Genomic DNA, 121,896 nt, shown 5'->3' on the forward strand with positions numbered 1-121,896 from the left:
TAGGAGATGAAAGTTTATGGAGGCAGATGAGTGTCAAGGGGACTGAATCCAAGCGCAGAGCCAAAGAGCCTGTTGCCAGATTTTATCTACCCTCACTGAAAATACAGTATCCAGAAAAAGAAAAGTGATTATAAAGTAGAGTGACTTAGCCTCTAACTTACACAGAAATTCTTGGATGAGTTTCTGGTTTTCTTTTTTAAACAAACAAAACAATGTTTCCTGGTTGGCAGTTCCCAAAGTCTTTCCTTTTTTTTCCCCACTTTTTGGCACATAGCTGAAAGGTCATGCTCATGTATTTCCAAAACATGCTCATTGAGTACAGCTTTTCAAAAAATAAGAGCCCTTTTCTTTAAGGCCCGGTCCTGCTCTCATTTAAGGCAGATAAAAAGACTGTTTGCAGGAACATGGGAGTAGAGCCTAATCACACAGTCAGGATTGCTGTACGATGAAATACAGGCTGAGGAGCACCAGCTATTCCTAAAGCTGCTGACACCATTATACAAGCCTGTTTACCACTGCTTGTGTCTGCCAGACTTTAATGGTTCAGCTGACAGTGTTCATGCTACTTCTCAGACTCAAGTGAAGATTTCTGATGATGAGGCAAAGGGTGAATCAGTTGTTTCCCTTGTTAAAACAATCCAGTGATGATTCCATTGAAAGCCTTCATGCCCATGCACTTGGGGGAAGGAACTTCAAATATGGTATGCTTTACTTCTGGACTAAAACTACATCTCAGCAAAATATTGCCAGATGGAAATATTTTCCGATAGCTCTTTGCATGCTCTCAGTAGGCTGTGGTTTTAAAACTTGTTAAACTTTGATTATGCACACAGACACCACAACTCAAGTAAAGTAAGGTGTGCATATGCATGTGTGTGTGTGTGTGTGTGACTGCAGTTGTTTATTTGACTTAGGCATGCAAGTGGGAGAATGGGTAAATGGGCAAAGCACTTGACTGGAACTCAAGAAACTTACGTTCTGTTCTTGGCTCAGATTTCCTGCATGACCTTGTATAAGTCACTTATTCTGTCGTGTGCCTCAGTCATTTGCCCCGTAAGAACTTTCCTTCCTTCCAGTAGTGCTATCCAGATAAATGCATTAAGGAAAATTTGGCTGGGGGGAGAAGGGAAGGAGGGGAACGCCAGGTGTTATGTTTAGGGCTTTCTTTATTCCATGACGTCTTGTTTCCTTCCAGGTAACTTTAACTGAGGAACAAATATATAACCACATTTCCAAATTGTATTATAGTAGTGCTCAGGTATGCTAGTCATAAATCAGGAGCCTGTTGTGCTAGGTGCTGCATAAGCAAAGGACAAAAAACTAATATATTTGGCCTCACAACTATTAGTGGCAAGATTTCATCATTGCGTAGTTTTGTGCCCAGCACTTGTTTTTCTAGGGTATTATATTCAAGGGAACACAGTGTGAACTACAGCACAAGCACAGCAAGTTTTAAGTACTCTTGCGTTACAAAGCCTACAGCTCTCTCTTTCAGTCACTTTCAGCAAGAGGTAAAATCGTGCTGGCTTCTGGACCAGGCTTTTTATCTGAGAGTTAAAACAAACACCAGCCTGCTGCCTTTAAACTCCGGTAATGATCCCAGTAGTTTGCACAGGGCTGAGAGGCTTTGAAAAGAAAGGCAGATTTTTAGTTCCCTTTGACACACAAACATCCCAGCAAGTTACCTTCTTGTTTACTCCACTGTAAACCTCCCAGACAGGCTGCATTCAGGGCACTCACCTTCCATAGCATGACCTTTCAAGCAAATATATCCCTCCAAACTTTGGAATTCAGCAAGGTAGAATTAAAATCATTGACCTTTCATTCTCCTTTCCTGCTAACCCACCTCCTTCTCATATGCTTTCTTTTTAATAACCAAGAAGAATATCTGCACTTTTTCTTTTTTTTTTTCTGTAAACACTGCAAAAAGCATTAAGGCTTTTAAGGTAACCTTGGCAAAATCCAAATGAGAAAACATACTGCAGTGATTCACTTTTAACCTCCAAATTATTTCATAGCATAGCTGACAGCTTGCATTCTTCAGAATTTTGTGTTGTTTGCTTTTTTCAAAGTCCCCCTTCCTCCCACCCCCCCACTTCATAAGCAGCAGGACAAGGGAAAACAAACTCAAAAAAGCATAGGAATTTTTTTCTCCATTGGGGGCCTAATATGTGAAACACACACGAAGAACTTGTTCCTTTTCTGGTCACTGAACTAAAAAAGGCCACATTTCTTACAAGTTTAGAATAACTCCATCAAATCAACTACATCGCAGCCTCTTATTTTCAGAAATCATTGTGTAGCTTTGTTGCTCGATGATTTAGAAGATCTTCAGCTCCCTTCCCTCTCACTCAGCCAAGAAAGAGACTTTTTTCTGTTTAAGTCATCATTGTTTCCTAGGCCTGCCAGTGCCATTGCCTTGGCTAATCATACAGATCTAGGCAAAGCTATCTGGGGCAGACAGCGTGTCCTGATTGTGGCAGGGGATAGGAAAGAGGGGCAAAGCCTCACAGAGAAAGCAAAAGCAAGAAAAAGAGATGCTACAAAGGGAAGGGGTGGGGTTCTGTTTTTCTCAGAAACGTGCTGCGCTGTAGGACTGTGAATTTTATTTTTGGCTCAAATTGCTGTAGCAAATTATATAGCTTATCAGATGTGGTTTGTTAGACTCAGTAAAGAAACCACTGCAAGGACTTGTTTTCCTTGTTGTCTGCACCCGATTATGAGATTGGCACAAATCAGATTCCTGATGCTGCACAGGAACAGAGTTGAAACTTCACTGGCCTTATTTTGCCCATAACTGAATTAAACATGATTGGGTTACAAGCCATTTCAACTCAATTGGGTTGATTCTCCATCTGACTTCACGCAAAAGCATTCACCTTGACACACGGTAGTTCATTGGTGAGAGGCAAGGCAAGCACTGATTTCCAACATGGCATAAGCACATGCAGCTCTTCTTCCAGTTACTGGGAGCACTGTGTTCCTTCTCCAGAGCTGAATTTGGACCCTTCACCAAGCATGCTTTATGGAAGCCACAGATCACACAGGCATTCTTCTCAACAGTGCAGCCCAACCTATAATGATGCATACATAGAGGAGTAGAGGAGATGCAGAAGGAATTCTAGAGTACATTGATAAACAGGGCTTAACTACAGCACTTAGGGAGCAGATACACATTCTGTTCAGTTATCCCTGTGGCTAGAAAAATGACAGGTGTGGGCAGCAAGGAGACTAACACCACCAGCTAAACTGACTTGCATCCAGAGCTACCTGTGGTGCCTCTCCCACACCAGTAAGGGTACTGACACCACCAGGACAGAGTAACCCAGCCAGTCAGTTCTGCTCCAGCCTGGTGAGCAGATCCACTCTGCAGAGATAAAAAAGAACAAGGGGGAGAAGACAGGCCACAGCAGAAGTCCTCAGCCAGCTTTCTCTTTTCAGTGAAGGAGAGTAAATATTTCATTTTCTACCTGTAAAGAAAAATGGATTCATGTCACATCCTTCCTTGATTATCCCTGGCATTATGCAATTCAATAGATTTGCTGTCTTGATTAGACAGCCAGAATAGAATTTTAATTGTGAGCCTCTGGAAGACAAAATGGAGAGATTTGTCTGAAAAATTTGGGAGGGTGCAGCACTATTGGAAGGCTGAGCTTTTTATAGCCAGTTTTCATGCTTTGTTGGACCATTTGCCTTTACTTGTGCTCTGCTGCTTAAGGTTGAATGTTGCTGGCTTTTAAGGCGAGCTGGAAAGCTTATCCAGAAAAATATATGTATGCAAGATCCCTCAACACCAGTGGAACAGCCTTCAGCATTCCAGATACGTATGTTGACAAAAAGAATGTTTTATTTTTAGCTTTATTTTTACTGTTTATCAAACAGAAATGATGCATGTAGTTGCTTGCACAAGTCACAGTTAAAGGAAAGTCCCCTTCAAAAAGACATGAGAAATGCAGTTAGACAAAACTATTTTACTGGGGGGCAAACAGAGAATTTCTTTTTTTTTTTCAGATGTGTGCTTATAGATATATTGGTAGGAAGGAATGTTAGCTAGCTTAGGCCAGCGTTTGCAAGTGAGAAGGAAGAAGACACCAGTGTTTGAGTCAGCAGCCAGTGCTAATGTAAGAAATTTAGGGCTCTGTTCATGTGAGAAATCAGAAAATAACTCAGCCCAGGATAAGGTAAAAACAAATGTGGCTTTTCTGATACATTTATTCTAGGTCAGCAATGAAATGTGACATTTCTGTTTACTGGCTAGAGAGGTGGCCAGTAAAGCCAGAGGTCTGGTCATGCACAGGGGAATCAGTTTGAGCAATAGGCAGTAGTCTCCACTACAGTCATCCAACGTGTTTGGGGACATTATTTACAAACAGTGACTTTCACAGGAGTACACTTGTCTTCTTAGCTTTTTAATCATAAAATCTCTGGAAACAGAAAACATCAGTTCCATAGGAGCACATATAGATTGCCCAGTATTTGAATACACAAATTCCAGCCCAAATAAGCAATACTGTAGGATGTGAAAGGTCCCTAGTTTAATGCACTATAAGCATAGTTCTGCTCATTAAGCAATGTGCTTTCTATGTGTGAAAAGCTTTAAAAGGATGTTAGGTTTGTTCCAATGGGAAAAACACTTGCTACCATAAACAGTTTCATAAGAACGGGAAGATATTTCCTGCCCAGATCTATCTTTTCTGGAAGTGAAAAACATATGAAAAATTCTTGAAATACATTACTGCTGGAATAAATATGGAAACTTCTTGAAATACACTACTGCTACTAGTTAAGCAATTTATATCACTGGGTTGGAGATTTCAGTATTTTGTTGTTGCATATAACGTGGGCCTAAAGATTCTAGCATCCATCCAGTTGGTCTAAACATATAAGATACAGGAGGTTTAAACATTTTGATCTGAAAAATTATGCTGGAAATCTCACAAGACTGTTCAATCCAAGATTTCAAGAATTTTCAATTTATTGTAGGATATACAAACAGAGAAAAAGCAGCCAGCATGCTGATAGTATGGAGTAATTAATTACCTGAACTGAATCAACAAATGAGAACAGAAAAAATTTGCAAAACTAAGCATTTTCAAAAGAAGAAAAATAAATAAATAAATACATAGATAAAAGGTAGTGTTAGAAGTTATGGTTATGGTTAGAAATCAATCCAATCCCCAACATCCTTCCCATTGCCAATGTCCTTCCCATAGCTGCACTGAAAATAATACTGGAACATAGTGATGCTTCATGTAAAAAATATAAAAAGGAGAAATGAGAAATAGAAATGCCAGCCACCATCAAAGCAGCCAGGGACAGCTTGTATAAGACTGATCACTTGAAATCAGAAGAAATAACAGACTGGAATCATAGGGCATGTGTTTGGAAAATGTAAAAAGCTGTGGGTGGATCTTCTCTTCCCAACTCTGTGGCTGTGTTGGAGGTAAGCACTGTCCAGAAGAATTCATTTACATACCACATCTTGTTATCCACTTTTGCTATGGCCCTGGAAGCACAGGTAAGGGTCCAGCTGCCACTCCAGCACAGTCCAGTAGCATGGACACCATTGTTTCATCTATCCATCCCTTCCTTTGCAATGTCCTCTAACAGCAATTCCAGCAACACTGCCATGTCTGCAGTGGAGCAAGGGGTGCCCAGCTTTTGTGCTAGCACTTGGTATTGTCTTTGCTTCTGCTTAGGATGTGTGGCCATAGATGATAATGTTGCTACTTCTCCACCATTTTTCACTTTGCAATTATACTAACTCTTGTGCGAACTGAAATACCAACTCCATCACCTACTGAATGGCATTTTACACAGAAACAGGAATGGGTTTTTTGGTTTTTTTGTTTGTTTGTTTGTTTGATTGTTTGTTTTGGTTTTTTTTGAAGAGGTCAGCTTATCCATAGCATTTTAATGTTATTTCTTTTTTCTTTTCATCTCGAAAACTGTTTCTCCAGGGGTGGTGTTCATACTTCACATGGTATTTTCTTTCCTTCTTGTAGCAAGATAGAAAGCAAACTTACAGAAAACGTACAGGTGGCTATAGAAATATTTATGAAACTGTATAGCATGTCAGCATTACCAAAAGATCTGTAAACCTCATTTCAAGTCAAGCATAGCAGGCAATTAGGGACTGACCAAGGAAATATTTAAGATATGCCCTTACACAGCAAAGCACTTAAGAATCTGATTATCTGCAGTCTTGTCTTTTACCTAAGCATTTATTTATAAACTATGCTAAGCCTGGTACTGAACAGAAAAGCTCATCTGAATTTAAGGCACTTTAGTGAGATCAAGATAATATTTCAACTGATTAACCAGAGTTAAGAGCTTCTCCTTCTCAGCAGTACTAAGGACATGCTGCTAAACCTGAATTCAGCAAGAACAATGCTTGCTGCCTCTGGAAAATGATGCCTTTTTCCTTGGGATCTCAATTGGGGTTTCTGTGCCTGATATGAAGTACCTGCATATGGAAATGTTGCTATTTGCTTTGTTAAACCCTAATCAGTTAGTTACTGTTATTACAGGGGTTAAGCAAGCAAGTTTGGAATTTGAACTTGCACAAACTCCTGAGCACACAGCAATGTGCTGCAATTGGTCTACAGTACCAAAGAAGACAAACAGTCCGTCTGTTCCGTGGCATCTCCTTTCTCCTTCTGGAATCAGTACTGCTGTGCTTAATGATAACACCTTTATATGACTGAGCAGAAATAGATGTTAATTTTAAAATGTATTGAGTGTAAAATGGAAAGAAAAGGAGAAAAGCACAGCTGCAACCTTCTGTTTGTGGAATTTCCAAATTTTTATTCTGAACACACGTCTAACATCATTCATGGAAATACCAGCTCAGCACTGTTGAACAGCAGTGTGTTTCTTTATATTTATTTTGCCCCCTCATATTTTCTTCCATTAAAGTTTAGCAATGTACACAAACAAACTGCAGTGAGAAAAAAAAGACAAAAATGAAACTCATAAAAAGGCAGGCAATAGAAGTGACCTTTGCCACTCCTTTGATAGTATTTTGAACAATTCTCTGCTAGTAGCTAAGATTTTCTTTTACACTTTCAGGCAACCGTAGATGATAACATGAATAAAATTGTATGGTGTCTCAGGAATTTAACAGAAACATTTCAGGGACCGTAATTACTCTTTCTGGAGTATAGCTTAATTTAGAGTTGGAATTCTTTCTGTGATTTATGTGGCAGTGTATTTTATACCATATAAGGTATACCTTTAAATCTCCCTCGTCACATACACACATATTCAAAATGTTCTCTTTTGTGCACATACTCACACAAACGTAAATACAAATGTGTTGATATATGTAGAAATCTAAGAACATGCAATAGGATGCATGTTAAATATGTAAATAACTGCATGTGTGAAGGCAGATATTTGTGTTTGTAAGTATACAACATTTTTAAATGATTATATCTTCAATTAAATCTTATTTTGGAATTGTACACAGACAAAGAATTGTAAGTAAAAGATGGCAGTCTAAGAGGAAACAAAGGAAATGCACGTGACTAACTGTCAGTGCTTTTCATGAGTAAAGGTTATGAATATTAGAGTCTTTTTGGGGTCACCACAAAACTCTGATTAGAAGAAATAAGCAGATGCTGATTGCTTTGTTTTGTTCTTTTTCTGCCTTCTAAATATATTCCCAAACAGAAGACACTTGTTGTTTTATGATATATTAAGGAATCAGAAACCTAGCATCTACTTGAACAGTCTCCAGCTGCTACAAGGGAGCAGCCCTTTGTATTAGTTACAGTAGGGGCTTGCTGCAACAAATAGATTTATACAGCTAATGGGCCCAGTCCTTCTATCTACTGAAGCATTTTCTCCACACTAAGTGTGGTGCTGACAGCACTGTATGTTCAGTGGTATTCTTCACTAATGTAACCTTATGAACATGCTAATGCCAGTGACATAGTCACACTCTGCTACGGTTTGCTTCATAACCTGGAAACTAGACGCCAGGAATCTTGTTCCTTTTTCTTCCACTTGCTGTCTTTTCCTTTTTCCTATCCCACAAGTTCAACTGAGATTTCACAATTTTTCCCACTCTGAAGCAGAAGGAAACCAGCCCTGTTAAATTTTTCCACAAGTAAATGGAGAGTGGTCCATTGAATACTAGCATTCAGATCGGGGCAACCAGCCAGGACAGAATACTTTAAACATCCAAGTCCCTGGATGGCCATTGTCCCACTGCTTAAATTTGAGCCAGAAGAATCAAGCCTAGGTAAGGCTAATTGTAGTCTCCCATGGTGTAGGACAGCAACAACAGGCTGTCACTAGACAATCCTTGGGACCCCAGCCTCTCCTATCCCACCTGAGAAGCTTTACCATTGGATAATGTTCTACCTGAGATTCCTCCACTCTACAAATATTTAATTAGTAACAACCCGAGTAGCTTCAGTGAAGGAACCCCAAAAAAACAGCTGCCAAGTTGTTCAGTACTTACCACATTCAGACACATTTCTTGCTTCATTTGCAGCAAGCCAGAAAATAAATCTGTCTCTGCTGTATCTTGGTGAGCAATGGAGACATTTCCTTTAACCAAAGAACCAGTTCTGTTAGCCTTTTTTCGCTTTCACTATTCCTCCAAATATATATACATATATATATTCCCATTTCAGTTGGGTACCTGTAGAAAAAGTAACTGTTTAGCATGAGAATGATGGGCCAAGGCCCCCTACAACCTAGGCATAAAGGACTGGGGCTTTTTCATTTCTTTTTTCTCCTCCATGTGTCCTTCTGTGAGTCCCTCCCTGGAAATGGAAATGGTGTATTGTAATGCAGATTTCCTGCAGAATCTCACAGATCACTCTCTGCAGGGATTTCACTCTTCAGCTGAAATACTTTTCAGCCAAGGTATTGTTCATTTATTCAACAGCTTTATTTTTAAACATGGAATAATATAGCTGTGCATTACTAATTCCTTTTAGAAGCATTACACTGTTTATTTTTCGATTGAGGCTTGAGGGCTCAAGATCACTCAGCTGAGTTTTGCTGGGTTTTTTTATTATTTCACTATTTATGAACTTAAAGTACACTATGAAAGGATCAAAATAAAGTAAAAGACCTCAAAACCCCACTAGTCATAAACTAAAAGACCTCAAAACCCCACTAGTCTTCTTTTTCTCCTTCAGGCCCAGCACCCAGTCTGGTTTTTATTTCTAGCTTGCTTTCTGCAGAGAACTCTTCTATTTAATGTAATCACTGGTTGATTGACTCTTGATGCTGTTTTCACTTTCCTCCTCTTTGTGGCAGGTCAGAGAAGACGGCAAAGATTTCATTTAACTTCTCATTAGAGACCACTCTTTAGCCCTAAAGTCCTCAAGAGCCCCTAACAAGCTGGAGAAAAGCTGTCCATCCCAAATCAGATCCAAGGTGTAAATCCAGAATCACAAAACAAGGAAAACCTCCATCCCACCCTGAATGCAGCCCCAGTATCCTTCATGGTGTTTGCCATGGGTCCCCTTGCAGTGTGGATGATCATCTTCAGTAGCACATACCTTCATTCCCCTAACAGCTTGAAAAAAGAGAGTCAGATGAGTAAAAAGTAGTGACAGGACACTGAAGAACTTCTCTCCCTCCTGCAGATAAAGGGAAAACCTGAATTCCAGTGCTACTGGTACAGCTAGAAGAATTTGTGGACATCAGCGCTTTTGTTTTGCAGCTGATTCACAGGGATTAACTCAGTTTTTGCATATTAAGGGAAAGACTGTCACCCACAGAAAAAAGGATCACTATGGAAGAGGCAGGAGGAAAGGGCAGTATGCAGTAGCTTCCCCCACTGCTGACAAAACAACTTTTGTCCTGAACCTGCTCTCATCATCTCCCATATATACTGCATGCACTACCCATGGTAACGTTCAAACAGTGGAGGAATACCTTGGTCCTGTGCCTGTTCTTACTACATTATCTTGCACAAGATCTGGGAGATAACAGTGCTGATCTTGTAGTTCAAGCTAGCTATTAATTGGCAGTGCTAGGCAGGATGGTTCAGGCAGCCTAAAGAAAATGAGCACTGAATTACAATGTTTAGAGATCAGATATTAATTATTTAAATGCTTTAGTGCCATTTAGCATATTTCAAAAAGAGTCAGGAAGGTTTGTCCTTGCAATGGAAACTGCAGAACACAAAATTCCCATTCTAGCTCATACAAAGACCTTGAGGCAATGCACTAATATTTGGGAAGACATTTGCAGCTTACTGTAACAAAGCAAAGTTTAAGTTCTGTACATGTTAATAGGTCTCAAGCATTTCCCAAACTAGGGAAGGCTTCATCCCACTGAAATAAAAGCATGGGATTGGAAATTTGGTTGAATTTGGGCCTCCAAAAAGACCAAGTTGCATTGTTACTGTAGAGTTAATGGGTACAGGTATTTTTATTATTATTATTTCTAAAGTAAAAAATATCAGAAAATGCAAGGGAATATATAGACTTCTGTTAAGAAACCCGTAACAGAATAACTACTGGCTATGGGCTAATGAGGGTTTTAACTCCTTACATTACCTTTACAGGTTAATCTCTGCCTGGATAGGTGTGTGGTCAGTTTCCATTGATGTACATAAACAATAAACTATTGGATAAAAAATAATTGATGTAGAATTGTAAAAAATGATCAGCCTACAGAGAAAAGGGACAGCAGTGGACAGATACATTTTAAGTACTAATGACTGCCTTACGAGAGTTGCTTTATCCAGTGTATAATGCATGAGTGGTAAAATAGGTCAAGCCCTGGAAGCATACACATCTTTGAAATCGTTATGAATACAATGGTTTCACTGCATCACCAATTGCATAAGAGCTCCAAAGCAAAGCCGTATGTGGAATGCAAAGCATAATTAAAATCCTTGCTCTTGTGTTGCAGATTACAGAGCTACTGCAGATTTTGGATTCTTTCCCAATTTTAATAAAGCTATGTTCTTGTGGCCAGAACTTCTACATTTTTGTTTCTGTGTGAGGTATGAGTTTGCTCACTGTTGTTTTTGTACTGTTCATCAGATTTCAGCTATTTGTGGTACAGACTTTATTCAAAGTGTAGTCATCCCATTTGTACTCTGCTGTTGTTTTTTTATGTTTGTTTGTTTTTTGGTTGTTTGGGTTTTTTTTGTTTTTGGGGGGTTTTTAAATGTTGGTATTTTTGTTTGTTTGTTTTTGTTTTTTTGATAGGGATTGTTTTGGTTTGGGTTTTTTTGGTGGGGTTTCATCCCATAATATACTAAGCCTCACAAAAAAATAAAAATTAAAAATTAAAAAATAAAATAAAATAAAAAGGAAGCTTGTTCACTGCCTACCTACCACTAAAGCTAAAGTTATGTCAATGCCAGATAATGAAAAGGCTTTGTTATTTAACAGGCAAATAATAGAAAGTCTTTGTGCAAGGATAATTACAGTGGTTTGGATATTGCTGGATTAACTCTTGGGATGAAGATTCATCTCAGTAAATCACTAATAAATACAATTGCATTGTGTCTCTTTCTATTTTCTCCTCCAGTTGTCTCAATCATAGCACTCACAAGCTTATCTTGGGCAGTTCTTGTATCAATGTACTCAATATAACTAGCCTGTCCCTGCTGTATAACTTCAATAAAACAGCTTCAGCATCCTGCATTTTACCTCAATCAGTCTGGCTTTCGGTAAGCAGCAACAGTGTTACACAGCTGGCAGTGTACTGGGAAGAGTAACTGGCAAATATTTGCACAGCACTTCGAAGGAGTGGAACCTGAGTCTTCTTGGAGCTACTGCAATTTTACATCAGTAATAACCATTTTAAAACCCAAATGACACTACTACATGGTTTGGGGCTTTTTTTTTTTTTTTCTTTCTTTTTTTTTTCTGAGTTACAGACTGCCTGAGCTATCTCACAATCCACAGAAGTATGCAAAGGGTGGAAGATGCAGGTGCTGGTTGTACAGGGCTGGGCAGCAGGGGTAGTAGCAGCATTTCCCCAGGCCAATTATTAGTGACAAAGCTCTCACAGACAACTTTTCATGGGAAGAAGAAATGCTGAAATTGTATTAGGAGCCTTGAATACTAACCACGTAATTGTGTCACATCTCATGTTTCCATGCTTCATGTTTGAGGAAGTCAACACGAGCCCAAATTGTCTCCATATACTATGTGTCATGGCTCCTTATTTCACAGGATGAAAAATAAGCATGGTACAGGAAATAACATTACATCCAATACTGCTGCTTTGGCCCTTAGATGTGAATGAAGAGTTTTGGATGAAAATCAGGAGGCACAAGGTCCAAATATTTATCTTATACCTGCAAGTAATTTTATTTAAAGTAAATTATGCTACCTGACATCTCTTCTTAATCAGAAGGTTACAAAAGAACACTCTTTGGAGGAAAAATAAAACATAAAAGTTTAAAGAGGGAAATGCAGAATGGGAAAGTACTGCTATTATTAAGGAATAAAAGTACTGTGAAATTGCTGTGAAAATTGGAAATCCATAATTTTATTACCAAACCTGTTTTTGCCTTACAATAAATCATGAACATTGGAAAAGGAAAAAAAAAAGAAGACCCATTAGGTCATTTTTTCTTTTTTCTTGTTAATTAAGAATGTCTTCCTACAAGGATCCTGACTGTTTTGTTCAGTTTAAAAATAACTATAGCACCAAGGGTTTGACTCATTCCTTTGGGAGACTGTTCAGCAGACGAACAGATATCACTGCTAGGAAATTTTTCCTCATTATCAGTATGGAGTTTGCCTTGTTCTGTTTCCTCCTGTTACTTCTAGTTATACTTTGTTGGACCATCTTGCATATTCTGTATTACACAAAATTCCATCATTTAATCTCATACAAGTATTTCTTTCCCAGGGCAGACAGTCTGATAATCTTCTTCACAGAAGAAAGTGGATGTAAACTCAGAGTAGTGATTAGATGTAATAGGTCCTATGTACTGAGAACACAAACAAAGAGAATTTCTATTTAAATTCCAAATGTGAAATCTGAAAATCTTTTTTTCCTTCCAGCACTATTTATTTTCTGCAAGTATATGGCTGCTCACTTCTCAAATCCACTTAAGCACTTAGAAAACAACTTGCAGATACCAGATTCTTCTCCTCCAAGAAAGCTAACTTGACAGGCCAGTGCTGCAGGTCACATGTAGTACTTCACATTTAAAGGGAAGGAATGTCTTTTATTTGTTCCTGGACCAATACCAGATGCATATTTTCTCAAGTAGTTAGGTAAGGGCAAATGTGTCCTCTGTACAGTTGGTCACAACATAATATATACCTTCTAAGTCTCAATTATGTTCTATTTGTACCTCCATTTGAAACTTTCTCTAACTGGGAGATTCTGGGATATTTTTTTTCTCCATTTAGCCATATTTTGTGTGTTTCATTGCCTCTTCAAGAAATTATTTGTTAGAGGAGTCAATTAAACATTATAATAATATAACATGATAATGCTGTGAGGTGAACCGACTGTGTCACAGGAGAAAGCAATGAACAGCATTTATGTAATACTGTTAAATACTATCAAGGATATTGCTCTTCTTTCTTATCACCCATTCTCAGGAGTCTAACAACTTCAAAGTTCAAGCCTCTGTAGGGAAGGGAAGGGAAGGGAAGGGAAGGGAAGGGAAGGGAAGGGAAGGGAAGGGAAGGGAAGGGAAGGGAAGGGAAGGGAAGGGAAGGGAAGGGAAGGGAAGGGAAGGGAAGGGAAGGGAAGGGAAGGGAAGGGAAGGGAAGGGAAGGGAAGGGAAGGGAAGGGAAGGGAAGGGAAGGGAAGGGAAGGGAAGGGAAGGGAAGGGAAGGGAAGGGAAGGGAAGGGAAGGGAAGGGAAGGGAAGGGAAGGGAAGGGAAGGGAAGGGAAGGGAAGGGAAGGGAAGGGAAGGGAAGGGAAGGGAAGGGAAGGGAAGGGAAGGGAAGGGAAGGGAAGGGAAGGGAAGGGAAGGGACCTTGTTGAAAATCCCTCCTTTTGCTCAGAAAACAGAGAAAATGGGGGTTGGGAGTGGGAACCCATGAAGTAAAATACAACAGTCTTCCAGACAGTGTTAAACAGAGAGAAAGTGAAATCAAACTGCCAGCAAATAAATGAACAAATGCTTTTGAGAAGCTTTATTAAAAATATAATAAGATATTAACTTTAAATTGAGCTAATGAAATTATAAAGATGATTCCTGCTGTATGTCTGAGGTATTTGTCCCTTTATTTGAAACATACACTCCATAAAAGGGTGCTGGTCTCAACATACCTCCTTTTGAGCTGACAACTTTTCTCAGAAGAGAAAAAAAGAAAAAGAAAAGAAGAACAAAGCTGGTACACTAGAGAAAATCCAGAAGTTATGCAAAAATCCATTGCATCTGGTTACTATACCATTGGGGTTTTTCTGTTTGTTTGCTTGCTTTTTTTCTATGTTGTTAATTTTCAGGGGGGAATAACTATGTCGAAAACATTTCTAGATCCTTGCTTCCTGTTTCTGGCCAATCCCTCCCTTCTTTTATGTTTTGCACTTCAGATAAGAGAAGTACTCTCTGATTTGCAAACTACAAGCTTGTTCCCTCCTAATATCCCTTGCTCTTGTGAAAATAAATTCAATATGCTTGACTTTATATGTCATGTATATTCTGGGATGAGAGATTATTCTAATGTGAAGACTCTGGATCTGGTTGGCTGCACAGCAGTGAAAAGAATAAGTGGATTACAAGTGGTTAAAAATCAAACAAACATTTAAAACTACATTGATGCATATATGCAGTGCACTACACAGGAAAGTCCAATGTATATGCAATCTGTAGATTGGTATATTCCACCTACAAACTTCCTAGGCTTGCTATGGGTATGCCAGACACTTGAAATCAGCTAGTGTGAAAAATGCTCTTGTGGTTTCATTTCCTCTGCAGGGTTTTGGGCTAGGGTTTTGGGTTTTTGTTGTGTTGTTTGCCTTTTTGAGGTGTTGGTTGGTTGGTTTGTTCTTTTTTTCCCCTCCTTGAAGTTATTAATATGCAAAAGAAAGAAACTCACCAGTTCTAGTCCCACAATAGACAGCGTTACTGTGTTCCATACACATCTTTTTTTTGTGTTTGTCACCATTCGCGAGCTCTGTCCATTAGAGCATGAATCAATCTGTTTTATCATCAACTACTGAAAGCAGTGTGAAAAGCCTGGAATCTATTTTAAAATACATTTTAGTATTACATACACACACATGTTGTATAAGCCTATATGTAAAAAGGGAAAGTTCAAAGAACTTGTAGCAGTAAAATTTATAGTTAGTTCTTAGTTCCTCTTGATGTGCCCTTTACAGTTTTAGGCTACCAAGCAGGAAAGCTCTGTCACTCATTAACTTATTGCTGAATGTCCTGAACGACTCTGTGAGCCAGAAGCACCTGGAAGGGGTGTTATGGAAGGTTGTTTTGTTAAGGACTAGGAAGTCCCTGCCAGCACAAGGGACTTCATTCCTCTGAATGTTTTGCAGCCTTTTTTCCAGGCAAAGAATCTAGGAAATAAAAGCCCAGATGCCACAGCCCTGACCAAGATGAACCTTTACCCTTCTCTTGTTATTTTGTGTATGAGAACTGGGAGCTTTAGAACATGCGTTTGGAGGAATGTTTCCTCTGCTACTTGCATGTCCTCAAGAGCTGTTAGGAATCCTCACACTGGAAGATGTATGGTCACTGTGACTGCTGGCACACTGGAAGGTTGATCAGGGCTCGCTGGGACCATGATTCTCTTCAGCCTGGAGCACTTAAGTTAGGTGAATTTGTAGCTCTCAGTGAGACTATTTTGAAACTGCATGAAACAATTCTGCAAAATAATTTCCACAGTCAAAAGTTGGAGATATTAGTCCATAAATCATGTCTGTATTGCATTCATTCCCCTATTGTATTTGTCTCCTTGAAGACATTCAAGCAAACCCAGACTTCCTTAATCCAAACAGTAAAGCTAATGCCAGCTATTGCCGTATAAATTAATTTGAGAGGCCTGTTTTGTTGCAATGGTACTAGGGCAGAAATAAAGCTGTTGTGATAATCAGATTCTTCAGTTCTGAAGGTAACAGAAACAAGAATAGTCATCTGGGTTCCTGATGTTTACTGTTCCTGGTAAGCACTAATATTCTTTTGAGAAGTCCTAAAGACTTGGCAATCTTCATGTTACTCCAGAAAGAACTTTGTGTTCTCAGTTACACCCTAAAACACAGGGCTTTGCAGGAGCAATGGAAACTGATCTTTGCAGTGAAATTGCTGATGTAAGGCAGGGGTATATATAAAAATATATAATGTGTTGACCAAAGCTAAGCTAGCACTAATACAGTTCCATATCTTCAACAGTAGATTAATTTTAATGAGTAATAACAGAAAATTAAGTTCATAACTTACCGAGACCGTAACAGAATCTTGTGAAATGACAAAGTGATCGGTCTTGTTTCATTTTTGGATAAAGTAGTAGGTCAGGTGACCTGCATTTGCTGTGAGAAAACATTGTCTTATTAAATACATCTGAACAGCCCTTTCTCCAAGCACTGCTAGCAGTACGTGGCTCCAAAAAAAGTACCTGTCGTTCCCAGTGTAAACTGGTAGAGGCAAGTTCGCAGCAGGTTCCCAGACACTGTTTTGTCTAAAGTTATTCAGCCATTCCATGGAGTAAACCAGTTACATTAGACCTATTTTTGCTGTCACCAGAGTTGCTGCATTACTAGTAGAAATTGAGAGAGATGGGGAAATTTGTCAAATAATAATAATTATAATAAAAAGGAACGGAAAAAAAACAAAAGAAAACCCTAACAAAACCAAGGGCATGAAAGTAATGGTTCAAACTAAACAGCTCCAAAGAAGTATTACTACTCTTGGAATCCTTTAAATATGAAAAAAAAAGCATGAATTCAAATTAATCTATTGTCTTTTAAAGGAGCTAAGGCGGCATTCTGCCTATTACCTGTTAGAGTGTATCTTGAATGTGTCATTCAGGCTTCTGAAGGCAGGAAAGATACAAATGAATCACCTTGTTACAAACTAATCACCCTGGGATTAAGGGTAAAAAATTTCAAAAGCACCTTAAAATGACATCAAAATCTAATTCCCATTTTCTGAATTGACTTAGACAGTTACATCCTGATTCTAGTCAAAAGTCAATGGGATGATAGCTCCTAAATCACTTTAATGCCTCCAAAAATGTAACACAACACTGAGCCCCTCTGTAGCCCTATTTGCCCTTCAGTAGAGCATCTCAGGCTTCTGCTTTTTCATCACTGATTTCAGTCCACATTTACCATATGTTATGCTTTAATTTTTGTTAAATATTTTGAAAGATGGAGGTTTCAAGCAGTGAGCTACTCATTTATTCATCTTTCCACAGAAACCTAGCATCACTAAAACAGCAATTTCAGACAATTATTTTTAACTAATGAGAAAGGAAATGTTTTTCTAATACTGACAGCAAAATCTGCCCATCCATTTTTTATGTTTTATACAATGATATAACAAGTCCCACTGGCACACCTCAAATTAAGTACATGTTTTGGTCTTCTTCCATTTATACACCCTTCTCATAAGTTATTGAGCAATCAAAGGACAGCCAAGTATCCTCCAAGTCCTAAGGAGATAGAGCAATAGTTGAGCTGTCTGGATGCTACTACTCTTCCACCAGCCAGATCATGGTAATGTCACCTTTCCATGTCAGGGAAATCTTTACACTTCCCAGTGTCCGTTGCATACCACCCTGCATCTGTCTCATCTGTTGTTGTCTTGACCAACATGAAACACCATGCTGGTAGAGGTTCTATCATGTCAGATGCCACTGTGATACAAACTATAAGAAATAAACTAAGCAATATGTATGGTTAGATTGTACCTATTCACAAGAGCACATGAATAAAAGATCTGGCTCTCTGATACCAAAAAGATTAACTTTCTAGTGCTAGTAAATGACCAGTTAGATAAAGATGTTAAGATGGGGCAGGGAAGCAGTGAACAAAAGCAAAAATCATATTCAGATCTGAAGGAAAATGATATTCACAGTAAGTGAGCAGTCACCCTGGCTTTCAGTTCTTTTTATGATTTTTTTTTTCCTTTATACTGCTTACTTTTTAGTTCTTTTACCCAAGACTGGATATTTTTTACCCTTTTGTCATCTTACTCAGGCGAACACAGAGGACTTTGGGAAAAGGATCAGGGAAGGGGAAATTCCTATCCTGACATTTATTTCTTCAGTGACCTTGTCAAAAGTCACAATTTATTGTTTCCCTGGCTGTAGCAACTCAAATGCTGATGAAAATTAAGTCTTTTTCTAACATTCACGGCTCCTCCGTGATTCAGCCCTATCTAGTGAGCCAGCTTGGAAACCCTAGACAAACTCAGCACAGATGTGAGCCATAATTGTTATCAGTAATGCTTGCCCCTTTTCTGGACACACTTTCTGCAGTTGTCAATACCTGTTCAGCAGCAGCCATGGTGGGTGAATAGCAATTGCCAGAATAAATGCTGTGCCCTTTTTCCAGAGCCTGTTGCGTCTCAATAAACTGCAGCATCTCTGATAAATGGAGAATTAGAAGGGTGGTCCCAAAACAAGGCTCTGAAGGGCTTTGCATTCAGAATAAGACACTATGGGAGTATCATGACGACAGCTGCACTTACATCACTGAAAATAATTATTCTGATCCGTGAACACAAGCTAAGCCGTAAGAATGGTCTTGTAAGCAAGGTCTGTTTTAATAGAAACATAAGTATTATGCATTACAGTCTATTATAAATTGGTTGTAATTTTCTCCTGACACTCTGTGAATTAAACTAGTTAGGATACCAAAAAAAATAACAAATGCCACAAAGCAGAAAGCAAGCTCAGTGTCTGAAGGTTAATGATTGCTCATGAAAGCTACAGAAATAAATTATCTGCCTAGGGACACTGTCACATGATCGGCACAAAAGCTGCAACAGCCGAAAATGTTTATGTAGAGAGAAAAAACACTGTCAGCATCACAGGGCCCTTCCCCCACTGCTGAAGCAGAGTCCCGAGCCAAACAGCTGCTCCTGACTGCTTACATTAAACTAATTTGTGCTGCAACATTGCAGCTGCTTAATTTTTAGACTGAACTTTATCACCAATAAGTGTTACAATAACAAGTGATGCAGCCCTATCTCTGAAGAAATATTGAGTTCCTCAACAACAAAGGCAGTTCAACATCCTGAAATTTGAGAAATAAGTGAAAAAAAGACAATGGCCAAAATAATATTTTAAATCATGATGACCTACTCTTGCTTTTACTGGGAAAGGCTAAAAATGCTGCCTTGCTCCTAAATCAATCCAAGGTCATACTGTGCTCCCGGATGCCCAAGCCTCATCCCAAGCCACCAGTGGTGGAGAGCCACATCCAAGACTGGTGGTAGCAAAGTAGAGGCCAGGTGAGGAGCTAGGGCTCCAGGAGTCATCCACCCTCCCAGTCAGCTCCCCCCAGGATTTTGGGATGGTGCTGCAGGTCTGGGTCACTCACAGATGCACTTCAGCCCACTCTCTTCCTTCTCTAGGGGCCTACTGGTCTGCCCACCCTGGGGTTGGTGCTTCAGCGCCTGCACATCGCTCCCACCACAGATTCACCAGTGTCTCCTTAAAACATTTATTACACTCAACATTTAAAAAGAAGTTTAAAAAAAAAAAAAAAGCCTCTCATTCATATCCTAACAGCTTGAAAGCCCTGACCTCCTCTTCACCCCTTCTTCTGCCTCCCCCCATGAAAAAATTTGTTCAACAGTCACAGAGGAGGAAGTGTTTACAAAGAGGCAGCAGAGTGGTGTTCCTTGGGTAACAGAAGTGCTTCAATTACAGAATGTCACATGTTGTTCCTCCCATTTTCCTCCAAATTATTTTTCTTCTGTTACATGCAGGGTTTCATCTTTTGCAGAAGCAGACACTGACCTGAACTGGTTGTAATTTCTGCCAAATATGCAGGCACTGTTTTGCTACATTTTGGAGTTCAGCAAAGTCCATGTGTCAGGCATTTGCTTGCACTCAGGAAACGCCAGTGCTCAGCCCAAGACTCCCCACCCCCCTCCCACCCCCAATGTTTGGAATGCACAGAAACTTTGCAGTTTTTAATTAGTTTTAATATGATTAATGTTTTGAACCTCGTATCTTGTTACATCCAGTATACTTGTTAGATTAAAAAAAAAAAAAAAAAGGACAATTTAAATGCACTGGTCTTACTTATTAAGGAAACAAATTGAGACCAGAAGGAAAAAAAAAAAAAACCACAACCAAAACACAACACCCAGAGAGCAGTTATTCACTTAAGGAAAAAAATGTAGTTGCTTGCAGTGCTAATGGGGGTCACAGATAGACTATTTGCCTGTATCCATGCATGAGCCTGGGGAAAATGAGCAGCAAAGGAATTTGGTAGAGCAAAGCAAGGGGTGTTCCAGCAGCACACCCTATTTCCAGTCTTTCAAACACCAGCTAGAGGAAGGAGATACTCAATGAAATGATGGCTTCTTTCTTTTAAAAGTAAAAGCATATAATAAATCCAAAATTCCTGGGAGAAGGGGTCTGGGGGGAGGGTGTAGCTTTTTAGTTTTTATCAAATGTCAGTCAGACTTCTGACCACCAGCAGGAGTTCATTGTATCTGGATTGTGGTATCTGGTATTTTTCATTCCACCCAAAATGTTTGAGAATAAGGGTGATCAGATAAACAGGTCCCAGGAGACTCTCACTGCTATTAATGGAACAATGTTGCAAATGGAAAAATATTTTAAGAAGAAAGTAGAGTAAAGGAAAGAATAGAAAAGCTCTTTTGCCCTTACCAGATATTCCTCTCAAGTTTGGCCTTTAGACCTTTAAAACTTCATGGATTTCTTAAAAGAAATCCTCTGAAAAAGTAATGTAGGTGATAAGACTCTACTACAAAACTGGAACTCTCATTCGTAGAACACTGTGAGGCCGCATGAAGGGACAATTGCAAGTAATATGAAAGAAAAAGAAGGAAAAACTACAGAAAGGAGTTGCTTGGACCAGGAGTTGTAGGACTACTAAGGTAATTAGAAAAGGAGAGTACCTTGTGTTTAGAGTCTTTGTGGCTGAAGCTAGAAATTAAGAGGAAAACAAAGGAGGAATCAAGGGGAAAAAACAACAAAACAAAACACCTAGAAGAATATAGAGAGACTTATCAAATTGGATTCTTCAGTGGGAAGGATTTTAAATATTCAGTGGGACCAAATGAAAATATGGGAATGCAAAGATAACCTGCAGAAAAATTGTATTTTATCATTCTGAAGTATCAGAATTTCAGAATTTATTTTTACATTAGGAAAAAAAGAAAACAACAAAACCACATTTACCTGCTGAGAGTGGTCTGTTTTATAAAACTCAATCTCCCTTCTTCTGCAGTGGCTGCAGCAGGAGAACAGGAACTTACTACCCCAGACACAGGAGCTAGGTTCACCTCCAGTAGTGCAGGTGGGCACTCACATCCATGCTGGGGCCTCAGTGAATTACTGCAAGGAAAAGCCGGTGTTCTCCTGTCCTCCACATTCTCTCCTACAACCTGAAAAGGTTCCCAAACCAAACGCATTTGTGTCTATAATCTGTGTCTATAAAAAATCTGGTTTCACTGAATCAACATTTTCCAAAACTGTTTAAAAAAAAAATAAAATTCCAGACTAGTATAATATTCATGAGAACAATGAATACTCAGTCAAATCTGAGCACACATACACATTTATACAAATCACTTATGATTATACAGAGTGACCTTTAACTCATTTCTTTACCTTTCTTCATCCAGATGCATTCACACACTGACAAACTATTTTCTTTGTAAGCCAATCAGGCAGGAAAACTGTTTCCTCTATTTGCAGAAATTCCTGTGCTCACCATCCAATAAACTTGTCATTGTGGAGTGACAGGGCAAAATGGCACATTCAGTAAAAGTCGTGTGAGAAATTAACTGTGTAAAAACTAACTTTATCATGCATCTTTGACCTCTGCATATTAGTCCTGCTCCCTGGGACTTAGTTTAATATTTCAGGGTCATAAGAAGTTCCAGAAATCTTTGTTTTTCTTCCTTCCCAAATTGCTTCTAAGGACCAAGACAGACAAAATCTATCCCAGAGAGAATTCACATTAATAAAATTCATAACTTGAAGCAGAAATTTTCCAGCCTTGTAAAGTAGAAAAGGTAATTGAAAGGAGAAACCCCTACATTCTCAACAGGTCCTTGTGCTTGCATCTAGCTCTTAAAACTTCTTAAAATATCAAATTTCAAATTCCCAATATTTAGAAATGATTTTCAAGGACATTTACGGCTCCCTCAGAGGCCTTGGGTAGATATACAGGTGGAAACTAACACAGCATTTACAAGCAGAAATAAGTACTTCTATTTTTTTTTAAGCTCACTACTTTGACATTATTTTTTCTGTTGGCACAGTATATACACCACAACCAGTATATAAAGTGCTGTTATATAATGGTACTATTGATGTAAGCATGAGATGACCTGCTGGATTTAAATCATTACTTATGTCCCTGTACAAAATTCACACTGAATATAGACCATATCATGATATAATTTATCCTCTCTTTATGTATATGATAAACATACAGCTCCACTGTTTGCCACCTGACACCAAGAAATTACTCTTTCCATTTGAATCCTACATAGAATTTACCAGATTTATTTTCCCGTTTAGCAAGAAAACATGCCATTTTATTTCTAATCATCACAGAAGTTGAAGCAATTAATAAGGTATGCAGTGATTTTAATTCAGAGTATTAATGGTCATAGTTAAATCACTTAAATGCATTATATTTTAGAAAGACAAGACAAAAAACACTGTATGTGAAGAATTAATGCTGTAAAGTTCTTGTTTTGTACAAAGCTGAATGACTTTCAACCATTAATTTTGTGCTCAAGCTACTTTAAAATGTTTAGCAATAAGGAAGCAGTAAGGTTTAGGGATAAAGAAGTAGGAGGCCATAACTTTTCTTCTTTGTCTCCTGAAAGAAAATAGTATTAAGAAACAAAATTATCCACATATCTGTTTCAACCCTTTGGATAATGGTGGAGCATTTCAGCTGTAGCTAAGCCATGCTAACATATGTAGTTTTCCTTAACAGTCATAGATATTTTCTGGGTCCTTTATTCAACCTCTGGGGAAGGTATGGCTCACTTTGTCCTTCCATCTCATCTCTGTCTACGTAGCCTAAGACAGGTCTATTTCCTAAGGTGGACCTCAAGGAACAAACATTTCATTCAAATCACAGTGAAGATACTTAGGTTCACTTTGTCACCTCTGCAATTCTGCACTTCATCTAAGATTATTTTTAAAAGCTTCAAAGTTATGTGGCCATTGTATCTTCCTTCTATTGTCAACAGAGAAAATGCTCCAGTGTGCAATTCAGCCCACACAAAGCTGTGTCAGTCCTCCTAGATTTGCCTATCTCACCTCCTTTACTGAGGAGGAAATAGAGAAAAATTAAACTCTGATTTTTGACAGTCTTAGTTAAGAGATGGATCTAGACTACCTCTAAGAAAACTTATTTTGAAAGAGAGCATTCATGGAAAATGGAAATTAACTTCTGTAAGATTGTTTTTGAGATTTTGTTCCTTTCATTCAGAACACGTCTAACTAAAACCAGTAATGCCACCCTTAATCAGAAGTTCTGAGCTGTCAGCAACAGGATGTCACAGGACCTCTTGAATAAATTTCCTTCAATAATCCAAGAAACATTCCTAGGCTCCATTTCGAGATCTCAAGGTGCTGCTTCATGGATGTTCATTTTGATCGGCCATTTAGAAGGTAATAATGATGTACAGCACTTTGAGGCAGGGATATGAAATACATACATGTATTTGTCATAACAGGGAAATCACAAATGAGTGAATATGTGCTACAGCAGCTTCCTGAGTAGACAGAGCAAGACAAGGTCAGGCAAGCATACTCCACTGAGGAATGCAACCTCTCCTTAGACATAGCACCTTATTCTGTTTGTAAGTTGTAACTGAGAAATTTCTCAACAGGTCACTTTTTTACCCCTGTAACAAAAGTACTGGATGTATAACAACCAACAGTGCCTTTCAGGATCTCCCAAAAAAGCACCCTGAGGCAATCATTTTCACATCTGCTATGCACCAGGGTGATTCAGCTGAGCGATCTAAGTAAAGCTATGCCTAAAAGTTGAACAGACCATTTACCTGTACTTTATCAATAGCCTCCAACTCCAAAACTAATAACGAGTTATGTTTGGACAGCTGGCAAGATTATTGGAGTTATGCCATTGATTCTGGAGAAACATTAGACCCACATCATAGTGGGGTAAGAAAATACTTCTTCCTAGCAGTTCTTCAGAATGTTAACCACAGAAGTACTGCAGACAACCAGCCATAGCATTCACTAGTCAGAAAATACGGAAGTTCAAATATACAGCTTCCCTAGAATGGACTCAACAAGCTCAGAACCTCACTGACTGTTAATGATCAAAACCAAAGGAGTGAAGGCACTGACTTCAGAGATAGTTACATGTTAATGCTCCTTGTCATTTTGAATGCAGTGAATGAAAATTACTAACCACAAAGATGAGCTGACGAATATTTTAATCACTGAAAGTGTATTTTCATCACTGAAGACCATCATTTCTAAAGAAAGATGCTTTCAGACACTTGAATGTCTTTGCTGAAGGACCCCTTCCTTCAAAAGGAAGAGTCAAAACAGAGATGGGGGTGTTTTAAAGAAGTCAAATCACATATATGTGCACAAACCCTGAAAAATCATTTCAAAAGAATTTCAGGACAGAAAGCCATTACATTTTTTTTACGTTTTACTTCTTATTGTATTTCTCACATGAGTGGCTATAATTTTGGGTGCTATAATAATGTCATGAAGAGAGGCCTATGAAGTGAATGAGAAAAGCAAAAGATCTTTTCTCTGTTTAGAAAATCCAGCAAATCACAGTTAGTCATTAAAACAAAGAATGCAAAAAGAGGAAATGAACACCAGAATAGTCTCAGAGTGAATATTATCACTGCTACACTTAGGTATTTAAAAGAAAGAGGTTATGAAAAGTGTTTTTTAATTATTTTTTGCGCTAGCATTTCTAACAAAATCTGGACTTGATACTCAAAATATTTTTGAGGACAATTTAAAAATTAAATAAAACTTCAGAGGATTATTTTTTATCTTTTATCATTTAAAATAGATGGCATGTGTATGTCTGCATCTGGGAGAGGACTAAGTATCATGTAACAAATTATGTACATGTGAGAAAATTGTTTTGCCGTGATGTTCATAATGGAATCTAATTTTTTGGAAATTCTGACTCATCAAAACTGAAGTATTGTTTGGTTACAACAAAGGCAAATGTTGGCACCCTCCCAAATCAAAAAGTTGAAGAAAGAAAAAAAATGCTTGAACATCTAAATCATGGGTTTTTTTAACTGTAAACTCTATCTTATAAAATAACTTTTTATTAAAAGTTATCTCATTTTAAAAGAAAAAATAAAAACAAACCCTTATTAAAATCAAAATTCTCTTCTGTCTCAATTTCCCTGCTATCCGCCTTGCAGTGCAGGTCTGTCTAGCCCAACACAGCGTGTTCACATGAATTAAAATGATAATTTCTAAATGAGGCTTGTGCCTTGGAGAGATGGTATTTGCCAAAATAAGGCATAACAAATACATATGACCACAGTACTTAAAGACTCAGGCCCTGCTCTTTAATTCAGAAAAAAATCTACCGAATTTGAAGTCTCATTTTCTGGCTGTGTACAATCTCTCACGTATAGACTCACCCTTAACTTGTCTTACGGCACACTCTCATCTAAACAAAACATGCACTGTGAGGAAGAAGTGTATACATTATACATATCCAAGCAACTAATATCTAGGAACAGATTATGAGTCTATGGCACCTGGAGTCTATGGGAATACTGAGTCTACAAGTGCTTTATGCCATCCTTACAACTATTCTTGACATTCTCTCAGAAAATGATGAGTATTGGCTATGAAAATGCATTTTAATACACTAGTCTATGCACTGAGAAAAGTGAAAAGCAGAAGAGGAAATATAACCTTGCATATAGTACATTTTTGGGGAAAAATTAAAAAAAAGAGTGGTTTGCTTCATTTTCTGCAATCTCATAAGCTTTGTAAGTATAAAGCATATTCCAAGTAATATGTTTTCTCTTTGGGTCAGAATTGTTTATAAGGAGCACCTTTGTCTAAGAGTGGATTGCTGATTCAATAACACTGCTCAGAAGGAAATTCATTCCTTTGCAAGTTCACTAGAAAACTGGCCTTCACCACAAACTGACACAATCCCTAGTGAAAGTGGGTAGCTGAATGGCTGACAAGACCTCTCATCAGGGAATGTTAACGGAGAGGAATCAACCTTATATGCAATAAGTGAACAATCAGGTAATGGAGTCAAGGAACCTTATAGGCAAGGTGGAAAATAAATGCCAGGGACTTGAGAAATCTAATCAATGCCTGATTAAGCTAATTGAAGCCTGGCCACTGAAAATTAATGATTCAGAAAATTGCTCCCAGAACAGAAAAAAAGCAAAGATTGCTGGATCTCACATAAGAAACAGAAGGTTCAAATGTGAAAGCAGTTATCAAGAGATTAATACCTGATACCCAGGGTACATAAAGTTTGCTATCTCACCTTTCACCACATTAAGTATATTGCTTCCCTGCTGCTTCTTCAAGCCGGTGCACCCACCAAGTCTTTGAAGTCCATTAGTTTGATTTTTTTTTTTAACTGTAAGAATAAAGGGAGCACTAAAACAAAATGAAGAGGGCAGTAATGTTCTAATTACTCCAAAGTGTCTTCCTTTTCAACTTTCATTGCAAACAAAGGGCCTGTGTTCAAATTGCAAAACATAAAGTAGGGATGCTAAAAATAGCTATGGCATGAAAAGCAAAATACACTCTAGAATGTCCTTAGATGCAACTGTCCCAATCCTGACCACCAGAGTTTTCCTAAGTAAAACTAAATGTCCTTTTACACACCCTTATTGAATTGAAGGGCTTTTTTGTCTGTTTGTTTTTTAATTCTATAGCTGTAGCTATTGATAGATCTATGGATTCCTGAATCTCACAACTTCTAAGGAATCTGAGAGGGGTAATTTTTAAAGAGAAAGCCTAACATCAGAAAATTTGTGTTTATTACACTACCAGGAAATTTTTCATGGCAGTACAAATCAAAAAGAGGTTGAAAACTGTTAGGCAGATCTTTGGCACAGAGAATTGCATGAGCTAGGGGGTAGGAAGGCAGGCAGCTCTAGTTTTGTTCCAGGAACTAGTAACCCAGGCACTTTGCTGATCAATGAGCAGCGATACTCCAGTTTTTTAAACTGTAAAAATAGTTAGAAGTGTATTTTTCAGTAAGTTATGCTTTTCTTAGGCCCTGAGATCCCAAACCAAATTCTTGCAGTTTCTATGGAGTTCTGCTAAGCCATGAAGAGTAGATTGTGGATTGTCTGCAGGAGCTTATCAAACAGTACTACAACTCATCTATTAGAAGTCTGATGAGAAGAAAATGCATGCTTTTAATAGTAGCCGTTGCATTCTTAAATGTATTCTGAACTCTTCAGATGATTTGATCTGCACTGCAGCTCATTACTCATTAGAGATTTTCACTTCTATGCACTTACCTTTTTAAAAGCCACCCATGACAGAACTGAAAGTGTGACAGTATCAATTGGAGGAGAAAGATTTAAGGATCACAACTTTAAGGCAATGCTGATTTTAGTCTGCCTTTATGGCAACATTACTGCCAGCTTTGTTAGTTCCTGCTGAAGTGCATCCCCATTTCTTTGACCTTGATTAAATGACTTTGGAGTATGATTTTATACCTCACTGGTCTTCCATTAATAGACATACTAACTTTCTCCCACATATGTGATCCTGAGATATTCCAAATGTTATTTTTCCCCCTGAGAAGAAATGAAGTATCTTTTTCTATTTTGTACTCCTTGATCAATACATGGTGCTATTTTCTCATAATATGACTTTGTGAACAACATCAAAGATCCAAATGTGTTACTATGCCTAACTCAGGCATGCCCTGGTGACTAATGGCATACTTGCATACAATTAATATGCAGCTAAAGAGATTCCCAAAGCTAGCTGAAAGTGACACTGCTAAGCAAGTCAGCAGTGAAACAGAGGAAATGGGTGGGGTTTAGGCATCAATGCTGCTGAGAGAGGCATTTTGCCAGGGACTGTAAATCCTATCAGAACAAAGGGAATGAAAAATTCACTCCTCAGAATCTTGGAAATGTACCTATTTGAACACATATTTTGAATATAGAGAATATAAAATCTGATCTGTCTTCTGTGCTGATTCAGAAGGAAGACCTGAATCTCAGACTTCTACCTCCTCTAGGCATCTTTTGCAGGAAATTTCTATGCTTTTGTTTTTCTAGCTCATGCTTTAAAAATGTATCTGTTATGTATTCAAATATATACACTTGTTTAAGATGATCTCATATTTCATTTACAAATTAAAGGAATTAGTAAGGTGCAATATTCCTTTAAAAAAAAATTGTGCTGAGTTTTGCCTGCTATATCACCAAGTGCTGTTTTTTCTGGTTGTTTTTTGTTTGTTTTCATAACTGTATTTTTAATTATCCTATCAGTTAAGTTGCCAAGAGCTGAAGTGAGCCTTACTGGTCTGTAATTCTTCAGGATGTTATTGGGATTTTTTATAAAGATTTTCTGTCCTCTAACTTCTGACTTAAATAAGAGAATGCATACTTTAATTAGCAGCCATTTTACCCTCAAGTTCATTAACATGTACACTTATGTTTTGTACAGCTGGAGCTTTGTCCAGCTTACTACTTTGCTCCCTTTGGACTCTTCAGCAATTCAGACTGTCCCCTTCCTGTCTGGGTGGAAATAAATATTATTATTTTCCTATATTTTCCTCAGGATCTTCCTTGTCTTAATCTGTCAGCTATCACTGCTCTCTCATTTGAGACAATCGTAGAATCATAGAAATAGAAACCATACATAAAAATCAAACATAAAAATCCTTCTAATTTGCAATAACTTCTGTTATGTCTCTAACATTTTATTTCATTATTTAAACACTATTGAAGTGAGTCAGCAGGGAAAACAAGGCAGAACTAAGGACTACATCAGCCTTCCCTCCTCAGTGGGTATAGTACTGTAATTTAGAGAAGCGGAGCTCAAAGGTTATTGGAGTAGCCTAGGAAAAGCTTTTCCATCTATTTGCATCTGCACATTTGCATTCTTCATTTCCCCTAAGTTACTGCCCTGAATCAGGATATCTTCTTAATTATCAGTGCATCAGGTTTCTCTTACATAGCTGTCCAGCCTTTGCTGTTGATTTAGGAGGACATCAGGTCAAAAGCCAACTAAACATCCTGTTCCAAAGTAACTAAGAAAAGCATTGGCTGCTGAGCTGCTATCAACTGCTCCTTTCAGACTGCACAGTCCTCCTTTCCAATCTGTCAAGAGCTATTGCACAATAAACTGTTTCCTGAAAATATTGGTAATTTCAAATGCAGCACTATGTCACTTTATAACAGTCCTATGGAAAACCATCAGTTTCAATTACCAGATATGGTTGCTTTCCCCAGCTGGTGTTAAGTCTGCCAAAGTTAATCAAGAAAGACCCTTTTCCAAATCAAGTTTGACATCAACAAGCTCTCAAAAAGAACCAAAGGATTCTCACCCTAATAGTGTGTTGATGATTTATTCTCATGAAATCTTCAGTCTTAAATATCCCTGGAATAGTCTCAGCAGAAAAATTAGACTACTCAAAGAAGGCAAGTATAAAATGACAGTAGATATGATCAAATTAAAATTTGCACTTGAATTCATTTTTTTTCAATATTTAGCCAAGTAGTCAGATTTAACATTGATGTTAAAAGCTACAGAAATGTTTATATTGTGCATGTACTGAACGAGTGTAGCACAGTAAGACATTTACATGGAGATTTAAGAAAAAAACTTTAAAAACTGTGAAAACACCATATAAATACAGCTGAGCTTAATGTTTTTGCTCACTACAGAAAAGTCAAACACTGTATCAGACCTATACCATGAATACACACGTCAGTAGTATGATGTATAACAAAAGGAAGCTTTTGTTGGTTTGCAATGAATTTCTCATAGTCTTTACCCACAGGTACATTGAGGGAAGTGGACAAAAGTAAATTCCAGATCGAGTGTTTAAAAAAAAAATACCCTTCCAGATTTATTATATATCTGCACATTTATTCCATGCGACAATTACAAAATGCTATTCGTGCATGAAATGCCATCTTAGAGCTGACTGATAAGATCACTTCCTTATCTCATTTTAGCTCTTTCCGCTTTGCCATACTCATAATAAAAAAAATAAATAAATAAAAACAAATAAATAAATAAATAGAGAGACCAAGGAGTGGTGGGACTAAGGAGTATTTAATAAATCTTTTTTTTAAAAAGGCATGTATTTATATGTTAAATATATATATATCCAGTGTTTTTTTTTTGCCTACCTTTGCCAGACTAGTCAAAGAACTTCTTCATTTTTACGTGTACACATCTGAATAGTTAAAATGAGCCAGCTCTGCATATACAAGCAGCCTCTTCAGGGTCCAATGAGATAAGTTCTGGGAGTGGATCATATTTTCATGCGCTGGTACACACTGGGGGCAGTCTTTCTGATAAGAATTTCAGAGATCTTCTAGAATATGCATGGAAACTGAAATATAAATATATAATAATTACTAAGTATACGTTCCACCTGAATCAGTAAAAGATAAGTCTCCCGTCTGAATTCATCCATTCCCAACAAAGAAGAACAGACTTTTGATTATCTTAACAATTTCTTGGTGTATCCCAGTGTTACCGCAAGTCTTGAGAGATAAAGGTTTTCCTCTGTTAAGGAAATCAAGTTATTAAATTGGTCAAAGATGACTCTACCAGAAATGTATTCAAGTCTCCTTTAGTAATTACCTTAGGAATTTGTTTGAGAATCGCATACAGAATTTTACTCAGTTTTCATAGATAAAATATACCATGTACTGAAATTCCTAGGATTCTAATTTAATAAAACCCCAATAGTACTTAATTTAACAAGTTATTCTCTCTGCAGAGAAGAGCTCTGCATTACCGACTCATTCTTTTACAGTGCATTAGTTAAATCACCTAGGAGATTTCTAACAGATGATGAAATCTAAACAGGAGCAGGAACTACAGTTATCTTTGGATGAACATATTTAGTTTCACATTCTATCCTAGCACCAAGGAAAATAAAACAGTCTAAACACACTTTAGTTTCATCTGTACAATTCATTTGATATTTTTTGGATTTAAAGAAGCAGTACCAAATATTTTTTATTAAAGCTGCAGTTATTTTCATGTTTCCCTGCTTATAATCTCCTTGAAATACAAGTCTGTATAATTTCTTCTTTTGCTATTTTCTGACATAAACTAACAGCAGTTAGAATTTGCTTAGAATAGACAACTGAGTCAAAGTTATAATTACAACAAATTACGAAGCAATCTTCTGTTATACCCAATATCTTTTTTTTTTTTTTATCATTTCTTGTGTTATACAGTCTTTCAGTTATCAAGAGACTCCAGAAAGACTCTCTGATAGATTTTTGTTTGAGCTGTTAACACTAAACTCAAATGAGCCAACAAAAATCGGCAAAAAATAAGGACAAAATCATATTTTTTTCCTTTTCAAAGAATATTCTTTCCTTGGAAGAAAAAACAACAACAACAAAAAACAATAGATCATACCCAAATCTTATAAAAATAAAAAAGAAAAAGCGAGCTGATAATAAAACACACATGGTGACAGGTTGATAGAGAAAACATGCATAAAAAGGGAGTGAATGTTCAGTGTAACCTTGTCTATGCACAATTTTTCAATGCCTTTAGCAGTTACAAACATATTTTGTTCTGTAAAATTCCATATTATTTCAAATCTTTTCCAGATTTACATTTAAAAAATGACAAGATTTAAAAACATATGGAATTTTAAAGAATAAATCTCCTCAAGTTTTTTTATTTTAAAAATGACCTTTTTTAATTTTCTTCTTTTTTTCTGATTTGTAATTGCAGACTTTTTCATAATCTATAAGATCAGTGGTTAAAATTGTTTTCTGTGGACTACCTAGTTTTAAGATCTGAATACATAACAAGAAACTAACGTTCAGAAATAAACCATGTGTAGCTAGCATGCAAACAAACTCAGCTCACAAAAATAAAAGTTTTGGTGTAAAGCAGAAAGTTCTTGATACCTATTGGAACTTTGAAGTAGTAAATGAATATCTATCATCTACATCTTCCTTCCCATTCCACGTGATGTTAATGGCGTCAAAAGAGTCACCACATTGTCTTCCCATTCTGCCTGCCTACATATCAGATGGCTTGTTGGTTTTCAACTATGTGAGGATCTTCCCCACACACAAGCAGATAGGAAAATGCTTTTCCTATCTTGGATGCATAAAGTGACTTGCAAAGGACATCAGAATCCAGAGGTAGTGGAAGTAAGACTAACATGTGGAAAATATTTGGATGTCTTCATTCCCAGGAATGGTATGTTGATTTATTGTTCTATACGACTTTGTTAATTTGAATCCAGTATTGCTTTTCTTTACTGGCAAGGAAAGCTTTGCCATCAACTCCTAATGGAAGTCAACCTGCAACTGCCAGATATAAGGGCAGATCTGTTCCTCTCCATGGTAATATCAGAAGATCTATGCATGCAGAATACAAGCAGGTCTGACCTGCTCTATCTTGTCAATGCCTGCATAGTAAAGTCTGAATTAAGGTTGTGATGGTAACAATAATAAGGAACCAGTGCAATATTTACCAAGGTGAACTGTGAGGACAGTGGGAAAGGCATGATTGTGTTTCAACACATTTAGTTCTTAGAAGTGCCTTCCAAAACAACTGAAAAATAAATTGCTTAGTAGTCAGTATGTTCATAATGCAACCCTCATGTGCGAATATGAACACATTGTAAAAAGGAAGGAAGACTATATACCAGCACAAATAAAATCACAGACACACAGTAAATAAATCTCCATCTGGAGCTCTAGTTTTAGGAAGTTGATTCTGAACTGTGGAAGAACAAATTATACTTACTTTCAAATATTTTCATAGACAATTTTCACACTGATATAAGAACAATGTAAACAGTTGCTAAAATAAATCACTGTAACTTAGATTGAAGGCTCTCTGACATAGATGGTTACTTTAATTTTCTGTCATGTGCCTTGTTCACATGGTCCATCTTATTCTGTCTCACTGTAACATTCAGTGGAAATGGGGATACTAGTACATAGGTCTCTAAAATGCATACAAATCTTTTAAGAAATTAGACCCACCAGAACACCTTGCACAATAATTAGGCATATATGAGTACAAGAGAAGTTAAGATTTCCATTGCATGGTCAGAGAACAAATACCAAGATGCTAGCTAGTAAAGTAATCAAGTCAAGGATTCCTTGACATCTGTCACAAAACATTTATCCAACAAGCAAGATAGATAAGCTCTTGTATTGTGATTCTCAGTACAAATTGTGTTGGGGAACAAAAAGATACATACTCTAGAACACCTGTTTGATTGAAAATAAGTCATATTCAAAGATTAGTATCAAGAAGAGAGTGCTGGGGCTTCCCAGTCTACCTACATACACTGTTAGGTTTCTGATCTCAACACTGAAGGCACCATTTGAACATTCAATACTTCCACTGATAAAGTCATGTGGATGCGGACACAACCAACTAAATTATGATCAAGCATAACTTAGTAAATAAATAAATAAATAAATACAAAAAAAAGTAAAATTTGTCTGAGTAGAAACTAGAATTCCACACCCCAACTCTCCAAGTAAAAAAAATATATATATATCAGTTATCAGGTTCCTATGTAGTGTTTAGGCTCTCACTTCAAGCTTGCTTCTGAGAATGAATGAAAGAGGACCGGTTGCAGAGAGATGAATCTGAAAAGCCTCATTTACACCTAAGTTCCATGTATAGAGAACTGGGCAACTGACATGGTATCAGGGCTGACTTAAAGGACTTAAATGAGGCACAAAACAGAGAGCTGACTAGAGACAGCCGATAGAGAATATCAAGCTTGGGAGCTTCAGTGGAATTCACACTATCTAAATATAACTCACAGTCTTCCTATACCCTCCAGTGTCTTACAAGAATGTCTCTATCAAGTAATGAATCCAAACTACTAGTACATCTGTGGCAAGCTGGACTGCACTACAAACAGATGCCTTCTCAGGTCCAAGGATCATGTAATCAAGTTAGTATAGAATGTGATTCTTGTTAATAATTCTTGTTGTTCAGCAGAATGAGTGTCATATATGGAATCATGTTACGACTGTTGCAAAAATATAGCTATAAGATGTTAAAAGGGTTATATTATTTGGGTACCTCCACATTGCATTCCATTCTGAAATGTAGATAGGCTAATACTTATCTTTTTTTTCTTCTTTGTTTATTTTAATACTTTTTGGTACTCTAGCAAGAACTCACACTCTAGTGCCCACAAAATGCTTCAAGAGTGAATACGCTTTATTTTAAAATACTGGGGTCTGCCTCTAGGAAATATTCTCAGTCCAAATACACTTTGCTGAGTGCAAATTCAAAGCTTGGAGCAAGGCCCATAGGGTAGTGAACTCAGGGTCTATTAATCCACAGCCTACAATTTGTAAATGTGCAGGATACTGAGTCAGTAGAAAAAATAATTTTAAACATCTGTGGTATTCTTTCAATCCCAGATTAATTACACTGCTCAGATTGTAATGTTAGACAGAAATTTCAAGTCTCTACACTGCTATGCTGAGAATGCTGTATTTCCTTTTGTGTTTATTACTGCTCTGCTACAGTAGCTTTCCTGCACAACACAAGTTTGCATTCAGTTCTGTCCTACATTTATTCTACTGCTCACCTTGCCTGCCTTTTCTTTCTCTCTTTGTCTGAAGTCCTTCTGAAACTCTTTGTTCCATGGCATTAATGATTATTATTGCTCTTAAGACAAAGGCTGTGTACATATCCCCACATCACTCCATCAAAATGGTGATATAAATGAAAATCTAAACAGGCTGTTTAATCCTTTTGAGAAGCTAATAATTATTTTCAATCAGCAAAGACTATTCTGCCATTTCAAAGAATGATTAATGAGAGCAAATGCGTTTGTAATTTATTAGCAGCAGCTTCAGGGGGTTGGGGGGGAGGGAACAACTTAGAAATGGCAGCCATAGCATCAACATCTGATGATGTGAAGGCACTTCTGCTCCATATTATAAAGTCAAACATTAGACTGACTCTTTTTTGATTTATGCTCTGTACAGTGATCTCAAGTGCCTGGGTTTTATTCATGAATGGCTTTGTAGTTATTTTTTGTGGAAGTGTCATGGAAAAAAGAATTCTTCTAGTATGTACCTCTTCCACAACACTCGTTCAGCCTTCAGTATTCATCAGAGTGTGTTTCTCTAAGAACAGAATTATATCTATCACAATAAAACTGGAGAGAAAATGCAAACAAGGAAAAGGAAAACACAAGATTGACCAGGCTGAGATACAAGCAGCATGGAATCCCTATATCGTAACATCTGGTGAAATAACTTAATGGCCTGCATACAACACAATGTCTGAGTACCATGGAGATTTGAATTTATCTCAACACCTGTGCAAGAAGAGAATGTACCTGTGCCATGAACAGGAAACAGAGGTACAGCAAGGCTAAAAATTCCTTAAATCCCACAAAATTAAATTCCAAATTCCTTAAATTCCTACATCAGGATCAGCCAAGAACTGAATTTCCCTAATTAAAACATCCAGCATTTCTAAGAGTACAAAAATTCACCCTACTATTGCTGAATTGCAGTATATTCTACTTAGATTTTACTTATAATTGCATATATTCTACTTAGAATATATAGGCAATGAATTGTCTGCAATATAGGCAGATATTGAAAAGCCTCAAGATCCAAAACAATAACATTTTTTCATGCAAAGAATGCATACTGGGATCATCGACCAGATGATCTCCAAAGTTCACCTTTAAGGTGGCCCATTCTTTCCTTCTACTCAGACCTTCTTGTAGCCTGAATATTATGAAGGTGCAAGTTTGAGCTGATATAAGAAGGGTATGAGAGTTACAACACACAGGTTGACCTTCAGTGTTCAACACAACATCCTCATTTTGGGGAAGTAATGTCCTAGTTGGTGAACTGTGTTTTTCAACTTAAGCAATATTTACTGCACAAGGGAGAAATGAATTAAATATCATGATCACTTTCTGAGAAATCAGAAAAAAAAAAATTCATTCCAAATAAATTCACCTTGCAAACCTAGTAGTCTCTGTTCAAGTCAGCTATAGCCCATATAGGCACTGAATTTAGCTGCGCTGTACGGGTTATATTTTCCTGAGGATTAACTGGGAGCATTTTGCCTGTATGTTAGACATAGATACACTTTCTTCTCCGACTATCAGTGTTATTGCATAGTTTTTTGTTCCACTCAGTCTTGTTTAGCCAGTTTATTTACAGTAAACAATATAAGAAACTTTTTAGAAATGTTTTTATGATTGACTATGAATCACAGATTTTGGGTCCTTCTTTTTTACGACAAGGTAATGTCCACAGCTGGAAGCAGAACACAGTCCGCTTCAGATCAATGGTCTGCTCTGATATGACAAATTCTGTTTTCATTCTGTTCCCTTTGATGCTCTCTCTTTCTCAAGCTTCATCTTGTTTTTATTCTATACATTGTATTTGGTTGAATTAGACTACAAAGTCTTGCAGAAGACATTGGTTTGAACAAGACTTCAAAAAATGGCTTAGTACATCTGGATAGCTCAGGGTTTGAGTGACACTTTAATATAACTGGATTTTTACAAAATGATGGACACCTGCTCTTTGAAAATCAGGCTTCTCTTAAGTTGTATGAAGATAAGCACCACAGAAGCGATGCACCTGAAACTAATAGACACTTCTGAAAAATCCTGTGCCTTTACCATGACTGATAGAGAACTGCATGCAGCATTCTTTTAAGAAAGACCCACATTTCTGATTGAAGGGTAACAGCATCCCTGGTTTCATGTGCAAGTACCTCTCATAGTGCACAGCTGTATTAATCTATTCTGAATAAATGAGAAGAGTGCTAAATTTTTAATGAACAGTGTTTCCACCTGTGTCAAGATAATGAAAGAATATAAAGCTGTTCTTAGAACTTTACAGAAAGCAAGAGTAATTAGGTGCTAGCAGCACCTATAACCTTGGGCTGATTGCACATTCTGAGCAGAGAGAGGATTTTTTTTTTTTTTGTATGAATCTATTCTTCTGTAAAGAAAATGATTCGTCATTCATTGTTACATTGCTCAGGGGAATGGTGTCAGGAAAAATGAAGCTCTATTCCACAGATCACTCTGTACTCCTGCTGTTCCAAAGGAACACTGAGGTTTACAGAGCAAGGGGATAACACGTTTACCTGGGCTTACATTCATCTCCCACCTAAAATAATCCCTCTGTTGCAAAAGAAAGTGATCAGTTTCTGAATGTTCATGTATTTAACTCTTGAAATTTTGCATCTTATAATATGAAAATCTGAAGTGTTTTCCTCACCTCACTGCTAATATGTTGTTAGGAGAATGACAATATTGAGATAGGATTCTCATGTCCACCTTGGCAAAAGCAGACTATCCTTCAGTGAGTCTCTTGCTCTGCCTTATCATTCCAAACAGCTTGTGTGCAGCGTGGGTGACATGATAACTCTTTGCTAATAAACAAAGGATGGCGTCCTGTCTGTGACAGGACACTTATGTGCTTCTCTCAAGTCAACATGGTGTCATATTTCTTTTGTCCGACTGAAATGCAACATTCTCCCCAAGAAAGTACATGAGAGCAATGATCGTGTAACTCACACCAGACTATGACACTAGGCTGGGACAAGTCACATTTACGAGGCAGAATGAATATTCACCATTCTGCTGCCTAATGAAATGAAAGACATGAGTAAATCCAACGCTAATGAAAAATGCCACTTATCAGAGCATTATTAAAAGACAGTGCTTCCATTTCTCTGAGTTGTGAGAGAAGACATCTCTCAGATGTATCCAGGTCTGCAGATGTCCTGGGACTGCTTAATTGATCCTTAAAAGCTGTGAATACTGAATTTGGAGGACCTGCTGGCAGCATCAGCACTGGCCATGATGATGTGCCTCTCTGACAGCTGGACAGGCTGGATGAAACTCTTCAAATGTGAAATAAAGTAATGATCTTTCTTTGCACGCTCAAAATGCTTAACTGGACTACAGTGCAGTATTTTAATGGTGAGGGAATAAAGATATGTGGGGACATTGAAATAGGTTCTACTTATCACTCAGAGCAGGTTTATCCTGGTTTTCAAGAATGCAAGAAGGAACACAAACCAGCTATCTCAGCTTACCACAGAGATGAAAATAATGTTATCAAAAAGAAAAATTCTCTCTAAAAAGTGGAAGGGTAGTGATAGAGAGGTGAAAGGATGAAACAGAAACTGATCTCAATTAGTTATGTAGGGCATGTATAAGGAGAATCACTGAGACAAAAATGGGTAAAGGGCACAGCAGTGCAAAATACTGTGGTGTAGGAATACTTAAAACCAAACTAGTAAAGACCTTGACAGAGGACATAATGTCTGAAGGTCTGAATTAGGTTTAACACAGTCCAGCATTAAAATAAGTAGATAATGAATATATCATAAAATATGGTTTAAGCATATCAGGGAATAAGAAATAAGGATGCTAATATAGCAACAGCCGTCATCAGGCTCAAACAATAAAGAAGTATGTAAATTTAAATGGATAAGAGCCTGGAATACTGTTGATTCTAAATGGCTGATACCTGAAAAGATTAGGTGATTATGAAAAACAAATTGTTGAAAAAAAGGACAAAAATGCATACTATCATAAGGTGTGTATCACAGTTACAGAAAGATCCCTGCTTTAGACTTACCAATTAAAGAAATATATGAAACTGTGAAAATATGGAGCATCATGGCAACACAGAGGAGATAACAATGTATCGGTGACAATAGACAATAAAGGTTTTTGGAAGGGTGGGGGCATCGTTATTGTAGTTGCATGATGATTTCACACTGATAAAATCACTTATTTTATCTGACAGATTTTAATCTAGAATCACAAAACAGTTCTAGAAAGAAAAGCTATGTACATGTTTTACATGATTCAGAGGGAAGGTCCCCTGCACATCAATCAACTGTTCTAATGAATGAGGAAACTATACACAAGTAATCTTCTATATTCAGAAAATCTGTTTTTATGGGCGGCTACTGTGGCAGCTGCTCTGGGGAAAGTTTAATTCAACATATATTTCATAAGAGATTTTAGTTTGACCATATAATTCGGCACAATTTGTATTATAAAGGACAACTGTGCCAACACTACCCAATGCAGACAAACTACCTTAGTGGAAAAAAAAAAAAAAGAAGAAGAAGAAAGAAAAAAAAAAAGTAATATGACTGTAGTTTACTCTGAGAGTTAACTGCCAACCTTGATGCAGTTAGAAGTCCTTATTACAGTTTAAACATGACTGCAAATACATCAGTTCATAACTCACTGCAAAAAGAGCCTGAGTCAGTCCTAGATAAAACCGTGGAGTCTTCCATAAAGACAGAAGTGATAAGCAGGTTTATAAATAAAACAAAGACACGTTTTACAAAAGCAATACAATGCCAGCTTAAAGAGGGAGATTGAATTAAACTGCAACAGAAGGTGACTAGCAATATTCAATGCTGTCTTCTTAAAAATTTTGTCAAAATATATTTTTCTTAAACCTTAGACGAAGTACATTACCTTCAATACACTCAAAACTGTTTTAAAGCCTCTCAGGGAACCTAGACTATACCAGGTTAGCAGGGGTTAAAGTTGATTTTACATGTTAACATCACACCTTTAAGTCTTTGTCTAGACAGAGCGTTAGAATAGATAACTTGTTTGTGGGATGCAAATACACAGAATTAGATAACAAACTGTTCCAGGAGACATAAAGAAAAAGTCAATGTTCTGACAATGGATTGTAGAAGACAGAACTAAGAAGTAGGACTCCTTGGGGATGCCTGTCTAGCTCTCTGTTCTTTATTAATGACCTTGAACAGTGTTGTCTGAATGTGGCCAAAAATACGTGATAACTGGAAACATCATGAATGTCTGGTATACTTAGAGAATGTTTCAGTTATTTGCATTTAAGTTAGAGGAGACATACTACAAAACAGCATTCAAGCACCTGCACTGACAAATATAATGCCATCATGCAATGCATTTGAAAAGACTTTGGGGAGCACATCCCCTGCACCATTAGCTTGTATTAATCTGAGCTTCTCTGCACATTCTTCTCCTGTGCTCAGTGGGAATGCACAGACAATTTGTCTAAGCATCTGTAGGAGCCAATTTACCTAAACATCATGGGAAAAGAGAGGGAATAAAAGACTCTGGAAGAACAGAAGCACTTGAGTGTAGCTGGATTGCTAAGAAGTTGCATTTATAAATCTGATCTTCAGCCTTTCTCACCAGAGATAGATCAGTCTAGTAAAGGGGGTATTAATAAATTCCAGAATCACAGAATGGCTTTGGATTGGGAGGGATTTTTAAAGATCATATCATACCAAGCTTTCAGTCTAGAAAGACAGTATTCTCTTTCCTGGTAATATTAATGGGCAGATAGACTCAGTGAAATGTTGCATGGCAATAACTATATCCTGGCTAAACCAAATAAACCAAAGTCTGATTTGCATGGCCAAGGTAGTTTAACCATACAAAAATACATGCATGTTTTCTACGGTGGACTTTATCCTCTTCTGAGTCCTTTTTTTTTTTTTTTAACCTGCATAACAATTCATATAAAGTGACATCTAAACTTTGCCAATTGTGTCTCAGGCATAAAATTAAACTAATCAGCAAGTCCAGATTTAGGAAGATATTTGCAGTACAGCAAAAGCTAATTTTCTCTTATTCTAAACTTGCAATTTTCCTTTTGCTAAAACTATCAAGGCTTAATGTTGGATCTGCTGGATTTTATTTTCTTTCTATATAAGCGACCATTTGGGCCCTAAGTAATTTAACCACTGCAAAGTATATCACAATAATATATTCCCCAGACTTTCAAATCATGGTCTATCTCACCACGGTGCCAGAACAGTATTGCTGGAGATGTGGCAGATAATTGGGTGTTTACCTGTTAGTTCAGTACCCTTATGTCCAGCTGAAACAACACATGAGAGGTGAGATAAATGAATAGCAAAAGCTGAGTGTCAGGTTCACATCTTTCGTCCTGGAAAAAAAAAAATCTTATATACATAAAACAGTCAGGAGTGAAAAAATGCACATATAATTTCTCACAACTTAAAAATCACCTGTAGGATTCTCTTTGGTTATAAGATGGTCAGGAAACCCCAGAAAACTGTTCAAACACAAAGGGAGTTTCCCCATAATGATCTGTGTTTGAGATCCAGCTTATTAATTGCAGCACGGTTTATGTGACTGTACCTCCCTCTGATTCTAAAAATAGGACTGTCAAAAGGCATTGCTATATCAGCTGGTACCTCTCTGCAAGTTAATCTATTATACAAGAAAAGGACTTTACAAATTAGTACATTAAAGACATCTAATGGAGTCAAAGCAGCTGTTTTAAAACATATTCAAACAAAATCTAGTCAATGAGATCTGGCCTCTGAATTTCATGTTGTACTATTAGGTATGTAAAAATAGAGCTTTTCAGGGAAATGAATTCTTCAATTTAAGTGAAAAGTCAGGCTATTTGAGCACCTCATTATACTCTGTATTGAAGATCTTTCTTATCCATATTATCCTATTAAGGATTGCAGTGATACCCGCAACTGCATTCACTAGTGTAACAAAGGACATAAGCAGCACTCAAACCAGTGCTTTTGATGCTTCTGTCTTTATTCAAGCTTAGATTCTATTTATCTCAACAGAAATTTTGTTACAGGACACAGAATTAAGCCATGTGATTTTAACCCAACAATATATTGCATTCTGTAAAAATGTAATTTTCTGGGCCTTACAAAATATCAAAGCTTCAGATTGTTATTAATTACTGATGCATGCATATTATTTCTCCTACCTACTAACAGATCTTCTTTGAAGCAGAATGGGTGCGCTTCCTTCAGGCTATTCTGCCTTAAAAGGGTCAGCTTGAAAACTGCATCTTTGTTACGCCTATCAAATGTGGTAACAACAACGGTAAAAATAACACTTAAGGCTACACTGTCTGAAAGAAGCAACAAAGAAATATATACCCTCTCTTTTGACATTCGATTATGTGCCTATCCTAAACAAACTGGTATGGGCATGTTTTGTGTGCTCAAGCCCGCATTTCTCCTTCATTCAACACTCTTCTGCATTTCATCAGGGAATTAAAAACTTCCTTTTTTTATTATTTTTTTTAATTACTGCCAGTATATTACTTAAGTGCACTTCACCAGAAAGTGCATATATCTAACCAGAAAGTTTAGTATTGCAGGAGGGTCTTTTTAATTGTCCAGAATAAAAAGAATATATACACATTTATCAGTCTGGTGGTTCTAGGCAGGTTTTACTCCAGAGTAATAAAATGGGGGCATATACATTCCATTCCCAGTTATGAAAGAAATATCCATTGCACTGAATAGACATGATACTTAGGAAATCACTTCTGTAAGGGTATGAGCCTGCTTTAAATGCAGACAATTTGAAATCTGATATTAAGATCAGTGGGAGTAAGTGCAAATACTTTTTTTTCCTCCAGAAATCGTTGTAAGACATTGTACTTCAGTTAGCAATTCTAACACCTATATTGCTAATGAAAGGCCTGGGAGATTATTACCAGTTACAAATACTTACATACCAGAAAAAAACAGGAGGTCCCAATGATTTGCCTTAGTTTATCCCTTCCAATGATTGCTACTGCCTTTCACAAAAGTTACAGTACTGTATCTGGCAAGCCCTGTTAACTGAGGCATGACTCACCTAGAGTAACAGTAGTTACAATATGTAAGAATGTCAGAGATGATCACTAGTAAGTATAAACAGGAGGAAAAAGCCTGCCATAAAGTAGTTAGTTACAATCTATCACAAACAGCAACACTAACCTTGTTAAATCCAAAACTTCAAATTTACAGTGGCTAAAAAGCTCCTTTCCATGTATTGTAGAATACCTGTTGAAAAGAGGCACTGTCATGATGCATAAAAAACAAGTAGATGGATACATATAATAGCTTTTTCAAACCATAAGATGTGACATAAATTAGTACACTTTGTTTAATTTAGCTCCATTCTTTCTTTCCATCAGTTTCTGTATTTTGTCTCATACTCCTCCCATTTCCTTTTCCTCCCACTCCCATCTTATCCTACCCTACTCTTTCTCTTCTTGATGTTCCCTCCATACATCCACTCTGTTCACCTTGTTCCAACTCATGTTCACTGAACAAAAATAGTGCCACAGAAGTATACCAAACAGTACATCTAAAACTCTAGCCGTGGCCTTCAGAGCCTTTTATTCACTACTCCTTTTCTTCCATACACTGCAAAGAAGCACATAAGTCAAAACATCAATTTGTTTGCATAACAAGTTGGAGAATGTAAACAACCTTCCAGGTAATCTCTTGGTGGAATGAGTTACTCACCCAACAGATACCTTAATTTCAGCAGTGTGACCAAGAGGGCTGCACACAGGACTAGAAACAGAAACTTCTAAGTACAAAAAATAATGAATTATTCTCTCAATAGATTCATAGATACATTAGGTTGGAAAGGACCTACAAGATCTAGTCCAACCATCCTCCTATCACCATCCCTACCCACTGAACTACTAAATCAAATCCCTTAGCACCTCATCTAAACGCTTCTTGAACAGCGCTAGGGATGGTGCCTCAACCACCTCCCTAGGCAGGCCATTCCAGTGCCTGACCACTCTTTCAGAGAAAAAATTTTCCTCAAATCCAATCTAAATCTTCCTCGGCACAACTTGTGGCCATTCACTCTTGGATCCTGACAGTCCTCTTTGCCTCAGATAATCTGCAAAGAGTGATGTAATAATGTTTTGCTTGCCTTCCTCACAGAATCTTGTGAAAGAAAGACAGTCGGACCTCCATATTCTTTTCTTAGATATATACACACTTGAATTTCATTTATTTCAATGGGAATTACACTGCTCTCATCCAAACACAGAACTCAGCCTTTCTCATTCAAGATCATGCTGTTCTCTGAAGATGAATAATTCAAGTCTTATTACTCTTTTATTAAGAGACATAAGCAAAATCAAAAGTATGAACAGAAGGTAGTTACTCCCATTAAGTAGAGATGTGAGAGGAAAAAGCAAATAAGCAAAATGAAAAGCAGTGTTTTCCCCTTAAATAAGAATAAGTCTGTGTCCTGGAATAGAATACGGAACCAGAAGATGCGTGCTTTCAAGGGAAAGTATGTTAAGTGCTGAAGACATTGACTAAATTGTTCAAGAACACTTCATGCTTACTTAATGACTGATTACTCAGTAATGTTCCCAAGGTCAGCAAAACCTTGAGTATCTGTCATCTGAATGCCAGTTCCATGAGTTAAAGTGACCAAAATTACTGTAAATTTGGACAGCTGACATTTTTAAAGGTTGTGTCCCTTTCACATATTGTTTATTTAAGCATAGTGAAAAATAATAATAATAATAATAATAAATCAGTACTCCACACATTCCAAGCTAAGTTCTAATAAGTAGAACTCATCTCCACTTAGACCTACTTTAACTCCCGAAAATTAAAAAAAAAAAAAAGAGTCTTCAAGAAGCCTGTCTTTATTTCCCTTTTCTTCTCCCAGAGAATATGTACTAGAAGAGGCTGCATGACCCGAAGGTCAACAGATTCATGCTCAGGCAACAAATGGAGGAAGCAAATTCCATGGTAATAGATTCCTGACTTAGATGTGCCCTGCATCCAGCCCTTCATCTGACCATTAGCTCAAGCTTCTCAGATATCTCCAGTTCGCTATTATCACAGATGGAAAGGAGACGTTCTTTTTGCTAACTAGGGAAAACATATTTATGGCTTCACAATATAAATCTAATTCTTTATCTCGTAACCCTAAACATATCAAAAGGCAGCACAGATCACAGAACAAGAGCTGTTCACTGTTTGGCATAGGAAACAGAAGAGCAAGCACATTTTGTTCCAGTGGGAGCTCTACACAGCCTGTAAGGTATGGCACCACGAAGATCATTTTGCCATGAGCTAATTATGAGGTTTTAATGTATAAATCCACTGAAAGGAAATGTTACAAATGCCAAGTAGCTATTTTTCAGCCTTTTGGACATCTAGAACCAGCTAAAGTAAGGATCTGTAATAAAATCTGCACACTCCCTCAATTGACTATAATTTTAAATGGATCAGTAAAATGTAACATGAAAAAAAAAAAAAAAAACTCTTCATATCAAAAATGCTATTCCTAGAATTGCATTGGAGTGTCATGACATTACAATATAAATTATATCCTCACGGGAGTATTAGAAAAAATGGGTGATTAAAAATGCCAATTTATATATACATGAAATATTTTTATTGCTAAAATGAAGTGCTTATCGTAGAAACCAATTATTTAGCCATATCACAGTTTAGATTTTATGAACTAGATCTACAAGTGATTTGGGTGCCTAACTCCACCTTTAGGTACCCCAGGTTAATATTTCAGCATTATTTCAACCCATGAATCCCTTTCAATTGTTGCTGATATTTGAGGGGAGAGTAGGAGATAAACAGCTATCCACGAGCCAGAATATGAAGCTGTTCACAGCCCTGCCCTCATGCACAATCTGTACTGGAAATCTCACTTCTGAAATTTTTGGAAAAGATAAGAGGGAGCATCAAGGTCAGGGCATGTGGGAAATACATTCTGAAGTCTCTCTGCCCAGTTCATTGAATGAACTTGAACCCGTTCTCCTGCTTTTCTGGGAAGTGGCCAAATGTCAGAGCTATTCAGTATTTAAAATATATATATATATATATATCTCATGATGTTCTGCTATAGCTGCTCCACTTTGTATAAATATTTGTACAGTTATTGGAACATGTGTGAAACACTGTCTCCCAAATGACCACTTTAAGCAGTAGGTTACTCTAACTGGTCTCTTTCCCAATGGAATGGAACAGTCTTCAGCAGGAGATGATTGCCCAAACATATTGGAAACATGTATTCATATGTTCATCCAAATCAAACCAAATACAAATCTGAATATTGGCCTACTATTTTGTATCCTTCTCCACAATACAATAAAAAAACCCTGTGATACACTACCCATCAAGAGACTTCATGCTGCTTCGTAAGAAATTATATACTGGAATGAGATCTACTCAAAATTCTGAGTAGAAAAAGCAAATCATTCCAGCAGAGTGCACCCAATGCTCTATGATCCCAAACAGGTGCAGAGCCAAAGCAGTGGTTTCTTGGTCTAAGCAGCAAAAGGCAGGGAAAAGAAATGGACAAATATATTGGTCACAGCCACAGTGAGCTAAGTATGGGTTATCAGCTTCTTACAAAATGGTACAGAGAAGACCTTGCATAAAAACAGTGTGACAGATAATTTGGAAGCCAGATCTATTACTGGAAAATTCCCTGAGCACATCAAACAATCTCCAGAATATTCTTGTTTCCTGTCAGCCCCAACTCAAGAGGCTCTCACAATTGTAACAGGAAGAGGTTATTCTGTGGTGCATTGAACCATTCCAGACTTTAAAAGCTGCCCAGATAAGCATTCGTCAACAGCCTTAAACTAACAGTATTTTGCTTTTAATGAAGAAAATGTAACTCAAATTTATCCTAAACAAATAAAACCATTTAGTGACAAGTTGTTAGTTTCTGTGAGATTACTCTTTCGTAGGATGGAGTAAATGTACTTCCTTACACCTTTGGCCAATAAAACCATTATCCAGAAACATATACAAAGCCTAATGTCAAACATTCCAGTCAGCAAGAGATGCCCATTTTAGTGATCCACTCTTATGTTCACGGGACTGCATATTGTTGATGATGGAAGATAGGAGGGGGTGTTATACGTAGCAATGAAAAATTAATTCTCAAACATCTATTTGTTCCCTGCTATGAGGGTATTATTATCCACATGGAAATGGCAAAGCAATTACTCATCTGCTCTGAGATCTCTCTTCTATAGAGCACCATCCTGTGACCACCCTCACATTAAATTTGGGCTTGTCTACACATGGAGTTGTTCCTGATTAATTGTTCTTGATTAATGTCATGTGTGGCCAGAACATTCACATGTGGCATTAATCAGAAATAGCTTTATGTGTAGACAAGCCCTTATACACACAAGTAGCCCTAACAAGATCAGGAGGGTTGGCTCATGCTCAGCACCTCTTGGGGCCAATAGTTCTTATGTAACACAACATAACAACATGTAACATGCTTCCCTCACTCAGTCTGTGGCTCCAGCTATAAAAGACATCCTCAGACTACCCACCTAATGCCTTGTGAAGAGCAATCCCAGCTGCTTTTCTTTGAAGACAATAGTACTTGCCTTTAACGTAGTACTGTGTGCAGCTGTTCCCAATTTGGAGACAAATGTGCAGAAGTTCTTTAATTGCTCTCTCTTCTGATGTACATCCTTGCCCTCATGAAATTAGAGGACTGAATCAGTCCTAAACCTGTTTAAGCTTGGATGATTTTTACTTAGACAGCAAAGAAAGGGGAATTGAGTTTGCTTAGCTGACTCCACATAAAGTAGACTAAGGAAGCACTTTTCCCACCATCAACCTATAAACTCTTTTCTTCCGAGGTAACCACTGAATCTTGCATACTCTTTCCTTCTTTGCTCTGGTGTTAAGTTCTCACTCTCTTGAGTTCTTTTTACCTGCGTATTTCTGATGTATGGAGACGTCCTTTTTCAGCAGGAATTTTTTCTTTCCTTTTTTTTTCCTCCAAGCTGGTTCAATTCTGTATTGTATTATAGTGAGCCAAGCTGTTATTACTCCAAGTGCCACAATTCAAAACTACTTTCTTGGACAATTATTTACTGTTTTGTTTTTGGTTTTGGTCTGCTGAGCACCTACACTCCGTTCTGGCAGCAAACAGAATTTAAAGAATAATTCTTAGCAGAAGTTATTAAACCAATGTCACCTGAGTATTCCAGTTTTCTTATTTATATACACAAAACTAAAGCAGTACTTAAATTTACTGGCCACGATAAAACACACTCATTTTGATGGAGACTATCTCGTTAATGTTTATTTTTCTGGTTTCATGCTAAGATGTTTCCAGTTTTATGATGATTCAGAAACTGAAAATTGATTTATACAAACATTAATTTAAAAAAAGAACAGTTCCGTAAACATATACTGTTCTGCTCTTACCTCCATTTTCTTTGTTTTTTTTTTTTTTAATCTTATTTGTAAAGTTTTGAGGACTGAGGAGGGTTCTGGAGGGTTGGGGGGCAGATGGCTATTTAACTGCCTGTTTATTTCATACTGTAAATGATATGTCTGTGTGTTAGATGTGGTTTTGGAATTCTTTTTTAACAGTATATCACTTGTTTTAGACCAGGTGTCGACTGGTCAAATTACAGGAACATGAAGTATAATTTGTACTTGTCAGGCAGGCAGCTGTTTCTTAAAGGTATTAAGTACTATCTTTTTCACCTGATTCTGTGAAAAGAGATCTAAACGTGTGGTGGGCAGTTACATCCTCCCAATGTGTCTCCACCTGCATTGCCCTGTGGATGGTGCTTTGTTATCTGAGCACTGGAATCGTGATGGAAAAGAAGAAAGCAGTGTGGGAGGAGCAGAGCCCCTAGAAACTGTTTCTAGTTTTGTAAATAGGAAAAAACAATTTTAATTTGAGGTGATGTAGTTTCCAAGTGATTAAGCCAGAGAGAAATATTGACTTATTCTTCCACTGAATTGGAAGAGGCATGCAGAAAGTCCCTAATGCACGCAAGAGGCCAAACTGCCAGTTAGGGGAGCCAGAATTATATTTCAAAAATCTCTTGCTATGTTTATAATTAGCTAGTAAGTTGGTAATTTGGTAGATGTGGGTAAATCAGTCAAAGTTGTTGGTACTTTTGTCCCCTATATCTGTAATTCAAGCAGCCAGGGAGATTTCTGATTAGGTTTAGTCCCATCCCCTGAGCTGAGTCACACAAAGGACCACTTACAAACTTGGGCTGTCACTGGCAGTCAAAGTGTTGTTAATGTACAAGCAGAGTGAAGCTTCTGGTTTAGTTTCTCTGAAAGGAAAAAATTTAGTTAACGCATATCAAAACCACTTTGCTAACTAAAACAGAGCATGGTGAACAGAGGCAACAAGGGAATTAACTTCAAAACTGCATTGCTTCTCCAGTCTGGAACACTACACACAGCTTCAGGCACCTAAAAAAAACCCCTCTTGATTTCCAAAGCAGACAAGTACCGAAAGTACCGATAGGCCATTTATTTTCAGAAACAAAGCTATGTTAAAATGACTGATTAATTAAAGAAAAAGAGAAAAAAAGCAGCAGCTTCATCCATTCTTTCTATGACTCATATGATAAATCACTGAATTTGAAAGTTCCTAAGCAGTTTTTAGAGCAGATGACAGGAGGCCAAATATTCAGACCAAAAGCTAAAGATGTAAAGGTGTAAAGACGTAAGGATCCCAGCATCTGTGTAGATGGTCAGTGCACAGTGAAATTACTTGATCTCAATGAGGTGCCCAAGTAACTTTGTGCATCCTGTTTTCTTTTCCACCAAACTAGGACAAATAATTTTATAATCTCTGGGGTTAGATTAATAGGTCTCTACTTACATTGCCGTATAATAATTTTGTACTTCATTTCAAATGCTAAAACAACTGAGAGACATTGAGAATGTAGATAAACCAGTACTACACACACTTTTTTTTTTATTCAATGGGTGCTGCGTAAACTGGGATTGATTTTGCAGATATTGCATTTGTACAGCCCTTAACTGGGGCAATGAGTGCTTGTATGGGAAGAACTACTGTACAAGTAGTCCTTATAAAGTGCTTATTGACAAGATTAAGCCTCAGTTTTCCTTCAAAGCTCTTACAAGCTGCATCACGATTTCATTGTTCTTGAAAGGCTTCTGTACATTTCCCAACATGGTGCTAACAAGAAGTTTTAGAAACATATATAACAAAAGTTTAATTTTAATAAAAATAAATAATTAAATCCCATCAACTGTTCCATATGTAGGATGTTTCTCTTGGTGATTTCTCCTGCATTATACAACAGCCTCCAAATTTATATCAAAGTTAACACAATTTTAAAAATTGTTTTGGTCAAAACACTTAAGAATTCATTACAATGAAGGGAATCATCAGTCATAAGCAGTGCAGATGCCTCTTCTGAATGACATAACTTGTTTGCATTTTGAATCTCTTTGATATAAACTCCACTTTGCAATTATTAGAGAAATAAACCAATTTCTTGGTTTTCAGGAAGTTGTGAGAGGAATAGAGGAGTGAAAAGAGTGAAACAAATTTTGTAAAACCACAGTCCCAAAAATAATTAAAAAACGTATGTGGAAGAAAGGGGTAAAGAGCTATGGAAAACAAATTAAGTACAGCATTCAGTTAAAGAAAAAAGATTGCACTGCTAGAAACATGGCAACAAATTCCATTCTAACTTGCTTGTTCTGTTTCACTATTTTTTGCCTTTAAAACAATGTATATTTACTGTTCCATGAACCAATTATGAATTCTTAGCAGGCCTTCCAAGGAGTAGAAATTTAAATTAGATTACAAAAATAACCTCAAAAGCAGAGAAAGATTCTAAATAGATCATCAAAACTAACTGCAAAATTCTTTTATAGAAAGGGGGGAAGGGTAATGCTTTTTAAGAGTGCCTTAAAATTAACCTGAGAACCATTTACTTTTAGCATGTCGGATTTGGCAGCTCTAGGATGAGGTTAATGTGGAAGTGAATGTAAAAAGTTTTAAGGCTTTTTATTTGCCAAACTGGAATCCCATGAACTAAATGTTTTTGGAAACAGTCATGATATCAAGTACCAGCAACAGATTATGATTAATGCTCCAAGATACATGCTATTGAGGGAATAGAATTAGGACAGGATTTACTGCATCTCTTCTTTCTGCAACCTGTAATAATGAAGAAGTTATCAGAATATGTGTTACTTGGGAGGATCAGCAATTCTACCATACAGCTGCTCCATTTGGTTTGAGTCAGCAAAATAAGTGATCCAACCTTGCCCCAAACAAGACTTCCATCTCCCTCCTGCCTTTTCTGGCACATCTTGACCAGATTCACAGCTGGTCTTGTTCATTTAAACCCCTTATCTTTTGCTAGCAAAAGCCAACAAGTAGTAAACAAAACAACCTTCAAAACTGCAACATCTGCCAGTTGAGGCAGAGTGGCCTTGTCTATATAAGTGTATATTCTGGCATCTCACAGGACTGACAAGGACAGTCTAACTCCATCTGAATCAACAGCGAGTGGACTACAGCGTTGGATGAAGCTCTCTGGCTGCACATATTTTAAACCTTGCCACTGAGTCTTTGCAGCCTGACACTGCGGTGCTAAATTTTCTAGCGACTGCTTTATCTCCGCTAGCACTCTCAAAGCTTCTGCTGTGAGCTGAGCCCCCACCCATTTCCAGCACTTAAAAACAGAAGAAAAAAAACAAAACACCACCACTCGAAACAAAACAAAACAAAACAAAACAAAAAAACCCTCTAAATCTCATTAGGGAAGGAAGATGCAAATAAAATAATCATACAATCATAGAATGGTTTGGGTTGGACAGGACATTTAAGATTGCCTTGTTCCAACCCTCCTGCTATAGGCAGAGACACGTCTACCTACACCAGGTTGCTCAAAGCCCCATCCAGCCTGGCCTTGAATGTCTACAGGGAGGGTGCATTCACAGTCTCTCTGGGCAACCTGTTTCAGTGTCTCCCTGCCCTCACAGTAAATGTTAAATAATACTGACTAGTACTGACAAGCACCTAGCATGAAGAGGGAGTTCAAAAATCCATGGGCTGCCAGTCCAGCCTGGCCAGGCCTGGGGTCAGCCCAGCCTTTCTTCTGCTTCCCACAGGATATCTGCTGGCCCCAGATGTACCCCCTCTGCTCTCTGGGCCACAGCAATCCAGCGAGGGGAGAAGGAGGCTGCAAGTGGCCAGTCTGCTGCTGAGAAGCATGGGGTCAGGAAGCAGCACACCTCACCTGCCCACACAGAGCAGCAGCTGCTAGTGATAGATGCTGAGAGGCCTGTGTCAAAATTAGTCATACAAGCGTGGGATCCTTGAGTTAAAAGTGAGCCCTCAGCCAGCCCTGGGATGTGAGTACTTGGATGCACCCTAGTTTGTGTGGTTTCCCCATTTTATTTCTGATGCTCTCAAGTGAATGAGAGAATTGCTTCTGAAGAGAGTGCTGTTTGCACAGAAACTATCAGCCTTTTGGGTGAATTTGGTTTATAAAGTAGGTCCCCTTCATCGCTGCAGTAAAATGTGCCTGGAGCTCACTTGCCTTGGTGGGACATAGAAATAAAAGCATCCTTTAGCAGTGAGAACCTCTGAGTCAACAAATGCTTTGTAAAAACAAAGAAGGTTTAGAGTCTGAGCAATTTTGTGAAGTGATAGCAAAATGCAAGATAATGGGTAACCAAAGGAACCTACTTAAGCAGTTGAAAAGGCTTTGAATAAGACCTTTCACGGAGGGCTAACAAGCAAAGCCATTTCCCAGGAGTAGAGGCAACATCTTGCCCGTGGTGGATGAAAATCTAGCACGAAAGGCTGGAATAGGAATAATACTCAGTTCTCCTCGATAACTTCAGTCTCCTGGATCAATACATACAGCAATGTTTTTCAGTAAACTTCCTGAGGACATACCATAAAGGATGGCTACGCAGGAGTAGCAGTCGAGACGAGGCTGGTGGGTGAGGGGACACCTAAGCCTTGACAAAAACAAGTAATTGAGGAATGCCGTGGCAGATGGGATGCAGAGCACGTAAGTACAGAATTGTGTGTCTTGGAAGACATGATTTAACTACTTGTATACAAAGATGGGTCCTGAATTAATTGTAACCCTTCAATAAAAAGATCGAGGCATCAGTGTGGACAGCTTAATGAAGACATCTGCTCAGTGTGCTTCAGTGGTCAAACCCAGAAAATAAGCTGAAATAAAAAAAAAAATGGAAGACAGAAAATACTGCGATGGGATTATGTGAAGTATTGATAAAAAGTTTATTTTAAGCACCCTTAATGGGGTGTGGAAGAGAAATATGCCTACATAGTAAATCACATGACCTTGTAGAGGGCAGCCCTGCCACATCCTGCGCTATTTCCCTTGTCTGACTTCAGGGCATCTTAGGCTCTCAGCATCTTTACACAGCAAAATGAACATTTTTGAAGAAAGAATACAAGCATATACGTTGAGATGAAACAGATAGCATGCTTGTGTATGTTGTTAAATTAAAAAAAAAATACCCGCAAATGGACATAGCTTATCAATCTGTGGAAAACTAGTCATAAACTTGTAACATAGCGAAGAGCTTAGTTTACCACCAGAACAGAGTAGACAGACATACAGAAAATAAATGCAGGAAACAGTCTTCTAGCTGATGTAAATTGAGTTAGCCTATTAACTGCTGTAATCAGCAAAAATGATGATATGAGCCAGGGAGGTACCACATTGTCTGTTTTACAGAAAATAACAAGTCTTCAGCTTACAATATTCAAGACTCAGCTGTGTTAAAACAGAAATCCTTCAGTTTTACATCTCCATCAGTGATTATATGACTGCCTAGGTACACTGCGTTAAAGTCTCCTCAGTTGTATGACCGCAAGGGAATCCTTCTCAAAGTATGGTATTGTTCAGTGCCAGATGCATTATGAGTTCTCTAGAAGATATTATTGTTGGCATCGCTAGTAGGCAAATACTGAACGTACTGTACCAGCAGCTTTTTTCTGTGCTCTAAGTACCTATATTCAAGCATAATATGTGTGACTGAATTTCAGATATCCTTTCAGCTATTTGTTCTCTCTCAAATCAAGTTCCCTTGTGCTGTGCTAACAAAAATTGAGCCAGGGATAGCTAGCCATAGTACATGAGCAGCAATGAACCAAACATTATAGTTAAAAATAGCATTAATCAGAGCTATACAATCAATATAAGCCAGTATTAGTCACTGAGCTGTTTGTTTTATTCTGCAAGCTACATAAATATTCCCAAGCAATCAACTAGCCTTGAGAATTTATACACTGAAGACAATGAATGAAATGTTCATAAAACATTGTAAACAGGCAGGAGTTTTATCCTCAAATATGATGACTTTTAGAAAATCTCTGAATTAAAATGCAGAGTAGGAAATATTTCTCATACTCCTAGAGGAATGTAAGCTACATGTATATGGTTAGTAGTCTTCCTGACGTGACACTGGAATGGCAAGGAGAAATATGAAGAGCAGGCAATTGCAAGAGGTAGAAGAATAGGCCAACTACTTTGAGGAAATATTTCACAAAAGATGTTGAAGACAATTTCAGACAAATGTAACAGCCTTAATAAATACTCATTTTACTACTACACAGCTTCCATACCAGAGAAGACTGTAGGATATTTGTTTTATTGTATGTGGATTTATAACCAGGGAAATTGTTGGATTTAACACTTTCTGTATGAATGGAAATTGGTTATTGGGATGTCAGCATCTGGAGGAAAGAATGAGGTTATGCAAAGAAGTTATCAAAGGATATAACTTCCCTACAATGGGTCATCTGCTGTTAGACTGCTGCAACTTTTTTTTTTCTTTTTTTTTTTTTCAAGTGAGGGATGTTGCACATAGCTTTAGGAAATGGGCTATTTGGAAGGAAAATTGCAGTGATCTTCATGGGCAGGAGCTATGAGGATTGAAAGTTCAATTCATCACGAATAATTCATCCTGGAGCAGAAAGGAAGCAAGTGCCTTGTGGGGTAATTGGTAAGAGGCACTGGGAGAGGAGTATTTAGGACACAGAGAAGGCATAGAAGAGCGAGGAGAGTTTTGCTTGGGCAGGAATGAGGGCTTAAGGAACTGTTGATGGGAGGTTGTTGGAAAGGAACTTTATTTACTGTGACACTGAACGTTCCTGGAACTTGCCTCTGTTGAAGCTGATGGTGATAACGATTTTCTAAGAGAAATCAAGATAGTCAGGAACTCACAAACTGAAAATAAAGCAGAAACCTAGAATAGTTTTAAAATATTTTTACATAAATTATCTAAGGCCACAGTAATAATACTCATATATTCACACCAAAAAAGGTCGCTGCAAGGCACTTTTTAGGAGGGGGGGCACTACTTTTCCCATTTTAAAGAAAGACAAACTAGCTCTGTTTGAGACATTCACAATGAAAAAGGAATTTGGGTGCTTAAGACAGAATTTCATTACACTGCTAGAACTGGGAAGGTGGGGGAGAGGAGGGAGAATAAATACTCTGGCTCCTGATCTGTTGATGAAACCACTAACTAGGCTGTTAAAGGTCTTGTTTTCTTTTCTGATTACATATCACCATTTGAATCCATCAGCTTCTCATTTAAAAGGAAAAGAGTGCAAGCTCAATTCTAGAGTAATTAGGTAGTGCTGGTGTTATGCACCGAAGCTGTAAAGTGCTAATTTATGTAGTAGTATTATTAGTGCTTGAGTGTGATATCATCAGGCTGACGCACAAGAACAGCAATGTGTGAAAAATCACCTACATCTTCTGTGCCGTCCTAAAAACAACTTCAAGCAAAATTAATCATTGAAAAAAAATCACAATATCATAATTTTGCAGAATTCAGGTAGGTATGCTTGATCAGAAAACAGCCTTTATCTTTGTGATTCCAAATAAGAGGCCACAAAACTTGAGATTTAACTAACTTAAGGAAATCTGAACTATTTTGAATTGTTTATATTCGTATCTTGGTTTTTCATTGTTTTTTAGGCATCCAGATGTACAAGTTTCAGAGCAAAACTTGAAACATGCTGAAATTTAGTCTGTCACCTGAGGATCCCACAGCCCAAAAAACAGCTACTTACACAAGTGGAAACAGCATTGCCTGGTGCCAGACAAAATGAAAGGCTGAAGGAAAACAAGAAGTAATCCGCATAGAAAGTGTGTAACTAATCTCGAGAGGAATAACAGCAAGCCTTGTCTGCAGCTAGCACTCAGGAAGGGAGAAGCCTAGATAGGTATCTTACACACCAAGAATGGCCTGTCTGTGTGAGATTAACCCTTGCCACAAATAAATGAGATAAAATACTGCTGTTCCAGAGACAGCTGATGTGAAGTACTGGATTGAGATGAGACCCAACTTGAAACATAGAGTCTCAAAATAGAGGTTTGGATTACAGGCTCTGTAAAGCCTGTAACTAAAGAAATGCAGTGAAAATCCGCTGAAGAGATGGGCAATAGTGGAATGATTCGTGTATCCTTCATTCTCCAAAATGGAGAAGGCGTATGCAAAAGAAGTTAACTAAAATGGTGAATGCACTGGAAGGCTCAACTTCTTATAAGATCCTCAAGTACCACAGCATATTCTTAAAAAGCCTGGAATGAGTGCTGCTGCCATCACCACACAGTACACACATTGCAATTATTTAATTTAGGAGAAAAACATAATCAAATCAAAGAAGAAAGTGTAACTGAAACTGCAACTGTCTGCTGACTATGTGTGGCACATGACCAACACCACAGCTGCCTGTAACCCTTTATCATCATCAAGAGGATTAAACTACTTCCCCATTTATTTAAGTAAAATTAAAAGTGCCAAGGATGCCGGAGAAGCCTTAGCAACTGTCATGATTATATTATAGAACTGGTTTGCAACATAATACAACACTGTTTCAGTGCATGCTTGTTTGCTGTTCACTGAACCCTTGAAGAGCCCCATGGGAGTCAGTATTTCTCCTGTGATTTAGGAAGATTCTGCTGCATGAGGTCCAATGAGCATGCCTAAAGTATTTGCTTACCCAAAACGAAATTGTTGCTCAGTGCAGTAACAGAATATTTCCATTATAACATTATGTTAATTTCACTAACATTTTACTCGTATCATAAATATTGGAACCGTAAAGGTAAAACATGGACTTAATCAGTGGAATAATACAATCAGATTTCAGATTGGTTACTATTAAATTCCAAGCTAGATGCTCACACAGCTCAGTGTCTCAAGTGGACTGTCATGCTGTAAAGATGCAACCACCTGGAAACCCGGCCCCATCGTTGTGTTTAAGTTGAATCAATTTGCTCAGTTGGTGGTCTGAGAAGTTAGATTCTGTCACCCTTACTCATACTGAGAAGTATTTTACTTCCTGCTTAGACTCATTGATTTGAAATAAAACATTTGTACACAGATGAAAGAAAATAGGGTAACTGTGTGAAATGATCTGCCTAAAAAATGTGACTGTTAATCATTTCTATAAATGCATTCTGAACTGGGATTTTTATTTGTAATCATAAATCTTCCTTTTTGATAGAACTCCTAATCATTCTAATAACAAACTTCAATTATTCTGTGGACTTTAAATAAATTACTTGTTAACTACCAGTTCAATTAATTATAGAATATATGCAATGAACACTTGGGGTGTAATCATCCAAGTCTAATATACATACTTAGAAGTATGTACTTTACTTTCTAACAGTTTTTAATTAAATACAACATTTCATTCTACTTGAACATTTTTAAGAAGCCTTTGTTGACCTAAAACAATATTATTATTACTTGTCTCAGTGGCCAAACGGAACAAAATTGTTTTCATACAGCCTAGCTGGTGACTGCTCTTAATCTCTGTGCTAAATTTGAACCTGGTGTCATTTGGCTTACTGCAGAAGCTACTACCTACCACTTTCTTGAAGTGACATGAATGTTTTCCTTTTTTTATATCTTTTTCCCACTGATGCCTAAAAGTAAAGAGGTTCACAAAAGGTCCATGTTGGGATTCTGTGTGATAGAATACAATGGGATGATGCTTGATTGGTGATTTGTGTATTTATGAGTTTATTTTTGTATCCTCCTGAACCTGTTCACAAAGTAGCATTCTTAGTAAGAGTTCCTATCTTTTACAAAACTTTATTTTCAAATAAAATAATTTGTAATAAAATTGTATTTAGGGATGAACTTTGTCATTGATTACATAGTCTTGAAGTGATGAGAGCACATGACAGCAAAAAGATGGAACTTGTCTCCCATCCCAAGACTTTCTCACACATATAAGACAATATAGATGAAGGGTGCAAAACCACATTCATTATCACCACTGCAAAACACATCAGCATCTTGCGCCATCTAAACAAACAGGAAAAGGTGGGGAGAGAGAGAGCAACACAATTTGCATAGCCCATGTTTCTTGATTTAGAAGACCATTTTGACTCCTACATCTTCTGTTCCTGGCACACAAAGATGGGATGTAAGACAATGAAACCCTCTAACTCATGTCAAAATGGCATTCCTTGCCATGGGTAGTTCTTTGTTTTTCATAAAGATTTGTTACTAACAAATAGGCAGCTAAACACTATTCTCAGCAGAATAACCACTACTAGTAAGCAGTAGTAAGCACTAGTAAACAACTACCAGTAAGCACAACAACCTTATCACTTCACCAGGCTGCAGCATTCCCAAGGAGAAAGGATTGTTGAAACAAAAGGGCTTATGCTGAGCGCTGTGGAACACCTGGTTGGTGTTGAACCAGATGAGAAGAGCTGTGATGTTTTTTGGATGCTTGTATTGAATGAATTGAACCAAGTTAATTTTATGTATTCTACCATGGCCTTGGTGCTAGTCAAACAGCAGAGCTTGCTAAGGTCATCCCTTCCCGCTTGGATACTTGGAGGATCTCATACCCAGGCCCATAGATAACCTTGTGTCCAACCCAAATTGTTTTAAGAATAATAGGTCTCTCAATAAATACATCAGAAAAAGAAACACCTCCTCTAGCCAAAAAACTTGTGTTTTATCCCACGGGCAGTATACCCACTGATCTGAAAAAGGGAACACGGGGAAAGGCATGCTGAGAAACCAAAAGTACTTCTGTGATTACCAGGAACCTATATGGTGCAAATTTGCCAAGCTCATTGTTTTTCCTAGGGATGGGCAGTAAAAGAGGCAGCAGCCGTGCTGCTGGTGGAGCCAAGAGCTGGATCCATCCTGCACCACAGTTGTCCTTTCCAAGTGCCAAGTGCTCAGGGAAGGGTGGGATTGAAGGAAGCTGTGACGAAGACAGAAGTGAGAGCAGCCAGAAAATAATGGCTTGTCTTCCAATACAATAGCTTAATCATTTCTACAGAAAGGGCATTTCTTCCAGGATATCATTCTAATATAAAATTTCCTATCAGATAACCCTAGTAGATGTCCTGAACTGGGTTTTCCTGACTGCTTTGTGTCAGTGTGGGAGGGAACACATAGAAACTCACCTTCAGGGGTGATGTGGGAGAAGCAAGTCACACAGAGTTACAGATTATATTTGGAATTGTAAAAAAAAATATAAATAAATAAAAATAAAAAAAAATTTAAAAATGGATTTTGAGATACATATTTCCCAGAAACTCATTGTTCATTTGGTTCCAGAGGCAGATCCCTAGAATAATAATTATTCAGTTGACTTGAATATATCCAACAAATATCTGGAAAGACACCATCTGGGATTACCCTGTATAATTTTCCTCTCTGTTACAGCAGTGTTCCAGCCTGGAAGGAGTGAGCAGGGCTGCAGCCGGAAACTGGATTCTATTCCCCTGTGACTTTCTCATATAAAATATTAACACCCAAGTGAGGACCATTTTTCCTCACTTTTCCATTGTCATGTTTAATTGTTCTCAGTGGCTCTTCCTGAATAGGCTGAGCGATCACTTTCTGATATCTGCTTCACTCGAGGTCCTCACTGAGGAGAATATCTGTAAGCTCTGCTGCTCCATCCTCACCCTACCCTCCTCCTGCATTCTCCAGCTATGCACTGCCTGCTTTCTTGTTTGTCTGAGGAACCAACTCAGGTATGCAGATGCCTTTGTAAACCATGGGTGACAGGATAGCTTTAAATACACTTGGCTCAAACTGGGAGTGGCATGCATGAGATCCAGCTTGCTACCAGCTCCATGACGATGGTCTCATGCTTTGTCCTGCATTCCCTTAGCTGCCTGTCACCAAGTCTTCCAGCCATTTCCTGGAAAGAAACCAATTGATTGTGTTCCTATTGTGCTGCAGCCACAAACCATGTAACAACGAAAATATGTCTTATATCACTCTGCTGAGCTTTATCTAGGCAACACCGCAGCCCCTGATGAAGAAAGTTCCATCATGCCTGCATCATTGCATGTGGGCTGTAAATACCTGATGTGTTTTATATGAGTGAGGTGTCACAGAGGCTGTGACATGCCTTCTATTGCTTCTGGCAGTTTCTTGACAATTCTCCATAACTCACTTTGGCATATGATACCAGATTCCAACATCTGAAAGCCGAAAATAGGAAAGGGCATTTGCAGGGCTGTGATATGATGTGTGCTTGGCTTTAAAAAGGATCTAAACTCAAAGCAACAGAGAGCAAAAAGGCATACCGATATCACCATGGATATGTGACATTAAACAAATCGCTTGTCATGATACACAGCTGACAACTTGCCAAATGGAACAGGATCTTCTTCTTATTCATTGTTTTGCCCTGTAAAACCTACACAACGCCAAGAAAGAAAAACCTCCAGAAAGGTAGCGTTGCTCTTCTGACCTTCCCAGGCTAGACTGGAAGTCCTGCTGAACAGTTTCTCCCAAAAGTGCACCTACTCACATGCATGAGAAAAGCAAAACACAACTTTGGGATTGGAGGATTTGAGACCAGGGCCACACAGTATCACTTTGACTAGAAGTGCCCCCCCAAACCCTGCATTACAATTACAATGGTGAGAAGAACAATTCTCCTGGTTGGACTTGCATGGAGACTTAGGTGCCTTTTTCACTCTGGTGTAATGTATCTACGATGCTTGTTCCTGTATCTTCACAGCTGTGTGCATCATCAATAGAACCTGGAATGGTTTTTCCCATTTCAGCTCCAAGGGTGAGTCTGTAAGAGATATACCTAATCACCTGGTTCTATATTATGTGTTGGCCCATTCAGGCCAAGAGCATGGGTTCCCAAAACTAGCTTCTCTATTTTTCTGAGCTGTTTTTGCAAGATTATTTCATAGGGAGCCTGATTTGCCAGGGAGGTTGGACTAGATGATCTCTAGAGGTCCCTTCCACAGCCCCTAAAATTTTGTGATTCCGTGATGGCATCCTAAGTAATCCCCACAGGAAAGAGAGCTGCAGGGTGAGGTCACTTCCTCAAGGTAATTCTGGCACTTGTGTAATTCCCTGTCCTCCCAGGACATTAATTTTATCCTTCCCATATCTCTCAACTGGGGTTTGAGTGGTGTATTCTTCTGATATCTTTTATGTGTGAAGACTGCAACAGCCACACAGGTAATTACCCTTCACAGAATCATGGAATCATAGAATTACAGAATACCCCAAGTTGGAAGGGACCCATAAGGATCAAGTCCAAATTCTTCCTTTGCCTCCATGACAGTGGAGAGTGATGGAGCTGCCCCTCCTTTTGGTTTCACCTCCTTAATTAACTGTGGCCAGGTAAGCACCTCACCCACCCAGAAGGGGTAGGAGGGCTGCCATATGGCCCGTACTTCCAAGTGACCCCTGTGGCCTTTGCCAACACCTCCCCCTCTGAAGCGCTGTGAACCTCTCGCACTGCTGTGTCCTTGCTCAGTACAGGGAGTATCAGAAGCTCCAGCTCAGCCTAAGCAATGGCTACTTTGACCTCGAAAGAGGAACGGATGATCTCTAGTGTCTGGGGAAGTGTACTCGTGTGCAGCCAAGAGGGGAAATCAGAGAGAAGAAAACCAGGCAAATGCTGAAATCAAGGCAACCTCCAGATCTCCCCTGTGGCAGGCCTCCCCCATCCCTCGGCATCTGTGTGCTCTTTCAGCACAGCTGTCCTCCAGAGCAGGGTGGATTTGGAGCAGAGGTGCCCTGTTCAGGAGTGCTGCTCTCAGGACAGTCGATGCAAACGTGTCCCACCAGCGTGGCACGGGGCAACCTATGACAGGAGAGGTAGGGGACATGCCCAGCCAGAATGATCACATTCACAAAGCATTCACCCGCATTCTCTACCTTCTGTTTTCCTTTACCATTCTAAGATCACGAATGATAATCAAGAAAATGGGCATCACCAGATGGGCACCCGCCCTGCACACCCGGGGTGGCGGCTACACCGTGGGGCAACGCGGGTACGGAGGGAGGGATGGATGCGGCACCGCGGCTATGGAAAAAGGTGGATCTCGGATCTCGCCGCTGGGAGAGGCGCCGGCTCGGGGGAGCGCCCACGCGCGTCCGTGTCCGGGGTCGAGCACCTGAACGGCGGCGGCCCGGGGGTAGACGCAGAGCGAGGCCTCTTTGAGCGCGAGTGCTGCTGCCTTAGCGCCCTGCCCCACGCGTGTCCGCGGCCGCGCGGTGCCGGTGGGCAGCGCCCTCCTCCGTGGCACTGCCAGGGCTGCGCTCCCCGCCGCGGAGCCCCGCTTTGTTCCCGGGGGAGCCCACAAACACACGTGTCGGCCGGGCAGGGGGAGTGAGGCCTTTGGATGCTGTCCAGAACCGTTCTGCGTGGCTCCGCGCGTGTTATGTGTCCCTGCGTGTGTGTGTATGTTTGCGTGCTGGGTGTTGGTTGGTTTTCGGGTTTTTTTTGTGTTTTTTTTTTTTTTTCCCTCGCTTGCTCCAGGTTTTACTTCTGGTTGCCTGTAAGGGTTTTGCTCCTCCCTTCTGAAATCCTATATTAGCTGTGGCCAAAGCTGGGTAAGAAACACAGCTCATTGTTGGCAAGTGCCGATGAGCCTCGCAGAGGAGTGAGGAGCGGCGCTGGGGCTGCGGCAGCGGCAGAGCCCCGCCGTCACGTCAGCCCGGGAGAGGAGGGCAGCGCGCTCTATGCGGGGTGACTGCTGCTGACTGATACCACCGCCACCTTTGAAGGGAAAGAAGAAAGCAGCCGGGAGGTGAGTGCGGAGGTTGGGCAGCTGCTGCGGTGCGTCCCTTTTGTGTGCGGCAGGAAAAACGCGACCGCTTAAGCACGCGAGAAAAGGTGCTCCTCAGCTGCGCGGCTGAATCTCCTTATCCGTGCCTCGCGGTATCTGAATTATTTCTTTTTAATTGGGACTTAATTCCAAAAGTTGCTGACAGCGGCGGGGTGGGACTTCCCGGTTCTTTGCTCGCTCTCCGCAAGTTGGCGGAGCTCCTTTGAACGAACGCTGCTTCTGACACACGCGGGGCTCGGGAGGTGCGGGGCCCCCGTCCGGGAGGAGGCGGCTGCGCCGGGTGCCACACTCCGCCGATGGTGCGCACAAGTTGGAGCGGGCGGGCGCACCGCGCACCGGCTCGGCGGAGCGGAGAGGGGTGTTCGCAGGGCGGGCGCAGCTCGCGTTTCTCCCTTTGTACTCCGCGGTGGAGTCGAGGTAGGAGATTCCCCCTGGAAGGAGGACGGCGAACGGCGCGGTGGCTTTCCCCGGCCCGGCGGCCGAGGGACGTTCTCTTTTAACACGCTCGCTTTCCAGGTGGGAGATGGCGGAACACATGATGGCCATGAACCACGGGCGATTCCCCGACGGCGCCGGCGGGCTCCACCACCACCCCGCGCACCGGTTGGGCTTGGGGCAGTTCGCCGCCCCCCACCACCACCAGCACCAGCAGCAGCAGCAGCAGCCGCACGCCTTCAGCGCCCTGATGGGAGACCATATACATTACGGAGCGGGCAATATGAACGCGAGCGGCGGGGTCCGGCACGCCATGGGGCCGGGCGGCGTGGGCGGGGGGCACCCGGCCGGCAGCATGCCGCCCCCCGCCCGCTTCAGCGGCTCCCAGTTCATGGCCCCTCCCGTGGGGAGCCCGGGAGGGCAGCTGAGCGCCAGCATGCAGCTGCAGAAGCTCAACAACCAGTACTTCAGCCACCACCCGTACCCGCACGGCCACTACGTGCCGGACTTGCACCCCGGCGGCCACCCGCTGAGCGGCGGCGGACAGCATTTCAGGGACTGCAACCCCAAGCACGGCGGCGGAGGCAGCGGCTTGCCGCCCGCCGTGCCCCACGTCCCCGCGGCGATGCTGCCGCCCAATGTCATAGACACTGACTTCATCGACGAGGAGGTCCTCATGTCCTTAGTCATCGAAATGGGGCTGGATCGCATCAAGGAGCTGCCCGAGCTGTGGTTGGGACAGAACGAGTTTGACTTCATGACGGACTTCGTTTGCAAACAGCAGCCCAGCAGGGTGAGCTGCTGATTCATTTCCAACAAACAAAGGACTTTCTAGCGGTGCGAGTGAAAACATTCCCCCCCGATGCGGTGTCTCACTTTTCGCTGCCCGAAAAGGTGAGAATCTGGAAAGCAGAGTAAACTATGCGCTTGCCTAAATTCTTCTTTTTTTTTTTTTTAATTGCTGCCACTTTTTATTTTTGTAGCCTCGACATTCACGTGTCCTCCTCCCCCCCCCCCTCCCAACACACACACACCCCATCCCCTCGGGGATCTTTCCCATCGAACTGTGCCTTTGGGCGCTGTTTGCCCCCTCCCCTCTCCTTATTTCCTCGCAGGAACGTGCCCATCACTCCCACCGTGCTTAACAGATAGATATTAAGCTCGGCAAACGGCTTGATCTTGGGGATTTTGGAGACGACGGTTTCCAATGACTCGAGCTGCATTCAAATTCTGAGGGAACAGGGAAAAAGGCATTCGTTGGTTGCATGAACTTTGAAGGGCAGATACTACTGCACAAATGCTGCCATCTTGCTTAATTTTTAACTATGCATCGCAGTGCAGACTAATAAATACATTATTATTATTACTATTATTTCGGATACGCTAAACTGGAAGCTTAGCAGATGTGGGCCAAACCTTTCCGGATCAGAAGAAGTAATACTGTTACTTAGAGTCTGCTGCCCATTCCCCCTCCCCCATATGTACAGACAATAATATGGTGTGGATGGAATGCTGACTAGTGGCAAAACATTTCACAGGTCTTCTTACTCTTTTTTTTTTTTTGTTATTATTTTAATTTTATTTTAGTTCTAATTATTTTCTGTCTTCGGCATTTTGACACTGTGCTAATATAGTTTATTCCGTACATGAAAAGATACTACTGTGTTGAAAGCTTTTCAGGAAATTTTGACAGTATTTTTGTACAAAACATTTTTTTGAGAAAATATTGTTAATTTATTCTATTTTAATTTGCCAATGTCAATAAAAAGTTAAGAAATACTTTAGTTTTTCTAGAAGTCATTTACCAGTATTTTTCTTCAAAACTCCCCCCTCCCGCCCCCCTTCCCTCCACTGTCCCCAGTAAGTGGAGCATCTCTCTGTAGTACCATGTCGGTGTTCAAAAAGACATTCCAAGATATAAGGTACGCTGCACCCCTATATATGTCATGGTGAATTTGGTAGGTGAGCGGGATTTAAACATACTTACAGCATACGGCCTCATACGTAGCATTGTAATATGCCTGTCAGTGTGGTTTTATGAAATACAAAGTTGCCGAGATGCGACTTTTTTGTGATTTGCCAACATACTTGCTTTAAATGTAGTTGTCCAGAGTTATGATGCATAAAGTATTTATTATATTTATCTATTAAACTTGTAATTTTATAAATCTGCTTTCATTTATATAGTAGACTTTTTTTCTTTTTGTATATTTATTATCTTATCTGAAAGAACTGCTTTTGCAGATTGACTGTTTGACAGGTAATAACTTTTTGTAGCTTGGGGAAGGAGGGTGGTGGGCTTCCCCCTCTTCCTGGAGAGGGTTAACAGAGGGGAGTGCAGCACAGATCTGCATCATATCAGTACTGACCTCATTCCATTCCTAGAGACTTAGGAAGAAGCTAGTGTATATTCCTAAAATATTCTACATGGGACATCTCTAACCCCTTTGTCCCACAGAATTGCTACCACCTAACCCCACTAAGACAAATCGGTAAATATCCTCTTTAAATATTGGGGAGAAAAAAAGCTCCCTTTTTGTAGGGCAGATGGTATCTTCTCCAGTGCCAACTGTTGCAGACTTCTGCCCTCACTCCGTGAGGCAAAGGTGACATGTAAGTTACTGCTTCAGTGAGGACTGCAGCAGGATCAGGCCCCAGTAATACACATATTCTCCAAAACTTCCCAAATTCAGTACAGGGCCTCCATGCTTTCTTTTTGCTTAACTTCTTCAGCCTTTTGCTCTGAGTTTATTAGGAAGAAGAGCAGCATGGTGGAGGTAGTTAAAGTTTAAACCTGGGCACATAAACAGGGGAGGATAACACTGCACCATGGGAGTACAAACAGCAGAGTTTTTAATCCAGCGTAGAAAATAAACTGATTACTATTGATAAAACTATCCCAGCTGGTGAATAAAGTGCTATTTGGCCTTCTTTACCCTACATAGACATGAATGAGTTAATATGTGTTATGACGGTAAAGAAAAAAAAATACTTGTACTAAAATATTAACAAAAGTAGATATAAGGAAGTGAACGCTTTGAGAAAATCTGGTGATAACATAGTCTCTGCAGTTGGTAACAGACCATTGTTAGACAACCCAAGAGCTTAAAAAAAGAGTCTGGTTCCAGCCAGGGCTAGCCCATGTTGTGTGACAGCAAAATGAACATCAAATGGGAGCATTTAAAATAACATAAAAGTGTTTAGAAGAATACTAGTGTAATTCTAAGAGCCATTGCCCAACTTGCCACTGTAAAAATCCTTTTTCCATGTTCGGCTGTTTTTTGGTCTGCACACATCGCATTGCTCTCTGGAGGGTGACTCTTCAGATTATAACCAACTCTTTACAGAGCAAATTATTAAATTATGGGCATACCAAACAGCATCAATGTTTAAATCCCCTACAATCTCCCAAAACAAAAGGAGATATTCACACTTAAATTATAAAGTACATTTGCTTCATAATGTTGGTTAAGCAAAAGATGCTTCACTGTTAAGACATCTCTGCTTAAGTCATGGAATCATTGAATGGCTTAGGTTAGAAGAAATCTTAAAGGTCATCCAGTTCCAACCCCATCTGCCATGGGCAGGGCTGCCATCCACCAGCTCAGGCTGCCCAGGGCCCCATCCAATCTGGCCTTGAGCACCTCCAGGGATGGGACAGCCATGACATCTCTGGGCAGCCTGTGTCAGCACCTCACCACTCTGTGTAAAGAATTTCTTCCTAACATCTACTCTACATCGTTTCCCAGGAGCAGGCACTTTTGTGGACAAAATGGCAAAGCCTATTGGTGTACAACTCTAAAACTCCTGAGAGCTGCTGCTTCTCAACACTGTTGAGCAGCTACCAAAGGCTCTGGCTTTGGGCTAGGCATTGTCAAGGATTATTGCAAATTCTTAAAAGTAGACCCTGGGGAAATTTGCAAAACAATCATATTGCCCATGTTGTCCCTTAATTTCTAATGAAGAGTCACATCCCATGGGATATTACTGTTCTGTATATTCTTATGCATAATACCATCTACTGAGCAATATTGGGGGCCTGACCCTCATCTTACTGAGCTAAACCCCGTGGCAATGCTCCCAATGGCTTGAGCAGCTGAAGCAGCAACAGGCCTTCAAGTTGATTCTTTATTGCTTATAAATAAGTGAAAATAAATTATTATTTGAGCCCAGTGATCAGTGAAAAACACACAGTGACCCAGTTTTCCAGCTACCGTCAGATACTGGCCAATGACGCTGCAGCCCTGCGTCCCACTAGGTTGCTTTTAGCACAGGAAACTTGACCTCTGTACTCTGGCTGTTTTTCAAGAACTTCGAACATGGTACATGAGATCTGCTCCTCTTTAAGCTGCGTCCATAAATAGCCACGCTGCTTTAACTCGGCACGGAGATCAGCTTTAAGCTGCCCCGCCGCGCAAGACACGCTGGGTGGAAAAAGAGGTGCTGCTGATGTGTGCCATCCTCTGCCTATTCCACCGGGTCTGAAGACGGTACGGCTGGGCACGGCGAGGAAGCACCGCTCCCACTGCGGCGGCAGCTGCACGCCGGGCCCGGGCATACTGGGGGCACCGGGCCCGGCCCCTCCATAGCACCTGCGCGGGGCGGTGCGGCGGCAACATGGCGCCTCCCTGTGGGAGACAGCCGGCCCTGCGGGCGATGCCCGGCTCCGCGCCACCGGGCCCGAGGGAACGCGTGCGGGGCCTCACGAAATTTCTTACTGTGGCTTTTAGGGAAGGAGCAAACCAACCTCGGGAAAACATGCCTGTTGGTCCCAGCTTCTATTTAAAAGCGAACAAGCAAAAGAGAACAACAAAAAAGTAAAATAAAGAAAAGCAAAAACAAAACCAAAACACAGTTATATAAACAAGGATTATCTCCCGCTTATCTTGTCTTGCAAGGGGGATTGGAAAATTCCAACATCTGGATTTGTAGAGTTCCTTTCATTTCTTTTTTTTTTTTTTTTCTTTTCCCCAGGAGATGTTTTCCACACACCAGATCCACCAAGGAGTTTGGGTGCCAAAGCTTTTGATTGCTGGTGTTGAGCCAAATGCTGTGGCACATATCTGCAGTGCCACACAGTAACTTTTCCTGCTGGCCCAAAGTGCTTCTGTAGCTTCTCCTGGCTCTGTGGCCCAGCAGGGACTAACATAGGGCTGGTACCGAATGGCCCAGTTCCCATTCGAACTGGAAATTTGGTGGGACCTAGAGTGGGCAGGGGCATGGATAGAGGGGAAGTGGTGCCAGAAAAAAAGCAGTTCTTATCCAGAAATGATGCCAGTAAAAGCAGTTCTCATCCATGACCTTACCACTATCCTTCTTGAAACCTTCATTTCCTCCAAAATGCTTTACTGAGGGGCTATCACAGATAGGAATAAGAAGTGTCTGTTTTACAGATCTGGACTATGTGTACTGACCTTAACCTGATCTATTTCTGTATCATAACTCTTAGGCGTAGAAGTGTGAACAAGGACTATGTGACATTGGTAGGAACTGCTTAAACAATAACACTTTTTTTTTTTTTTTTAATATTCAGGCAAATAAATTAGATAAAATTGTATGCACATTAAAGCCAAACCGAGGAACCAGAGCAATTGGGAACTCATGGCAGCAGCATTTTCTCAGAGTTTCCTGGATTCTAAGTGAATCATGTTGTCAGTACAGAGGAGGTGTTTTATATCTTTTCTTCAAATATATTTACACATTTCAATATGGTGCCACTATTGTGCTCACACACAAGAGAAAGCTGAGTCCCAGTAACTGCAACGATAATGAGATACATCAAATGACTGAACAGATGAGCCACTGTTATGGTAGGTTCTCTGTTATTTGCCTCGTTTTAGAAGGAAATTTGCAGCAGCAGGTTTTTAATACAGAAAGATCAGGTATTTCAGTCCCAGTCCATCTGCTGTGTCCTTCCCCCATAAAAAAATTATACAGGGGCAATTTGATCACAAACCTGAAACAGACTTTTTCAGACACACCTTTAGCATACTTAAAACAAGTAAAGTTTTGGGTTTTTTTTTTCGTTTTTTTTTTTTTTTTTCCCAAGCTGACCACTTCTCTCACCTTTTTTCTTTCAGCAGGACATTTTGTTATTTTGGTCTTGTGCAATGCTCATCTGGCAATATATTTCCTCCTTTATAAAGAATAAACTAAAATAAAGGAAACTTTCAGAATTATCAAGCTCCTAAAACTCTGGCTGAAGATTATAGAGCAAGTAAAACCATCCCTTAATCTAAATCTTAAGCTAAATATTTAGCAGATGCTCATCACAAGGAGAACCTAGAGCTGCACCTACTTATCTGCAGTTCTGACACTGAGTCTCCTAACAATTGTTCTGTGCATATGATATGGCAGACTGCTTAGCAAACATGAGTACACTGCCCGGGAAAGGGTGGAGTTGTTGAAAGTCTTTAAAACATCTTATCTGCTGCTATTTAAACAGAAGTAACACAGAGGATTTCAGATTTCTCACTCTCTTTACCAGGGTAAGTACTTACAGGCTTGCGACTCAAAATGCCTTTTCTTCAAACAGCATTATTTAGTCTATTAATCAATATTATCTCTGTCTACAAACACATCCTCCATCAGTTTTGAATGAAGTAATGTATATATTTTGAAGGCAGAAGTGGATTACTAGAATTTTCCAAAGACGGATAATTGCACCAAGCCTCTGCACACACCCATTTTGTACAGAAGCTAATTAGAGATAGCTTGGGTTGCTCTTAGGCAGTGCCAGGCTGCTTCTCTGCAGGCTGCACTAAGGCTAGTGTGTGATCCAGCAATGAGGTGAAGGACAAGGTGTGTGCATGATGTGGAGATGAGTATACGTATTTCTAAGAGGTAGGAAGGGAGTTTAAAAAAAAGAAAAAGAAAAAAACAGTTACAATTCCCTCAAAAAAAAAAAAAAATTTAGGGATTAGGTGTCAGGGGAACAGTCCCATTCCAGTCCTTCTCCATGCTATCAGCTGTTTTAGCCAAAATACAGACTTGGATCCTGTGCTTTGTCCTTCAAAAAAACATCTTCTCCATCTTAAAACACTGTGTAATCCAATAATTTGGACTCATGTTGTAGAGTTGTTTTTTGTTGACCAGGAAGTATCAGACTCCATGTTTTCTCTCGTCCTCTCCTGGGTTTAATCAGAGCAAAACCAAGCTATTGGTGTTTTGAGGGGGTGGTGTGTTTGCCTTTGGGATGCCTGCTGATCTTGTGTGATTGCAGCTGTGCAGGGGAGGGTGACAGCTGATCCCATACGTCACCTCATGTGTGACTTTGCCCTACAAGGCCAAGAGCAGCCTCTGACAGGCATCTTGCCCCATACCCTGCTTTGAGAATGGGGATCAGCTGTGCTGCACTGGAAGCCAGCAGTGCCTATGGTAGGACTGCTGCTTCTCTTCCCTTGCTTTCACCCTCTGAGACGTCATCTTGCCAAATCATTTAATCAAACACTTCACACTAAAGACAATACCACAGAGATAATCATACAGAGTTATCAAAGCAGCTGTTTAAATGGCTGAAATGTAGTTGGAGGTGTTTAGGTTCAAATCACAGTTCAAGTACTGAAACAGAGCAGGAATAATTTGACATGACAAATGGGTGAAAGACTGCAGAAAGGCTGCAGTACTTGGCGTTTGTCCACTAGGTGTAGCTGAAACCCTGCATTTCTTATTGATTAAAGATGAGACATATTTACTTCGTGGTACACATTTTAACTGAATGGAGTCTCAGAATGAAAAGTGGTAGATGCTTTTGGAGTAGAGCCTTCATTTAACATAAGAGTTGCACCCAAGCATATAACAACACCATCACAAAAATAAAAATAATAAAAATAATAAAATAATAAAAATAATAAAAATAATAAAAATAATTTGTACAGCCACTCTGTCTCCCAACTTTCTAATCCAGAAGTCTTTTGGGCACAATTCATTTCATGTGTAAATATCACAGGTAGTGAAATGCTCTCCATAGAAAGATTTTAGAAAGTTTGGTTTTGGTTACATGTTTTTCCCAAACATGATTACCAGAGGCTCTATTTAAACAAAGAGATTGGCTTCACAAAACAAAACCCAACACTGAAGTGAAACACTTCTAAAACACAAATCTAACTCTCCATTTTTATTTTGGCCTAAAGAAGGGAGATATGAGACTTTGCTTCTTGCTCCTCTTTTGGGCCTCTCTACCTTTCGCTGTACATAGCAGTTTTGTCCTTCATCACTTTGCTTAGAGAGAAGGCAAAATAAGAAGTCCTTTTGTATAAGCCAAATTCAGGAGGCTTGTTCCCCATTTTGTTGATTTCTTGTACAGTGAGTTTTCAAAAAGTGATGATCTTGATCTGTGAATGATAAAGATTACAGGAATTATAATTCCCCTGCAATTTTCACCAAGATCTAAGCAGATGATGCTCTGGGTCTAGTTCTGGCCTAGATAAATGTTTGGCCAGAGGCATCCAACTCAAAGATCCATGCTTGACAGACAGATTACTCAGTAAAGCTACACCCTTGGGATCCCTTTCAGAGTGCAGGCAGTACTTCATGCCAACACCGCCTTGCACATTCTGAGTCTAGCGCAGTTATTCTGGTGTTCCCTTGAGCCACCCACCAGTATCAGAGAGCTTGAAAGTGATCTGAGAGCATTATTATTTAAAGATGACAATTCACAGCTTAGCCATGGTGCGCTGTGTTGGTGTAAGTGAGTCTCTGGTCTTATAAACCTTTCTTGAAACTTGGGAATGGTAACACTGAGCCAAGTTAAAATATTCCTCAAGTGTAACACCATAGGTACAGGCATTAACCAGGACCACCTGTTAAGATCATAATTTAAGATTAGATCAAGTCAGAGTTCATAACCACTGTGATGACTGGGACCTATCCAACATTCTAATTGACTGAATTCACGTATATTATATATTTGAGTATACTCTTAACATGACATTTGGATCAGATGGATTAATACATTTTCAATCCATACTTGCATCACCCTGGTAGCAGGCAGCCTGTACCTACTGGAAGGGAAAGGAAGGTAGATGGAAAGCTGTTTAGATGTTCTTGCTAAATCTGATCAACTAACTTTTTCCTGAAATGCCTGTGGCTTTGTTTATTTTTTATCCTCAACAAAAGTGAAGAGCTCCCAACTGCTTTTGGTCAGTGGCTTCTGACAGCCTCTTTTGTTCCAAGGAAATTGCATATTACTTTTTAGGGAAACTTAAGTATATGCATGCTGAGGTTTTCACTTTCACGTATGTCACATCTTATGGGGACAGGTACTTTACTCTTTCTGCTTGTTCTGCTAAAATAATGAAGTAGATATATATCTCGTTTAATATTCCAACCAGTTCAAGTTTCCAGTAAAATGTTCATTGTTATTAAGTGGGTTTCATACTCTGCTTTAGAAAGGCAAGTTGCCAGCTTATACTTGATTGTGCAGCAGTTACTGGATTCATGATTCCTCAGCATGTGTTGCCTGAGATGGATGATCACACTGAAACGCTGTCTTTTGCTCTTGTTCCACCTTTTAATCAAGGTTACCAGGAAAACTGATGACCTGTGCATATCCTTGACACCTGACAGTTTAGGAAGGAAAAGAATGACAGAACAGGACTGTGAGATTGATAAAGTGTTAGAAGAACCCAGCTTGTCAAGCATCTTGTCGGCAACATAAAAGGAAAGAAAAGAGAGAGCAAGCCAGCTGTAAAGCAACCATGCATTCTCCTTGTTTGCTTACAGCTGACATACAAATATCTGGTACTTTCTCAGCGACTTCTTGCCTGACATGGCCTCCAATAGCTTTTTCCTTTTTGTAATTGTTTGGCAAATGAGTTAGAAAGAAGAACAGAACTAAAGACAGATATTTTCTTTTCCATGCTCTGGTTAATGAAACAGTCACCAGCCTTACAAATGGTGGCTATTCTTCTTCCTTACTCTACTAGATGATCTTGCTGTGATCAAAGATTGCAACACATTTTTCCTTCACCATATTTAGACTGTGTAGACACAGGGAGAACTCTCATGTGGAACATGAATTCCCTAATACCAGGAAAACTGCTCACTTGGTACTGCTGGATACCAGGGGACTGCTTCATGCTACTTATATTGCACAAAATTTGTCCTAAGGTCTGTGTGAAACACACCAAGGTAGAGAAATAGTCACCACTGATCTCTTTCCAACAGAAAGACTAGATAAAGTAGCTCTGGGTAAATGTATTCCCTGTCTTAAGAGCCTTCTGAAACATGATGCTTAAGGTACCTGACACGTTTGTGGAAAAAAAACATTGAGATAGAAATCCACTGCCACCCACTATGAACAGTGCAGCAACGTTCAGAAGAGATCATGAAGGATTTTGAGAGAAACAGGCCTTGTCCTGATAGCATGGAAGAAGTACCGATGGACTGAACATAGATCTAAATGCAGTCTTTGTACAATTCCAATCCCTTTTCTTCATACATTAACTGGCTTTGAGATGTAAGAATTTCACAGGACCCTCTTTCCTGAAAAATAGAAGATTCACAGAGAAGAGTGAGTGTCTTGCTTCAGTTGTTGCTATTTTGTGCTGGTGTGGTAGCTTGAGGTACAAATAGGGAGCAGGAGATCCATGCTAGTGGAGCACAAGCACACAACAGAAAGGGAGCCCTGGTACTGGGTAACTTACTCACTGGCTATCCTAGAAGGCAGGTAGGAGAACAAATGATGAGGAGAAAAAATATATGAGAAAAGGTAATACTTGTTAGTTATTAGAACAACAATACGACAACCTAGGATTTTACTCACATTGTCTTGTATACATTTTTGTGAGGTTAAATTCCCCTCTGTTATAAACAAGGAACTCCAGTCTTTGTGTATAAAACAAACACACCTCAGTTAATGTAGAAAAGCATCTGAACACATCTTGTTTCCTTCCACATGACCTTCAGCAAATCTTTATTTATTGTGCATTAACATCTAACACTGTATGTCTCAGTTTACTCTTTCAGGTAACGAGTACAATGTGCTTTTTGCAGCTCAAGGTTGAACTTGCTTAATAGATTACATTAGATGCTTGCAGAGAAACTACTTCACAACTGGAAATCACTGCCACAAAAGTTTGTTCCTAGAATTTCAATTCAAAACATTTGTTTTAAATATTTTAATCATAAATAACCATGATCTGCAGTAAAATATATTCTAGCCTCTGAAAGCAATTACTACCAACCAATACATAAATAAATAAATAAAAAGGTAAATACTAATGTGTCTTCTAATGCTATAGGAATACAGATGATATTGCGGACAGCTGATGGTAGTTTCAGAGTATCAGCACTGAAATAGAATTATTCTTTCTGATTCCATGAAGGGTGCTAAACAGCTGATTTTTCCCTGGTTCAGCAGTTCCCAGTACCCCAACTGCTTTGGTAGTATCCAATTTACATAATCACTCTGAAGTAATTGAGAGCTGAGATCTATACCATGCTACCTTTCAGAACACTTTAAGAGAAATATATATATGTGTGTGTGTGTGTGTGTGTGTGTGTATCTATGTATATTAGTGGAGCTTTGGAGACATACCTGAAGGTTTCTGAGACTGAATTTTACAAATATGTCTTTCTGTACATCCCTGTTCAAGCCCATGATCTAAGTTAGGGACAAAATTTGCCTCTCATAATAAATACAACTTGCATACTTCCATTTTTAATGTACACAAAATGAGGATTTGCTATATTCTAGCAAAGTCACTGATGTTGACGTCACTTTTGTCATACTTGTCTTTCAGTTCACAATAATATAAAAGTCACAGTTATTCAATCTTTTCTTTGTTCATCTTCCTACTATCCACTGGGATTTATTTTACTCCTTTGTTTTTCTTCATTTGGTCCTCCAAAAGGCAGCATGTTTAAGAAGGAAATTCTTTCTGGACTACTAGAAAAACCTTACCCACACATACAACTAAAATTGTTTTACTGTTTTGATCTGTTAATGCCAGTATACCTTTTTTACCCTTTTGAATTTTTCCTGCAGTGATTCTTTTTCCATGCATGTCTTAAAATAGGTCATTGGTGTTTACATCAGCAGCCATTTTAGACATTGCACAGTAGTACTGCCAGCTCTGCAAACCACTGTGCAGTTCCTCCTGAACTAACAGTTCATCAGCCACTCTGTAATTATCCTATGAAATTAGAGTCCCATTACAACTCATTTCACTACTGTTGCCTCTATTATTTCTCTTTCTGCATGTCTTTAACTTCCAGCACAAATGTCTTCCTCACTTCCAAGTTTCATTTAAGTATTATCTCAAACTGCATCCTTCCCATTGTATCAGCCACTGTTCTTCCACCTTGTGTTCTTAGCTAAGTTAATAATTACATTAGCATTGCTCAGCCCCTCATGTCCTCAGCTTCCACTGAGTTGGCAGCAGAATTCAGACCTCGTCTTTTTCAGAGGTAGATGTTTGGCTCCTATTTGGAGATGTTTTACTGCCTATGTGCAGCTCTTATAACTGAGAGAGCTAGTCTTCAATTTCTGATTTGCTTTATTCTCCATTCTGCTCACCAACAGGTATTCCTCGTGAAATCAATGTTAGCTCCACATATAGAGCAGCCGTAGGTCCAAGCTCTTAATAAATCTTTTCCTTTCCTAATTTTTTGTAAACCACATCAAGTAGCAATCTTAAAAAAATAAAAAGAAGTGTTATATGTCAGTAATAAAGCTAGTGCAAGTGAACATTTCTAGAAAATTGAAGGGGCTAGAAAAGGGAAAGACAGAGGAAAAGCATCTTTATACAAGTCAGTTTACACTATCTCACTGGAAAAGATAACTTTCTTCTCTGTAAGTCACCCTTGACTGATGTACTGTCTGATACGTGATTTACAGCGTGATTGCATCTGAATTAAGCACTGGAATAGGCTCCCCAGGGAGGTGGTTGATTTACCATCTCTGAATGTGTTTAAAAACCATCTGGATGTGGCGCTCAGGGATATGATTTCACGGTGGGTTGTTAGAGATAGGGTACAATGGTTAGGTTGCAGTTGGACTCGATGATTTTGAAGGTCTTTTCCAACCTGAGCAATTCTATGATTCTATGAATTGAGCCCAGAGATTTCCCCTGGAAGGACCACAGGATGTCCAGGGTAGACAGTTGACTGGACCCAACTCTACTCCCACTGTCTTTCTACAAAAGGTCACTTCTAGCTGGAGGGACATCACTTTTAGATTAGATTAAAAATAGACAGTTTCGGTATGAAGTATGTTTTAAAAGTTTCAGACTAGATTTTATGTTAGCTTAAAATGCTGTAATTCAGCAGTAACTTCACTGCAGTAGCAGTATAACTGAAATCAGATAACACTGCTCTTTTCATTCATAATAAATTAACTCAATATAGTGGAGGAGGGTTATTTCCAAACTGCAGAGATGCATTCAGGTGTGACTACATGCCTTACCTGAGGGATTCCTTTACCTCATGTGTCATTTTTCAAGTGAATCTCTTCTCCATTTTGCCAAATTCTTCAAATAGCACATAGCATAATGTATTTATGGAGAGTCTATCTCTTGGGCAAGCTGAAGCAGTGGAAATTGCCTGTAGAAAATTGAAACCCTGATAATTGATTTTGCTTGCTCTTAAGGTTTCAGAAGACTTGAATCTTCCCAGGAATAAATCAAAAACTGTTTAATAGCAAACCAGGGGGAATTCCTTCAGATTCTTAGACTGGTTTCCTCACTAAAACTCAGAAATTATATTCTTACTGATGTAGATTAAGAATTAAATTATTTGCTTAAATTAGTTATGTCTAATGCCTATTGGGATTTTCTGTGTCAGCTAATTTGGATGTGTTATTAACTACCATTTGTAGCCAGGATCTTTGAGTTGTAAAGATAAAACCTGGCAAACCTTAGGTATATGACAAAGCCTTCAGGCCGTAAAATCTTATTAGAAGGCAAATCATAACCTCTCAACCCTTTTGAGATTGATTTGGAGCTAGGAATTCTGCAGAAAATTGATGCTGTATGGAGCACCTGCTTTGTGCATGCAAATAAATGTAAATATATTTTCCTTTTTTTTTTTAACATACGACTCAGCAAGAGAGAAACCAAGAGGTTACCATGCAAAATGCTTACTTGGTCCAGATGTTTACAGCACTTCTATAGAGGTAAATTAAACCCAGTGGAGATCAGTCTTGACAGACCTGGCATTGGGACCTCATCAGATTCTTCTCACAACACTCTGTTCCCACAGCAGGGGAACTCTGCCAGACTCAGTAAGCTTCTGACTTTTAGACCACTGCATACGTAACACTGTGCTTTTGTGCCTCAAGACCTTTGTGAGAGCTATGTCCAAACCACGTTATTCATATATATTTTACTTTTGTCATATGTCTTACATATACGCTTGTTACTATACATATGGTTTATTGTCATGGTATAACAGTGGCATGCAAACATACAGTAGCACAGGGATATTATGGTACATAATGATTTAAACAGAATGGATCAATTTCATTTCCAGTACAACTAGGTGAAGCAGTAACGTTACAGGAAGTAACTCCATCCAGGTACAATATAATTTGAAAGACTTGCATCTACACAAGAATAAATTAAAAACTGCTAAGCAGGAAAACTACTAAGATCTTCAAATTGTTAGCAAGTTTGCTCAAACCCAGAAATTACACTATCCATGCAACAGAGTTGGCATTGAAGTGTCAGGCTATGGTGGTCCACTGCAGCCCACATCCCCATGTACGACATGACTAGGAACATTTGCCTCCAGATTTTCTTGTACTGCTGGCAAGATTGAGTGCATGCAGCAGAGCAGCTACTATTTGCAGAGGGTTTCAAAATGCTCTCTTCTGGACTGCGAGGAAGACAGGAAACCTGGGAAGGCTCTCTCATTGTCCTGCAGGCCAAATCAGTACACATGGCTTCCAGTGGCTATTAGGGCTTCTGCAGAAATAAAACTTTCATTTAGGAGGAAAATGAAAAAGCCTCAAAGGTTTTTAAGTGACTGAGTAACACAGTATTGCCTGAAGACAAATGTCTGCATTCTTTTTTAAAGACCTTAAACATTTAAGAGGGAGACTCTAAACTCAAACTCAGATCTTTCACCAAAACCTTCCCACGGCACACAAAAAAGAATACTCTGTCCTCCCAAGCAGTTGTTTCAATGCCAGAGACTTTAATGTTGATGGGAGAGAGGAGTATCAGTGAGTGAGAACTGAATGTTCCAAGTAAAGAAAATGTCCTTTGGAAAGAAAGAAAAAGATGCAAACAAAAAGGGGGAGGGGAAAGAAAACCAGAAAGCTTAAATAACAATGACTTAATAGTGAAGTAGTCCTTCTACTTAGTGAGGATGAATTCACTGAATGTCACATAGAACAAATGAGAAATTTAGGTAGAAAATTACTCGTCATTTTCTGCTTGGGAAGCATATTTCTTCAGTAGATTTAAGCTGATAGAAATTATGTTTAATCTAGAAGTAGGCTACAAGATGAGCAGTTTTTGTGTAAAATTACCCATGACACAGGTAAAAATGCCACGATACTGGTTATGGATACATAATCCACCTCATGAAAGACAGCTAAAGAAGTTCCGCTTTACAATGTCAGATTATCAAGAAGTGGTCTGTCTTTAAAAAGGGAAACATACATTTCTTGAGGATTGGCAAAAGTTTTTCTTTCTTTTTCCCTAAACAGGGACATAAAAACCCCATTCCAAAAGCACAAGCCTCTGAAGCAGTGCAGGTTTCACAAAGAGCATTTGCAGCGTGGTCTTTCTCCAGGTTTTGACACACTTCATCACATGTAACAACCCCTGTATGCAGATTCAGGATGCCTGTTCTCTCAGCATGTACATTGACTGCATGACAGGTTCAACACGCCAGTCTAGAGTCTCCCTCTCCATTCTGAGGATGGTTGTTATTATACACAGGATGAAATCCAGCAAATCCCTTAAAATCTTTGGGATCTGCATATATATGCTATTCACATGTTCAGGACCAAGGATTTTATTTTTCCTTTTCCACTTCCTGATTTCTTTATTGCATTAATGAGAACAATTCAGAACATGTAGCTTTAGATTTATTGTAGCACTGTCCATGAATCCTTGCATGCTATTGAGGTGTGACAACAGTCTGTGTGTGCTATTCGTTGCAAAACTGACTGAACACATAGTAGTCTTACCATGGTGTAATAACAGGTGATGCAGAACTTGTCTTGCCTTCTGCTTACCAAGGAGTGGGCAACTTTCTGCAACTCAGTTGTTGCTTAGCTCCTTGGTAGATCAGTTGTTCATTTTGATCACGGAACAGAAAATGAAGAAGGGGGTGAAGCAGAATTCTCCAGTCAAAACAGAAGGAGCACAAGAAGCCTGTGCACTCTTATCTTTACTTACATTTAGTTCGCTCACTCTGCCATATCACAAGCAACCACGGAGTTTTATCTTCTCTCAAAACATGACCAGCCAATTTCCAATCCCTTCAAAAGATTCTCAACATTTCAAGCACTTTTTCTTTGTCCTTAAATCTGTGACTTCCTTAAGAGCACTGCTGAGCCACCGCCAGTGTCTGAATAAGGTTTAAAGAAATGTTTTTTCCTTAAGCCACATAGCCCAAGCATCCCCCAATAGTACAAGCTGCCTTTTCCAAGCAGATAACTATCTCCACAAAGAAAGACCTTTAGCCCTCTGAAGAGAAAGACCAGGGTGCTCTCAACATATCAAACATCTCCAGTACTTCTTGATATTGAGCTGCCCAGCGCTGTTCTCTCTTACATCCTCAAGAATCAGATACTGTTACAAAGCATTTCTAGATCCTCCAGGTCCACCAATGGGTCAGTTTAAGTAATTAGTCCAAATCATTGTAATATATACTTATTTTTCCTCCTTTTGTTGCTCTGAGTTTTATTATTTTCTGATGGAGCCAAAGTCCTATTTCTCTTCTCATATTGCTGCCTGCCGCTTCCAGCACCAGCCTATCGCTTCCCAGTTGTTTGCATTTTTGTGCATTAAACTGACCTACATCTCTCCCGAGGGAGTAAGCAGCAGATGGTCCTTAGGCCATCTGGCATCTCAAGATGCAGCCTGAGCAACTTGTGGGCCACAGCAGAGGGAGATGCTGGTCACTGGATAAACAGCATGCAGCTGAACTCCCTGGGGAGTGCTTGCCTGTTTATACAAACAACTTCAGGCCAGAGCGAGTCTGCACGGTAACATGAAGAAAGTAGGTCAGGCAGGTTACCTTGGCAGCAACAAAAATGTTTATTTGAGAGCTTCTAGATTCAAAGGGAGGACTATATCAGCCATCCCTCCTAGCATTCCAATGTCAGAAATGGCTCCTTTCACTGGAGGGACACTGGTGGCTGGGTTGGATAATCTGCCTCATGAAGTGGCTGGGGAAGCTGTGATATTCAGCCTGGAAAAGAGAGAGCTTTGAGGGCTCCAAACTGCAACCCCACAGTACCTTTGAGGAGATTTATAAGAAGACAGATAGAGGCTCTCCATAGAGGTGTAAGGTGGGACCACAAGAAGCTAAAACAAGGAGTTTCAAAATAGATATAAGGAGAAACTTTTTCACCATGAGGACTTTCAAGCAGAAGGACAGGTTGCCCAGACATGTCACTCAGTCTCTTAATACTAATACTTAATACAGGCCTTGAGAGCTGTTCTGAGTTCATAGCTAAACTTGTTTTGAGCAAGTTGGGCAAGAGACCTCCAGAGGTCCTCCTGTGAGTCAGTGACCACAAACTGGTTAGGTTTATAACAAATTCAGCCCAGATCCTGGGTTGCAAAGGGCAGTCACGGGTGTAAGCTCGCACTGGAAAGCAACCCCTGGTGTAGACAGAAGACCTAGGCTGAGTTTGACCCATCCATGGCTAATAAATTTCACAGAGTGCAACACATGAAATCCTTAATGGAATAAGACTTAGCTTCAAGAGTAGCAGCTGTATATGAACCCTTCCTGTATCTCTTCTTTCTAAGGGCCTGAGTCTCTGACCTCTCGTGCTATCTCTGTCAGAGAAGGGAATAGCCAACATAGCTGGGTTATGCTGCCAACTAGCAGGCAGCCTCCCTGCTCGCCTATCAGAGCCAATCCCCTGCACAGCGTGCATTTGGACTCTGCAGTGGTTGTTCCTGCTGTGTCACTGTCCTTCCCCCTTGCTTGGTCTTTTTGGTGGCAGGATTATAATCCAGTGTCCCATTGCTGTCGTGCCCTGGTTTGAGATTTCTGCCTGACTTCTGCCTGCACTTCTCTTTGCTCTGGTAAGTCTGACAAACAGCTTCTCTGCTGTCACTGCTGGTGGCATGGCGCAAGGACTTTAATCTAAGTGCTTCCCTTTGAGACAGTCATCCCACTTTCCTTGGAATAGCCTTAAAAACCTGAGCACTGTGTAGCATGTGAGGAAAACAGGCAAGCATGCAAAGCCATTGGTGAAAGGAAGAAATGCTTCTCCAGTGAGTGATCAAAAAACCGTAAGCTGACTTGGGACTTGCTTTTGGGTGCAAATAGGGGCTATGGCTGTGACAACGAAAATTGATGACGATTCAGATGCCATATGAAACACAAGACATGTGACATCAGAAAGTCTCTGGGGTCTCATGGCTTTCTCCATGCCCGTAAAAAAAACATGCCACCAAGCAATCAGTTTGGTTTGTTTTTGTACTAGTTAATTGTGAGTAAGTCACAACAGTATTCAACTGCAGCGCATAGTTGATAAAGCTGATTTTGTCATAGCATTCTGAAGTAATATTTAGAACAGCCTTTAGGCTATAAGAAGGCACTTCTGTATTTCTAGAGGGTAATTGGAGCTACACAAGTGCTGGCCATTTCAGGGTTTAATGTTTGCTGCTTTGAGGTGTTACTGTAGTTCAGTGTAGTGTTATGCTGAAGTAAAGCTTTCATTGGCATATGCCATCTGGTGTAATTATGTGGAACACTTTGTTTTAGGGAACTTATATGTGTGAGTATGTGAATTTTGAGCAAAAAGTGCAAAATACTATTCCCCATTTTAGAAGTGCTTAAAATAACTCCTGGCTGCAGAGCAGGTGCCATGTGTCTTTCTGTTGGATACATGGGGAGGCATGTGCTAAATATAGGTGAATTAGTAAACCCTCCAGAAGTTCAGCCTGCAAGGAGGGAAGGACAAAGAAATTCCTGTGAGAAGGAAGGGTATAAGTTCTGTTCAAAATAAACAAATTCTGTAACAGCATGCAACCCCAAGCTAAAGACTTGTGTTTTATGCTCAATTTGTGCTGGGATAGAGCCTCCAGCTGCAGCAGCAGTGCCACCCCTCAGTGCAAGGTGGCCACAGTACACTGTGTGGGGTGGTTTGTCCAGCAGCAGTAACACAGCTCATGCATCTCTCTTCAATCAGGCATGAGCAAGAGCTTTGTCAGCCTTTTGCTTTGGAAGCACTGACAGATGTCAAAGTGCAGTAAACACCGATTGTGCCGTACATGTGAAATACTAAGGGATATTGTCAGCTCTAAACCAACTCAGCATGTTACCTGACTGAACTTGCACACTTTTTTCTGTTGCCTCTGGCTATTCTGTGTGCTTGCCCATTTGTGCATCCTCTCATCCAACCCATTGATTGCATCAGCCCCAGGCACCAGCCTCACTACAGGACAGCAGGTCTGGCCAGGAGTGCTCCTACAGAACGGCATCAGCTGTGCCTGTCATCTGTCACCTCCCACCCAAGGCTGGGGCTGTGTTCCAAAGAGGTCCGTCCCTCTCTTGGGTTATGCCAAGTGTTTACTTGGAGGAGAGGAATGGAGAAGAGACTTTGCCACAGTCAGCTCAGGGAGGTAGTAGGCTCTCAGGGTGCTTCCTAGTGGAGGAAGACCATCCCTACAGCTAGGCCCTGGGTCTTCCTGGCTGGGCAGCTGAGAGCTGCATTGCCAACACCTCCTTCCAGCTGTGACTTGCACTGCTGTCCCCACAGACTCCAGCCTGGTTTTCTCTAACTTTGTCGATAACAGGGACAAGCTTAGGGTTTTGCACTTAGGATCAAAGTGAAACATACACCTAGCATCTGGGCTTCAAAATTAGACTGACTATGTCAAGCAGACACAGAGCTAAACGCTGCAAGGCTGATGTAGAAACAACACTGTATGGTTGTATTATTTTCCCAGTCAAAGGAACACCTATAGGCAGCAACCACGACTGTCTGGGATCAAACTTGCATGCAAAAAGTCAGGGCTGAGAAAGATACTGATCTCAGGGTTGTGGAATGTGTGCACAGTTTGGGAGTGCAGGAGGAAAAGAGCAAACAAGACCCAAGATTCAGATGACCGGTCAGTGCTACCCCTCACCATTAAGTATGCTAAGGCCCTATCAAAAATTAATACATGTGGAGACAACAGTGACAGCAAAGCAGTCACAGAAGCCAAGAGGCAAATCATCAAAAACTGATCTCTATCTCTCTTCCCTCAGTCTGTTGGAAGTTAAGGAACCGAGGAATTTCTCTGCTGGGATCAGTCACCCAATTTTTAGAGATTACTGTGTCTGAGACAGCATCAGTGTAAACATTTTGGGACTTTGTTAGAAGGGCATTGTAAGACTTTTATGGCCTGATAAGACAGAACTCCTGATGCATATCAAGGTTAAACAGGTTGTAGCAAGAGCAGGACTGGGGATTACTGCAGTAAAATTTCCTAGTGCCAAAGGCTGTTTTCAGAAGATGAGAGCTGCTCTGCCTTCCTGAATATAAACTCTCACACAGTAGAATCCATTACACAAAACTAGGTGCTAAGTCTTAACAGACATAGTGTTTGTGCTGAAAGCAGTTATCAGATCTCTGTTTTAGCCTAAAGGAGAATGAAAGAAAACACTAAAATATTTGCTTGTCTGTGTAAACATGATCCCCAGAATGATACAGCAAGTGACAACCCTTGATTCACTGAGTATTTCTGTGGTTCCATATGCTTGGCATTTCAAGCTGGTGGCCTTAATCTCAGCACATGTAAATTGCTGCGGTTTCAGAAACTTTTATCTAGTCCCCTTCTAGTCAGGAATGATATAGATTATATCAGGGAAGATTTCCTGTGAGGTCAACTTTTGTTTTGTTTGTTTCCAAATATCCAGTTTCTCTTCAGTTCAGCCACGTTTCACTTACTGAGAAACACTGTTTGTAACTCAGTCATTGTTGATTTAGAGCCTACTATGTTTGTAGGCAGACATAGTGATCCACTTAGGAGGAAAACTTTAGCCAGATGGTGCTGCATCATGAGTGATGCTGTTAAGACTTGGAAGAGAGCCATGAGCCAGCATGGTGACATGACCGATGGGAGCAAGGACTTCACCCGAAGGAGCCATGATATGGATTTGGGCTGTGAGTCATTCAGGGACAGACACAGCCTGTAAATCCACCAACATTTCCCCAGTGACAGGGCAAGTCCTTGGGCAAGCAGGGAAGCCCTGCTGATGCGTTCAGGTCTGGGCCAAAGCCAATAGAGGTTGAAAAATGCACATGGATGTGTCTGAGACCTTGCTGTGATGGAAGGGGCTGGTGGTATGGCCACAGCTGAAAAGCAGCTACCAAGGGAAAGCAGGGGCAGGTTCTGGCTTCCAGCACTCTTCACAAGAGCTCTTTGTAGAGAAGAGCTTACATGGGATACAGCCACCCCACTTCACTTCTTCAACAAGACTGCAGGGGTGCACCCAGAGTCCTGACAGCAGGAACATCAACATGTGTCTTCTTAGAGACGAAGATGGGCAAAATATAAATTTGTATTTGGGAATGAAGCATCTGTGATCTGATTATCCTTCTGTGTTGGTCTATTACAAAACAACTTGGCTTAAATTGGGGATATATTTCACAAAATTTTTCTTCCTGTCTGGAGGATTTTCTAGCTGATTGGTCGCCAATTGCCAATTATCTCAAATTAATGAATACAATTGTAAATACTAGTCTGAACATGTCAGAAACAAAAACATATTTTGTGGAGCTTCTAGCTTAGCATTTACAATAATATTACTGAACTGGAATTAATTGGCTGTCAATTAATGGTATTTAAAAGAAGATCACAAACTCTTGCCTAAACTGAAATTACTTACCTAAATTGTACATGTAAGGTCTAATCTTTAAATATAAATTAAAGTCGGTAGGACATCAAATCAGACTGATATAAGTTTACAGTCACTTTTCAGACCATGCCAAAAGTAGGAAGGAAAGAATCAGATGTGTCTTCATGATGGGGTCCATGAGACCACGTCCAACTGTCTTTCCAAGTTATTGCTTTTGGAGGATTGCTGGGGCATGGTTCTGTAGGTACCAGTTTTCAGGAATATCCCGAACCCCACTCAAAGCTTTCAGCTACAGTCCCACATGAATTGCTCTAGTGATGATGAAACATAGTATTTGAGTACCATATCCTTAAGCCTGATCAAATAACTCACCAATCAAATCTTGAAAAATATTAGCCTCAGTAGTGACAGTCACTGTGTTACTGAGAACCACTTTGACTGAGGAGATTTTAACAACAAACACCGTGTTATATATTACAGTAAATTACAATGCTGTTATATACTGCCTTTGGCTAAGTTTGTTTATGATTCTGAAACCTGCAGAAATTTGAACACCATAGAAAATATATGTTACAGCCAACTGAACAGGAAACAAAATGCTTCTCAGTTAGCTCCATATTTTCAAAACAAGTTATCTTTTCAAAAATAAGAAAGCAACCTCTTTAGGTCTGACAAAGCAATATTCTTCATGTCTGTTGTCCCCACTAAGTACCTGACTGGCATTATTGTGAATCATATCATTACAAGAAGGAATGCTGAAACACATCATCCACCACTGTGTTCACATCCACTGGTTTATATCAGCGTTCAACAAGCATTGATGAATGTGTCAATTCCACATTTGCTTCATCTGCACTTCCATGGCATATGCCATTCTGTCAGTCTGCCCCTCTGCTGCCATCTGTCAGATGGCAACAGTGTGTAATGGAATATTGGTGGGAAGGTTCAACCTATTCTGCCATACCACCAACATCTGCCTCTGATGTCATGAGGGAAACACGACTAAATGGAAGGCATTACTTCTAGAGCAGCCCTCATATAATATAGTTAGTGTATATAAAGTAATGAAATTCATTTTAATTTTTAATGTTTCTTATTTATATATATATATATATATATAAAGAGCAACAAAACCATAAAACTAGTGGGATATGTGGTCTTCTTTCTGTGAAGCTAATGCAACAGTCTGCTTCGATGGCAGTGTCTGCACTTAGAGAGCTCTCAAGTGTCCATCAGAGATTTTTGATGAATTTTTACTCTTCCTATGTTTCATCCTTGAAAATAGTTGTTCACAAATGTGCAAATACCACCAGAAAGTGATGATATGAGTAAGCCATGACTGCAAAATATTTTCTCTCTGATAAGAGAGTGATTGTGAAAGTCTGGTAAAGAGACATGATCAAATTTTGAATTTCAACTCTATATTTTCATTTGAAAGTTCACAAGTAATGTATTTATGTTTACTGAAAATAGAGATGCAAATTAACAAAAAATTGATGATTTCTTTGGCACTCTTAAAATTCCTTTATCAAAACAGGAAGCACAGCTGCATATTTTTCTCTGTTCACAGGACTGTGTCTAGCCAATGTATCAAAATTCATAAATGTAACTGCCATCACTATGAGCTGGCACTGCACTGTGCCCCCATGGGCCTGATAGTGCACTGATGTTCAGTTGGTGCTGAAGGGCTGGACTGCCACCATGATGGCATGGGGTGGGGGGCAGCCACAGTGCCAACTGTGCTGGGCTGCGTGCAGCCTGTGGGCTGCAGGTTGGACATGTCTGGGAAAATGCAAAGTCTTCATTGCAAATTGGGAGCCAGCTATGTGATACTCAAACCAGAAACCACCAAAGAATATCAATTTGTGTTACACCTGGTTGATTTTACAATGCTGTCATTTATTCCATACTTTGTACTTTATCAAACCAGCTGTCAGCAGCGTGCTGCAAGTACAAGAGAAAGGTGGTTTATAATTGTTTATTTTATTATGAACTGTTTCTTGCTGTTACTATGTCACTGCCAGGCAAGGCCATTCACATATCAAGCACAATGCTGGGCTCTCCAAGAGCACAATTTTCAGTTCTCTAGCTTCTTTTAAAAACTTCCTTTTTCCTGATTATTGACTTAAGATGTGCTGATGGGTGAGAAACGGGAAATGAAAGCAGTGCAAATCTGAAGTGAGGCTGCCTGTGTCAGTAGCCAGCATTGCAGGTGAAACTAATCAAGAAAAACAAGCAAGTGGCAAGCAGTGTGTTCAGGGAGGAAAATAGTATGGATGACTCTGGTGTTATTTTGTGCTTTATCATGTGTGACAAGAAGAGGTCATGATTTGTCAGTGTTATCTTTGTGCAGGCTTCTCCTCATGGCAAGTGTAAAATTCACTTTTCTCCCAACAGGTAAATCACCTTGGTGGTTTGTTTCAGTGCGTTGTATTCATCAAGCTGAAGTCAGAGATGACCTGTCATGCCAAATCCCACACAAGATCACTCACAACCTAGCCAAGCCTTGTGATCATTGAGAAGACTAATTTCTCTTCTTTTAAATTAACTCTGTGTTGCTTTGCTGTCAGGTACTGCACCAAGCATGGAGAATGACCAGTTCACAGAGCAGCAGAAGCAGGAGGTTCCCACCTCACCCAGGCAGGACATCCAGGGGCAAAGCAAAGAGGAACATGTCCCCAGCTCACAGCCCATGTCCCCCACAGACCAAACCAGCGCCCAGCCTGAGGTGGCCATGTGTGACATCTCGGAGGAGCTGAGCCGGCAACTGGAGGACATCATTAAAACTTACGGGTCTGCAGAGAGTCTGATGGAGAAGGAAGGCCCTACAACAGGAAGTGACAAGCCACAGAAGGGAGATGTGGGCAGTATGGAGGATGCAGAGTATGAGGACACAAATGAAGAAAGTGAGAAAGACAAACCAGCTCCTGGAGATACTTCAAGAGCAAAGGAGCCCAGCGCCAGCAAAGAACAAAAGCTGGAGAAGAAAATCCTGAAAGGACTAGGCAAGTGCTTACGTACTTACATAGCTGTTCTGCTAACAGAAGTAAAACCTCCCTTGGACTTCACTCTTTCCCTTGTTTGGCCTCTACTGTGGCTAACAGGGACTTCTAGCTGCCACTGAAATTTACAGTGACTGTTATAAATTCATCTAATTGATAAAAATTGCCAGCAATTACCCAAAAGATACAGTGGGCTTTATCAGACATTAATCTCTGTACAAGGATACATGGCTGATAGACTGGTGGTCCACACAAACTAGTGGCCAAAGTTGCAAGTCTGAAGGCACACTGAAGAGTACTGCTTCTTAGACAAAGGGACATCTGGTCTCTTGTTTATGCCCCTGTACATTTATTTATTTTCCTACTTCCTCAAGTATGACTTCTCACTGGTCATAACTGCGCTAACGGCGCTACTACGTGGAGTGTCCAAGAGGGAAACTGCAGATCAAATTCACTGCTATGCTTTTATTCTAGTTCATTCAGCAGACTCATCACAGACTGTTTGCAATAAGGCAATGTGATTGTTCTCCCTAAGCAAAGTCATTGGTCCTCTTGGCCTCTGCAGGATCCTCTTAGCTGAGCTAGGAAGAAATCTATTTCTTAAAATACTTTATACTGGACAGCCACTAGAGAGCAGTGTAGCTGCATCCCAGTCTAGCAAACGTGTAGTTTATTTCTGTTCATACTTCCACTGATAATGATCCCTCTTTTCTGCATGAGAACTCAAATCCAACAGTAGACTAATCTTACTGAAAAATCAAGTGTGCTTAGAGAAGCAGGGCTCTTTTTCCAGATTCCTTGGATGTCCATGTAAAATACAGTTCCTCCATTCCAATATCTTTGGCTATGGTGCACTTATTGGTACCTCTCCAAGACAAGTGGAAACATTACTGAAGTACAGTTCTCCAGCTGCACTCGCAGCAGTTTTTACTCCATTATTGATTTTAGCTCCCTTGAATTTATTTATACCAGTGCTATAGGGATAACTTAGTCTGAAATAGTGGATTTTCTCCACAAGCAGTACTTCTGGGCTGCACTAGACTTGAAGCAGAAAGAATCCTAAAGATGAAGGTAAATTTTCCCTCCCAGCCTTTTGGGAAAGAGGCATATATGGACAAGTACATCCAAGCCCATTATATCACATCCTTCCTCAGCTCTAGGGAAGGCAGGAACATTTTGTATTCTAAGAACAAGCAGTATTCAAGCTTCAGCTCATACTGAGGGCTGAAATGAATACCAAAAAGTATCAGCATGGAAGTAATACATGACTGTCTACAGTGATTCAGTGATATATGCCAAGATAATTACGAGACTGTGAATGCATTAACTCTGGTATCCATGCTTATTACACCAAGTCAGGGAACTGATTTGCACCACTCTCACATAGCCCAAACCTGGCTATACAAGTATGGGTTGTGCAGCACAAGAGTACCCCACCTTCTATCAGTTCACTCTTGCAAAGCGATTTTGCTGTGCCTTTGAGTGCAGGTCCTTTGCATTCTTTTTTTCAGTCAAGTGTACAACATATATGACCCAGTCATGATACAAAAACATTAAATAAAAAAAAATACATATACAGGAAAAAGTTATTTTGCTTGCCAATTATGTTTGCTGGAAGAAAATACGTTACTGAAGTATTCAATGGAAGAAAATTCATGCATGCTTGTTCTCACTTGGAGAAAATTAACAATAGGAATTCTCAGCAAAGATGTTCCCCTTCCTTCCAAAACACCCTTCTCCTCCCTGAGTTCATTCATATAAAACAGACATGCTGATTCATACATAAAATACAAACACACACAACAATTTCATAACAGCATGTCAGCTACAAACTATCTCTACCATCCAATCTCTGCTTCTTTTTAAGGGAAGGAAGCCACCCTACTGATGCAAAGCTTGAACAAGTTGACTGCCCCAGAGGAGAAGCTGGACCTGTTATTTAAGAAGTATGCTGAGCTGGTGAGTGCAGCACAGGTTCTCTCCTAACTGTCTCTAGAGGAAGGTATAAAAACACACCGCTCAGCATGGCCCAACCTCACATAGTAATAGCATCTGCCCTGTCAACTTTATAAAAACAGTAATTGCCAGGGTTAAATAATCAATTACGTGTGAGTACAAGTGGAAGGGATGGGGAAGAAAATTTGAGTTAAATTTCGAAAGGGCTAAAAAGTTGACAAGACAATATTTGAACATAAAGATTAATCTGTAAATATTTCTGGTATAAGGAGATGTAACTGAAAGCATGGATTCACTGGGATACTATAGTCATAACAACAAAAAAAAGTCTTTATTAAATCTGTTTATTCATTTTTATTCTTAAAATGTCATTCATATGTTTCTATATACATTTTAATAGTGTGAGTGTAATTCCATTTTTCAGGGAGAAGATGATTTTATTCTAATCCTCTAAACATCTCTCCCTCCTTCAAGGGATGTATGTTTCTTCCATTGTACAAACTGCTTTCATAAAGAGATTATTCATGATTATTTTAGACTAAATTATCATTTTTTTGCATCCCTAGACTACTCACTGGTGTTTATCAGGTCTTCATATAACAGGTACTGGTACAGTGTGATTAATTTTTAATCCATTGTTATTTAGCAAACCTGTTTAGTTAGTTAAGTTAAAGAAGATGCACAGGAAAAAAAAAAAAAAAAACAAAAAAAACCCCACCTTTTCTTTAGTGGCATCTTTTGAAATAGGCACAGTCTTCCTTTTCTTTGCACACACATGGATCCTCACCGTGAACCTGCCTTTCTTCCTCAGACGATAGGGATGCAACAGGCCAGAGTCCTCCACAACCTTCACGCTAGCTCTCAGGCACAGCCAGGGACGAGGCTGGACTCTTCTCAGCAGCGTGTAGCAACAGGATGAGGGGAAATGGCCACAAATTGAAGCATAGGAAGTTCCACACAAGTGTGTGTGGGAACTTCTTCGCAGTGCAGTGACGGAGCAGTGGCACAGCTGCACAGAGAGGTGGTGGAGTCTCCTTCTCTGGAGATGTTCCAGACCCACATGGACACCTACCTGTGCTACCTGGGCTAGGGAGCTGCTGTGGCAGGGGGTTGGACTAAATGATCTCTAGAGGTCCCTTCCAACCCCTACAGTTCTGTGATTCTGTGACCAGATAGCTAAAAAAGGCAGGATAGATTCCTTCACCAGGTTAAGAGAAACAGTGAAGCTGTTTTACAATGGAGATGAGCTCAAGCCCACAGAAGCTTGGAGTGGCTGGCACTTCTGCTCCCTTCTGCAAAGTGCCCTGCATACCTCTGCATGTGAGCGTTCCTTCACTTTGCATATCAATGATCTGATCAAAGTGAATACAACACACAGTAAGATGTGTTAGAGTGTAGAAAATCAGAAAGTAGAGAACTGAAGCCAATCATTGGAGAAACCAAAGCATAGTGAAATCAATACTAAAAGCCCCCGAACATGTTACACCTCTAATGATAATCTGACTCCTGTTCTCTGTTCTTTCCACAATGAAGATGGATTATTTTCAGATGAAGGATTTTCTTCTCAGTAGTTAAAGGGCTCTATGGCCTTAAGCAGTGGAAATCTCACAAATGAAATGGCGGCAGCATTTTACAGTTTTTGGAGACAGAAAAATGTGCCAAGCAGAACACTGACTTTGTAATTGGTTTTATGCACAGATGTGTCCACGTCTCATCATAATGTGATGTTCAGCTTTCCTTTTTCTTCCATGCAAAATTTTCTGATTTCATAAATTGGGCTCTGGCAGTTTATAATTAAGCTGTTGCCTAAAGGGACTTCATGCCCACAAATTAACTGAAACAGGACTTCTCTGATGTACTCTCCATTGCATTCAGGCATTGTTGGAGCACTGAACATGGCCCATATTGCCAATAACCCATGAAGGAGAAAGGAACTAAAGCAAAAATACATTCAGTTTTGACATCCTGCACAATGTCACTAAAATAAATCCTTTAATTAATAAAACTCCAGGCTTGTGGGAAAAAACTTTACACTACTCACTCAGCACGGCTTGTTAGCAGACAGCTCTAGGAGTTACCACTCTGTCAGCTCCCTCCTGCCTTTTTCCATCACACAGTTCATGTCACTTCTTGCTTTTACCAAGTTATTTTCCAGCTGGATCAGCTCCCTGGTCTGGTTAATCACATGGTGACATGAGCACTTCTTGCAGCACAGCTCTGGGGAGAGTACAGCACTGTGCCAGGCTGAGCTGGGTGCTGGCCATGGCTTCGGTGCATGAGGTGATGCTGCTGGCTCTGACTGAAGATGCTGCCCGTATGTAGGGATACAACATAGCACCATGTCCCCACAGTCACCCAGCTATATGCTATTTAAGTGTTAGCACGTGCCCTGGCATGGCCTATAATCATGAGTATATGCAAAAACGGATGACATCAGCAAATAGCATGGGATGCATCCTTGCTGGTATGAGTGAGGCCATGCCTGCAAGGACAGGAAGGCAGTTGAACCATTTGGACATAAGCTGTGACTAGCTTGCCACCAGAGAGCATTGTGTCTGCTAATTCTGATGTAGCCAGAGTGGTTGGGGCTGGTAGAGAAAGACTGTGCTTCATTTTCGCTTGTGCCTACAAACAGTCATTATGGAGTTCCGTATGAATGGTTTATTTTCAGAAATCTTGAGTGTCTCTCAAATTCTGGGTTCAACTACACACCGGTACGTAGACATCAGTATTGCCAAGATACAGTGGGGTCACAATAAAACTGCTTTTTTCTTTTTCTTAAATTGAGAGTTCGTCAAACTAGGTCAGCCATCTAAAATAATAATTCCTTCTACCTGAAGCAAATATTAGCTGATATTTCATTACTTATTTTTAAAAATTCATCTCTGGTGCTGTTTTGTCATTCTGATTTATCAGTGAATTTCCTTCTTCAGTGCAGAAGTAATGCCATGTCCTAGATACTTCTAAGAACTTTCCAACCTAAGTTTCTAGAGCAAGACATTTTAAATACAAAATAAGTAAAGCAGAAGATGCTTGGAAGCCACTTTGTATCATGACTAAGAGCTACTTCATTCTAAACCCCCCCTACCTCAAGCACAGCTTGAGCAAATCTTCTAAAATTTGGCAAAGCATTATCTCCTAAGCACAGTCTACACATGAAAAATGTGAAGCAAAAAGAACCTTTTTGTGTGTTTTAAAAGAGAAGAAGAATGGGCCAAAATCAAGCTCATAAAGAAAAACAAATCTCATCCTTAATTACAGAGTGGCTATTTTTCCGTACAATACTAGAAAAATTATTTCAACTTGATTAGATGTAGAGGCCCGTATTCTAATGTACCAGAGTAAAAATACACAGAACACATGCTGAAAGTTGAGCATAAATTGTAAACATCCTTCAAGCTGGTGGCTGCTTTGGTTTGTGGTATGACTAGCAGTGATGTGACTGTTAATATGCAGAGCTCTGTACTATAAGCATAAATTACAGAACATCTGCAGGAAACAGATCCTTGGGCAGAGAAAGTGTAACATATTATTCCCGTCATCTATCTAGTCTGAGCTCCACATCACTCCTCCACACTCACAAACTTTCCCATTCATACTGGGGTTAATAACACCAGCAATGTCATACTCTTAAATAATGTGTCCTAATAACTATTACTATTAAGGTTTTCATATCACAGCTCTTGAATAACTGGAAAACATCTGGACTTCAGGAATGTCTCACAGTGCATACATGCCTGTAATAGAGAGAGAAGGGCTATTGCAGGTTGGGATGGAAGAAGAAATCTTTAAAAGCTTCAGAGATTAAATGCTTATTGGATATTTCTGTTACGGTGTTAATTTGCAGTGCAGCAAATTTGTCCAACAGCCAGTAACAGGCATGTATCAGAGGAAATGACCAGACTTTGTGGGGCTGCTATCAGCAATTCTAATGCTCCCACTCATCCCACCTCCACTGTGATGCTCCCCTCCCCACCCCTTTGGGAAACACAGATGGTACACGTCTGCAGAAACAGTTGCCAGTCTGTATACTCCTCAGAACTTACCTGGAGCCAAAGAGCCAGAAGAAGATTTGATTCAATATAACCCATCCTCATGACAGGGGCCTTCAGAAACACAGCTGTAGGACACTCCATGAATGAGAGGAGCCTGACAGGAAGAGAAGGTGCCCCCTGGCTGCTCTGGGGAATCCTTCCCTGCATGGCCTTGTCCTGGTTTGGCTGGGACTGAGTAATTTTTCTTCCTAGTAGCTTGTAAGGTGCTGAGTTTTGGTTTTAGGATGAGAATGGCATTGATAACTCACCAGTGTTTTTAGTTGAGCAGCACTTGCAGTAAGTAAAGGCCTTTTCAGCTTCCCATACTGCCCTGCCAGCAAGAAGGATATTGTGCAAAAGAAGCTGTCCTTGTCCCAACGCATGAGTTCTGGCACTTTTCACTTTTCTTCCCCATCCCACTGTGGGGCTTAGTGAGTGAACAGCTGTGTGGTACGTAGCTGCCCACAGGGTTAAACCACAGCAGGTCTTCTGCCTCGAACAGCAGCAAAGCCTTTGCACAAGTTCTTTCATTGGTCTCCAGTGTTTTTTCTGTTCTTGTTCTTTTAAACAGTTTTCTGTGTTTATAGAAAATCTGGGGAGTTCTTTTTCATGAAGTTGCAAAACAGACTGAGCTACTATTGAGGTATCTTATGATCTGGAGAAATCTCACTGTGTAAAGAGCTACTGGCTGCTCCAGTTAAAACAAAAATAAAATCTCACAGCTGTCCTTCAGATAAATTCACTTTCTTTTCTTTGTTTCTCCTCTCCACTTGTTCTAATTCCCATTCCCTGCCCAGCTCGAGGAACATCGTGCTGAGCAGAAGCAGCTTAAGTACCTGCAGAAGAGGCAGGCTCAGATCACCAAGGAGAAGGACCAGCTTCAGAGTGAGCACAGCCGAGCCATACTTGCTCGCAGCAAGCTTGAGAGCCTGTGCCGGGAGCTCCAAAGGCATAACAAAACCCTCAAGGTGAGTTCTGGACACATTAAGGTACCCAGCAGAGAGAGAACGTGCCAATGCCTTCTCACCTTCCTTCAATACCAAATTGTAAGGGATGTTAGAGTCTATGCAAATAACGTATGCTCTACTTTTTATTCTTGTTTTACATCAAGTCCCTGGAAGCACTTTGGAAGTGTCAGTGTGCTTCTGAGTGATTAATGCTTTGTAATTGTTGATTTTTGAGCACTGAGTTCATCTGGGATTGTTCAACCTGGAGAAGAGGAGGTTCAGGAGGGATTTCATCAATATCTATAAATACCTCAATGAAGGATGCAAAGAGAATGTAGCCAGGCTCTCTTCAGTGGAGCTCAGTGCCAGGACAAGAATTCATGGGTGCAGGCTAGAACACAGATGGTTCTGTCTGTTCAGGTGGCCAAAAACTGGTACAGTTTGCCCAGAGAGGCTGTGCAGTCTCCTCAGAGATCTTCAAAAGCTGCCTGGACAACCTCCTCTGGGTGGCCCTGCTTGAACAGGGAAATGGGATCAGGTAGTCTCCTGAGGTTCCTTCCAACCTCAGCCAGTGACCCTGTGATTCCAAGTTCACCAACATTAGCTGTAAGTCATGGCCATGTTACTAGGTAGATCATCAAAGGGAAAACTAGTATCGCCAACAGACCAGTTCTGCCAAATTTGCTGTGGCAGGTTACCCTTTCCCTCCCAAAGGGTCAGTCATACAGCTTGGCTGCCATGCCAGCTCTCAGCCCAGCTTCAATACACTGGCATGGAGCTGTATGTATCAGGTCTCCAAGACTGCAAATGTGAACATACGTGTGTGGTCAGAGAAATATGAACACTGTATTTGCTATACAGGACTCATAAACCACTGGCAGCTGTTTTCACATCGTTTGAGCACTCAGGTATTTTCAAGTGATCTGTGATGTATGTCAGTCAAGGCACTTGCTTCAAGACGTTAGTCTTCAAGACAGGAAAGATGCTGACACTGTGAAAGCTGTCTGGATCATGAACACCAGCTTGAAATGGAAATTTTCAGCAGTGTCAATAGGCTAGGACCCAAATATCGCATCTGCCTACTCCTTCATCCATCATGCCATTTAAATCTGAAATTTTTAATATGACTATTCTTGAAAAATCTTCAAGAAATACATTTCTGTTGTGATCTTCCTTTTTTATTTTGAGTGCATATCAGTGACAGTGTTGTTACACAAAAAGCTACTGCTTTGGTCTATTAAAAATCCTTCTTTATGGGGATATATTTATCTGTAGAATTACATGCATGAATTCTCAGCAGCAAGAATCTCACTTGATAGAACCTCTGTTAACAGATTTCTACTCATTTCTACCAGCTCAGGAGCAGGCCTTCAGGATCTAGCCTCAACTTTTGTTGTATGCTGATAATGTATCTGTGAGAGGGAATGGCCATGTCTAAACAGAAGCAGTGCATGGGTAGGTGGACAGCAGTTTAACAGATAGGAAAACTAGAGGCAAATCTCCATGTACTCAGTTACAGTAGCTTAAAACCATCAGTAAAATTTGTGCCTGCCATTTGTACAAAACCTGGTGTGTATTAAGCTATATTTCAGTATCAGTGCACACTGATCTACCAGACCTTCTTTGGCAAAATCTCTCAGTAGAAATGTAAACCACCTTTGAAGTGATTTAAGACTTATGATTTATGACTTAAGATTTATGTCCAAGTAAGTGGAAGACAGAGGCATAGAGAAAAACTAATTATATTCATAAAATATATTTGGAACTGGTTTTGTTGAATGACTCGTACTATCTCCCCAGCTACCATATGCTTATTAATCATGCTATTAGAGAACATCATCTTTCATTTCAACTTGCATATAAATAGTTTATAATGTACTTTATCCTTACATTTAGGCAAGTCTCTTTCCAATATCTTCACACTTGCAGGGCCGTTTTGCTTTGTGACAGCGTCTCCTAAATAAAATCATCAATTTCTCATTCCTTTTTTTTTCTTCTTCTTTTTTCCCTGTAGCTATGCTGGGGAGTCAGAAAATGCCCAAACAAATCTTTCAGTAAGAAGTGTTCAAGTTTTGGCCACTTCATTCTAACAATCCAGAGAACTTTTAGGAAACACTGAATACTTTCTTTCCTCTGGTTCCTGCATTTTTAGCATTAAAAAATAAAACAAAAGAAAATAATAATTAAATAAGACAGTTTTATACAATATATTTGCAGAATTGATCAGGATTGAATTAATAAACAAAGACATTTGATGTTTTTATCCATTTTTGTCTCCAAATATTTTAACACAATTATTGGAATATTTGCCTTCAAGCTTCTGGAGATCTGATTCTCCAGAATCTCACCTTCTGTTTACTGGAGTGTAATTTTCTTTTGCTTATGACTGTACTGAGAGGGCCCAGAACAGGGGAATCCACAGTGTGTTATTCTTAAAACTTCACACTTAAGTAATTTTTATCTTGGCTTTTGCAGAACAGAGAAACTGATTCATAAATTTTTTAGCACTTGGGATTAGCACTTCTGATTGTTTTCCATTCTTTGGAAAATAAAAACTGTCGGAGATTGTGTCATTTTAATAGCAAAGGAGACACCTGGCTTGCCCAGATCACGAACATCCTTCGACTTGCCATGTGGTACATTATATGCACATCACGTCATGTAAATGTCATCTTCGCTCATCTGCTGTGTGGAGCTCCCATTAATTGGAGATTGGTGCAGCCAAGTGGTGATGAATATGCAATGCGGAGCTGCGCTGAAAATCCACAGTGCATCAGAGAAGATAATTTCTGGCTAGTGTTGGATACTGGCTTCAAAATTTCACTTACTTACAGTCCAGCTATTCAGATTATTTCCTTGCAGTTGCATTTCACAGCAGAAAACAGATGTTTAATTCTACCTCCAAGAAAAGCAGAATAAACATTCATGAAATAACAGCACATATTCCCACTGCAACAGATAACAGCTCTGCTAAGAGCAATAGCACTCATTTCTCTGCATTGTGTTCATGTTCTGCCAATTATCTGACAGTTTGGTGGCTACTTAGTGCCTTGTAGTGACTTAAATATCTCAGGTCCCCTTGTTCTTCTTGCTATAGGCATTAAGCAATGACTTTCATACAAATGTGACAACAGTCAACAGTTCTGATTATGGGCTTGGCTCTAAACTGCAGACCTGAGGCTCAGACCATGCTGCCTGGAAGTGAGGAATGCTCACTGAAAATGAGGCGTCTGCAGTCACATTGTTTCTGCCAACAGGGTTTCAGTAGATTAACAGTTGTCTTGATTTGTCCTGGAGAGAGATGAGGACCAGAGATAATGTTGCCATCTATTTGCAGATTATTTCACATTCCAGTGCTAAATCCCAAACTACAGAATATCCTTGTCTTAATCTTGAGAGGTTTTATTTGATGCATTTTTACATGTTTAGCAGTAGAACACAGGAGAGCAACAGCAGTACTACAGTAGGAACAAGAATATACCTTTTTATAGGGCAGATAGTATGAACATTAAGGGCAAATGAAAAGGAATAATAGTTTACGGCTGGATTTGAGTCTTCCACAAATGGAAATCTAAAAAGAATTTACAGTGTTGTTTTTGTTTGTTTATTTGTTTATTTTTCTCATTAGATCTGAATGCTTAATTTCAGTGTTTAAAGAGTAAACAGAGAGTGCAGCAATGTGGTTCTCACATTATGAATTCACCATGGTGATGCCAAGAACCCACTGCCCCAAACATGCTCTGCTCTGCTCCCTACAAGGTGAGGCAGGTGCACTGTGCTCCACACAGCTACTGTGGCTGTAACAGAAATAACACAGAACTGAGGGAAGTCTTCAGTCCTCCAGGCTGGGGACAAATTTACTTTTAAAGGAAATTATTTACAGTATGGGGGTCTTGAAATGGAAGAGGGTAAGGCACCTACTGGAAAAAAAGGGTCACATTATGGGGCCAGGTCTAAAGAAAGAGCTGGGGATGCAACCTTGTGATGACAATAAAGTCTAAAGTATGCTGATTTCTTGGGGCCTATCAGACTGTGCCTGTCAAGGTAAGAAGGTCTAGAATCAGACTGGAGTGGCAGTGTTGTAGGCAGCTCAGTGGTACACCACAGCATCAGGCACGAAGACCTCTTGTTTCCCTGGCACAGGGACTCTGAAGAGCATATTGGGGCATACCCTAGCTCCCACGTGCAAATATCTTTTGGCTTGTTCTCCAAAGCAGAAAAGGTCAGGATAAATACTGTGCCATCCAAGAAGATGTTTCTTGGTTTTCAGCATACTTAACCATGAATCTCTGCATTCTGTATGTGCTCTCTGTAATTATTTAACTTAGAAGGATGAGCAGGATGCAAGATCCTCTATGTAACACATGCCCTTTTGTTAATATATATATATATATATCTGCATGATTACTATTCTCAAGATATTTAATTTTGCCCCATAACAGAGTTGTTGAGTGTGACTTATGTGCAAGACACCGATCTTTCATTTTATATTTAGTTAGATTTATTACTCTAGTGAGCTTTAAATCACAGCGATGACATTGTGCTATGACACTATTTGGTCCATTGAAACAACAAAATATTTTTGAGGAAGGGTGTTTCAAAGCCATAGAAATAAGACTCCAGACGTGCAAGTTTAGTTTCTCACTCTGCCTTTGACTTCTTGAAGTGAGGGCACTTTTTTGCTCTTCTATTTACTCAGGGCTGCTCCTATGACTTAGAGAAGAAAGAGCCATGAGCATTTTTTAAACAGTATATGAGAGGTAAAACAAAATTCTGATTTAACTAAATCTATGAAGGAACTCAAGATTTTGGTCAAATTGTCACTCCAGGTTTTGAAGTAGGAATCCCCTCCCCCTGGCCATTGCCCAGCTCCCTCTGTAATTCTTCCTCTCCTGAGTGGAAGTCCTTCTGGAGTAACACTTTGTTCTATTTTGTTTGTGAACACACATGTTTTTGTGTAAAGTGGAGAGCACAAACAGAATTTCAGAGTGATTTCTGTCCATTACTGTATTATTAGCAGATGGCTCCAACAGTTTTCCTCCTGTCATGCAAGGCATTGTCATCTCTATCACATTCTGGCAGCAAAAGGACAAACGTCCTTTACCTTGAGCAGCAGTAGTTCAAATTCAGTTTTGTGATTTGCATGCTAAGTAGAAGCTGGGGCACTTGGTATTCAACTTACTTTAAGAATAGGACCTGAATCAACACCCTTTCTGTCACATTTATGATATGAATTATACCTCATTCGAGACAGCAAAAGCTTTATTGAGAGGTATTTACAGAAAATATGCATATGCAGTGTTATCAGAGATTTTTATGTAAATGAATAGTTGAAATAGTGGAAACCTTATTAGAGTATGCCATTTGCATGCTGTGGAGTGATTTCTTAAAGTGGTTCTGGCATGATTTGTAACAAAAGTACATAGGATACTAGCCATTTTATATGAGGACTGCATACCCCATAAGGGCAGGCTGCCCTGGAAGTAAACAAGCAGGAAATAAACTTGTCTATACTTCTTAATTGAAAGCAATGAATCTAGATTATTTCCACACTCTCTTTCATAAAGAAAATGAAATCCAAAACAGAATTGCAATAACTGGTGAAAACATAATCCATCAGACTTTCTCCTAGCCAGGTTCTAATTCTCTGCTTTCATTCTTTGGGAGCCAGCCCATCAGCTTTCCTTGATTCTACCCCCTAATAGTTCATCCAAATATCAGTCAATTAGAAGGTAAGGGAAGGAAGATTGAGGAATGCGGAGGGACTCTACAGAAAATGATTCCTCTTGAATAATGGAAATCCCAAATTCCATTAACTTGATATGAGGATTTCTAGTTAAAAGGAGGCATTTTAAAAGGGTGAATTTTAAACTAAAACAAAAAGAAATTTTATAAAAGGGCTTTTGACGACTTGCACTAAATATCTTCTTCCAAAGCAAAAGCTGTGCTGCAGTTTCATGAGTTAAGGCATGCATGAACATCTCCTTTCCTGGGATTACTTTGATCTGAAACTCTGCTTTACATCCATCTTTATAAATGCAAATTCTTAGTTGTGTAATTTTTTCAAGACCACTGTATAATTTGCTCTGTAAATTTAGCATCATGCCTCATGTTGGAGCACATGAAAGCAAGAAAATCTCTGAAGACGAATACAAACACGGATAATCCTTCAAAGAGTAGCCTTGTGCTACTCTGAAACAGTTCTTTTTTGGACCGCTTTTATTATGCATCTTACACTGCTGTCTTCTCTCCAACTTAACAACAGGAAGAAACAATTCAGAGGGCACGGGAGGAAGATGAGAAGAGGAAAGAAATAACAAATCATTTCCAGGGCACACTGAGCGAAATCCAGGCTCAGATTGAGCAGCAAAGTGAGAGGAACATGAAGCTCTGCCAGGAGAACACAGAGCTGGCAGAGAAGCTGAAAAGCATTATTGACCAGTATGAGCTGAGAGAAGAGGTGAGTGCGATGCCCATGGGGACCTGTAGCAAATCCAGCTCCATGGAGGGAAGTGGAAAGCATTGTGAACATGTTGTCCCCACTGACTATCCCTTGGGTATCTCATGGGTAGCTTCTGCTGTGCTTTGCCAGCCAGTTGGGGCACTGAGCCAAGAGGATCCCACATGGAAATTGTGGGTGAAAAGCTCTCCCGATGGCACCATGCATGCAGTACTCAGAGTAGTTCTGCTGGTGGTGGAGAGAGGGACCGAGGTTCCCATGCAGCAAGATGGGCAAGCTGTCTGCTAAGCTCTCCTAATGTCCACTCACTGCTACCCCAAATCCCAAAGGACCCCAGAGTCCTCACTGAGCACCTTCCACTCCTCTTTTTGGACAGTCTGGCCCACTGCCAGATATATTTCTGATCTCCTCAGACACAGGTTGTTGAGGTGAGCCTTCCACAGAAACAAAGCTAATAACAAAGGTAAAGCAGGCCCTTTGCATTGGAATAGACTCTTTGTAGGAATAATGTTTATAGTAAAATCCAGCAGATAATAGACAACTAGAAAATTACATCTTTAAATATGAACATTAGAGCAGTTCAGAAAATTTTGACACTAAAAGCCCTCTGGAAAATTCCCAAGCTCCCATTTCTGTGGTGATTTTATGACAAACACTAGCACATATTGCAGTGGGTCTTTTTATTGTTTCCAAATGTGCTTATTGTGTGGCTCAGTGCAACCAGACAACATTATCATACTGAATAAAACATGAGTAACCTGACTTCACAATCTGGAGTGCTCGATACAATACACTAATTTCTAAATCTGTTGCATCTTGTATGGAGTCTTGCGCTGAATGAAGGGAACGTACATTCCTGTCTTGTGGTTTCTATGAAAGGAAAATGTAAAGCAGAAGGATGTGCTCAGAATACTGAGCTCCATCCAAATGCAGCAGCAGCGAAGAGCGCTATCAGCAACACTCACCTCCTGAAAGTCACTGAGAAGCCAGAAGTTTTACAGGACATTGGAGACCTCTGGGTCATTTGTCCCACATCCCCTCTCATTTACCCAAGCACTCCACATTATCCACGTGAGGCCAGATCAAATGGGATGCACTAGACATATATTTACAGTAGAAGCTGCACACACACTCACTAAGTACTGGAGGTGTAGTCTATCATCACACATTTACCCTAACGGTGGCTTAGAACCACGGGACACTTAGCAGTTCCAAAAAAAAGCGCATTCTCCTCATATGTTTGTAATTGACAGGCAGTTATATAACCTACAATTATACTGAATTATACAGATGACTTTATATACGTATCATGGAAATGGAAAAGATGCTGAATGTTTGTTTCTGTTTTTTTTCTTTGTTTGTTTGTTTGTTTGTTTGTTTTCTGGTTACAAATCAAAATAGATGATGTAACACATTTCCTTTACTAAGCAAATTCTGGCACAGTTTGTTCTTATCAGCACCGTGGCATTTTCATAACTGCAGTGGGTTGGGAGCCTTTCTGTTTTGCAATATTTTTGTCTTATACATGTCCCAGTAGATAGATGTACATGCATGAGCATGAAGGTCTGTGTAAATAACTAAACATGCATATTCAGCAGAATCTATTCTCTTTCAGCACCTTGACAAAATATTTAAGCACAGAGAACTTCAACAGAAACTGGTGGATGCCAAGTTGGAGCAGTCTCAGGAAATGATGAAGGAAGCAGAGGAGCGACATCAGAAGGAAAAGGAATATGTACCTATCACGCTAATCTACTTGTCTTTTATCTAACTTGAGGCCAAGATGAGACCTGCATGCTATTTCACTAATATATTGGTTATTCTGGTCCAAGCCATGACACAGAAGCAGAGTAGCATAAGAGAAGGATTTATTACTACTGCCAATGCTCGATGTAAAGGAGTAGCACCTGAAAGGCTACTTTCAGGAGTGTTTAAAGGTTTTGAAGCAAACTGTGAGCAGTAGGTTGCAGGACAAACTGCTCCACCAAACTCACCACTACTGCTCTGCTGATTTGTCACGATGTTATGTCAGATGATACCATCAGTCTTCACATAGCTCTGATATTTGATACTCCATCTCCTCACATGGTAAATGACCACATTTAAACAAGCAGAGAGGAGAACAAGACCTTGTGATTGAATCAGTTGAAGGCCAATATCCCCCCAGGCTCAAAGCCTCCCCAGACTTCCTCCTGTGTGTCTAGTTTTATGAATGGAGGAGAACTTGCTGCAATCAAGTTCACCTTTTGGGTGGTCCTGTGTGAAACCAGAAGTTGAACATGATCATTTTTTTGGGTCCCTTTCAGCTCAAGATATTTATTCTGTGATTCTCTTCTGCAGAGCCTCCCTCCCCGTGTTGGTTCAAAATGCACTTCCTCAGGCTACCCAGTATTTTCACAACTACCTAGCATCTACCAACATTCACCACTAGCACATAGACCCTTTTCTCAGCAGTGCCAGCAGCCAAGGCTATGCATAGGAAGCTCCAGGCTCTCAACAGCTGGAAGAAAGCTTTGGTCCTTAGCAAGCTTCTGACTAGCTCAGGAGTTGCATCAGAATGCTCTAAAAGGATTTTTATCCCATTGCCATGTCTGGAAAAGAGATGCATTAGCACCAGCATAGACTAAATATCACAAAATCATAGAATCACCAAGGTTGGAAAAGACCTCTAAGATCATCCAGTCCAACTGCCCACCTATCACCAATATTTTCCCAATAAACCATGTACCTCAGTACAACATCTAAACATTTCTTGAACACCTCCAGGGATGGTGACTGTGGATGGAACTATGGGATAGCTTACAAAGGAAACACAGCAAACACCTCTTACCAAAAGTTGTTCATAAAAGCATTTATCTTCTTTCTCTGCATTGGTCTTGTGGCTGGGGCATCCACTCCCGCTCAGTCACAGAGGTCAGAAGGTACCTCTGGAGACCACCTAGTCCAACCCCCTGCCAAAGCAGGTTCCCTAGAGTAGGTTACAAATCTTTTCTGTTAGCTAAAAACAGAGGGGGAAGAGCAGCTGGGACTTCTCCAAGTGCACATCTGCATGTCTCTGTAAGATAGTGCATGGTCCGGCTGTGCCTGCTCTTTCACTGTGGGGTCTGTGTAAAGCCAAAAACCAATAATTTTTTTTTAATTCATGACAGTTGAGCCTTAGCAGATTTAGCAGATTCGAAGCCCAGGATACATTTCCAATAAATCCATTACAATAAAAAGAACAAATTTGGGCTTACTGTACTACTGCTACTGTGAGTCTTCTTACTGAGTCCCAGATTTCAGACTCTGAAAAAATGAAAAAATGAAAAAAAGACACAAAAGGCAGGGCATTGGCTCTGTGGAAGACTCACGTACAGCCATGTGCTGATGATTCTTCTTCCTCTGATCAGAGAGTATGAGCTTTGGGGCTGTCTGCTTCTTTCACTGGCCCAGTTTGTAGCCAAACTTTCTCTTCACTATTTAGCACAGATATGCATAGTTGCTATTTTCTTCTCTTATAAAGCAACAAAAATCCTCTTCATCTACAAACATACGGGATTGGGAGATTTCCTTTGTGGCTTTGCTGTACGTATGACTAGGGTCTGTGAAATAGCAGGTTCAAAAACAAGCTACAGAGCCTTTAAGCTGTGGGTGTATAATGATATGCACCATGTTCAAAGACTTTTTTCACACTATTGAAGCTAATGCTTGAGAAGACTTGCCTTTGAGGCAGTCAGGTGATATATTAGTAACATCACTTTGGAGCAAGGTAGCTTTAGCTGGAGAATTCAAGTGACTGGCCAGAAGCCTTGCAATGAGTCAAGGCATAATGAGCACATCCCAATTCATCATGGGCAGCCCAGCACCCAGAGAGCTGGCCTAAATTACTCTCTCACCTCAATCATAATGCCAAGATCTTACTCCTATCCACCCAGCTACTGTGTAAGAGTATGTACATATATGTATGAAATCAAGATGCTTATGACTGAGTCTTTTCATTTAGGGGTACCTCTCATCAGCTCAGTTGCACAGAGTCACAGCTCTACCACATTTTAGCACCCTGTCCATACCAATTCTCTGCATACAAATTTTTTACACCCTTGTGCATGCATTTTTTCTGCAGGACTTTTCAAATGTCTTTAAATGAGAATTTCTGTATTCTTTTATCTATCTGATTACTCCTTGGAGGCTCACTTTGATGTTTTCGTATGTAGTTCTTCCATATAGGAATCTTTGCTCCTATACAAAATTTATTTATCCCATTTAGGGAGAGCTGTCCTCTCCTGCAGCCTGTGCACATCACAGCTCGACAGGCAGGATTCCTTAAAGAATTGTCTTACTGCTTGCACAATTCACTCCACATGTGCAGCAAGAATGTGATTCCCTGTGTAAGTAGCAATCATTCATACTAGATAGATTTCCCAAAGGGTCAGCCTGCTCTAAGGATGCAATTTTACTATCATCCCATAACTGCTCAGCACTACCTGGGACTCCCTCAACATACCATAAGTTCTTAGCATTCATAAAGCAAACTTTGAACTGTAGTGAATTGCAATTTGAAGCCTTCGTGACTTTCAAGTGTGTGACTGAAAGGTAACAACCAGTTGTCTACATAATTGGAATTTGCAAAGTGTGGCAGCAAAAAAGAGGGAAATATAATTTTCACAAAGCCGTTCTCTAGATCTTTGTCTTAAATGGCAATGAGTGTTCTTGCTCTTTTAATTCTGAGCATGATATGACTGCCTGGGCCTCCAGGAGCTATCCTAGCTCTAATGATATTGTGTAACATCACTACACTTCACTGAAGTGCTGTTTTGTAAACATCACATTCAATATTTATGTGTTTTTTTATACTTCAGCCTCCTTGTTACCACTTCATAGCCAATTAATAAATGCATCAGTTCTCCTGATGCAGTTTCTCTCAGCTTGGTGTTTGCAGATGACCCCAGGCTGCGCGTTAATTTGAGCAAACCTCTCTAAGGCTTGCTTCCCTTACAGAATAGTTTATTAACTCTTAAAATTTAAGTGGCTACAGAGGTGACATGAGTCAATAGTACAGAATAATGTCATGAACAGGCAAAAGAAGTAACTTTTCCTTGCCTTTTCTGCCTATCTTACATCTTCTGTACTGTAGCAGAAGACATGGCAGGGCAGGTGTGACCTCTTCATTTAAGGAGTAGAGATAAAAGCGCAGTTCTTGTAAGTGATGACTGGCCTGAGGTTGAGTAGCTCTGGGTGTTTTCAAAGCACTTTTCATTGAATCATTTGATGTGGACACCCTTCAAATCCTTAAGATAAAATAAATCACCAAGAAATTCTCATTTTCATTCTCATCCAGGAAACTGTATATGCTAATAATTCAGTGGATTTGTATCAAAAGGTCAAATGGATGCAATAAATGCTTTATATATATACATATATATACATGTAAATGCTTTATATATATACACAGAAATATATATGTATATATAATAAAAATAATTCATTATCTGTGCTGGAAATTGAGAGAATTCATTATATTGTTCAACCAGCATTTGTAAAGTATATCCTCCTCCCTTTTGCCAGGCAGCATTCAAGCAGTTTGAATTTGAAATGTATAACTACATGTTTAGAATCAAAGCTTTACTATAATCAAATACTTTTTCTACATGTGGTTCTATTCCCCTTTCACTTCCAATACAAATGGGTTCCACTGACTTATATGGTACTTTTCTGAAAATGCTTCAGAGTCCAGCTTTGCTGTTTTAAATGGTACCATTTAGTCCAACAGAAGAAATTCTGTGGCAAACTTATTTTTTTATATCTTATATAATTATTTCTCAAGTTATCATTCACATTTTTTTCTTGAAATATGTTTGGCCTAGCCATCAAAAGTAATGCTTGATACACGTTTGGTAGACAATAGACATTTATTTAACACTTCAGTAAATGTTTTGTTTCCAGCTTTCAGGTCACACCAATTTGCTAGACTATTACTATGCACTTTGAAAGTGCTGATTTTGAACTGTACTCTGAAGAATTCTCTACCCTTGGCTGATCTGCCAGCGTGCAGTCTACATGTCCAAATGTCATTTTGCTAATACTCTGAAAAAGGGATAACATCTTCCCAGGAGCAGCCAGGGATAAAACTGCAATCATGCTGTTCCTGGGCTGCCTTCTTGATCTAAGTGAAGCATTTATCACCCTGAGCTGGGAGTCTCCTCTGATGGCATGTCAGTGCAAAAGGAGCTCTAAGATAACAAGACACCAGAGCTTGTTTTTGTATGACGCTTACTATGCATTCCCTTTCTGGAAGCTTGCAGATTTTTTTACACAAGTCTGACTGTGAACACATCTGTACGCTAAGTATTGATCATTAATGCAAAAGAAAACATGCCATTCACAGGAAAACAGGAATTTAATCTAAGCTGTGTTGAAAAGACAATATCAGCAGTTGCTGTAAACACTCTCTACAAGTCACACGAAGATGGTTAAATGTTATGCTTCTTAGAGCTTACTAAACTGCACGCTTCACTCTAAACAGGTTTTGAACTAATATTCAAGTATCCTTCTCCTTAGGATAGCAATAAATATTCTATCTTGCCTGACTCCTCCAGCTACGTTTATATGAGAGTTAAATCACTACTTACTAAGCCAGCAGCAGCAGAAGCATATGTAGCTGGAGGTTGAGGGTTTCCAGCTGATAAAACAGGAGCTAACAATTTTCTCTCTGTTGCTCAAAACACAGCTCCTGAATCAAGCTGCAGAATGGAAGCTACAGGCCAAAATGTTAAAGGAACAGGAGACAGTCCTGCAGGCACAGGTGATGTAGGAGAGGTGATTGCATGGTGTGTCTTTGTTTGCCCACTTTCAGCCCATTACACATATTTCAGGTAAGGTATCCAAATTATTTTCTGCAAATTCTTTCTAGCTTCATTCTTCATCACATAAAATCACTGTGATGCCAACAGTAAGGCAGTGTCCCATTCTGCAGATCATGCTGTGGTATTTATGAGTGTTTACAGTGCTAAACCACAAAACAATATGAGTGGCTTGGGTTAATTAATTACCAGAAATATCCTGTATGCATGCCTCTAATCCAGCAAAGTGCTGAGGTACGAACACGAAACACATTCACCAAATTGGAACTGATGTGCTATGCAGTTTTCTAGCCTGGGGTGTGACAACAGCGCTTTTATCAACTTTATCTTGAATTTTACCAACTGAGGGCTTATACAAGGGGCTCTAGGATATCAGTATTAGCTTCCAAAATATTCTACAAATTAAAACGATTTCCCCAAATTATATTAGAAGTCAGGCTGTAGCAAAAGGCAGTAAAAGAAAGAAATAGGCAATGGATAAAAAAGATTACCTCCTACACTTTGAAAGCAATGCAATAATCGACTTTAAATGCAAGTGAGAAATCTAAATGATATGACAGACTTTCACATCAAAAAGAGACAGCATCAGTAGATTTTCCTACACTTAAAAAAACAGTCATGTAGCTTTATCTTCTTCTACCTGTCCATGAGAACGGTCCCTTCCTGCAGAATTTTGGGGCAGTTGGTCCTGCAGCCATTCAGCTCCTTACCTATCAGCAGGGATATTCAATGGCCTTGCTCACAGCTTGGCATACTACTAAGTTGTTCCAGTTCTGCTCTTGCAGATGATCCAACTCCTATCTGTTGAGCAGTCAAGATGGGCTGGAGTTAAAATGACAGCCTGGAGACATGGTAAGAGAGCTGTTGTCTTTCATATGTTTTTTCAAAGGCTGAGATAAGCAGGTAGCACACATCACTGTGTGAATTTCAACACACTATTGAACAACACTAAAGTACGCCACATGAACTGCAGTGGACACTGGTTTGACAGGTTCTGCAATCAAACCTCAAAGGCCTCCAGCTGAGTTAGTCCCAAATGCAGGTCAATTTTCTGAGTGGTTTTAATTACACTTTTATGTTCAGCTAAGAAGAGTTTTGTATGCAGGCAGACCTCTATAGCCAGTTTAATGAAAATGAAGCTACTGATGAAAAAAAAAAAACAACAGAATATGTTAAGCATATATTTGAAATGGTAAAAATGTTTTTAGAGAAAATCCTGTCAAACAAGCCTGCAAAGGCGTTGATAATACATGTGCACCTTACAGACTTGCTTAGATTAAAATTAAGGGGTTCACGTGCTGAAGTGAAACATGCAGTTAGGTATTCTTCTCTAGTATGTGGGCTCTGGCACCTACACAGCACCTCCACTTGGAATTACTGAGAATAATAACAAGTTCTATTTCCAGCATGGTAACACTGATTGACCTCCTTCATGGACCAGATGCCACTGTGCAAGCACAAAACAAAAAGAGCAAAAAGAGCTCCCCAATGCATGAAATAACAAATAAATAACAGCAGAAGGACAACTGCATGGACACTATGAGAACATTTTGATCAGTGAGACATGGAGAAGCTGTAATGCAGCTCTAACTACCTTCTATAGCAAGCGAGATACCACTCATTCTAGGGGAGGTGATGAACACCCTGTGCTTCCTTGAGCTGCATGAAACCAGAGGACATCAGCTTCATGTAGGCTGGCTTCTGGTCAGCACAGCATGCTTGAGACAACCAGATCCAGCCTCCAAATGGTTACAGGGATTTGGCTGCAACTCAGGGCATGCACCCGAACCATGGTGGTGCTTCCCAGAGGTTTCATACCCTGCTGGGGAGCACTGCCTAGGCAATCCTCTTAGGCCCCGTGTTTTGAAACAAAGCAAGGTAGCCAGCATCACACAACCACTGGTCTGCAGCAACTGAGAAGTAGGTGAAAGAGCAGAAGGGAAGCTCTCACTGTAGCACTGTGCTGGGGTCAGCCTCACAGCCTGGAAACATGCACACGCCACCATTCCCTGAAGCTGTGCACTCAAGCCAGAAGATCCTCACTTGTTGCACGCATGGTCCTCATCTCCAGGACCACTCCTAGTGAAAGACAGCTCTCATAGACTGATCCAAGCTGCTGTAAAAATTTCTCGTTTATATTCAAATGTTCCTTGAACTCTGTCACCACCTAGGGCCTCAGAAGAGATCAGAGCTGGCCCTGTTCCAACTCGTTTTTTTGTTGTTTTGTTTTTGTTTTTGTTTTTTTAATCTAATTAAACAATAAGTGAAAGTTGGAAAGCGGAGCAGAGACAGAACTGAGGCACGAGGAGCAGGTGAAGTCACTTGTTCAGCCCAGAGCAGAGAAGCTGAGCAGAGGCCATGGTGGCTGCAGCTCCTCACAGGGGGCAGAAGGGCAGAGCTGAGCTCTGCTCTCTGAGGCAGCAACAAGGCCCAACAGAACAGCACGGAGCTGTGTCAGGACTGGGGCAGCTGGGGGTTCACCACAGGGTGGTGAGCGTGCGGACACAGCCTTAAGCTTCTGGAGTTCAAGGAACATTTGGACAGCACTCTCAGGCATAGGGGTTGGATTTTGGGTGGTGCTGCGTGGAGCAAGGAGTGGTGCTTCGTGGTCCTTGTGGGGCCCTTCTAACTCAGGCTATTTTCTGATTGTAAGACAAGGTCTCTGTCCAGGCTCTCATGCCAGCCCCCTCACCTCGCAGCAGATGGCCCTATAGAGCCATCAAATTGACTGAAAAAGTCCAAGGGGCATCGAGGTCCCGCCTATACGGTGGCACTTAGGCTGCTAAAGTAAATCTTTCCAAGTTTCTGTTTGTGTATGAGTCACATCCCTGGCTGCAGCCTAACATAAACACTCAGGCATATGCTGTTTGTCAGTGAGCTCTGATAGCAGCAGCACAGGGACTAACCTGCCATGCATCGACCAGCTTGGCAGGGAAGAGTTGCAGACAGTGGTGCGTTCACAGCCACCGAAACCCTAACTGCCTCATTTAAACTTAGCTTGGGCAAATCAACACTACACTGCAATTATGGCAATATGTTATTCCCATAGGCACTGTAACAGCTAATCAGAATGAAAATAAATTATAATATAACTATATCCAATTTGAAAATGAGGATTAAACCTACCCCATTATTAGCAACATTTTCTACATCCTCTTTTCCTCAGTGAAGTGTCAGGGGAGATGTTATTGGCTGGCACCATGGGAAATAAAAGCTCCTGGTTAATAATTTTGTCAGCTCCACACAGGTGTAGGAAAGGGAAGCTGGCCTCATCAGCTGCTTGGAGCCTCTTCTGCACCCACCATACACCATGCCAATTGCTCTAACGAGTGCTATCAGGCTGAGCTGTTGAACTGTGCAACTATCTCAGCACTATTGCGGTGCCCAGGGACCAGAAAACATCTGAGATCATTTCAGAACAGCTGATATCTGTACTTTACAGAGAGAGCATCCTGCATGGTTTTGGAGCTTCGGAAGCACTTCTTCCTGGCTGGGAGAAGACAGAAAAAATAAATAGAAAAGAAAAACCAGAGTGAATTTGATATAAAAACCAAACCTCAGGTCTTTAGAACAGATTTTTCAAAAACATTTACAGATTTTACATGGAAAAACAGGAAAATATAGCTTACTGACAAAGTGCAACCACAGAAATGTTCACATGGTTACCAGAGGTAAACTGATAGCAAAATACAGACTCTGTCTAGTCTTAGTTGCTAGCACATTGCAAAATAACTTCTTTCTGTCCTTCACAAAGTGAGGTGAAGCTGGCAGGAGACGATGCCAGGAGATTATTTTCTGTCTTTGCTGGCCTTGCCTCCAGCTTCAGGACACACACAGGCTGTAATGTAGAGCTGACAGAGTGCCCACTCAGCTCTCCTAAGCCATAGCATGGAGATGCAGATTGGCATCATGCATAGACTGGGCTTTGTTCAGCAACAGGGCTGTCCTCATGTCAGATAACACTGGGAAAGAGTAGAGATGCTCCTATTCAGAGATTACTCAGTTATCTCATTATCACTTTCTGTTCCATTTATCACCCTAAATAAATCAGCCAATGTTGTATACAGAGCTTGTAAAGAAAGAAGGGGGACAGAAATCTAGTAAGATTTTAATGCTGTCCTCCCAAAAACTCTATGGAGTTATTTAGGGAGAGGTTTCCACCAATCTACCACTTCTAGAGAATTATTTCATCTCTGGGTAATCAGTACAGAGGCATCATAGCTGCAACATTAATGAGAACTCAGCACCCGTAATTCCTTGGTCTTTTTAGAAGTCACTACCCCAGCTCTTTCTATTCTTCATTTTATTGTTCCAAAACAGACAAATCATAATAGTTTGCAAAGATACACAGAATTTTAGCTTGGTGCCTCATGGTATCCAAACACTTTAATGCCCCAAACAAATACCTATTTTATTATCTTCTACTGAAGTTAAGGTGTCTACTCATCATTAAGTTGATTAAGTTCCACTGCTCTGGAAACTCCGAAATTATTGTTTTTCTTTTTCCTGTTAATGTAGATCACTCTCTACTCTGAAAGATTTGAAGAATTCCAGAAAACATTGACCAAAAGCAATGAAGTGTTTGCTACTTTCAAACAGGAGATGGAGAAAGTGAGTAGCAACTTATATCTGAACTCTTTTCTTGACACACTTTCATTTTGATATGTCACACTGCAGCAATTTTTCTGGGATTAGGACATTTCTGCATGTTTTGGAGAGCAGACTTATGACTATAGTCAAAGACCTGAGTAAAAGGGCTGCCCTAATTCCATCTGCAGCACGGGATTGCTGTTGTGATTCAGCTTTTCTTCCTGATTTTATAGATGACAAAGAAAATGAAGAAGTTGGAAAAGGATACTGCTACATGGAAGTCTAGGTTTGAGAACTGTAACAGAGCATTACTGGACATGATTGAAGAGGTGAGCACACTTTTGTATGCACCCCTTCTACCACATAACAGTTTAATTGGGAGACACAATGAACTGAATCTGTCAGAAGTTAAAAAAAAAGAAAAAAGTTGAACCTAAGGGACATTTTTTCATGTTACTTGGTTATCAGATTTTTTAAAAGAAAAAAGTCAAATACATCACAACTATTGGGACAACTATTGGGATTATACTAAAATATTCATTATGTCCATGACAAACTGAATTATGTAACTGTGAATGTTAAGTGCTCTAAAAATGCATGATAGTGAATGCTTTTGCAGAGAAGCAAATTGGCAGTAGTTCACTTCATGATTTTTTCTGCGTAAGAGCATTCACTCAGAGATTTAATGTGCAAATGAACTTTAAATTCACTCCTTTTATTAACTTCTTGTGTAGGTAAAAGCCAAAAGTTTTAACCATGCTGTCACAGAAGCAGCACAGAGGAAATTAGTAAGCGTGCTGGAACTCATTCAGATAAGATAGGAGGCTGCCCGAAGTTTCAGCCTTAGACTGAAACTTTCAGACTTACAGTGAATTTGGATTGGGTCATTCTGGTTAGTTTCATAGTTCCGTACTATTGTTAGTTCTATGGATTTTGATATTTCTTGATTCCTCATTGTGTGTAGAAGTAAGAAAATATTCAAATTCAGGTAACTTTTGCAAAATCTAGAAGGAAAGTTAAAGAAAAAAACATAAAACAGATTTTTTTCCTTAAAAAAAAAAAATCACATAGCCTCACTAAAACTGAGTTTCAGGTAGGATTTGGATGCATTTCTAGATGAAGGTACAGTATGTTATTCTACAGATTATCGACAGGTGCAAACACTTCTCAGTAAAATTAATCTACATCCGTATGGCCAGTGTGAATGCAATATAGCAACAAGGGCAAATTTCCTCTTGCAGCCTCAGTACCAAAGATCATGGTTATAGTAGAGCAGTTAGAGAAAGCCAGACACCTCTCAGAGTCCTGTGAGGACTGCCTAAGATCTCAAATTGCTTCCTAATTGCTAATTTCACCAATGAACTGCATACACACAAACTCAGTCCGGGCCTTTGTCTAATGTCTCTGACCACAGAAAGCCATGAGGACCAAGGAGTATGAGTGCTTTGTGCTGAAAATCCAGAGGCTAGAGAACCTTTGCCGAGCTCTGCAGGAAGAGAGGAATGAATTGTACAGAAAAATAAAACAGGCACAGCTCCCTGAGGAGGTGAATGGAAATGACATCTTAGAAGAAGAAGATGACACCAATACAAATGCTTCTTCCTCTGAGCAGGCAAACATTGAGCTATATGTTGCTGACAAGAGCATGCTGCAAGAGCTAGCTGAAGCTTTCAGGGTGTCCCACAGTGCAGAGGAGACCCTCCCAAGCAACAACAGCAATTTAGAGACATGCAATGTTCAAATGTGTAAAACCATCTCTGAGCCAGAGCTCCCCTCTCACCTCACCTCACAATCAGAGGCTGGGAACCACTGTGAGCAGTTCAGTATGAGCTCACCAGCACCCCCTGAACACACCCCAGCATCCACTGAAAATATGACAACACCCATTGAGAACATGCCAAAGCCCACCAAAAACATGCCTTTGCCCCCTGAAAAGGTGCCAAAACCCACAGAAAGTGTGCCAATACCTATAGAAGGTGTGCCAACACCTCCCAAAATCATGCCAGCAACCCCTGAAAGTGTGCCAACACCCATGCAAAATGCATCTGCTCCCCTTGGAGAAATGACACCATTCACCAAAAGCACACCAGAAGCTGAAGAACACGTGGATGACCTAGCAGAGCTGTGTGTCCAAGATCAGCCTGAAGAGCAAAAAGGGGATACAGACATGGAAGCAGTAGATTGAAGACACGAAAGTGTTCAGGCCCATATTAGACAAACCACAGCTCTACTTTGTTCCCCAAATTTGTTTGTTTAAAGAAAAGAAGTGAATGCTAAAACACAATCATACATACCTGTAGACAAATGTAATGCATCTCTCTTTGATGCTACTATTCAGTTTTAATGGGTCTGCATGTTCTGTTGTCCTTCATCTGATTAAAGCATAATATTTTCTTAATGATAGGAAAATTCAACAAAACCTTTTATCCCAGTCACGAGCCATCTCCTTCAAAAAAATGATTTTGAAATGCTGAAGTTATATGTTTCAAAAGTCATTGCTATTCTCATACATATACTTAAAGTCCCATAATTAATTACCTCTATTTGGTATGATGTTGCATAAAAGATGGCCTATTTGGAAATGCAGAGTTCTCAATAAATGAGGAGAAAGGAATCTGATTATAAAGTAAAATAGTGAAATCATTAACGTGGTCAGCCACATCCAAAGTAAGCTGTAATATCAAAAGGTGATTTTTTTTAAAGAGTAAACTACCACTGAGCACTATGTGAACTGAATATCCACCAACTCGTAGCCTTACCCTGAATTTGTCTTTTGTGCCTAGTCCTTGACAAATTTTGTTTCCAACAGAAAAACGGAAGAAGAGAGATCTTCTCTAGCTTCCTCATAAAATGACTGAAAAGAACAGTAACTGAGGGTAATACCCAAGGTAGGGATCACAAACATCCTTCTGCATTCAAAAGAAACCTGCTACTTCGTCATACCAATTGGGGTAGCGATCCCAACAGAGAGGCTCCTGCCTGCTGCCAACCTGCAAATGAGCTCAGAAGCTGGCTGCAGATTCCAGCAATTAGGCCAGGGGCAGAAGGCAGAGAGAGACTACACCAGGAGATAACCCTGTGGTGATGCTTCAGGATGGCGTGATCCCTCCCAGCCACAGACACTTGAACCTCTGTTCATTGAATGCTCCCTGACTCTGCTGTATATGCTGATGCATCCAGGGGAAAGGCGAGCACACTTTTCTGTCACCCTGTTCAAGTCAGTTGCCCTCAAGCAAATATGTACCAGGAAAGCAGGAATCTCTGTTCTTTCTGGGGACCAGCTGTATTTCCATTTTCCTTCTCTTCTAACCATCTCTTTCTATCTGCTTGTCAACACACTACTGCCTAGTAATTTCTCTCCCATGTTGGAACTGCCAAGCCAGAAATGCTGATTTTGACATCAAGAACAAGGATAAGGAAGGTAGGTATGCCCTTACCTGCCTCCAAGACAGCTGGCTGGTCTCAAGCAAGGAGAATAAGAAGGCTCTAGGGAAGAAAGCTAAAACAAAAATCCTGTTGGCACATCTCCTGTTTCTCATCTCCTTTCTCTGAATTCAGTCTAGGTCTTTCGGATTCTGATCTGAAAAGCTTAAGAATATAAAAAGGGAAGTAACATGAGATATCCAGATGCTGGAAAGCTAAATATTACAATCAAACAAGCTCATGGCTAGAGACAAATCCCAAGTAGCCCCTGAGGAGAATCTGATCATTTAAGCCAAAATTGCAATACAGATGAATTAAGAGAATAGATGCCACCTTTGGCAGAATATGGGAGACTGTGGTCACACATTCTTTCCTGCACATCATCTTCCAAAAGGGGGTGATGAGGTCTGAATCTTTGCTTCCTGCCAGCAAGTCTGCAACCTGGCTGAGTACATCTGCATTTGTACCGCAGATGTAGCCTTGGAGAGCTAACTCAAATATACAGAACATCATTTGCAGACGTTGGTTGTTCTAATACAGATTAACATGCAGCTATTAGAGCTACAGTTTCCAAATGTAGATGCCTTATGTTAGGCTGACAGGAGTTATTTCATGCCTTTAATCACCTAGAAGTGGATCATTTAAGTCTTAGTTACCTTAAGCTCCTTTTAAAAGTAATGGAGATAATAGGCGTTTCTTGAGGACCGGTTGTTTCATGGTAAAACAGACATCCAAGATGAAATAACATGACTTTATCTTTCAAGATGCCATTCCTCTTCACTGATTCTAGAATCAGCCTAAGATAACCATCTTAAATTTAAAATGACATTTATTAAGTGTCTAAATTAGTTAGGTAAGAGGAATCCCTCCACACATTCAGAATCAAAGTCCTAAGCAAATCAACCAAGACTCTGAAAACCAAGACACTTATGTGCCTGTGAAAATGTTAGCTTATAACAAAATTTTATCATAAGAAAACCACATGTATTCACTTGATTTACTTTTAGTTTCTATTCCTTTCAGTTTGTAGAAAACTCGTTTCCATTACAAGTTCTGGTTTTTGTTTTGTTTTGTTTGTTTTTTAAGAGTGGTTTTAAAATTAATGTAATTTATATACCTTCTCTTCTCCTCTTTCATGAAACTCATCTGATTCTGTTGTCAGTTTTGGTATTTCCTGCATGTAACTAACTTTAACTTTTTTTAAAGTAGGCCTTTAGAATATCTTTAATTGTTGTAGTTGTCTTATACAGTCAAATATTCAATTACATAACGATAATGATTGACATGTCCTTGTAACTTGGTTCCACTTTGCATAAGCATTATGGTCACATCTTCGGTTACATAATAGTTGCCTCATACCTTCCAACTGCAGCAGGGAAACAAGGATCCTACAGATAAAAAGTTTCTACATAGTCGTGATTGATTCCTACAGCCTCATCCCTCATGAATAAGTACACAATCTCCAGGAAAAACAAACAAACAAACAAACAAAACCACTCCTATTCTATTTCTCCTTCTTTATTTTGGCCTCCTTTAACTTCTCCATCTAAAACTGCACTCACATACTTGCAACTCTCGTTACTCTATGAGCTTCTACCCACATGCCAATTGCTTCTGTTCTTCCACGCTCTCTACAAACTTATACTTCATCCCAGCAGTTTCTTCATCATTCTCAATACTTATGTACAACACTGAAAGGTTTTAGCATTGGACTTGGCCTCACGTGTTTGCAAGAGAAGAAAGAACAAAAATGAGTGGAAGATTTTGGCTGGTGCCAGGCTAGATGGAGCATTTGCAGTCACACCATGGGGATGGTGATCTCATGGCCTGTGGGAAGGAGCACCCTCAACAGAGACTGAAAATCTAGAAAATTCAGTTGTGTAGCCATTCACCATCCATAGTGTCAGACTGGCAATTGAAGCTGACATTGCCACTCCTATGTTATTCAGTTTTCCCCCATTCTTCTTCATCAGAAGCTGCTGGCCTCTTACTGTCTTCCTATATGGTGCACTGTGCAAAAGCTGCCTTTGAACATAGCAATATCCTCATGAAAAGCCTTTGGGATTGCAATCTGTATACTCTGAGGCGCTTCCCTCAGTTACCACTCAAGAAGAAATCCAGCACCCTTCTGTGGTCACTGAAATGCAGTAAGCAGCAGAGATGCACACTACTTCCCTATAGTTCATCCTTACCATCATTCTCTTCCTGACATTGCCAGTCTCATCAGTCAGTGTGCCGTTGTTTGTTCCTTCAGACTTGTTTATATTTTATATACTTTTTTCCCATACCAGCAGGCACAGATCTGGGGGAGGAAATCTGGTGATGTATCCTTCTGTATCCTTATTCAAACCTATTTATTGCTGCACTACTTCCAAACCAGCAACAGTCTTTGATATACAAAAGCTGCAAATCAAGACACAAACTATGTCTTTCCTTGTTCTGCATGTCTGGCCTTAGTCAACTCAAAAATTTAACAGCTACCCAGCTGAACATGCACAACAGTATTTTTCAACAACGCATAATTTATCCAAATCTGAGGAGATTTTCAGGATGACAGCTAAAATCACACCCATGACACTATCATGACACTCCTACCTGATTTCTGTGGCAAACCACAGATATTTTTGCTATCTTGGTATATCTGGTTGGTGAGAGATTGGTAGGAAACATTACAGTCCAGAAAAAAAAAAAATAAAACAAAAACAATGTCAGATTTTAGCTGTAGCCTTAGAAAAAGCTGATCTGTTTCAGTTTAACTTTTCCGACAAAAACCTGAAAAGAGGTAGAAATAGGCACGGAAATATATAATCCAGATGACAGCAACAGTATAGCACAAAAACAGGGACACATATAATACAGCACAACATTTTTATAAGCTGTACTGTTAAGGTCAGCTTTAAGTTCTCTTTGTCAATCAGACTGTAACCAACCACAGATACTTTCGCCACCTCTCTTTGCTACGAGCAGAGTTACGCTCATCAGCTCATCAGGAATTCAGACTTTCTTTACTTTATTAGGGAATTAATACAGGACTTGTTTCTCTCTTGGGCCCACAAGATATTGCTGCATTGCCATTCCCACTAACCTTCAACCATCACCCACTCTTAGCCAAAGGGTAATCATAAAAGGCAGACAAAGCACAGGGGAGGGAAGGAAAGGGCGTGAGACGCAGCACTGGCTGCGCTTGTGGACTTCCCATCAGCTGCTGGCACTAACATGGTTCACCACTTTGCAATGCTGTCTTTCCTGCTGAGAAAAGGCTTGCCACATCCCTTTCAAAGATGAAGCAGGCGACAGCAATTGTGACCCCACTGGCTTTCAGCTTCACATGGATGACAGCTGTGGCTGCCCCGCAGCGCCAGCCACTCATTGCACTTGACCCAACACAATGAGTCAAACTGTGATTGCTGGTAGGCTGCAGATGACCAAGCATGGCATAGGACAGCTATCCCTCCACAGGCAGTGTGAGACGTGGCAGTAGGTCTTAGACTTCAGAACCTGGCCTTGAGGAAGGGAGAGCAGCAAGAGGGAAAAAAGAGACAAGGAGGGAGAGACTTAATTGCATGTCTGTCTCTGACAAAGTTACTAGGATTCAACTTTGAGATGCAGATGAGGCTCTTGCAATCCAGCATGAAAGAAGGGCAGCTTTGGCAAAACACGCTACACTCAGCACGCATTAAAAAAAAAAAGATCATATAGTTAGACTAAGACATCACACCTTGCAGCCATGAGTTATGAGACAAGAAAGAGATTAACAAAAATATATCACATGGGCTGAAAAATAAAACACAAGTTTAAATTCAAGAGAATAAGTTCTGAATTAGTAAAATATTCCCTTTCTTATGACAGAAAACTAAATAACGTTCAGGAAGCCCTCTTACTTGCATGAATTGCTTTATACATTGATTAGCAAAACACATAGCGTATGGTGCTTTTCATCTCAGAGGATCCTAAAATGCTTTCCAAGCTGTAAGTGTTGAGGAATGACTTCACTGCAGACTGGTGGGCCACCTGCTCTGCTGTAAGGCAGCAGCAATGCACAGCAGAAATGGAGTTGAGCAGAGTCATTCACCAGACATAAACGTTCAGAGCAGAACTTAACGTCTACATGTCTGGTAATAAAAAGAAACCTTTTCAGTGACTAGTTTATTCCCTAATTGCCCATTTTCTGTATTTTGCCCCGATAATTCTGGCACTGCCATCAGCAGAAAATAAAGGTCAAACTCTTTGTGGGTGTAAATCAGAGGAGCCAGTTGAGCTAGACCTATTAACACGAAATGAAGATCCACTCCAAGGGGCTGAATTACTGTGCCATTAGCAAGATCTCTGTTCCTGTGCAGCAAACATTTTACCCAGCTGATATTTCAGTGGTCCTAAGAGAGGCAGAATGGATTTACACAATTAGAATTTGGCCAACACATTACACTTAATAAACCTACTTCTAGGAAGAGTGCCAAGACACAATTTTTACTGACCACAAATGGCCACAGCCTCAGCCTTGCAACTTATCCACACACCAAGTACTGCCATGTTCCAGCTAACATCTTTTTCTCAAAGATGATCAAGGACACAATTCTTGAACCACTTTGCCCACTTCCTGCAGCTCTTTGCTCTTTCTCACACTTCTCCACCCGATGACTACACTAAAGCCATTCAGTTCACTGCAGCTTGCTGGAGGTGCCTGGTTAAAAATAGAACAAAATATGATGAGTTTTAGGTTTCATTTCACACCAAATTTAGGTCATGTCTGACAAGACAGTCAGAGCTTGCAGTTGTCACAGCTCACTGTCACCATGAGAAGGGAAATCCTGTTCCAGCACTCTGTTACAGCTCCACATAGGGAGCATATAAACAGGAGGGGGAACAGCTGTTTACATGGGTTGATTGGACAGGTGGAAATGGTTTTAAAGTAAGACAGGGGAGATTTATGTTAGATGCTCAGATGAAGATGACGCACTGGAACAGGTTGCCAGAGAGGTTGTGGATGCCCCATCTCTAGAGGCATTCAAGGCAAGGCTGGATGTGGCTCTGGGCAGCCTGCTCTAGTGGTTGGCGACCCTGCCCATGGTAGAGGGGTTGAAACTGGGTGATCTTTGAGGTCTCTTTCAACCCGGGCCATTCTATGATTCTATGATTACTGAATAAAAACAACCACATTTTTTCTACAAATCACTTCC

The 121,896-nt window shown here is 39.9% G+C and overlaps 2 protein-coding genes across 4 annotated transcripts; both read left to right on the forward strand.

Moving 5' to 3' along the window:
* The first annotated feature begins 62,923 nt into the window (after positions 1 to 62,923).
* On the forward strand, positions 62,924 to 65,262 carry CITED2 (Cbp/p300 interacting transactivator with Glu/Asp rich carboxy-terminal domain 2). The gene is made up of 2 exons (XM_065733035.1): positions 62,924 to 63,010; positions 63,566 to 65,262. The coding sequence occupies exon 2, from the start codon at positions 63,573 to 63,575 to the stop codon at positions 64,287 to 64,289; it is 717 nt and encodes a 238-aa protein (XP_065589107.1). The 5' UTR covers positions 62,924 to 63,010; positions 63,566 to 63,572; the 3' UTR covers positions 64,290 to 65,262.
* TXLNB (taxilin beta) lies at positions 62,970 to 118,004 on the forward strand. Of its 3 annotated transcripts, none has more exons than XM_065733025.1 (10): positions 62,970 to 63,010; positions 88,039 to 88,473; positions 90,338 to 90,429; positions 95,258 to 95,428; positions 101,673 to 101,867; positions 103,483 to 103,602; positions 108,574 to 108,648; positions 113,225 to 113,317; positions 113,530 to 113,625; positions 114,711 to 118,004. In XM_065733025.1, the coding sequence occupies exons 2-10, from the start codon at positions 88,053 to 88,055 to the stop codon at positions 115,479 to 115,481; spliced, it is 2,034 nt and encodes a 677-aa protein (XP_065589097.1). In that variant the 5' UTR covers positions 62,970 to 63,010; positions 88,039 to 88,052; the 3' UTR covers positions 115,482 to 118,004. The 3 variants fall into 3 exon arrangements, with proteins under 3 accessions (XP_065589097.1, XP_065589082.1, XP_065589090.1); XM_065733010.1 differs by lacking the exon at positions 62,970 to 63,010 and adding an exon at positions 77,547 to 77,600; XM_065733018.1 differs by lacking the exon at positions 62,970 to 63,010 and adding an exon at positions 81,602 to 81,702.
* The last annotated feature ends 3,892 nt before the right edge of the window (positions 118,005 to 121,896 follow it).

The sequence above is a fragment of the Cyrtonyx montezumae genome, unplaced genomic scaffold, assembly GCF_038088225.1.
Source record: "Cyrtonyx montezumae isolate F1298 unplaced genomic scaffold, pur_monq_1.0 scaffold_0, whole genome shotgun sequence".
Lineage (NCBI taxonomy): Eukaryota > Metazoa > Chordata > Aves > Galliformes > Odontophoridae > Cyrtonyx > Cyrtonyx montezumae.

Coding starts and splice junctions, on each gene's coding strand:
- CITED2 (XM_065733035.1), top strand. CDS start 63,573: ATGGCGGAACACATGATGGCCATGAACCACGGGCGATTCCCCGACGGC.
- TXLNB (XM_065733010.1), top strand. CDS start 77,561: ATGCTTACTTGGTCCAGATGTTTACAGCACTTCTATAGAG. Junction 103,603..108,573: donor ATCAGAAGGAAAAGGAATAT/GTACCTATCACG, acceptor CTCAAAACACAG/CTCCTGAATCAAGCTGCAGA. Junction 113,626..114,710: donor TACTGGACATGATTGAAGAG/GTGAGCACACTT, acceptor CTCTGACCACAG/AAAGCCATGAGGACCAAGGA.